Consider the following 143632-nt stretch of genomic DNA (forward strand, 5'->3'; position numbering starts at 1 on the left):
TAGTTGTGAATTTCCTGCATTGTGCAGGGGGTTGGACTAGATGACCCTGGAGGCCCCTTCCAACTCTATGATTCTATGACATCTGACTGCAGACTGACAATAGTTGAGACAAGAGATAGGATAGGATGTTTCTTGCCTACTATTTATTGCCTCAACCAATCAGTTCATTGATTCATTCCAGCTTCCTAGGTACAAGACTCCATGCCTAGCTCCCTGTCTTGAGGATGTGGGTGTCCAGTCATGCACTGAGAAACTCCCCCCTTCACTGTTCTAGGAGGACAAGGATGTGTCATTGAAGTCACAAATTCCTGCAGTGTGTGGTATGCATCATTCCCTTATGACTATAAAGCCTCTGTCTGCTTGTATGGTCCTTTGTAAGGCTCTAGTTTGCCTTGAAACCTAGCCCAAAATGGCTGAAGAAGTAACTTACGCTGACCTGAAGTTCATGACTTTGGAGCAGACCAAGAAGCAAGAGGTGAAACAGAAAGCCAACAGCAAAGGTACTGGGATGGAGTGGAAAACCCATACTCACCAATCTGGACTCACCCCACTGAGCCTAGAAAAGAACAGGCATTATGATCAAGTAGCTAGAGGAGTGGATTATTATCATGAGTAACTAGCAAATATCAGATTATATTCTGCCTGTGTATCAACCCACAGAAAGAATTTGAGATGGATGCAAAGCAGCATTTATTACGTGTTGTCTTCTGTGTATGGAGAGGCATTGTAGATTTGTTGAAGAAGAAGATCTCTAGCTTTTGCACACAGCAACCTAATTGATTGGGTAAGAGCTAATTGCCCTCATTCAAGAGGAGCAATGTGCAATAGTTAAGGTGACATGTGCATAGAGAGCCAATTGGAGTAGTGGTTAAGAGCGGCTGGACTCTAATCTGGAGAGCCGGGTTTGATTCCTCACTCCTCTGCTTGAAGCCAGCTGGGTGACCTTGGGTCAGTCACAGCTCTCTCAGAGCTCTCTCCGCCCCACCCACCTCATAGGGTGATTGTTGTGGGGATAATAACACATTTTGTAAACCGCTCTGAGTGGGCGTTAAGTTGTCCTGAAGGGCGATGTATAAATCAAAGGTTGTTGCTGTTAATATTATTGCCCAGTCAAAGAATATGTGGTGCTACCGATCAGCATTTTGCCAGGGAGAGCAAGGCAGGATCTCACAAAGAAGTGCTATATTCAGAACACAGTCATGGCTTACAGATATCATCTTCAAAATAACATGGAAACCTTATTTATTTATTGAAATATTTATATGCAATTTTTTCCCTGATGAGGGACCCAAAGCAGTATATGTGCAACAGCCCCGGTTCACTGAAGAGTTGATCTGGGATCAGTTTGGAGAGGGGCTCAATCAACGCTTTATGCGGCAAGCCATTGGCCCAGAGCAAAGTTGCCAGCTCCAGGTTGTGAAATTCCTAGAGATTTTGGGGGAAGAGCCTGGAGAGGTTGATGTTTCTCAGCAGGGTCCTCAGCAGGGTATAATAGCATGCAGTCCACCCTCCAGAGCAGATATTTTCTCCAGGGGAACTGATCTCTGTCGGCTGGAGATAAGGTATAATTCCGGGAGATCTCCAGCCACCCCCTGGAGGCTGGCAACCCTAGCCAAGAGTCCTTCGAGTTGTGCCAAGAACTTTCTGCCTTAGATCTTGTCCAAACTTGGAATAGCCAACTTGCTGACCATGACTGGGTAGAAAAGTAGGATCTAAAGTTTGTAAATAAATAAATAAGAAAATACCAGAAACAGAGAGACAAAGACTCAGCCGTGTTCCCACAACTTCGCTCCCTGATACTAAATGTTTCTTTCATTTATGGGATAGGAATGGATTGTGCTGGAGGTGTCTAGTATTTGTCTATGCTTTTTACTTTGCTACCATGTTGAATGTATATTGTAGTATGATCTCAGGCTTAAAATTCCTAATTAATGGCTGTTATTGAGATATAAAAGAATGAGTTATATATACATTCGCTTCCTTTACTGGGGAAAAAAGAAGCATTTTACCCTATCCAGCAAGAGTTCATACAAAAAACAGCATGAGCCATGAGAACAAGTTTAAATCTCATAAGGGGTGTGCACTTTGAACATTTTCATGTTAACTCAGATTTGGATTTCGGAGAGGCATGCTTTTCATTATCCTGAACTTTTGAGACTCTCATAACCATTTCAGGAGTAGAAAAGAGCAAGAATCCAGTAGCACCTATAAGACGTAACAAAATCTGTGGTAGGGTACAGGGCCGGATTGAGGGGGGGCAGGGTGGGTAGCCTGCCCCTGGCACTGCCAAAGAGGGGGCGCTGGGCGTGGCTGCCAGCTGCCTGGGAGGCTGAGCACAGGGTTGGGAGCCCCTCGCCAGCTCTGCCGATGGGGTGGCTGGCTGGCGTGCCGCATGCGCAGGACCTCCCAGCCCTGCGCTCAGCCACCAGCGCGGCAAGCCAGCTGCCCCAGCGCACGCCCTCACCGCCGCCAGCTCCGCAGCTCACCATGGGCTGGGGCGGCTGGCTTGCCGCATGGGTGGCACAGGGCAATGGGGCACGCTAACTGCCTCCTAGCCCTGCACTCAGCTGGCCGCGCGGCAAGCCGGCCACCCCAGCACCTGGTGAACCACGGAGCTGTCGGCAGCGAGTGTGCGCACTGGGGCAGCTGGCTTGCCGCGCAGGTGGCTGAGCGCAGGGCCGGGAGGTCCTGCATGCATGGCAAGCCAGCCAGCCGCCCCAGCGCACGCCCACACCACCACCAGTTCCACGGCTCACCGGGCGCGGGAGTGGCTGGCTTGCCGCTTAGGCGAACATGGCTCCCGCCCTGCGTGATGACGTCACAAGTTTGCCCCGGGCGCTCGCGCGCCTGAATCTGGCGCTGGTAGGGTAGGAGTTTCATGAGCCACAGCTCACTTCTTCAGCTACACAGCTCACTTCTTCAGGAGTATGCGTGTGGGAGGGTACTTTTTCAGGTCTTAAAAATTCACAGCTATCAATTATGGCCAGGTCTAAGTGCCATAGGCAATATGATATGAACATTATTTCTTATTTCCTATTCAACTTTGCTAGACACTGAGGCAAGTTGTTCATAGATGCCAATTACTCTTTTGGCTGTCAGTAAACATTGCTTGGACACAAATTCCATGACAACAGGATACTGTGTTTCATTACTAACATGCTTTAGCATTTTTTCCAAACTGTCCTGAAGGGAGTCCTGATCAAACAGGGAGGTTTCACTCAGTGATACAGGGCTATCTGAAGACCAGAATATGAGCCTTATTTCCTGTGGGTTATAGAGAAGCGAAGTCTGCCTATAGGAAAAATGATCCAAAGGTCCTGGTCTTCTAGTTCAGGGAAATGCACTAGCAGCGCAATCCTATGGAGAGTTACTCCCATCTAAGCCCATTGACTTCAATGGGCTTAGACTGGCGTAACTCTTCATAGGATTGCATTGTAAATGTCCTTTTTTTTTTAGAGTTTATAAGTCAGTGAATACAAATTTAATTCTTGTGATTTTGTTGTTGTTAAATTCTTCTAGCACTTGGAGACAGCAGCTAATATTTAGTGTTGCATGACTGGGAATTGCAAATCAGGAAGAATTTTGGCTATGTGTAAACTGGTGATTTAAAAATAACAACAACAACAGTATGCTGATATACCGCTCTTCTGGACAGATTAGTCCCACTCAGAATGGTGAACAAAGTCAGTGTTATTATTATCCCCACAATACATCTGGGGAGCTGAGGCTAAGAGGAGTAGCTTACCCAAGGCCACTTGCTGAGCTCATAGAACTGGCTGAGCTCATGCTACAGCAAGAACTTTATTTTTCTCTGTTGTTTTCCTTTGTTTACTCTCAGCCTCTCCACTAGTTTCCCACCAGTGGCGACTGGCAGCAGTGACCATTGGGATCTTCTGCTTGGTCCTGCTCGGGACATCCGGTGCCCTAAGTTTCAAGGGTAAGCAGGAACAGCCCACAGTGGCATCTGTCCAGCTTTGAGATTCTTTGTAAAAATGCCCAAATGCACCATTCAGTAAATATCTCTTCCTCCTAGAATAAGGTTACAAGTCCCCTGGTGGTAGCAGAAGATCCCCTGCTTTCACTCTCTGCCCCCCCGTCCTCCCCGCAACCACTCACCTGGCCAGCAGGGAGAAAGGCATGGGAATTAGCCTCCTAGGCACACTCCTGGGTGGTTTAACAATGATACATCCTGGGAGTGACATCATCATGCTGCCCTGAAAGCGTTCCCACCCTTCGCAGTGGGGCCAATTTGGGCCCCAAATGGGCCAATTGAGGTCCAAATCAGCCCACTGCAAAGTGTGCGTACACTCTCGAGCCTGCACGATGGCATCACCCAGAAGTGAGGTCGCCAGAAGTGCCGTCAAGCACGCAAGGGAAACAGAGAAGGTGAGTTTCTCCCACCGGGAGTGTAAGAGGATCTGGTAACCCTGTCCTAGAAGCTCAACAGTCCTGGAGAAAAATGTCCTGTCCCTTTAATAGAGGTTTAATAGGATGTTGTTTACCAGTTGGTGTTGTTTACCTCCAAGCCATAGAAAAAAATTCTTTTTTTTTTTTTAGAAAATTTTTATTAGGTGAGAATATTAATACACAACTTTCAAATAACATCTCATTATCCTTTCCCCCACCCTTTCCCTCCCCCCCTTTTCCAAGACTTCCAACAGCTTTCCAACCCTATAGCCTAATCTATTCCCAATCTGTCCCCTTTTTCTGTAACTCTTTATCTCATGTTTACTTACTCTTTTATTCAACTAAGCCCTATCTATTAACTTCAAAAATATTGTTATAAACTTAAAATCTATTATCTATTACTTTATATTAGCTCCACATATCCCCCCAATCCTAGCCATTTAATCATGTCCTATCCTTGGCTACTCTGTAGATCGTATCCCTCCAGGCCTTTCTGTCTCTGACTGCTTCTTTCAATTCCTTCATGTTCAGTCCAGTGTCTTTCATGATGGTATCCAGCCAGCGGGTTTTTGGTCTTCCTCTCTTCCTCATTCCACTCACCATTCCTAGCATCATTAATGTTTCTAGTGAGTTGGCCCGCATTACGTGCCCGAAATAGCTGAGCTTCTGTTTTGTAATCTTCCCCTCCAGAGACATGTCAAGTTTTATGCATTCCAAGACAGCTTGGTTTGTTACTTTTGCTGTCCAAGGGATCCTCAGGAGTCGTCTCCAACACCACAGTTCAAATGAGTCAGTTTTTCTCCTGTCCATTTTTGTTAACGTCCATGTCTCACATCCGTAGGTTATTTTATAGGAAACACAATGGCTGTGACCAGTCGGCGCTTGGTGCTTATTGTAACATCTTTGCATTTCCAGATTGAATCCATGCTGACCATTGCTGAGCGTCCAAGTGTGATTCGCCGCTTTACTTCAGGTGTCCATTCACCCCTGTTATTGATTTGTGAACCTAGGAAGACAAAGTTGTCAACCACGTCAATCTCATCATTGTTTATCTTGATATGGACTCATTTGTTAGTGTTGGTCATGATCTTTGTTTTTTTGATGTTCAGCTGAAGCCCCATTACTTCACTTGTTGTCTTTAGTTTCATGATCAGAGTCTTCAGATCTTTAGCCTTCTCTGCTAGCAGTGTAATGTCATCTGCATATCGCAGGTTGCTGATTGTTCTGCCACCGACCTTTGCTCCACATATATTTAAATTTAAACTAACAGTCGGATAAAATATCTACTTTAGTAATTCTCACAATATCTATTAACTCTAAGTCCACTTACATTTGAGCTAACAATTAGCTAATACTTCACTTCATATTCTTACATAGTATCTTTGATTTCTTCTTGTTAACATAAAATCCAGCCAGATCTCCGAACTCTTTTATCTTATCAAGCCACTTTGGCATATTTTGTATTGGATCTTCCTCTATGACCATCACATCATCTGCAAAAGCTCTAACCTTGTAGGTAAATCCTTTAATCCTTATGCCTCTTATAGCCTCATCTTCTCTTATTTGAATCAATAACAAATCAATAGAAAAAAATTCAACTGCCCATTTCCACAAACGTAAGCCTCTAATAAAGGGACAAGACATTTGTAGCAACCCTACACTCTTGATGTGGAATTTTAGGGTTTTTATTCTGGTCTCATTGTTGAAGTTCTTGGAATGGGGCCCCTTGGAATACCTGTTGATTTTGCAGCCGGAAGAGTCTTTATAGAACTGGCTGGTTTTTCTCTCTGCCATTTTAACTTTTCATGGCAAAACTGTTTTCGTGGCAAAACTTCGCTGCCATAAATGCAATACGGTAGAAACAGTAATATCAGCAACAACAATATGGAAAGTATTCTTTGTAATTTTGTTCTGGACTGAAGTTCTGCAGGTGTGCCAAATAGCGAACAGACAAAATGAAAATCTGACCCAGCAAAGGCAGATGGTGGAAAACCTACTCACAACACTGAATGTCCTCCAAGACCAGAATCAAAACCTTTCAGAGACTGTGCATCAATTGTCAAACAACAAAGGTAATAATAAGTAATGAAGAGCTACAGATTTTGGCAGTTTTTTATACGTGCTTTGATCATCACTGCCCTCTACAGGATAGATTCAGAGCCAGTGTGATTTTGATTTTTCCCAAAGCAAAATCTCTTATCAGGTGGAGTTGCCACAAAGCTAAAATCCAGTATAGTGACAAAACCATCACAACATAATTGTTTTACTTTGTTTAGCAATCATCTGAATATTCCTTCTTCAGATGTGTTTACTATCTGAAACAGCACAAAATGAGAAATGAGGAGTCATGAGTTGTGACATTAACCCTGTTCACAAGTTACAGTACGGTTGTCAGGTCTCTCCCTATGGCCACCCATGCTGCTTGACACTGTTCCTTCAGGCAGCAGGAGAATTTTTTTTTTAAATTGCTGTTATCACACAAAAAATCCAGAAGTGACATCATATTGCTCTAGCAATTGCTGGTAACTCTATGGTTTTACCATAGAGTTTCCTAGAGCAGCATGATGAATCCCACCAGGTACCAACCCTAAGTTACAGTGAAAAAGCACATTTGTTTTATTGTTATTCTAATAATTTTATTAACTGTATTTATTGAATTTTGATACTTATTTAGGTTATGTATAGGATTAATAATAGGGCACTTGCACCTTAAGAATATTGGGTGAAATATACTTAGAAATACTTCGACATTTGAAAAATATTGTATTTTTCTCAGTGGAGTTGTCTCATTTAGTTGGTATCCGAGCTATGACTTCGCCTAGACCTCTTAGCCCCTTCCTAGGAAGGTTGGATCAATAGCAGGTAGTAACTACAAGTAGTAACTACAAGGAACCTAAGTGCCAATGTGCTTGAAGCCATAATAGGATAACCTGACAGCACCATTCCTTAATCCTCCTTAGGGGTTCTTCCACAATGGCACTATCTGTGGAGAGAAAAGTGGCAGTGCAGGCCAGTCTTATAAACATGGAAGTAAACTTGGATTTGCCAATTCTGGGTCGGGAAATTCCTAAAGATTTGGAGCCTGGAGACTGCAGAAGAGAGGAGAGAGCTCAGCAGGAATGTGATGCCGTAGAGTCCACATTCCAAAGTGGCCGTTTTCTCCAGGGGAGCTGATCGCCATAGTTTGGTGATTAGTTGTAATTCCAGGAGACCTCCAGGCGCCACCCAGATGCTGACCACACTGTGAGTGAGTGTCTGTGGGCCATCCCTGCTTTTGCATGGTGTTTGCAGAATACTTTGGCCACTTCTTGAGCAGAATCAGTGCAGACTGGGATGTCCTGAAGGAACCGGAGCCAAGTGGCCTCTATGGCACTGCCAGGAGGGCAGAGACTGCTGGGTTCAACATCCTCTTGGTTGCCAGGGGTCCTCTAGGCCAACGACTCTTCCATAGCTTTCCCCAGGAGCAGGACTGGCTTTCTCTGGCATGGCTTCTTCAGCAACTTTTTATTTTTAAGGCCATCACTGCATCCCTTGCCCTGAGAGATGGCTACAGAGAGGAGCAAACTGCTACTTCTTTTCGACCAAGTGGAGCTCCTGGGAAGAAAGCAAAGCTCAGTGCTTGACTCTGAACTCCAGGCTCCTTAAAATAGAGAGTAAGGAAGAGCTGGTAAAGACTGAGTTTCTTCTTTTTTCATGATTTGGGTACCGTTTGATTATTTATTTATCAAGGCTATCATCATTTGATAGATCATTTTCTGGCAGTTAATCTACACACCCTGTCTTGGAGCCTGTTTGGTGTAGTGGTTAAGAGCGGTAGGACTCTAATCTGGAGAACCAGTTTTGATTCCTCCACTTGAAGCCAGCTGGGTGACCTTGGGTCAGTCACAGCTCTTCCAGAGCTCTCTCAGCCCGACCCAACTTCAGGGTGATTGTTGTGGGGATAATAATAACACACTTTGTAAACCACTCTGAGTGGGCATGAAGTTGTCTTGAAGGGTGGTATATAAATTATTATTATTAATTTGCAAAACATACCCTCAAGCCTTTTTTCTTGAGAATGAAGGTTTTATACTGTGGGCATTGGTCATAAGTTACTAGACCTCAACAAGGTGTTTAAATTGTGTTTATTTACCCTATGGTGTTGTTTATGGAAATGTCCTTGAAATTGACTGAACTAATCTCACACTGTGTAATCTGCCTTGAGTCTCAGTGAGAAAGGTGGACTGTAAATGACATAAAAATTATATATTCCCAGGTGAAGACTTTGAAGTATCACTGGCCCCCACAATACTTTACAAACTGACCTAATCTCTCTGGTGTTTACCCTAGAGTTCTGAGGCTTTCCTAGAGTGTCATATCCGCAGTGATGTCACTTCTGGGTCTTCCCTTAGAAGTTTTGTCAAACCATTCGAGTTGTTTCCCCCTTCTGGGGAGCTCAGGAACAGGCCTGACATCCCCAGCAAGACTGCATCATATAGAGTAGGGTCCCTTTCCCCTTCTTGTGGCACCAGCAGCAGTCCCTTACTAGAGGAGGTAGCAACAGATGCCTCAGAACTTAACCAGATACCAAGTAGGGTGCCCATCCTCCAGGTGGGACCAGGAGATCTCCCAGAATTACCACTCATCTCCACACTACAGAGATCAGTTCCCCTGGAGAAAATGGCAGCTTCAGCAGTTGAAGTGTATGTCATTTTACACCCCTACTGAATTCTCTCCCCTCCCCAAACTCTGCCTTTCCTGGCTCTTCCCCAGATCTCCAGGAATTTCCCACAGAGGAGTTGGCAACCTTAAAGCCACTCTCACCTGGACCCTCATCTTCACTGAGTCTTTGCCTTCTCTTCCTCCTCCATATCTGTGTCCTGCTTGAAAGACTAAACAGCAAAGACCTTTTATCCAAGTCATTCAGTAACACAGAAATGCCTACATTTCACCAACAAAAGTGACCTATTATTTTTTCCCAAACAGAAATTGATTTGAGCCTTTCATTGGGTTTTTCCATCCAGGCTTTCATTCTGGAATCAGCACAGGCCTATAATTCTTTCTGGATTGGCTTGTTTCGCAGCAAAGCTGGTGGACTTTGGCTGTGGGAGGACAACAGCACCTTCTCCAGTGACCTGTGAGTATTTGTGCTTCCAAAACCATTTTCAAAGAGGGTTTGATTGAGAGTCATCATAACTGTGATCCAGCATGTCCAGAATATTTGAGATTTTCCTTCTAGCTTCCATATATTATGCTTTGAGATATTTTTTATGTGCTGTATTGGAAAATGACTTTCAACAGAAATCAGATTTTGCCAGATGGTCTGGAGATGGACTCCCCTCAGATTAAAAATGTATTTAAAAGGAATTCTCAGTGACCCCCCCCTTTATCAGCTTTCCCCCAAATATGTGTGAACCTATTTGTGCCAGAAATAAGCTTCTACCCCTCCTTATCCAGCTTGCAGATATACAGGAGAGCAGTGGCATGTCCATGCAGGCTTGCCAGGCCTTGGAGGTACTCAGAGCATCTCTGAATCTCAACATGGCATCCCTGAAGGAAAGGGCAGGGAGAGTCAAACCAAAACTGTGGCTGGAGAACCCAGAATTGGAGAACCCGTTTCTATATATTCCTGCAATATTTGCTGTAATGAGAGAGATACTCTTCTTTTTAAAACAGTATTTGCATCTTCATGCTTTGAAGTGTGATCTCAAATTAAAAGAAAGGTATATGCTGCCACAAACTATGCGGAAACGCTGCAGTGGCGTGCAGAATACAAATGTCCACCACTATTTTTGTTATATGTTTTGCAGGCTTGTGCATCCTGGGCTTTTTAAAAAAAGCAATACATGATTACTTTCTCTTGCAGGTTTAACATCCCTGAAGCTGGCTCCAGTAATTATCCAACCTGTGTGTCTATCCTGGGTGGGAATCTAATTGCTTCTGATTGTTCGGGGTACCGGTTCTGTATCTGTGAGAAAACAGCAGCTCCAGAAAATCTTGACCATAGGATGTAGAATTTCAAAGGGAACCAAATGTTGCATTGATTTCAATTTTCTGTTAGTATGTCAGAGCGAAATAACAGCTCAGCAAAATAACCTTACTTTTCAATATTAGTTTCAGGCAATAACAAACTACCATAATCTTTCTTCTTGTACTTCTTGTACGCATCTCCTAAATTGTCCTGCTTTTGTGACCACGTTTCGTTTTCTGGTTTTATTTCATTTCTTGCTCTTACCTGCCCAACAGATTCTACAAAGAAAACCTCAGAAAAACTACAAAATAACATGGCACATAGGCTTTAACTGCTTCAGATCTCAGACCCGCCTCCCTCCACCAGCCAGTCCCAAAATGATACCTGTGTTACCAGAACTGCTTTTTATAATGGGGAAATTAGCTTAGCAGTCTGGAACTAAAATTAGCGCGGATCTAACCTATGTTTACGGAGGTCCCGATTCCAGACACTCTAGTGACAAAGAGGCAGACTACAAATAGTTTCAATAAACTAGCAATGCAGGAAACTTTAACACAGTCCATGGCAGGCCTTAAAGCAGGAGAGGGGGCCTACTTGGCAACACCTGTTAAAAATGTTCAACCCCTCCCCCCCTTTAGGTTTTTAAATGTTAAACAGAACAAGCAGGTGCATTGCATGATCCAGGGGTGAAAAAGTCACACCCACCTACCAACATTTCCTCTACAAAATAAAGGAACTCACCTTTTAAGAAAGAGTTGTGTTGCAGTTTCACAGACATATGGAACTACCTGTCAAAAGGAGATCTCAAACCCAATGGCCCTTTATAGGTTCTTGGGAAGCTACTCGGCTTAGCCATTTAAGAGCAAAGTACCGGAAGCAGAATGGTAAAAGGAAGCAGAATGGTATGAGGAAGCTGCCAAAGGATGGACTGAATCCAATGCTGCTGCCCTTAAAGGCTCAAATCAAAAACTGGGGAAAAAATGTCAAGACCTCAGCTAATCATGCCAACCCTGAGTCCTGCTCAGATTGATGCCATCTGGGCAGCAGTAAATAGTACAAACAAGTATGCAAAGGAAGTCCCAGTCCAGGAGATTAGTAGGGCAAGCATCAGACAAGAGGAATGCATTGTCAGCCATAAAGGGGCAAGAATAACTAGCAAAGGTGGAGAGATAGGGAGAGCTGTGGATACACCAGAAAGGAGACAGCTTCCCCTGACAGGGGCACCGAAGGGAGGGCAGCAGAATATATGACAGATACAGTAGTGCTTGTGTCTGCAAGGAAATGGAGGCAGGTTTCTTGGACATGGAAGACACATTTTCCGGAGCTAGAAAGGGGTCAAAGTGGTGCAAGAAAGGCAGAAGCTAGTTCCCTCAGACCATTATTGCCACGTCCCTGGATGTCCCCTTCTTCTTACTTCAGAAGCCTGCACTTCTAACTAGAGATGGGCACGTACCGGAAAATAGACCTAAATTTCACATGAACTGGCCCAGTTCACTGTTTGTGAACCAATGGGTATGCCCATTTCCCACAGACCCACAACTTCTTTGCTGGTCTGTGGTCTGTTGGTCTGTTTTCTCTCTCTCTTTCTCTCGTTCAGGAAAAAACAAACTATATGACAAAACACTACAGGCTGCCTCCACTCTTGAAGAGCAGAAAATGTTCTATCCTGCACAGATAGTCCATTGACCTTCTGTTATTACTTCGCTGCATATTTGATTCCAAACCTCGGAGAGACCAAATTAAGAAATAGAAATGCAGCACCTTCTTGGTCCAGTCATTAGGGAATTAAAGCAGAGTAAATTAAAAAGAACATAAATAACTAATCGCTCAGTCCTAAAGGAGATTGTGCTCTGAGAGTCAACTAGCCCCATAACGGCATATCTGGCCAGTGCGCCAAGCCATTCCAATCTCTCTTCTTTTCTCTGAGAGTTCAGCTGTTGTGGGGAAAATTTGGAAGAAGATTATATTTTCAACTCAGTTGCATTTCATCTTTTCAAATCTAGTGATCTATTATTTAGGTGCAGTAGAAAAGATCAAGAATCCAGGAGCACCTAAGAGACTAACAAAATTTGTGATAGGGTATGCACTTTCGTGAGCCACAGTTCACTTCAGATACTTCTTGGTATCTGAAGAAGTGAGCTGTGTCTCATGAAAACTCATACCTTGCCACAAATTTTGTTACTCTTGTAGGTGCTACTAGATTCTTGGTATCTAAAGAAGTGAGCTATACTACAAACTTTGTTAGTCTTATAGATGCTACACAGCAGGGCTTTTTTTCAGCTGGAACGCAGTGGAATGGAGTTCCAGAACCTCTTGAAAATGGTCACATGGCTGGTGGCCCAGCCCCCTGATCTCCAGACAGAGGGGAGTTTAGCTTGTGCTCTGCGCTGCTCGGCGGTGCAGAGGGCAATCTAAACTCCCCTCTGTCTGGAGATCAGGGGGCGGGGCCACCAGCTATGTGACCATTTTCTCCAAGGGCAACCCACTGAGTTCCACCACCTCTTTTCCCAGAAAAAAAGCCCTGGAATACAGTAAGAATAACATTCCTGGATGGCACCATTAATTTCAAAACATAACTGGGAAAAGATACCCAAGGCCGGAGCTGAATATCTCCAGATATAAACAATTCTTAGCCTTCAGTGTGTAGTGGAAGTAAACTCACTGTGCCTTTCTCATGGCCTTTACATTTATAATGTTACAATCAGAATTTCAGGAACAGAAATGCAAAACAGAATGGGTAGAAGAATTTTCTCACAAGCTTTGAGCAGTCCAGATCAATGAGTTTTACCCCCCCCCAAATCCCTAACACCTATACTAGATCACTAGTCTCTCCGTTTTGTCTACTCTGTCCAGCAGCATCTCAGGGGGAGGTTTTTCACATAAACTTAAAAAATAAAAACTAGAGATGCCAGAGATTGGATGTGCATGCAAAACTGGTGCTCTATTACTAAGCTGTGACCTGCATTACTTAATTACTTGGTTCATGTCTCCTATTACGTTACAATTGTATCTGCTCCAATGCTCTTGATCGGGACTCCCACTTAAGCGATTTACAACAAGCATTTTTGGGGCTACAGTACCCACCAAATGAAGTGAGGAAACAAATCGACAGGGCCAGACTAGTACCCAGAAACAGCCTGTTCCAGGACAAACCTAAAGGAACTAACAACAGAACACCACTGGTTGTCACCTACAGTTCCCAGCTCAAACCCATCCAACATATCATCCGTGAGCTACAACCCATCCTGGAAAATGATGCCTCACTCTCACAAGTCCTGGATGGAAGACCTTTCCTTGCCTACAGACAGCCCCTCAGCCTTAAATGACTTCTCACCTACAACCATGAATCAGCTAGCAGAGTCGCCAACACAGGTACCCGGCCCTGCAACAGACCCAGATGCCAGCTCTGCCCTCATATCTACTCAGGAAATACAATTACAGGACCCAATGGCGTCAACTACACGATCTCTGGCTCTTACAGCTGCTCATCTTCCAACGTGATATATGCCCTCATGTGCCAACAATGTCCATCTGCTCTTTACATTGGACAAACCAGCCAACGTCTGTGCAAAAGAATAAATGGACACAAAGCTGACATTAAAAATGGCAACATCCAGAAACCAGTGGGAGAACACTTTAATCTACCAGGATATTTCATCAAGGACTTAAAGGTCACTGTAGTTCAACAGAAACCTTTCAAAACCAGAATCCAACAGGAAGCTGCTGAATTGGAATTCATATGTAAATTTGACACAGTCAGGCTTGGATTGAATAGGGACTACGAATGGTTATCTCATTATCAGAAGTAACTGATCCCATTATCAGAAGCTACTGATTGCATCTACTCCCCCCTCCCCTCTCCACCTGATCTACTCCCCTCTCCACCTGACCAGTTTTTTCTTATACTCCATGCATCTGACGAAGAGAACTGTGATTCTCGAAAGCTTATACTACAGTAAAGTTGGTTAGTCTCAAAGATGCTACTGGACTCTTTTTTGTTAATCTCTCTGGACATCCTGTTGCGGATCTGAAAGCCCCTGTTCGACAGAAAAACTTCATAAGGAATATGCCACATGAAAGGGCTGAATTAGAACTTGTCCAGAAAATAAACACCTTCTGTCATTCTGGCTTAAACTGAGGACTCTTTTTAATAATTTTAACACCCTGTTCTTCACCTATTACATCATACTGTAATCCTTTACTGATGTTGTTTTCTCATATATCCCACGATCTCTTCCTTAATTAATTTGTCATTTATTTTATTGCACTTTTGTTTATCTTCACCTCATGCAAGAACCTGTAATCTCTCCCATCGAAACTACCCCACATAGGGGTTCAAGTTCCCACATAAAGAATTACACTGGATTTATTATATTAGGCCTCTCTCTGCAAAACTCCTCCATCTTTCCTGCTCCCTCCCTGTAATGTTCTGTAAAACTAAGGTAATAGTACCTAAGGAAGTGAGCTGTCTTTTGAAAGCTCATACCAGCATGGATGGTGTTCTTCTTAAGGTGTCACTGGACTTACAGCAAGCTCAAAGAGCTTCTCATATCTTTTCGGTGCACGTGCTCCTGCCCAGGGATTTCTTGAGTGCTACTTGGACATCTTTGTTCCTCAAGCTGTAAACAACCGGATTCAGCAATGGAGTCACTAGCGTGTACGTAACAGAGATCAATGTGTCTTCATTCAAAGTATACCTGGATTGGGGCCTCAAGTAAATAATGGAAATACATCCGAAGCGCACGATAACCACAATAAGATGAGAAGCACATGTTGAAAAGGCTTTCCGTTTCCCATCTGTGGTGGGGATTTTCAGGATTGTGTTTAAGATTAAAATGTAGGACAGAAGGATCAGAAAGAATGAGCAACATACTGCCAAAAAACAAATAGGAAAAATGACAGCTTCTCCTATATAATTTCTGGCACAGGCTAGCTCAAGTAAAGGTGCTATATCACAAAAGAAGTGATTGATTTTATTCAGCCCGCAGAACGGCAAGGTAAATACGAAAATTGTCTCAATTGTAGAAAAAAGAAAACCAGTAGTTGCTAAAAAGAAAACCAGTTTAGTACAGAATCCCTGATTCATCAGCACCTGGTAATGTAAAGGTTTACATATGGTCACTAGGGATGTGCGTTTCGGCTTTCTGAATGCTGAAAGAAAGCCGAAACAAAAGTGTTTCGGCTTCTTTCGGGTTAGCCGAAAAGTTTCGGAGAAAGCCGAAACGTTTCGGCTTAGCCGAAAGAAAAAAAGCCGAAACTTTTCGGCTTCTTTTGGCTTTCTTTCAGCTTTTCAATGGGAAAATGCCTCCGTCTTCCCAGACGTCTGGGGGAGGCATTTTCCCACCGAATCAGCCCAAAATTGGTGGGGACCTTCCTCTAACCCCTCTCTAAAAAAACCCCAAGTTTCAGACCGATTGGACTTTGGGGGGCCATGTTATGGCCCCCCAAAGCAGGTCCCCCTATCCTCCCATAAGAAAGTGAAGGAGCAGCATGTTGTTAGCATGCTGCTGCTCATCTTCTTCATTATTTCCTATGGGGAAAAAATGAAGAAGCAGGGTTCCTTTGCCAGGGGTGGCATTTTGCATGGGCCCCTTACCCTCAGGGCCCCTTACCCTCAGGGGCCCTTCTCCCACCCCTCCTCCCACCCCCCCACCAAGGCTCAGCCTGCTCCCACTTGGGGGGGCCATTTCATGGCCTCCCCAAGTAGGTGCTCTGCTCTCATCTCTACCACTGACAGCTGGGGGAGGCTTGTCTTGCCAGGGGTGGCATTTTGCATGCAAAATGCCCCCCAACCCTCTGGGGCCCTTCTCCCACCCTTCCTCCCACCCCCCACCAAGGCTCAGACTGCTCCCAATTGGGGGGGGCATTTCATGGCCTCCCCAAGTAGGTGCTCTTTTCTCTACCACTGACAGCTGGGGGAGGCTTGTCTTGCCAGGGGCCATGAAGGCCCCCAACCCTCTGGGGCCCTTCTCCCACCCTTCCTCCCACCCCCCACCAAGGCTCAGACTGCTCCCACTTGGGGGGGCATTTCAAGGGCATGGCAGCAGTATCTTACACAAAAATAACACAACTCACTTAACATCAGAGAATCACCCCAAAATATTGCTGTCAAAAGCACTTTATTTCCTTAACTGCTTTAGGTTACACAGTAGGATGGCACAACAGGGCATGAAAGCAATGTACTACATAAAAATAACACAACTCACTTCACATCAGAGAATCACACAAACAACTGCTGTCAAAAACGGTGAAGTGGGTTGTATTATTTTGTACAGTACACTTCTATCATGCCCTTTGGTGTGCTCCCCTGCTGTGTATCCTAAAGCTGTTCAAGAAATAAAGTGTTTTTGACAGGAATTGTGCTTTTGTGATTCTCTGATGTTAAGTGAGTTGTGTTATTTTTGTGTAAGATACTGCTGCCATGCCCTTTGGTGTGCCCCCCTGCTGTGTAACCTAAAGCTGTTCAAGAAATAAAGTGTTTTTGACAGGAATCGTGTTTTGTGATTCTCTGATGTTAAGTGAGTTGTGTTAATTTTTCTGTGTGGGGGACTGCTGGTGTAATGTGTCATAATGCTTTGCCTACTTGTACTTTAAAAGGGAGAAAATAATTTTTAAAAAACTTTATTTTGTGTTGTTCGTGTTTTATTCTTTGTTGTGCAGTTGGTTCCCATCATAGGGAACAATGGGGCTGGCTGGCCAGCCATCTCTGTAGGTGGTGGGGGAATTTGAGGGAGGGTGTCTGTGGTTCAGGTGCTCTTTCACAGGGACCAGCTGGCACTCAGAAGTGTACCCACCATTGTGGCACCCCTGGGCTGTGCAGAATTGGCCAGGGAAAGAGAGTTTAGAAGTTCCCAGCATAGGGAACAAAGGGAGAGGGCTGGCCTTTGCCAGCCTGTTCCTGGGGTTATGGGTGTGGGGCAGGTGGGGGTGGATTTGGGTCTGTGAGGGGCTAATGTGGGGATTTGGGTCTGTGTGTGGCAGCTGGGGGGGGGGAATTGGGTTTGTGTGGGGCTGTAATGGGTGGACTTTAGGGGCTGAGAGGACCTACTTGGGAAGGCCATGAAATGGCCCCCCCAAGTGGGAGCAGGCTGAGCCTTGGTGGGGGGTGGGAGGAGGGGTGGGAGAAGGGCCCCTGAGGGCTGGGGGGCATTTTGCATGCAAAATGCCACCCCTGGAAAGACAAGCCTCCCCCAGCTGTCAGTGGTAGAGAAAAGAGCACCTACTTGGGGAGGCCATGAAATGCCCCCCCCCAAGTGGGAGCAGTCTGAGCCTTGGTGGGGGGTGGGAGGAAGGGTGGGAGAAGGGCCCCAGAGGGTTGGGGGGCATTTTGCATGCAAAATGCCACCCCTGGCAAGACAAGCCTACCCCAGCTGTCAGTGGTAGAGATGAGAGCAGAGCACCTACTTGGGGAGGCCATGAAATGGCCCCCCCAAGTGGGAGCAGGCTGAGCCTTGGTGGGGGTTGGGAGGAAGGGTGGGAGAAGGGTCCCTGAGGGTGAGGGGGCATTTTGCATGCAAAATGCCACCCCTGGCAAAGGAAGCCTGCTTCTTCATTTTTTCCCCATAGGAAATAATGAAGAAGATGAGCAGCAGCATGCTAACAACATGCTGCTCTTTCACTTTCTTATGGGAGGATAGGGGGACCTGCTTTGGGGGGCCATAACATGGCCCCCCAAAGTCCAATCGGTCTGAAACTTGGGGTTTTTTTAAAGAGGGGTTAGAGGAAGGTCCCCACCAATTTTGGGCTGATTCGGTGGGAAAATGCCTCCCCCAGACGTCCGGGAAGACGGAGGCATTTTCCCATTGAAAAAGCCGAAAGAAAGCCGAAAGAAAGCCGAAAGCCGAAACGGCTGGCTGTTTCGGCTTTCGGCTTATTCGAAAGAGATTCTTCTTTTGGCTTTTGGCTTTCGCCGAAATTTTTTGGCTTGCACACCCCTAATGGTCACATATCGGTCATACCTATGGCTTTTTTTCTAGGAAAAGAGGTGGTGGAACTCAGGACCTCACAATGATGTCACTTTGGGTCAGCTGGAACAAGAGAGGAGTTTTTTAAAGTTTAACTCGCCTCGGCGAAAATAGCCACATGGCTGGTGGCCCTGTCCCCTGATCTCTAGACAGAGAGGAGTTTAGATTGCCTTTCACACCAGCGGCACGGAGGGCAATCTAAGCCCCTCTCTGTCTGGAGATCAGGGGGCGGGGCCACCAGCCATGTGACCATTTTCAAGAGATGCCGGAACTCCACTGCATTCCAGCTGAAAAAAAGCCCTGCTTGAAACTCCCTTTTAGGGTGTCAGGCACCTTGTCTACCAAAGTCATCTTGTGTTTGAGCAGCAGCAATTTTACAGAGTTTAGGGTTGAGGTCTTTTCACATCACCTGTGACTGGATTCTTTTAACTGGAGCTGCTGGTGATTGAACTTGGAACTTCCAAATGCAAAGCAGATGTTCTACTACTGAGTCTCAACCCATCCCTTGCAAACATTTGGTATGCACCCATTAATTTCAGCACATTTAAGTATGCCTAGGGGCTGAAATAGACAAAATATTCAAGGGGGAAAGTGGCAGAGGGGAGAGAGAAGGCTGCCCCTTTGCTATGGATACTTATCGCTCCTCCCCCCGAACTTTTTTCTCCTAATTGTGTACTTTCCAGACTTAAAGCCTGGCTGGATAAAAAGCAACTGGGCAAGGAGTGGCAGAAGTCAAACCCTGGGCCAAGGAGAGCTTCAACACACCCTTCCCACAATTATTCCGCTGCTGAAAGTCAAACGCACGCACACTTTATGGGTGTTCAACAGAAGAAGGCTTCTTCTGCCTTACATTTCAGTGCTGCTAACTCTGCCTTGGATTTTTGCTAGAAAATGACACAACCCTCCCCCCAACCTCTCTTTCTTAGAAATGCACTAGAGACATGACTGTAGAATAGGAAGTATTTTTTATTATCTCCAACAGACGGACATTGCGGATCTCAGACTGAGAAAGGGTACATTGCTTTAAGGGGCACAGTCTGTACAGACTCTTCTCGCGTATTTATTCTGCTTTCCCACAGCCGTTCAGGTTGTTCTTCTGGGTAAAGCCACAGTTGGGTGAGGCTTACGATGGTCAGTTTATAAAATGGTGACACATATGGGACAGGCAACCAGAAGACATCTGGGAAAGGGCCTTTCCTCTTTATCTTTGGTAGTCTTCATCATCCAGTGGAAGAAAAATTTAAACAAGAACCAGAATGGGAACTTTGGATCTCTTCATTCATCATGCAGTCTTCTGTTTAATCTCACCTGCAAAATAAATTTTTAAAAAAACTATGCCAAATATTCAGCCAGAGAAGGCATAATGTAGTTTGGTGGATGAGGCAGAAAAATCTCCAAGCTCCCCCACCCCCAGGTTTGCAAAATAATATCAGCAAATGAAGTAATTGGTAATTTGCTGTTCTTAAATGCCCCTGCCCCAACATACTTCCTGCCAAGAGATTCACAAAGGTCTTACTTCTGGCATCAAAAGCAGATGGGGTAGATTACTTTCAGGGCCACAGTTGGTGACTCTGTGTGTCATCCGGTCATTTTCAGACTCTTCAGACCAGGACAGTCGAACCCACTGGATGGCTTTATATGAAATTAAATGCTAACATCTAATCGCCATATTCCTCTCCCCATTGTTCAGTTTCAGCTTCTGGTAGTTTCAAGGAGCAATTTTCACAGTGAAGTGAAACCAAGGCAACTTTTTTATGGTTTTGATACGGAGACCTGTTCTTACAAATTGCTTTCACACATGTCACGAGGGCCACTTATCTTGTTTTGGCAGAGCTTCCAAGAGAGGGTTGAACTCTTTGCATTGCGTTGTTTGCTATCCTTTGTGACAGAGTGGCCTGTAAACATTTATTTAAAAATGTTCTGATCTATCTTTAGGTGGAAGAGTATTTTCACTTCAGAACTTTGCCCAGCAATGCCCATAGGGGGCAAGTAAATTGACTATAAGATAGTTAAGCAAAGATCAAGAGCTGGGACGTCTTGCAAGGGACAAGCTCTGTTCATACTCTACCTGTACTGCAGGGGGTGTTGTACTCAGCCACGACAAAGTCATCTGGAGAAATAAGGAAATGACAGTCAGGGCAGGGGAAGTGGAGTATTGTAAAATGCTGCCTCCAGCTTTCTGCACAGATGTTCTGTAGTCTAATATAAATAAGGATTTGTTCAGGAACATTTACTTACATTTATTTTTGCCAGCTTTAATTTTTGGTAAGCTGCTTGAAGAGGCTGAGAAGCAAGGGATCAGGTTTTTAAAAATTTAAATACCTACAACAGGGTCGCAAGTCTTTCCTCACCTGTTTCGTAGTAATCATAGACTTTCACCAAGGCAGGCTTCAGGTCCTGAACGGGCGCCTCCCTCTCCACCGTGAAGGAGTAGCTCTGAGTCACATTGCTCATCTGAGGAAGCAGTGGGATTTACTTACATCTGATCCTTTTAAACACAGGTCTCCTCCTTTTAAACACAGCTCTCCTCCTTTTAAACACAGATCCCCTCCTTTTAAACACAGATCTCCTCCTTTTAAACACAGATCTCCTCCTTTTAAACACAGCTCTCCTCCTTTTAAACACAGATCCCCTCCTTTTAAACACAGATCTCCTCCTTTTAAACACAGATCTCCTCCTTTTAAACACAGATCCCCTCCTTTTAAACACAGGTCTCCTCCTTTTAAACACAGGTCTCCTCATCCCCAGCAAGAGCTCAACCAGCCAGGTGGTGCTGCACGCCCCAAAGGAAGTAGGCCTGTGGCGAGAGACTACACAGCTCCTTCTCAGATGCTTCTTGCTTTGTTTCATAGTCTTTCTACATCAGACATCTTACATGAGGATACTCAAGTGTAGGGAGATGCAATGTTTCTGGGAAGTGTAGTTTTAAAAGAAAGAGCAGGCAGAGCTCGCTCCTCAGAGGGTTTGTTAATTTCATCTTAACCTCCCCTAAGGGGAGGCGAAAATGTAATTAATAAATCCTCCTAGGAGCCTTCTTGCTGGCTGTCTTTTTAAACTACCCTCCTGTAGAGAGATGAGATTGACAGGGCCTTTGGTTCTGTCTTTTAAAACTATGCTTCCCAGAATCAGTGCATCTTTGTACACTTGAGCATCCTCACGTAAAATGTCTCGTGTAGAGAGACTCATGGAGAGAGGGAGAATATTCGTGGGACTTTTATCTCCTCAGTGGGCTCTGGAGATTGGCATTCTCTGGTGGTCCTAGGAGTGGGGCAGTCCTTACTCTTGGGATACAGCTCCTCCTCTCCGAAGGCAGGGTCAGTCAGCTGATTTTGATCCCGGAGAGGAGGGGCTTGTTTGTGGAATCGCCAGTCTTTCTGGCCCTGCCATCCGAGCAGGATTTCTTCAGCAACGCTCTGTAGAGTGCAGCGGTCCCGGTGAAGAAGAAACTGCCAGATACAGGCAGGGTGGAGCTCACACAGGAAGGGAAAGGCCCTACTGCCCTACTTCACAGCTGTATCACTTTGGAGCGACTGCGAGCATTAGAGCCGATGGCCCTAGGTCCTCCTAGCTTTCACAGCCACAGCCACAATGGTGAGCCAAGAGCCAATGGTCCCTAGGTTCTCTTAGGTTCCACAGCTGCAACCGCAAACTCCACTGAGGTTCCCCACTTACAGGCTGGGAAGACACCCCCCTCAGATGACCAGAGGGTGCGGTGTTTGAGTCCGCGGCAGCCTGTTATGGAAATTGATATTTTGGGGAACTCCCTCAGGCTTGGTAGGAGCAGCCTCTGTTTCCTCTTAACTGGGCCCCTCTGGGCTTGGCATAAATGAGTGCTTTTGCACACACCCGTGAGCTCATGCAACCGTTTTCACATCCTTCTCCTGCTCCCCCTCCCAATGCTCTAAAAATCTCAATGAAGCCACACAAATCCCATTGCCTAATGCAGCAGAGACTGGCCAAGTCCACTCCTAAGGAAGCACCCCATAACTCTGAGGGCTCTCAGGATGAGAGGATATTGCTTGTAGCCTCTTTCCATCCCCTCCTTCCAAGCATCTTGAACTGCAAAAGCAGGCCAAAAGAGACGGAACTCGGAATCCTTCCCTCCACCAGAGAGCATGTGGAGTAAGGAAGGTGGCGGTGGAGGGTGCCTCCAAGTCATAGCTGATTAATGGTGACCCCTGGTGGGGTTTCAAGGCAAGAGACTAACACAGGCGGTTTGCCATTGCTTGCCTCTGCAGTCCTGGTCTTCGCTGGAGGTCTCCCATCCAAAGGGGGACAAGAAGAGAATTCTCTTCTACCTCTTATATATAGGCAGGGAGAAAGGAGCGGTACAGGTCTCAGGGGTATGAAGACACTGTAAGAGCACTGCAGTGCCTCTTCTGAGAATAAAAGAGGGAAGCAAAGTGGGAATAACCTGAGAGGCATAACCTGTTGCTTTTATACCTACGTAAGGCTTCAAGGCTTCAGAGAGATGCGGGGGGGGGGGTCTCCTCTCACTGTTACCATTGTTCCCCCAAGAAATGCTTCTCCCTGCCTTTCCTCAGGCCCTCCTACCCACTCACCTGTTTCAAGTACAGTAGGACGTGATTGGTGCTCACTTCTGTCTGCTTGACATCCCTTTCATGCTGGAGGAGGCAAAATGCAGAGGGCTGCATTATTAAGGTGCAATGCTGTGGGGTCGCTGGCCCCGGGGTCAGTTGAAACTTCATACAATGGTGAGGGGAAGGAGACCGGGGCCATTTTCACACTGCTTACCGGCCATGGAACATTGCGCTGAGCTCCTGGAACGACAGTGTCTTCCTGGTGTGATTTCGCGCGAGAACGATTTTTGTGCCAGGAAGACACTGTTGTTCTGGGAGCTCAGCGCCATGTTCCGTGGCCAGTAAGCAGTGTGAAAATGGCCCTGGTCAGATGAGCCTACCAAATAAATTAGCAGATGCTACTCGCTGCCACAACATGGCCAGTTGCTTAGTTGACTTTTTAAAAAAAGATCAGACAAATTCATGGACCTATCAGCAAACAGCACATAGTGACCTCAGGCAGGGTGCCTTTTGTGTGTAAGGTGCCATCAAGTCACATCTGACATGGAGACCCTGTGGGGTTTTCAGGGCAAGAGACTAACACAGGCGGTTTGCCATTGCCTGCCTCTGCAGCCCCGGACTTCGTTGGTGGCCTCCCATCCAAAGGGGGACAAGAAGAGAATTCTCTCTCTTCCACCTCTTATGTACAAGGAGGGAGAAAGGAGAGGTACAGGTCTCAGGGGTACGAAGACACTGTAAGAGCACTGCAGTGCCTCTTCTGAGAATAAAAGAGGGAAGCAAAGTGGGAATAACCTGAGAGGCATAACCTGTTGCTTTTATACCTACGTACGGCTTCAAGGCTTCAGAGAGATGGGGGAGGGGGGACTCCTCTCACTGTGACCATTGTTCCCCCAAGAAATGCTTCTCTCTGCCTTTCCTCGGGCCCTCCTGCCTACTCACCAGCTCTATGTACTCTATGACGCGATCACCTCTGCTCTCTTCTGTCCGCTTGATCATCCTGGGCATTTCTAGCTGGAGGAGGCAAAATGGAGAGGGCTGCATTATTAAGGTGCAATGCTGTGGGGTTGCTGGCCCCATGGTCAGTTGAAACTTCACACAATGGTGAGGGGAAGGAGACCGGGGCCATTTTCACACGGCTTACTGGCCATGGAACATGGCGCTGAGCTCCCAGAACGACAGTGGCATGATTTCGCGCGAGAACGATTTTTGCGCCAGGAAGACACTGTTGTTCTGGGAGCTCAGCACCATGTTCCATGGCCAGTAAGCAGTGTGAAAATGGCCCTGGTCGGATGAGCCTAACAAATAAATTAGCAGATGCTACTCGCTGCCACAACTTAGTGACAGCCAGTTGCTTAGTTGACCTTTTAAAAAAAGATCAGACAAATTCATGGACCTATCAGCAGACAGTACATAGCGACCTCAGGCAGGGTGCCTTTTGTGTGTAAGGTGCCATCAAGTCACATCTGACATGGAGGCCCTGCGGGGTTTTCAGGGCAAGAGACTAACACAGGCGGTTTGCCATTGCCTGCCTCTGCAGCCCTGGACTTTGTTGGCGGCCTCCCATCCAAGTACTAACCAAGGCCAACCCTGCTTTACTTCTGAGATCAGATGAGTAAACGATGTCATAACAGTTGCCTAGCAACTTTCAAAGTGGCAGCTGAAATCTTGCAATACAGACTTATGAGATCTCTGCAGCAATTTAGAGTTGCCCAGGAAATCTAACGAGATTACATCCTGAGCTCTCAGGTCTCTTCTCAAGAGAGATGCTTCTTTATAGTGGGGTCTTGAAACATATATAGGATGCTTACTTTTCTCACTGATGATTTCACTGGAATGAATCCTGACAGCATCTTAACATCAATGATTGCCACGTTAGGGGTTGGGCGCTTGCCAGTGTAGCTGAGAGACAAAGAGGAAAAGGAAGCCATTTCAAATTCTTGAACTCAAAGTCAAAGCCACCAACTGATTCTTGGAAAAATATTCTTGGTGAAGAATTGCCTTGGGGTGTGCTGATGTGGCCTGCCTCAATGGGGCTCTTTAGTCACAGAAGATGCCACCTTGACTGGTTGGGAGAAAAATGGCAGTCTTGGACACAGAGAAGAGCAGAAGATTAGTCCAGGCTTGAAATAGCAAGGGAGGACCTGTGGCTGAAATGTGGCTGTCTGGGGACCTGTGGGGATGGTAATGGAAGCTAAAGGAAATAGAAAGTACTTGGAGTGCTGGACTTCCGGTTTGGGATCCATGAAGGTCTAACGCAGCTCTAAGAGCTGAGCTGTCCATGCCGCTGTTTTGGAGGCTGGAGGGGCGCAACCTGCCCGCAGCCACCTGTTCTCAGGCGGAGAACATGTGAGAACACTCGAGAACCTGAGGGCGCGTTGATCTCGGGTGAGGGGGGGGCTCTGCACAACGAACTCCCACCCACCCTTGAGGTCCCACCCGAAGAAAGGTTGCTAAGATCTCTGCAGTGGCTGTGGAGTCAAATTTTGGCATAAGACCTACATGCCCAAGCTTCGGTCAAACAGCAAAGGGGCTGGATTCGATCAGATAACAGAAGCAGCTATTACAACCCAAGGAAAACGCTGAAGGAGGTAAAGATCGCTATCTCTCAATACGGGACAGATTTTAAAAAGAAATAAGAGGCAAAAGTGGATTTAAGAACTTGATTCTTGAAAGCTTATGCTATAATAAAAATACCTGTGGCTGGGAAGAGATAATAGACTGTGAGAAAGCTTAAAAATCACGAGAACTGCTGTGCAACGTAGAGGAACAGGAAGTGCGTCAGAACCATAAAGAGACAGAAGAGAAGGGCCCTTCTCTTAAACGTCGGAAGTAGGGCGACGCCACTTTGAAAGAGGGCAACTGGTGACTTCAAAGAAAATGGAAGTAGGCCATCTTTAAAGAAGGTAAGGGTGAACGCTTCAGTATAAAACCATAGAGAAAAAACGCCCAACATTTTGGACAGTTTAAAACAGCATTTGAGAAAAATAAATTGGATTTGGACTTTCAAAAATAAAAGAAAGTAAAAAAGTAACAGCACGGATTTAAGGAAAAGGGCAGACTCGTGGGAGCAAAGCAGAGCTAGCCCCACGATGTCGAAGAAAGAGTGGCAAGCTACAATGGAAAATCTCGATAAAAAAGTTTCAGAGGGAAATAAACAGCTTAAGGACATGATGCTAGAGATGGCGAAAGAATTAAAAGACTTTAAAGAGACCCTTAAATTGGAGATGGCAGAACTGACAAAAGGCATGGATAAAATACAAAATGATCTACAAGTTACACAGCAGAGAGTCAACGCAGTAGAGGAAACGGTGGAAACTTTAGCAGATGTGCAAAAGACTGAAATGAGGGGGATGAGAGACAGAATGGCCGTGGCAGAAAGTAAACGGATGGAAAAACAACTCAGATTTTGCTCGGTCCCAGAAGTAGAGGGAAAATCAGCCCAAGAACAGATTACAGAAATCTTGGCAGAATACCTGGGGAAAGAGGAGGAAGAAATTGCAGCTTTCTTAGACGTGGTGTATAGAATCAATTCCAGATTTGCAGCTCAGAGGAAGTTACCAAGGGATATGATTGTTCAATTTACGACTAGAAGCACAAGAGAATTAATTGTGAGCAAACAATTTCAAGATCCATTAGAAGTCGATGGAAAAGTGGTGAGAATCATGAAAGAGTTGCCCAGATCGGTGTTGTTTGAGCGGAAGAAGTATAGAGAACTGGTTCAGATGCTAAAGGAGCTGAAAGTCAGATACAGATGGGAAATACCAGAAGGACTGACATTTGAGTTTGGTGAAGTTAGAAAGAGCGTTAGATCTGGACATGAGATGGAGACTTTTATTAGGGAAAATGAAAAGGACTTACCAAAAACTATAAGAAAGTGATCATGGAATGTAAAGTTATATCTTGGAATGTTAATGGACTAAATTCACCTTGTAAACGCAAAGCTACTTTCCACTGGCTATCAAAGCAAAAATGCAATATAGTTTGTCTGCAAGAGACACATATTAGAAAGCAGGATGAAAAATATTTGAAATTTGTTAAATTGGGAAAAGAATTTGTTGCTGCTTCTAAAAAGAAAAAGAAGGGAGTTGTATTATACATAAAAGAAGAATTGCAGCCCAGACTAGTCTTAAAAGATGCAGAAGCCAGATATTTAGCAGTGGAAACTATTTGGAATTCTAAGAAAATATTGATGATCGGGATCTATGCACCTAATGGTGCAAAAGAAATTTTTTTTAAGGACTTAGAGAAACAATTAGATGAATTGACCTATGATCACATAATACTGGCGGGTGACTTCAATGGTGTCACAAACCTGGAAGAGGACAAGCAGTCTAAAGCTGCTCACAAAAAAAGAGGACTATTACCAAAAGCGTTCTTTATGCTTAAGGAACAAGAGAGTTTAGAAGACGTGTGGAGGAGACAATACCCTAAGAATAGACAATATACATTTTATTCTGCAAGACATTTTACACTATCAAGAATAGACATGATCTGGGCCTCTAAAGAACTGACGTTATGGACCAGAGAGGTGGAGATAATGCCAAAGGTAGGTTCAGACCATAATCCAATCATGTGGAGATTTGGGGAAAATAATAAAAGAAAAGGATGGAGAATAAATGAGGACTTGTTACAAATAGAGGAGAAGTGCCGACCAACAAAGTATGGGATACATATAAAGCGGTGGTAAGAGGCATACTAATAGACCTGAACGCAAGAACTAGGAGGAAAAAGGAGGAAAAAAGATCTGAAATTTTGGATAAAATAAAAGCCAAAGAGATACAACTTAAGAAAAGACCGGGGGGGGGGAGATATATCAGGATATTAAAATTCTGCAGGAACAATTGACAGCAATGGACAATAAAGAATTAGAGTGGAATTTAAAGAGGATGAATCAGAGGTCTTTTGAAGGTGCAAACAAACCTGGGAAATATTTGGCGTGGCAGCTAAAAAAAAGGAAGGAGAAGAAAGTCATAAGTAAAATCCTAGAAGATGATAAGGTGCTTATGGACCAAGCGGCTATTAATAGAGCCTTTTTCAAGTTTTATGCAAAATTGTACCAAAAAAAGAAGTGAGTAAAGACTTAATAGCGGAATACTTGGATAAGATGAAAATCCCGACAATTCCTGAAAAATGGAAAGAGAAACTAAATAGGGAAGTGACGGAAGAAGAAATAAAGGAAGCTATACAATCAACGAAGATAGGAAAGGCGCCAGGACCAGATGGACTTAACGGCAAAGTTCTATAAAGTGATGGCTAACGAACTGGCGCCATTCCTGAAAGAGGCAATGAATGGAGTGATGCAAGATCAAAGGATTCCTGACTCATGGAATGAAGCCAATATATCGCTGATACCGAAGGAAGGACAAGACTTGACTAATGTTAAAAATTATAGACCAATTTCGTTGCTGAATAATGACTATAAAATATTTGCAAAGGTGTTGGCAGAGAGGCTGAAAGGATGGATGTCGGAATTCATTGCTGAAGAACAGGCGGGATTTTTACCTAACAGACAAATTAAAGACAATTTGAGGACAGTAATAAACGCTATTGAATACTATGACAAACACTGTGACAAAGAGGTTGGTTTTTTTTTTCGTAGACGCGGAAAAAGCATTTGACAATCTGAACTGGGATTTTGTTTGCCACCATGGAAAAGCTGCAAATGGGAGAAAAGTTCATACAAGCGGTCAAGGAAATTTATAGAGACCAGAGTGCAGCAATCATTGTGAATGAGGACTTGACAAAAAAATTGAAAATTCGTAAAGGAACTAGACAGGGATGCCTGTTGTCTCCATTGTTGTTCATTTTGATTTTGGAAATATTGATGATTCAAATACGTGAAGACGATACAATCCGAGGTATGAAAATAAAAGAGTTCTCCTACAAGGTCAGAGCTTTTGCGGATGACATAATGCTAATAGTAGAGGATCCAACTGAAAATATGCCAAAGGTAATAGAGAAAATAAAAGAGTTTGGAGATTTGGCTGGATTTTACGTGAACAAAAAGAAGTCAAAGATCTTATGTAAGAACATGACCAAACAGAAGCAGCAAGAGCTAATGGAGATAACAGACTGTGAGGTGACTAATAAAGTAAAATATCTTGGTATTGAACTGACTGTGAAAAACATAGATTTGTTCAAAAACAATTACAAGAAATTGTGGATACAAATAGAGAGAGATTTAATAAAATGGAACAAATTGAATCTATCATGGCTGGGAAGAATTGCAGCAGTAAAAATGAACGTTCTACTACGTGTGATGTTCTTGTTGCAAACCATACCAATTATCCGAGACTCCAAACAATTTGACAAATGGCAAAGGAAAATTTCAGACTTTGTGTGGGCAGGCAAGAAACCATGAGTGAAAATGAAGGTCTTAAAAGATGCGAAGGAAAGAGGTGGCTTGCAACTGCCCAATATAAGACTGTACCATGAGGCAGTATGTCTTGTATGGTTGAAAGACTGGATAACTTTAAAAAACCGTAAGTTACTGGCCCTGGAGGGACACAAAAAAATATTTGGATGGCATGCATACATGTGGTATGACAAAGTAAAAGCGGACTCTTCGTTTTGCACCACTACATTCGAAGAAGCCTCTTCACGGTCTGGAAAAAATACAAGTTGTATATGGAAGAGGGAATTCCTTCATGGGTAGTTCCGTATGAAGTAATAGATCCGAGAACTGTCGACAATGAACAGCAATGTCTAACTTACAAGGAGATTACACAAATACAATATTCAAAACTGAGAATAAAGACAGAAGAAGAATTGTCTCCTTGTTATGGATGGTTCCAGTACAGACAGATTAGAGACCTTTATAATGCGGACTGCCAGAGAGGAGGAATAAGATTGGAAAATTCGGAGTTAGAGGAAGTGTTATTACAGGAAGGCAAGAAAGAAATATCCAAGATTTATAAATTACTTTTAAAATGGTTTACGGTGGATGAAACAGTAAAAGTCCAGATGGTGAAGTGGGCAATAAACTTTCATAAAGAAATAACAATGGAAGCATAGGAATACCTATGGAAAAATACAGTGAAGATTTCAACCTGTACGGACATTAAAGAGAATGTGTACAAAATGATTTACAGATGGTATTTAACACCAAAGAAAATTGCGCTGGGAAATACCAATATGTCAGATAAGTGCTGGAAATGTAAAAAACATGAAGGATCATTATATCATATGTGGTGGACATGTGAAGTAGCTAAACAGTACTGGGGAAAAATAATTGAAGTAATAAATGAGATTTTACAAATACAAATAAATAAGAACCCAGAACTGTTGCTACTGAACTTGAGAATGGAGACAGTTCCAATGCAGCACAGAACATTGTTATTTTACATGACAGCAGTGGCAAGACTTTTGTATGCGCAGAAATGGAAGATGCAAGAAATACCAACTGTAGAAGACTGGATTTATAAATTGCTGTACATGGCAGAAATGGACAAAATGACAAGGAAACTTAAAGATCTTGACCTAGGACAATATATTGTTGATTGGGGGAAACTGAAACAATTTCTGGAAAAAAAATGGGATGTAAAAGGAGAACTGTGGCAGTTTGAAAATTTTTAAAGAATAGTGTTGTAATGACAAGAGAGAAGGGATCTTACCATTTAGGGGGAATGTAATTATAATCTAAGCTTATATAATATTTAAGGGGATTTTACATTGAGTATATGGGATAATGAGAAGGGGTAAACAGATATCTCAATGAGGTATACTATATATGATATATGACATAAAACAATGGGTTAGTAGATCAGACTCTATATATAACATAATATGTGGCTCTGTTGTGTGGTGATGTGTGCTATGCTACATTGGTAGCATAGCATACAACATATATATAATATATTATTGCAATATATACTATATTGATAGTGTATTTGATGGAGTATATGCTGAAAAGAAAAGAAATAGAATAAGTTTAAAGTAAGAGATAGGGTGATCTTTGCTATATATTATATTATATTAGTATGTTATATTGAGTTGAGATATACTATATTGATAGTAGGTTTGATAGAGGTTATGTAAAAAATAAGAATGTGCTTAGAATAAGAGATATTGAATTAAAGTTGGTAGGGAAATATAAATGAAATAGTTTTAAGTAATAAGAAGGGTTAGGGGTTGGAAAGCTGTTGGAAGTCAATAGGGAGGGGGGAGGAAAAGGGTGGGGGATAGAGCAAGGGGTAAAATGGGATTGTGTCAAATTTGCAGAATTTTCTTTGTTTTACCACTCACTAATAAAAATTTTATTAAAAAAAAAAAGAAAGTACTTGGAGTGCTAAGGGGAGTGGTGCAAGCCGTATCCCCAAGAGGGTCTGAGGAGGTGCTCAGGTGGATTGGTGCTCAGCTTCTAGTTGCCCGAGAAAACCTGAGGAGGTGAGCCCTTGGCTGGCCCTTGGCTTGCAGGGGGGCTTTACATATAAAAGTGCTCCCTGCGCACAATGAGACCACAGACAAGGTAGGGCTTGATACTGGAACTGGCAGGGTCAGCAGTAGACATGGGCATGAACCAAAAAAATTTAATGAACCAGCAGTTTGTGATTCAGTGCCGACGACGATCCCGAGATCACGAACCGCAACAAACATTTCCCACTGCCAAACCGGTTCGCGGTTCATGGGGCACAGAACGCCCCCCCTGGCACTTATAGAGAGCCCATATTCACAGGGAATGTTTTGCAGACTCTCCTACAGCCATCATCCAAGTTTGGACAAGATTGCAAAAGGGATCTTGGAGTTATATGCTCTCCAATCCAAGGCCCCCAGGAAACTCCCACTCGATACAATTAGAGCCACCGGTTGACGGTGGCCCAGTGTACAGAAGGTGGGTTTTGATGGCGGCTGCCAGGCCTGGTGGGCATGGGAAGGTGGCAATGAGCCACCTCCCCTTTAGGGGTGGGGGGATCTGGCTGCTAGCCGGCAGCACCCCCCATGTGCCTGCCTGCCAGGCCAAAGTGGAGTGTGCTGGTATTGCCAGTGTGGGTGGGAGAGGATATGACATTCAGACAGGGGCCTGATCCCCCAGCCACCATGGGTCCTCACCCGAGGGTCCCACTGAGGAACAGTATGGCAGCAGCCAACAGTACCCACCTTCCTGCCTTGCTGGAAAGGATAGGAGGGAAAGGACATGTCATCATGAGGAGGGGGAGGGGGAAGATCCCTCAGCAACCGCGGGTCCTCACCCGAGGGTCCCACTGAGGTACTCTGTGGCGGCAGCTGATAGTACCCACCTTCATGCCTTGCTAGAAAGGATGGGAGGGAGAGGACCTGTTATGTGGGTGGTAAGTGGGAAGTTCCCCCTGCAACAGCCAGGCCAAAGTGGAGCGTGCTGGTATTCCCGGTGTGGGTGGGAAAGAACATGTCATTTGGACAGGGTCCTGATCCCCCAGCCACTGCGGGTCCTCACCCGAGGGTCCCACTGAGGAACAGTGCGGCAGCAGCTGACAGCACACACCTTCTTGCCTTTCTGGAAAGGATGGGAGGGAGAGGACATGTCATCATGAGGAGGGGAGGGGGAAGATCCACCAACAGCCACGAAGCCTCCTCCTGAGCTACTCTGTGGCGGCAGCCAAGAGCACCCACTTTCCTGCTTTGCTGGAAAGGATGGGAGGGAGAGGACCTGTCATGTGGGGGGTAAGTTGGAAGATCCCCCTGCAACCGCCAGTCCAAAGTGGAGCGTGCTGGTATTCCCGGTGTAGAATGGAAGGAGGGTGATGACGGTGGTCACTGGGCCTGGAGGGCACGGGGGTACGGTGATGAGCCACCTCCCTTTTAGGGGGCGGGGGGTCTGGCCACTCACCAGAGGCACCCCCATGTGTCTGCCTGCCAGGCCAAAGAGGAGCACACTGGTATTCCCAGCGTGGGTGGGAGAGGACATGTCATTCGGACGGGGGCCTGATCCCCCAGCAACTGCGGGTCCTCATCCGAGGGTCCCACTGAGGAACAGTGCGGCGGCAGCCGACAGCACACACCTTCTTGCCTTTCTGGAAAGGACGGGAGGGAGAGGAATGTCATGTGGCGGGGAAGTGGAAAGATCCACCAACAGTTGTGAGGCTTCCTCTGAAGCTCCCACTGAGCTACTCTGTGGCGGCAGCCAACAGCACCCACCTTGCTGCCTTTGCGGAAAGGATGGGAGAGGAGATGTCGTTTGGAGGGCTCGCCCAATACTGCAACGGGTTGGCATGGGGGGCTCGGTGGGCTCAGAAAGGTACTCATGCACCATGGCCCCCACTGAGTCCTCCACTGAGAGGGACACGCCCGCCATGCAGCGGCCAACCACGCAGCCCACCGACGAGGCCCAGAGATCAAATGTGTCCGTTGGGGTGGCTCTTCCCTGGCGTGGCTCTCTTCCCACCTCCTGTCCCTCACCCTCCTCCACCGCCTGCCCCTCGCTGCTGCCTGGTTCCTTCTCTCCTGCCCTCTGTCTCTGGAAACAGAGCACCGCTCTGCAGAGCTCCTTTTTCCACTGCTGCATCTGACCTGCCTGCGTGGCGATGCTGCCCTTGATGCGGGGGTCATAGAGGGAGGCCAGTTGGTATGGCGCCTCGCAGCGTAGAGGGTGCAGGCGTTCAGCAATGCAGGCCTGGATCCCCCATACAAAGTCCCGGACCCTGCTGGGGACTCTGCTTGTGCTGGAACTCCTGGGCCAGAAACCAGTCGAGGCCATGGATCAGAGGGAGGACCTGACCCAGGCTGGCCTAGTAGGAGCACAAGAGCTCAGTGGCATCCTTGAAGGGTTTCAGGATCCGGGACATCTGGCCAAGGACTCTCCAGTCCAGGCTCAACTCCTCTCCCCTCAGCACATCCAAAGAGGACAGGATGTCTTGCACCAGGCCCTTCTGCTCCACCAGACGACAGATCATGTCATAGGTGGAGTTCCAGTGGGTGGGCTGGTCCTGGAAGAGTTGGTGCTCGGGGTCCCCTCCCTCCCCCTGCCTCTGGAACAGCTCGTGGGAAGAGTTGATGCTGTGGGAGAAGCGGGAAGCGATGCAACAGCTGCTGTCCAATAGGTTGCGTGTCCACAAGGTTCCCTCGTCCCAGCTGTCCCTTGGCTTTCTCCCCAGCCTGAGCACATCCCGCATCACGAGGTGCAGCTTGTGCGCCATACACACCAGGCCCGGGAGGTATGCCTCTTTCAGGGCTGCCAACATGTTGGTTCCCGCGTCTGTGACCATGAAGCCACGGACAAACCCTTCCACCCCGGACGTCCACTCACTCAGAGCCGTCTGAAGAAGAACTGCCCTGTAGCCCAGGCTCAAGCTGGGCACCTTTTTACGGCTGCCAGATCTTGTCCTGGAGTGGTGGAGGTCCTCTGGTTGCTACCAATGGGCAGTGATGGCAAGGTACCCATGATGGCAGCTGCTCCACAGGTCAGCCGTGAAGTGCACTGTTCTGCCATGGGCGGTTGACAGCTCTCTGCGCACCAGGTCTCACACTGACTTGTACAGGGCAGGCATGACTCGATGCCCAATGGTGCGCTGTGACGGCATGGAGAACCATGGGGCAAAGTGCTGGAGCAGCATTTGGAAGCCCACGCCCTCCACGACTACGGGGAAGCCTTGCAGGGGGAAGCCTTGCAGGGCAATTGCCTGTGCGACCACACGAACGCCCACCTCCTGAGCCCTTGACTTCACCCTTTTCAGTGACACCACCCCCAACCTCGATGGAACAACTTTCCCCAGGGTGGCCTGCCTGACCCTTCCGCTCCCACCAGCCACACCCTCAGGGCAAGGCTTCTTGCTCGTAATGCATTCCAGAGACCCTCCCACTGATCCCGGATCAGACAAGCTGGTGGCCCTTGGTCTCCCCCCGACAGATGTTTCGCTGGCCGAGGGCAGAGACCACAGGTTCAGGTGGTGCCTCTTCAGGTGCCGAGTCAGGGCCATCAATGACAGGTGCTTCGGGTCATTGCTTCTGCACATCAGGCCCTTGCACACACAGCACCGTACCACATGGGGATCAGTAGGAAGGGCCCGAAAGTGCCTCCAAACATTTGGGTTGAACCATGGCCCACTAATGGTTCGAGGGGAGGGAGGACGAAGGGTTACTGCTGGCTGAGCCACGGAGCTGGCAATGGAAGATGGAGTGATGGGTGGACTGCAGGCAGGGGCAACACCACTGGTAGTTTGGGATGGGGACGGGCTGGATGTTTCCTAGAACCCCAACCATTCCTCCAAGGATCCCCCAGCCTCCTCCTCCTCAAACATTTTCAGGAGCTCCTCTTCTGCCACTGGCAAGAGCTCTTCAGCTTCCTCCACAGCTGCAACTGGTGATTTTGGGGGAGTGGGACTCTCCGCTACTCCAGAGCCCTGCACTGCACTGCTTCCCATGCTGCAACTGGGACAATCTCTGCACTTTCCCCCACGACCACTCTTGTCCCCCACCCGAAGCCTCATAGTGCCAGCAAACAACAATTGAGGAAAAGAGATGACACTGTGAACCCTCAGCTGAGATGCCCACCGATCTTGGCCCCAGGGCCTGGCTGCAGCCCTGGCACCAGAGGGAGGGAGGGACTAGAGCCCGAGCCCACCACTCCCACAGACCTGACCAGATCAGGCACTAATGTGAGCCCTCAGCCAAGGGGCCCACTGAGCTTGGCCCCAGAGCCAGGCAGCAGCCCTGGAACCAGAGGAGATAGATCCCTATCCCCCAAATCCAGGCTGAATTATACTCCCAGTCTCTCTCCCCAAAGGCTAGCAAGTAGCAAGCAAGAGCTCTGTCCCACTCCACTGCTCACTGAAAGTGAGACCCAGCCTGGGAGCCCACAGCTATTTATAAGCCTGGGTCCCATTCAGCAACACAAGAGGTCTGCGTTTGGCCAACAGAGCTGCCAATCGGGGATTGCAGGGATGAGATTGGACTGCCTGTGACTACAGAACACCCCCCCTCCCTCCCCTGGGTGTCTTCTCCCAACTTTGCAGCTCCGTGGTTGGAAGGAAGACCTGGGCTGTTTCCAGATGGCTTACCTGCCTCTGGAACGTTGCGTCATCTTGCGGGGAAAACGCGAAATATCGCGTTTTCCCCGCAAGATGGCGCAACATTCCGGAGGCAGGTAAGCCATCTGGAAACGGCCCTGCTGATCAAGGAAAGCTGGGCTTCCATTCGGGTTTCCAGGGCGACAGAAGGAGAGCAGACAGAGTTCAGGCATTCCCCCAGCTCTGTTTCCAGGGGAATTGATTGCTGGCCCCTGACTGATTGGCTTCCCGAACTGTGGCCGAACGCACCAAACCAGGCTGCTTCCAAACGCTGGTTCAATCGCGATTGCGCGATTGCTACTTTCGTGGGTTTTTGAGGTTCATAATGCGGTTCGTGCCCATGTCTAGTCTGCAGCAGATGCGACCGACTCTGGACAAATGTAGAAGCTTCTGATTGTGCCTGCTTGGTTCCTGCCCAGTAGAAGAATTAATGGAGGGAGTTAAATGGTAGGGCAAACATTTCTTAAACTGCTGTTATAGTGGGCAGGAAAACTGGCTCTTCGTTATAGGAAGCTATTGCCCTGTGAGAGGGAAGTGGTGGAAGAAACAATGTGTGGGTGGAGAGCATTTCCCATTGCTGATTTCTCAAGGAAACTGTTTAGGAAACTGCCAACATCACTTGCACCGCAAGTCTAGCTGCTCAACCGCATTGGCATGCTTGAACTTCCGTAAATGATTAGCTGATCTCACCAACATGTGCTGTCAATTTACTCAAGGCCTGCTGATGGCCATTCAACTGAGGAGAGCTTCCCTCTCCCACTCTTCAGCTCCACTCTTCAGCTCCACTCCTCATGCAGTGGCCTAGACTAGAGACCTACTCAGGAGTATGCAATTACCTGACATTGATAACCACGTCAAACACTACGTTGGCTTTAGGTCCTGTACACGTCTCAGGAACTGTGTGCACCTCCAGTGCGAAAGTTTCTCCCTCATGGCGGGGCTGCACATTGTATTTCAAGGTGGTCTGGAAAGGAAATGGCAATAGGATGTCTCACTCCAGGTTGTTCCTTCACAACTTGCACGGACTTGTGAGCCGACCCAGCTTCACACCCTGCACTGGGAGGTTGCTTGTGAGGCTGCGATCTGTATCCTGTCCCATTTGGTCTCTTCTCCTCTAAACAGTTCTGAGGCTATTCCTCCTTGTCATTGGGTCCATTTGTTCAAGGCACAGGAGCCTGTCCTGCCTCCCCTTCTTATTCTCCAGCCTCCCCCCACTCTGATTTGCTAGGGGGCAGTCTGGGACACTGAAACGACCCCAAGGCAGGGCAAGTCCTGCAAGCTCTGCTTGTGCCTGGCCATCAGTGGGCCAGTTTCCCCTCGATTTCTTTCTCCATTGTGAATTGTATGTTCAGGTGGATGTTGTTGAGATGATTCAAAAATTCCATCAATTCTTCCTCCCCATGGCTCCAAATGATAAATGTATCATCCACAAACCGGAACCAGACACTAGGTTTGTGGGGTGCTGATTCTAGAGCTGTTTTTTTTCAAAATGTTCCATGTAGAAGTTTGCTATAACTGGGCTGAGAGGGTTCCCCATGGCCACCCCATCCATCTGTTCATAGAATTCGTTTTCCCATTGGAAGTAACTGGTTGTCAGACAATGGTGGAATAAGGCTGTTACATCCTCTGGAAAAATCTGATTAATAAGTGCAATAGTGTCTTTTACTGGAACCTTAGTAAACAGGGATACAACATCAAAACTGACAAGTATGTCCTGTGGATTGAGTTTCAGAGAACTGATTTTGTTGATGAAATGTGCTGAATCTTTGATGTAAGATGTGGTTTTCCCGATGTGGTCCTGCAGGAGATCGGCCAGATGTCTAGCTAATTCATATGTCGGTGAACCAATGGCACTCACGATGGATCGGAGTGGGACTGAATCCTTATGTATTTTAGGGAGTCCATATAGTCTAGGTGGCTGTGCTTCTGCCTTGCATAGTTTTCTGTGCATGTCGGGATGTAGTGAGGAATTCCTGATCAGCGTATTTGTTAACCTGGTGATTTTGCAGGTGGGATCTTGTTTTAGTTTTTTGTAGGTGGAGGGGTCCAGGAGTTCCTTAATCTTCTTTTTGTATTCTTGATCAGCGCATATAACACGCAAGGAGAGAAATGCCATCAAGACCCTCAATGCAGATCCAGACATCATCATTCTACCAGCTGATAAAGGCAATGCTACAGTGATCATGAAAACAGAGGAATACAAAAAGATTTTGCAAGTGGGATCTCGTTTTAGTTTTTTGTAGGTGGAGGGGTCCAGGAGTTCCTTAATTTTCTTTTTGTATTCCTCTGTGGATGATACATTTATCATTTGGAGCCATGGGGAGGAAGAATTGATGGAGTTTTTGAATCATCTCAACAACATCCACCTGAACATACAATTCACAATGGAGAAAGAAATCAAGGGGAAACTCCCATTTCTGGATACCTTGGTCATCCGCAAAGCAAACTTTCAGTTAGGTCACAAGGTCTACAGGAAACCAACTCACACTGATCGGTACTTACACAAAAACTCCAATCACCACCCCCGACAGAAAAGAGGCATAATGAAAACATTAGTAGACCGTGCAAGACGGATATGTGAGCCGCACTTTCTCAATGAGGAAATTAATCATCTAAACCACGCACTTCAGGCAAATGGCTACTCCAGAAATGAAATCCGAAGAGCAATCAAACCCAGGATAAATCAAACAACCAAGGGAAAACAGTCTCCTACAGGAAAAGTGTTTTTGCCATACATCAAAGGAAACACTGATCAGATGGGAAAGCTTATGAAAAAGCATAACCTTCAAGCAGTATTCAGACCCACCCGAAAAATACAACAGATGCTACGATCAGCAAAAGACAGTAGAGACCCCCTCACCTCTGCAGGAGTATACCGTATACCCTGCAGCTGTGGACAAGTTTACATCAGGACCACAAAGCGTAGCATCCAGACAAGAATAAAAGAACATGAAAGACACTGCAGACTTGGACAACCTGAAAAATCAGCAGTGGCTGAACATAGCCTAACTCAAACAGGGCGCAGTATCTTATTCCAGGACACCAAAATACTGGACAACACTTCCAACTACTTTGTCAGACTGCGCAGGGAAGCCATTGAAATTCACAAGCATAAGCAAAACTTCAACAGGAAAGAAGAAACCTTAAGAATGAATAGAGCATGGGAGACTTCCGGTTTGGTGTTATGGCGAGCTGAAGTGGTCCAAGGAGCTGGACCATCCGAGTTGCTGCTTTTCTGGCTGGCGAGGTGCCTTGACCACCTGCAGCCCCCCGCTTTCAGGCAGAGAGCGGGCAGGAACGCTTTGTGACCCCGAGAGTGATCGATCTCGGCAGGGCGGGGGTCTGAATCAAGGACTCTCCCCCTGCCTTGAGGTCCCCTTGAAGAAGGGCGGCTTTTAACTCTGCAGCAGCTTTGGAGTCAACGAATTGGCATAAGATCGTCGAACCCAAAGCCTCAGGAACAAATTTGAACAGGATTGGCAAAAGAAACAGTGATTACAACCCGGAGAAGAAATTAAGAGGTAAAGATTACTATCTCCCCCTACGGACGCGAATTTGGCTTAGGGACTAAAGTTTAAACGTGGAAAAATAGGGCTAGACAAAGTAGAAGTTTTATGAAAGCCATCTGGAAATTTTTTTTGAGACCTTAAAAATCATTAAGGCGTAAAAGAACTGAAAAAGGATTTTGTTTACATACCTGTGGTCTGGGGAGATAGCAATGCGGAGGGAAAGAATGTGGGAACAGCGGAAGTATTGCGAGCAGACAGCTTGTTTAGGTGGGAGAGCAGTGAGACGTGTGAAGAGAGACAGGAAATGCGTCAGAGAACCAGCGAGTAAAGCACTAGAAGGATCGGCGGACCAGAAGAGGAAGCGGAAGGACACCATTTGAACAAGGGAAAGGTTAAAGCTTCACCATAGAGTATACCATTGAGAAAAAATGCCCGACATTTTGATTGGCACAGCAGAAAAAGCTGGGAACTGTGTTGAACTATAAAAGACATTTATAAAACAAAATTAATAAACAGAAAAAACGGAGCTTAGAAAGAGAGCAGACTCGTGGGCAGGTAGTAAATCAAGCCCAACGATGTCGAAAAATTGGCAGATGGCAATTGAACATTTGGACAAAAAAGTAACAGATGGCAACAAGGAGCTTAATGAGTCCATACAAAAATCACAACAGACTTTACAAGAAGCACAACAGACTTTGCTAAGTGACATTAAAGAAGCAATAAAATCTGAAGTAGCAGAGTTGGCAAAAAATATTGATGAGATTAAAAAGGAGCTCCAAGTTACCCAACAGAAAGTTCAGGAGGTAGAGAAAAAAACAGAAAGTTTAGCTACAAGCCTTAAAGTGGAGACCTCAGTGTTAAATGACAGGATGGCTATTGTGGAATGTAAAGGTATGGAAAAACAACTGAGATTTAGGGGCGTTCCTGAAACAAAGACGAAATCAACCCAGAAGCAAATTACTGATATACTAGCAGAATTTTTAAACAGACAACCAGAGGAAATTGCAGCTAACCTAGATATAGCCTACAGAATTAATTCAAGCTATGCACTGCAAAAGGATCTGCCAAGGGACATTATTGTCCAGGTAAATACAAAAAGAATGAAAGAAGAAATTATCAACAAGCAGTTTCAAAGCCCACTAGCAATGGAGGGGAAGCGAGTGAGAATCATGAAAGAATTACCAAAGAGAATTTTGTTGGAGAGGAAGAAATATAGGGATCTAACTCAGATTCTAAAAACCCTGAATATAAGGTATAGATGGGAAATACTAGAAGGTCTGAGCTTTGAATTTCAAACCTTGAGAAGAGTCATCAAATCATGGCATGATTTGGAGGTTTTTATGGCAGAAAACGAAAAAGACTTACCCAAACCAGCCAGATCTTGAACATGGAATGTAAATTAATATTGTGGAATGTAAATGGACTTAATTCACCTTCAAAACAGAAGACTTTATTTCATTGACTGGCAAAACAACATTGCAATATAATTTGTTTGCAAGAAACCCATATAAAAAATCAGGATGCTAAATATTTAAAAAATAAGAAATTGGGGAAGGAATTTGTGGCGTTAGCAAAGCAAAAGAAGAGGGGAGTTGTAATTTACATAAAAGAAGACTTACAGCCAAAAGAGGTTATTAGTGACTCTGATGGCAGATATTTGGCTGTAGAATTTATTTGGAACTCCAAAAAAACTTTAATTGTGGGGATTTATGCACCGAATGGATGAAAAGAACAATTTTTTAACGAAATAGTGGCACAATTAGACCAAATGACTTATGACCAGGTGATACTAGCTGGAGATTTTAATGGTGTTGTGGATTTACAATGGGATAAAAAAACGAAGGCTACTAAAAATAAAATGGGAAGATTGCCTAAATCCTTTTTTCAATTGGAAAAACAGGAAAACTTGGAAAATATTTGGAGGAAATACAACATAAAAGTGAAGCAATATACCTACTATTCAGCAAGTCACCAATCTCTATCAAGAATAGATATGACCTGGGCGTCTAAAGAATTAGCTATACAGACAAAAGATGTGGAAATAATGCCAAGAATAAGCTCAGACCATAATCCTATTTTATGGAGGTTTGGAATGAGACCCAAGAAATTAAGATGGAGACTGAATGAAGACCTTCTTCAAAACAGAATTAATCTGGATGTTCTTCAAAAAGAGACCAAATATTTTATTCAGTTTAATGTGGACCAAGGTGTGCCAATCCAGAAGGTATGGGATGCATACAAAGCAGTTATCCAGGGAGTATTGATTGACTTAAATGCTAGAGATAAGAAAAATAAAGAATTGAAGTTAAAGGAGATACAAGAAAAGATAAATAAAAAAGAACAACAATTAAGGAAAAGACCAGGGAAAAAGAAACTGCAACAGAAGATAAAAATTTTACAAGAACAAATAAAAGCAATGGAACACGAAGAGCTGGAATGGGAATTGAAAAGATTAAGACAAATTGGAAAGATTAAGACTTTTGAAGGAGCCAACAAACCTGGAAAATATTTAGCGTGGCAATTGAAAAAGAGAGAAAAAATCAATAAGTAAAATTGTGGTCGATGGTAAGGAACTAATTGATCAACAAGCAATAGGTAGGGCATTTTATAAATTCTATGCTAATTTATACCAGAAGAAACCTATAGACATTAACCAGATTGATCAATATTTGCAAAAGATAAATTTACCAGATGTACCTAATAAATTGAAGGAAAGACTAAATGCTAAAATTTCAGATGTGGAAATTACCGAAGCAATACAAGCAACAAAACTGGGAACAGCACCAGGACCTGATGGAATATCAGCGAAATTTTACAAGATAATGGCCAAAGACATTGCACCATTTTTGCAAAAGGTTATGAATGGAGTATTGGAAGGAAAAGAACTGCCAGAAACGTGGAATGAAGCGAATATAACACTGATACCAAAGGAGGAGCAAGACTTAGCTAATGTGAAAAACTATCGACCAATATCTTTGATAAATAATGATTATAAAATTTTTGCTAAGATTTTAGCAGAGAGATTAAAAGACTGATTGATAGAATTTGTTGTAGATGAACAAGCAGGCTTCTTGCCAGATAGACAAATTAAAGACAATTTGAGAGTGGTAATTAATGCAGTAGAGTATTATGAAAAACATCCAGAGAAGGAGGCTGGCTTTTTTTTTGTGGACGCAGAGAAGGCATTTGATAATTTGAACTGGGACTTTATGTTTGCAATTATAGAAAAAAATGCAGATGGGCAAGGAATTTATTTATGCAGTGAAAGAAATATATAAAGATCAATGTGCAGCAATTGTGGTAAATAACGAATTAACAAAAAAATTGGAGATAAGAAAAGGCACAAGACAAGGATGTCCACTATCGTCATTGTTGTTTGTAATGGTATTAGAAATTCTATTAAGGCAAATACGGGACGATGGCAATATAAGAGGCATGAAAATTAAAGGTTTCTCATATAAAGTAAGAGCATTTGCTGATGACGTGATGGTCATAATTGAAGATCCAATTCAAAATATGCCGAAGTTGTTAAACAAGATAAAAGAATTTGGAGATCTTGCTGGGTTCTACATTAATAGAAACAAATCTAAGTTGCTATGTAAAAATATGACTAGTACACTAATATGCTATATTTGCTCTATATTTGCTCTATATTTGCTTTATTGACTATGCCAAAGCCTTCGATTGTGTCGACCATAGCAAGCTCTGGCTTGCATTGAAGCAGATTGGAGTACCAGCCCATATAATCAGACTGATGAGATCACTGTACACTGACCAAGAAGTGACAGTACGAACTAGATATGGAGACACAGATTGGTTTAAGATCAGAAAAGGCACCAGACAAGGCTGTGTTCTCTCCCCATTCCTCTTCAACTTATACGCAGAAGTAATCATGAGGAAGCTCAACCTGGATGAGATGAACATTGGGGTAAAGGTTGGTGGCAGAACAATCAGCAACCTGCGATATGCAGATGACATTACACTGCTAGCAGAGAAGGCTAAAGATCTGAAGACTCTGATCATGAAACTAAAGACAACAAGTGAAGTAATGGGGCTTCAGCTGAACATCAAAAAAACAAAGATCATGACCAATACTAACAAACGAGTCGATATCAAGATAAACAATGATGAGATCGACGTGGTTGACAACTTTGTCTTCCTAGGTTCACAAATCAATAACAGGGGTGAATGGACACCTGAAGTAAAGCGGCGAATCACACTTGGACGCTCAGCAATGGTCAGCATGGATTCAATCTGGAAATGCAAAGATGTCACAATAAGCACCAAGCACCAACTGGTCACAGCCATTGTGTTTCCTATAACAACCTACGGATGTGAGACATGGGCCTTAACAAAAATGGACAGGAGAAAAATTGACTCATTCGAACTGTGGTGTTGGAGACGACTCCTGAGGATCCCTTGGACAGCAAAAGTAACAAACCAAGCTGTCTTGGAACGCATAAAACCTGACATGTCTCTGGAGGGGAAGATTACAAAGCAGAAGCTCAGCTATTTCGGGCACGTAATGCGGGCCAACTCACTAGAAACATCAATGATGCTAGGAATGGTGAGTGGAATGAGGAAGAGAGGAAGACCAAAAACCCGCTGGCTGGATACCATCATGAAAGACACTGGACTGAACATGAAGGAATTGAAAGAAGCAGTCAGAGACAGAAAGGCCTGGAGCGATACGATCTACAGAGTAGCCAAGGATCGGACACGATTAAATGGCTAGGATTGGGTTGGACACTAATATGCTATGTAAAAATATGACTAGTACACTAATATGCTATGTAAAAATATGACTAATAATAGTACACAAAGTAAAGTATTTGGGGATTGAGCTCACGGCGAAGAATATTGATTTGTTTAAGAATAACTATGACAAGTTGTGGCAGCAGATAGATCGTGATATGATTAAATGGAACAAATTAAACTTGTCAAGGTTAGGTCAAATTGCGGTGATTAAAATGAATGTGCTACCAAGGATGATGTTTTTGCTGCAAACAATACCAATAGTAAAAGATAAAAACAATTTGAAAAATGGCAGAGGAAGATATTAAATTTTGTGTGGGCAGGCAAGAAACCAAGAGTGAAAATGAAGATCTTGTATGATGCCAAGGAAAGAGGTGGATTACAATTGCCTAACTTGAGACTATATCATGAAGCAATTTGTTTAGTTTGGCTGAAGGAGTGGATGACATTAAAGAATCATAAACTATTGGCATTGGAAGGATATAAAAAATATTTGGATGGCATGCGTATTTATGGTATGACAAAGTCAAGGCAGATGCTATGTTTTTACATCATTATGTGAGACGGAATTTATTCATTGTTTGGCAAAAATATAAGAGATACTTAAATGAAGAAACCCCATTGTGGATTGTACTGGCTGAAGTTGTTAACCCGAAAATGGAATATAATGGTGAGGAATGGTTGACTTATAAAGAAATCTTGAAATTGGAGCAAAAAGCAGTTATAATTAAAGCAAATGAGGAACTACCATTTCATTATGGGTGGTTCCAATATAGACAAATTAAAGATTTGTATGACTCTGATCGCAGGAAATCAGGATTCAGAACAAAAAACTCGGAACTAGAAGAATGTTTATTACAAGAGGGGGAAAAATGATATCTAATATGTATAAAATTTTGTTAAAGTGGTTTACTGAGGATGAAACAGTTAAAGTGCAAATGGTAAAGTGGGCTATAAATTGTAATAGAGATATCACAATGGATGCATGGGAGTACTTGTGGAAAAATACATTAAAAATATCAACATGTACTAATATAAAGGAGAATGTATATAAAATGATATATAGATGGTATTTAACGCCTAAGAAATTAGCTTATGGGAATAGTCAAATGTCAGACAAATATTGGAAATGTAAAAAACAAGAAGGTTCGTTTTATCATATGTGGTGGACTTGTGAACTGGCTAAACAATTCTGGGGGAATATTGTTGAGGTTATGTCAGAAATATTGCAGAAAAAAGTGAACAAAAACCCAGAGTTGTTATTGCTAAGCATAAGTTTAGAAAAGGTTGCGATCCAAGATAGAACGCTAATGTTTTACATGACAAAGGCGGCAAGGATGGTATATGCACAATTATGGAAGACTCAAGAAATACCGACAATAGAAAATTGGATCCAAAAATTGTTGTATATGGCTGAGATCGACAAGCTGACAAAGAAAATGAGAGAACAAGAGTCTGAAGAATTCTTTATTAACTGGGGGAAATTTAAATTGTATTTGGAAAAGAAGTGGGATGTAAAAGGGAAATTATGTATATTGGAGAATTTTTAAAGGGGGGGTAAAGTGATCTTTACGGAGGGAATATATATTTGTGAGTTTAAGATAAGAGAATGGTATTAAGAAATAATATTTTATTTTAAATAATATAACAATATGTAGTAGATATAATTAGATAAGGGGTTAGAAAACTGTTGGAAGTCTACAAAGAAAAAGGAGGAGGAGTGGGTGGGGGAAACTAGGATATGGGGGATAATAGATTATGTATGAAGTGACTTAAGTATTAACTCACCCAATAAAAATTTATTAAAAAAAAAGAATGAATAGAGCATGGTCTCCAGTTCTGAAAAACACCAGGCTAACAAAACACTCTATACTCGACAATAGTCCTGCAGCGAAGATTAGCACATCAAGTACCAATCCATATGCAAAAGAACCTCCTCAGGATACAGTGAAGCCTCCCTCCATTAGCATTCCACACCCTGGGAAACTCTTACAGGATGACTCAGCTCAACCCCACCCCTCCTGAGTAGATACAAATGACCTACATCTTTTCCACACTGTGACACTGAGAGATCTCTGTCTTTTGGTGCTACACCTCTGAAGATGCCAGCCACAGCTGCTGGCGAAATGTCAGGAACTACAATGCCAAGACCACAGCAATACAGCCCGGAAAACCCACAACAACCATCGTTCTCCAGCCGGGAAAGCCTTCGACAATACAAGTTGGTTAGTCTTAAAGGTGCTACTGGACTCTTTATTACTTCATTTCTTCATCTTCATTCCACCATCTCCAAGTGGGAACTCTCCATTCAAAGCATAATAGAGCTTGAAGGGGCCTTACAGACCATCTAGTCTAACCTCCTGCCCAATGAGGGAACAGCCTAAAGCATCTCTGACAAGTGTTCATCAGCCGCTCCTTGAAGACTGCCAATGAGGGGGAGCCCACCACATCCCCCGGCAGCCGATTCCACTGCTGGATTACTTTTAACGTGAACATGAAGACGTTTCCCCTAATGTCCAGCTGATACCTCCTCTCCTGGAATTTCAACCCATTGTTTTAAGTCCTATCCTCTGTTGCCAATAGGAAGAGCTCCCTTCCCTAAGTATTTTAAAGAGAGCAACTATCTTTCCTCTCAACCTCCTTCTCTCCAAACGGAACTTTCCCAAGTCCTTCAGTCTTTCCTCAAGGCTCAGTCTCCAGGCCCCTGATCATCCTGGTTGCTCCCCTCTGCACCCTTTCCAAATTGCCCACATCCTTTTCAAAGTGAGGATCTCAGAACCGCACACAGTACTCTAGGTGGGCCTGACCAATCCGGTATATGGTGGGAGGGACAAAGACAACATATGCTGTTGTGCCTTTGTTGATGCACCCCAAGATTGCATTTGCCTTTTTTGTTGCTGCATCACACTAGCTGCTCATATTTAGCTTCCTATCTGTACCCCCAAGATCTTGTTCACACACACTGCTTCCCAGAAATCTATCCTCCATGCTTTGCATTTTAGTTACCCAGGTGCAAAATCCAGCATTTACCCATGTTAAATTGTATCTTATTCAAATCTGCCCACCTTTTCAGTGTGTTCAGATCTCATTGAATTCTATTCCTATCTTCAAGGGTGATTGCTGCTCCTCCCAGTTTTATTTTAATTTTGTTTATGTCATTTATAGTCCATCTTTCTCCCTGAGACTCAGGGTGGATTACACAGTGGAAGATCAGTGCAGTCAATATCAAGAACATTTCCATAAACAATGCCATAGGGTAAACAGATACAAGTTTACAAAGACATAGCATTAGCAGGAATCCAATATCACATAGTGGCGCGGTTTATGGTTCCTGACTCATTAGAGGATCATCAGAGACCCCCTCCCTACAATAGAGCTCTCCTATCTCAGTAAAAAGCCCTTTTGAATCATTTGGTTTGCATCATTTGGTGTCACCTGCAAATTTAACGAGTCACCCCTTCACACCCTGGTCCAGATCAGTTACAAGAATATTGGAAAGCACATCCCCTGTCACTTGCCTCTTCCAAGCACCCCTATGATGCTCACCTGCGCGTAGACACACCCTTCTCCCGTCACTTGCACGCTGTAGTCTCCTGGCACTTTGGCCACAGCTCCGCACTGAAGCAGCAAGCGGTTGTGTTTGTCCACCTGAAACTGGTGCTGGACTTCCTTCCCAGAGAGCAGTTTTGCTTCTGCTTGTGCATCAGTCTTGGAGTAGGTGGAAGCCCCGTACAGGGAGAGGGCCTGCAGGGCAACCACGGTGTCCTGCAACAGACGTCGAGAGATGAGTGGGGCTACCCTGGGATAAGGGCCAGTGCGGCGGAGCGGCTAGAGTGCTGGTTGAGGGTCTGGGAGACCCCAGTTGGAATCCCTGCTCTGCCATGGAAGCTCATCGGTGGCTTTGGGCCAATCACTCTCTCTCAGCCTCTCCTGTCTCACAGGTAGGCCGCCCTTTGACTCAGGAGGACAGTCTGGTGCATATTGGCTGAAAACTGCTTTGTGGAAAATGAAGATGAACCTCAAGTTCTGAATAGTTATGCTCTCTTGGCATCGCCACAAGTAAGCGGGTGAAAAGAATGTGAAGATGGATCTCAGTGTTGCTGGGGTGGGGAGAACACTGTTGTAGTCCTCTTTTGGACTGGAAACACAGTGGGATATAAAGAAGACATGGATTTTAATCACTTGCTTCCTTCATCCCCCTCTTTGCCCTCATCCTTGGACTTGTCTTGTCTCTGTGAAAATGGCAGCTGTGTAAATCTCCCTTTTCCCACTTCTGCCTCGTGTCTGAATTGTTCATACTTCATATGAGTGAAACCAAAAGTTATTATTACCAAAAAGCATACCAACATGATATGAAAATAAAAGGTTAATTGACAGGACAGCTGAACTGTAGAAGCATCACCTCTAATCAAGAAATCACTCTGGGGTGAATGCTGTCTCCCCACATATCACAGGCCCTTGGTACAACAGGGTCTGACATATAGGAGCAACTGCCTCCCACCCCACGTTTTCCCATCAGCAGCCCCACACCAAACATGAGATGAAAGTCCTCCGCGTAGAGTTGCCAGCCTCTAGGTGGTGGCTGGAGATCTCCTGGAATTACAACTGATCTCCAGGCAGGGGCGGTGCCAGGGTTTCTGGTGCCCGCGGCTGCCCCTACATGTGCACGCATGCAGTGTGCATGCGCCCCCCCAGACTGCGTGATGACATCACCATGTGATGACGTCATCATGCAGCAAAGCCGGCCCCATTGGCCGGTGGGTGGGTGGGATGGAGCGCAGAGGCTGCCCACGCTCCACACGCCGCCCTGGACGCTTGCTGTGCCTGGCCCACGGCTGCTGCGCCCGGCGTGTGGTAGTGGTGGCAGTGGCAGTGGCACCCCCTCCAGTGCCCTCTCCGGTGCCCCAGTGCCCGTGGCGTTTGCCTCTCCGGTGGCACCAGCCCTGTCTCCAGGCCATAGAGATCAGTTCCCCTGAAGAAAATGGCTGCTTTGGTGGGTGGGCTCTATGGCATTATACCCTGAGAAGGTCGCTCCCCAAACCCTGCCCTTTCAGGGCACCACCCTCTAAATCTCCAGGAATTTTCCAACCTGGAGCTAGCAACCTCTATTGACTTGTATGGAGCATAGCAAAAATACTGCCACCTGGAAAATGATTGGGGAGGGGGACACAGTAAACAAAGAAAGGAGGGGGAGAACCCACAATTCAACCCGAAATGTACTGTAGATGCTACAAGGGTCAAGCTAAAATCATAAAATATATTCAAAATAGATATTTATTGTACAATGTACAGTAATAAAATCAAAAGAGTCAAAATAGGGGGCCTGAAGGCAGAATAGATAGATATTGGTTTCTGGAAGTGTGGGTCTGTTTATTACTAAAGTGTGTATTATTGGCCATTGAGGAAGGCCCTTGGGCCTTTGGTTATGGTCTTGGGTTGGTCATTTGACATGTCTATCAACTGTATTGGGAGAATGTTGCAGCTTATCTAAAGCTTTCCTCTGTAGCCTGACATTCAGGCCCTTTGCTTTTAATCCTTTAATTTTATTACTGAGGGGGATATAGGGCTTTTTCTGGGAAAAGAGGTGGTGGAACTCAGTAGTGGAACTTAGGACCATTCAATGACGTCACTTTGGGCTAGCCGGAACAAGGGAGGAGTTTTTTAAAGGTTAAATTGCCCTCTGCGAAAATGGTCACATGGCTGGTGGCCCCACCCCTTGATCTCCAAAGTTTAGATCTAAACTCCCCTCTGTCTGGAGGTTAGGGGGCGGGGCCACCGGCCATGTGACCATTTTCAAGAGGTGCCAGAACTCCGTTCCACCGTGTTCCAGCTGAAAAAAAGCCATGGGGGGATGCAATTCATTTTCTCCAAAGATCCTCCCCGCAGTTTTTCTAATTTCATCTCATTGAATGGTATAGAGAAACGGATGCACAAATGGGAAAATTCTCTGGGAGAAAACACAGAGCCCCCCCCCCCCCCCGCTGCATCCAACAAGGAGAGGAAGGACAAAAAAATCTTCATCTGGGCAGTAAAATAGCTTGTGCAGTTTCTGAAATAAAGTAAAAAGCTGCCCACAAATGATATAAATCAGAAAACGTGATAAATCTCGAATAAAGGATCAAAATTATACTTTGTTTGTCATGCTTTGTGAATCCCTTTGTTCCCACTGCAATTTTTTTGCCAATTACAAGCAGTACCTCAAAAATTTGAAGGAAAAAAACCCCACACAACCCTGCCCGCCTCTTGCTGTGGGGTCTTGGCGGGAAAGAGCTTACCTGGGCAGAAGAGAACCCCCCTGTGGGATTCTGCTGCTTGCTGAGCCATTTGACAATCTTGGATGCTGTTGTCAGAGCCTCCTTGGATAGCACTGGCTTTTCGGTGAGGTGAGCAAGGAGCACGTAACCTGTCATCTCTACCTCTGCAGAGGAAGCCGGGGGCTCGTAGAATGGCTGATTGGGCTCCTTCTGTTGTCTGCCAGGCTTCTGCCAATGCATGGAGCCATCTCCTTCAGAGACGGAATCAGAGAATTCTGGTAACTACTACAGGCATTTTCACACATGAGGCTTAAAGGGGCTCTTTCTCAAAACTGCTGCACTGGCCAGAATTCCTACACACGTGCTTCTTCTTCTACTTTCTCTTCTGCATATTAACTTGAATAGCAGCTGAGAGGCCCATTGCTGATTTAATAACAACAACACTGCAGCGCTGTTGAGGATTCAAAGTCCTTCAGATTCTTTATCTTGTAATTGTCACGCCAGCCGCATAATATTGGCCATCTTTCTATCACCGCATTACAGGAATGGGCTGAGGCAGAGAGCCGGCTGCTCAAAGCCGCTACAGTGAGAGTCAAACCAGGGGACTTCCTGCTCTAGAGCTCAGATGTCTGGCAAAGGTCTAAGAGTCATCTAGCCTAGAGAAGGATACTACATGGAAACAGGTGGCTTCATTGCATAGATCTGTTTCTACAGCATATCGCTTTGTGCATTTTTCAAACAAAAAAGAAGTTAATATGTTTTAAAAATCAGTGAAACAATAAGGGGATGGAGCCACCTTTGTGAAAAGGAGTGTGGGAGTGAGATTGATTAGGATAGCTCTTGCTCTGCTATCTTGGCAGCTCTGGGCATGCCACCCCCCGCTGCCACCTGCAACATGGAAGTGAGAATACTGGGCGACTTGCAATGTTGCTGCGTAACGGGAACAGTTCTTCCAACAACTGGCAGACAGGTGGCAAACTGAGAGTCTCTCTACATGAGACATGGGACACATGAAGAACACGTGTCGGGAGATGCCATGAAGGGTAATTTAAAAAGGCAGAGCCAGTAGCAGGCCAAAGGCTTTGCTCTACACTGGCATTGTGTGAAGGGGCTGTGAAATGCCAGAAGGGAAACTTCAGCCCATTAGAACCTCTGCAGGTCCAAGCCCGGCTCTGGAAGGCAGCTCCAGCCCATTTCCATTCCTCGCTGCTCTCTGGTTGCGACTACCCCAGGTTTAGACTGGAGAGGTGAAATTGACAGAGCCTTTGGGGCAGCGAAGATGAAATTAACAAACCCTCTGAGGAGGCATCTCCGCCGGCTCTGTCTTTTAAAACTACACTTCCTGGCTAACATTGCATCTCCCTACACTTGATGAACACCCGCTGAGGCATCTTGTGCAGAGAGACTCTGAACCAGTGAGTGATATTGCCTCTCTGAGAACCTCTCTGTTAAGCACTAGACTTATGTTATTTATTGTATATTGTATTGTGCTTTAATCAGGTTGTGATCTTCTCTGAGCCTGCATTGCAGGGAGACGGACTATAAGACTAATAAATAAATAATAGGTTGAGCTGAATCCAGCAGAGGGGAGACAGCAGCATAGTGCGGCTGCATGAAAAAATACAGGAAGGGTGGACGGACACATCCCCCCTTGAGTCAGGAAACAGAGGATGGGGTCGGTGCGGGAATTGCTCTTGAAACATGTTATCCTCTCTGGAGCGCCCTTCTCACCTTCTTTTACAGCTGCCTCCTCAAGGGAGGACAGCATCTCTTTCTTCTTCTCCTCTTTCCCTGCCAAGGCAAAGGCATAGGCCAACAGAGCCCGGGTGTAGACGTGGATGTCTTCTGCCTGGGCCGCAGTCTCCAAGCAAAAGAGAGCATTGCGCACAACAGGGTGCTGGAAAGAAAAGGACAAAGATACTCGTCTGAAGCCGCCAGCACCATTTCTGAAGGCTTGGCAAGACCATTGTGCATGGCTTGTATGGCACCTTCATACCCGCTGCCAAAACCACCTGATACCCATGCCTGCATGGTACTGCACAGAACAAATCAATAGAAAGTCCCTTCTCAAAGGGAGCTTTATTCTTTCCTGATAGAACCCCCATGGAGGGAGAAGGGGAATACTCACAGAGACGGGCAAAGGAATCTCCAGCAGAGCGATTGTGATATAAGCAGACAGAGTGACTTCATCATCAACCCCGCCCTGTAGAAAACAAGGCACGGAGCTGTCAACTCTTGCTCCCTCAGCAGACCTGGGGGTGCCACTCTCCACTGCCGTCCACAACACGGAGGTGAGAATACTGGTCTACCTTGTAATGCTGCTGTGCAGGCTACTTACAGTGAAATCCCAAGCAGAGTTACTCCAGTCTGAGCCCATTGATTTCAATTCTGTTTAGGAATTCACAGTTAGTGTATGTGAAGCACTTTAGTTACCTGAAAAACCCTTCAGGACATCATCATCATCACCGTTAATAATCCGCCACTCTCATTGAGACTCAAGGAGGATTACACAGTAAGATCCTTCCTCAGAGGGTTTGTTAATAATTGAGAGCCTTCCAGAAGGCAAAGAGGAAATTAACAAACCCTCTGAGGAGTGATCTTTGCCGGCTCTGTAGAGAGGTGAAATTCAAACTACACCTCCCTGATAACATAGCATCACCCTTCACTTGAGCGTCCTCGTGTAATTTGTCTCGTGTAGTTTCGCTCTCACGGGCTTTCCCACTTTATGATCCGATTAATGCACTCATTGATTTTCTGTTGGCTCAGCCACTTGTTAGTGAATAAGAGGAAAGTTCTTAGTAAGCAGGTTACTTTATTTGCTGCTGGAGCCCCTAAGTGATGCCCCAAATACTGAAATATGATTTGAGGTTTTAAGTGTATTGCCTACCCCAACTGGTTCCCCAAAACAAAACCCAAGAAAACAAAGTAACATTATTCTTCCATGAATGATCGCTCCTTAATTCTGAGCCCCAAAGGCAAGTCCAAAAGCCCTTCTTAACGGTCTTATTTTATTTTGTCTTGTTCTCTTATTTGGCCATAACATTTAGGTTCTGACACTTCTACCTTGATGGCATTGTTCAGGAGGTGTTCAGAGCTTTGGAAGCAACCGTTCTCCTTCTGCCTGGAAACCAAGGAGGCCTGAGCATCCGTGATGAGCTGGTCTTCAACAAAGATGTAGGAACGGGCTTGTGCAAAGGACTTGAGCACAAAAGCGGTCAGCCTGCAAGAAGAGAAGAGCATCATCCCTCCCCTCCTTGCTTTTGTGCATGCCAAGACAGATCTGCTCAAGAGGGCCTCACAATATGGAATAAATTGGCCTTCTGTTCTGTGAAGATTCTTTTTGTCTTGCCTCGTGTGACTCACTATACCAGTGTAGCACAGTGGCTGAAGTGTGTGGGACTTAGGGATGTGAGATGTTCCACCTCGCCTGCCAATAGCTCAAAGGCCAGTGGAGGAAAATGGGGTGGGGTTGGCATGCCTGCATTATGCAAGCATGCACCATCACTTCCATCAAAAACATTGGGAGGCAATGCTCTAGGATCTGCCAAAAACTCTATGGTTCTCATAGGATAAAATGAGGAAGAGAGAACCATGCCTGCTGTTCTGAACTCCTTGAAAGAAGAGAGGAATAAAATATTATAGATAGTTATTGCTACAGGTAGTGTTGTCAGGTCCAGGTTGGGAAATTCCTGGAGATTTAGGGGGTGGAGACTATAAAGGTGTGGTTTGAGGAGGGGAGTGGCCTCATTGGGGTATAATGCCATAGAGTCCACCTTCCAAAGCTGCCAGTTTCTTCAGGAGAAATGATCTCTATCACTTGGAGATCAGTTGTAATTCTGGGAGATCTCCAGCCACCACCTGGAGGCTGGCAACCCTAGCAGATTATTTCTGCTTGCTTTAGAAGAGGAGGACCAATGCTATCCTTCCTCAGGTTTCAGAGCTTGGTCAGAGATCTGTTTACTCTGTACTCCTTACAGACCTGAAATGCCCTTTGATGTGTAGATTGCTAATCTCAGGACTGCCTCCTTGAGGCACCTTCTTCTTTCTCTCTTTGTCACAGTCTCTAGTCCTCACTCGTCTCCTCTCCATCTTGCACCATGGATGGAGGACCTGTCCTACAACTCAGTGCCATCCTTAGACTAGACAGGTAGATAGCAATCTCTCTCTCTCCGATCGGAGTATGGAGTTCCTACAATAAAGAACTCTCATTTCCCCCCCCCCTAAACCTAAGCCAAGTCTCTCTACACAAGGCATCTTACATGGGGACGCTCAAGTGACTTACTTTCTGTGTGGTCTTATATTCAATGCACTCTGTCTCCCTAGCAGTGCTTGTGTATCCACAATGGGAGAGCAAGTGGAAGATCTTTCACTTGAGCGTCCCTGTGTAAGATGTCTTGTGTAGAGAGACTCATAGTGTAAATCTGTTGTTTTCTCTTAAATACACACTAGCCTGTAAAGCTCCTACACCCGTCATACTCTTCCCTGCAAACGATGCAACTCTGCTACCCTTCTAATAATCTAGGGAGGACCAGCATATAGTTTAATAGCCTGATGTGCTTGAAAGGTGCTCCCATTACTGTTCATTGCAAAATGTAGGGTTACCAACCTCCAGGAAGTTCTGGAATAACAACTGGTCTCCAGATGACAGAGAGCAGTTCACCTGGATCAGTTTACCTGCAGCTGCGGAGGGCAGATCCGACGGCACCACATTCCCAGTGAGCTCTTTCCCCTCCTCTGCCCTCCTCTGGCACCCCCCCCCCCCATCTCCAGGGATTTCCCAAGCCAGATTTGGCAACCCTAGCAAAATGTCCATCATTGATATGTGTACAAAGTGGGCAGGGGAGGGCATTTTATTGCAGGATCCCTTGGGTGTTGCAATACCTTTCGCTGCTGTCTGCACCCCCCTGAGCGCAAGAGAATGCACTGGGCCATCCAGGGTTGGAGGCGGGGGGGGGGCGCAAGTTAGGCCCGTCTTGCTTCCAAGTGCTGGACCTTTTCTTCCCTCATAACATTGAATGATAGACATGTACTTATGTGGTGGTGATGGAGGAGTCACCATAGCTGACTTATGGTGACTGACCCCTGGTGGGTTTTCATGGCAAGAGACTAACAGAGGAGGTTGGCCATTGCCTGCCTCTGCAACCCGGGTCTTCCTTGGAGGTCTCCCATCCAATTACCAACCAAGGCCGACCCTGCTTAGCTTCTGAGATCTGACAAGATCAGGCTTGCCTAGGCTATCCAGGTCAGGCGGGGCTAAGTATTTATGTAAGAGCAGGTAAAAAGATTAACTGGGGACTGCATCCAGACGAAGGGATAAATCTATTCCCTGTTTTGTGTGTCCTCAATAGGGGTGTGCAAACCAAAAATTTTCGGCTATAGCCGAAAGTAGAAAGCCGAAAGAAGATTCTCTATCGTTAAAGCCGAAAGCCGAAACAAGAATCTCTTTCGGCTTTCGGCTTTCGGGATTCTTTCGGCATTATTTCGGCATTCTTTTGGCTTTTTTCTATGGGAAAATGCCTCCGTCTTCCAGGACGCCTGGAGGAGGCATTTTCCCACCGAATAAGCCCAAAATTGGTGGGGACCTTCCTCTAACCCTTCTCTAACAACCACCCAAGTTTCAGACAGATTGAACTTTGGGGGGCCATGTTATGTCCCCCCAAAGCAGGTCCCCCCATCCTCCCATAAGAAAGCGAAGGAGCAGCATATTGTTAGCATGCTGCTGCTCATCTTTCTTCATTATTTCCTATGGGGAAAAAATGAAGAGGCAGGCTTCCTTTGCCAGGGGTGGCATTTTGCATGCAAAATGCCCCCTTACCCTCAGGGGCCCTTCTCCCACCCCTCCTCCCACCCCCCACAAAGGCTCAGCCTGCTCCCACTTGGGGGGGCCATTTCATGGCCTCCCCAAGTAGGTGCTCTGCTCTCATCTCTACCACTGACAGCTGGGGGAGGCTTGTCTTACACAAAGATAACACAACTCACTTCACATTAAAGAATCACCCCAAAAAATTGCTGTCAAAAGCACTTTATTTCTGTAACTGCTTTAGGTTACACAGTAGGAAGGCACCACAGAGCAGGAAAGCAGTGTACTACACAAAAATAACACAACTCACTTCACACCAGAGAATCACACAAACACAATTGCTGTCAAAAACGGTGAAGTGGGTTGTATTATTTTTTGTAGTACATTGCTATCATGCCCTGTTGTGCCCTCCTACTGTGTAACCTAAAGCTGTTCAAGAAATAAAGTGTTTTTGCCAGGAATTGTGTTTTTGTGATTCTCTGATGTTAAGTGAGTTGTGTTATTTTTGTGTAAGATAGTGCTGCCATGCCCTTTGGTGTTCCCCCCTGCTGTGTAACCTAAAGCTGTTCAAGAAATAAAGTGTTTTTGACAGGAATTGTGCTTTGTGATTCTCTGATGTTAAGTGAGTTGTGTTATTTTTGTGTAAGATAGTGCTGCCATGCCCTTTGGTGTTCCCCCCTGCTGTGTAACCTAAAGCTGTTCAAGAAATAAAGTGTTTTTGACAGGAATCGTGTTTTGTGATTCTCTGATGTTAAGTGAGTTTTGTTTTAATTTTTCTGTGTGGGGGACTGCTGGTGTAATGTGTCATAATGCTTTGCCTACTTGTACTTTGGAAGGGAGAAAAAAAAAATTAAAACTTTATTTTGTGTTGTTCTTGTTTTATTCTTTGTTGTGCAGTTGGTTCCCATCATAGGGAACAATGGGGCTGGCTGGCCAGCCATCTCTGTAGGTGGTGGGGGAATTTGAGGGAGGGTGTCTGTGGTTCAGGTGCTCTTTCACAGGGACCAGCTGGCACTCAGAAGTGTGCCCACCATTGTGGCACCCCTGGGTTGTGCAGAATTGCCCAGGAAAAGAGAGTTTAGAAGTTCCCAGCATAGGGAACAAAGGGAGAGGGCTGGCCTTGCCAGCCTGTTCCTGGGGTTATGGGTGTGGGGCAGGTGGGGGTGGATTTGGGTCTGTGAGGGGCTAATGTGGGGATTTGGGTCTGTGTGTGGCAGCTGGGGGGGAATTGGGTTTGTGTGGGGCTGTAAGGGGTGGACTTTAGGGGCTGAGAGGACCTACTTGGGGAGGCCATGAAATGCCCCCCCAAGTGGGAGCAGTCTGAGCCTGGGTGGGGGGTGGGGGGAAGGGTGGGAGAAGGGCCCCTGAGGACTGGGGGGCATTTTGCATGCAAAATGCCACCCCTGGCAACACAAGCCTCCCCCAGCTGTCAGTGGTAGAGATTAGAGCACCTACTTGGGGAGGCCATGAAATGGCCCCCCCAAGTGGGAGCAGGCTGAGCCTTGGTGGGGGGTGGGAGGAGGGGTGAGGGGGCATTTTGCATGCAAAATGCCACCCCTGGCAAAGGAAGCCTGCTTCTTCATTTTTTCCCCATAGGAAATAATGAAGAAGATGAGTAGCAGCATGCTAACAATATGCTGCTCCATCGCTTTCTTATGGGAGGACGGGGGGACCTGCTTTGGGGGGCCATAACATGGCCCCCCAAAGTCCAATATGTCTGAAACTTGGGTGGTTGTTAGAAAAGGGTTAGAGGAAGGTCCCCACCAATTTTGGGCTTATTCGGTGGGAAAATGCCTCCCCCAGACGTCCGGGAAGACGGAGGCATTTTCCCATTGAAAAGCCGAAAGAAAGCCGAAAGAATCCCGAAACGTTTCAGCTTTTTTCTTTCGGCTACCCGAAACGTTTAGGCATTCCCCGAAACGTTTCGGCATTCCCCGAAAGAAGCCGAAACACTTTTGTTTCGGCATTCTTTCGGCATTCTGAATGCCGAAACGCACATCCCTAGTCCTCAGTAACTGAAAACCATGTTTTCTGCTATCTTCCCGTCTCTGATTCTCCACCTACACTCCACCTTGGATTGTTTGTAACTCTACAATATGATGGACTGCGGCGATTGTGAGTCTGAGCGAGCTAATCTCCTCTGACATAATCAGGGTTGCATTTAATACTTAGTACTACAGATTAAAAAAAATAAACATTTAGTCAACCAAAATTCTGCCCGTTTGTGTAAATCCTGAATAAATGATCTCTTCTTTTGCATAATTTATTCTCTGTCATTTTCTATTTTGCAGAGCTTTTTTGGCTTCAGTTCTTGGGGGTGGGGCAAGGAGTTGTATGCTAAAACCTTGTCCCCTGAACAACAGACATCTTATTTAGAACACACACAAACCCCTTCCCAGCTCTAGAGATTCTCCCCGGGCATTTCCCATAGACTGTCAAGTGTTATTTTCACAACTGTAGGGCTAAAAATTGCTTTTAAAAAATGAAAGTTGAATTTCTTCAGGAAGCTAGATTCTGTGAGCAGCTCTCTACACAAGATGCCTCGGCGTGTGTTCGTCAAGTGTAGGAAGACGCAATGTTAGCCAGGAAGCACAGTTTTAAAAAACAGCCGGCAGAGATCGCTCCTCAGAGGGTTTGATAATATCATCTTCACCACCCCCAAAGGCTCTGTCAATTCACTTTTCCAGTCTAAAACCGTGTGAGATCGCAACCAGAGGGCACTGAGAAATGGAAATGAGCTGGAACTGCCTTCCAGAGCTGGGCTTGGACCTGGAGAGGTTCTAATGGGCTGAAGTTTCCTTTCTGCCATTTCACAGCCCCTTCAGACAGCTCCAGTGTAAAGCAAAGCTTTTGCCCTGCTGCCAGCTCTATCTTTTTAAACAATCCTTCCCGACTAACATTGCATCTCCCACGAGTTGTTCATGTGTCAGATGTCTCACCTAGGGAGTCTCTTATTCTGCAGCTTTCCAGTGTTTTTGCAGATGGGGGAACAGAGGAGAAACAGTGACGCTTACCACGTGTTTCCTTGCACATGGTGACGTAGTCCAAAGGTGCTATAAGAGCCATCAGTGTGCTTGTATTTTAGCTGCCGCTGGTAGCCTGAAATGGAAGTTATTGTTTATGCAAAATAACAATCACTGTGCTGTAAGTAGCTTCCTACCAGGGTATACATCGAATGTTGTTTGTTGTTGTTATTCTTCAACAATAGCAGTGCCCCCTCCATCTGGGAATGGTTGTGGCATGTTCTCAATTTTAGCATGCGCTACTTCTCAGCTGCGCATTCAGGCTCACGCACCTCCTCTACCGAAGTCGGTACGGTTTACTTCTACGAAAATATGCATAGAACTGGGTTGTATAGATTTAATGGACTGAGGTATTGGTTAAGCAGATTGCATAGACAGCCCTATCTGTGGACAATTATCCATCCCAACTAAAGAGAAATAACAGGAGTCGAATCTGAGAGTCTTCTCACCAGCAACCAGGTAGCCAATGGCCTTGGATCTGGTCTCCTCAGTCAGTTGCTCCGTCTTGTTCAGATAGTCCAGGATGTAGATGTTGGGCGCAAAGAGGACCATGTTCTGCTCTCCACATCCATAGGGAAGTCGGAGCAGCTGCTGCAAGTTCTGTAAGGCTGTGCCCAGGATATCACCTGGAAGGGGAGAGGAGAACACAGGCTCAGGTCAGCTTGGAAGGCAAGTGAAAGGAAGAACCACAGAATAGGCAGGGATGTGAGAGCAAGAAGAAGAAGTAATAATGAGAAGGAGGAAGTTACAAAAGACAGCGAGGAAATGGTAAGAAAAATGCACAGGCAGGGAATGGTCAGATGGGACAGCAACATGCACCAATGAAAGTAAAACGAGCGGTAGAATGTATTGTCGAAGGCTTTCACGGCCGGAGAACGATGGTTGTTGTGGGTTTTCCGGGCTGTATTGCCGTGGTCTTGGCATTGTAGTTCCTGACGTTTCGCCAGCAGCTGTGGCTGGCATTTTCAGAGGTGTTGCACCAAAAGACAGAGATCTCTCAGTGTCACAGTGTGGAAAAGATGTTGGCAGGTCATTTGTATCTACTCAGGAGGGGTGGGGTTGAGCTGAGTCATCCTGTAAGAGTTTCCCAGGGTGTGGAATGCTAATGGAGGGAGGCTTCACTGTATCCTGAGGAGGTTCTTTTGCATATGGATTGGTACTTGATGTGCTAATCTTCTCTGCAGGGCTATTGTTGGGTATAGAGTGTTTTGTGTTCTGCACAGGGAAGCCATTGAAATTCACAAGCATAAGCAAAACTTCAACAGGAAAGAAGAAACCTTAAGAATGAACAGAGCATGGTTTCCAGTTCTGAAAAACACCAGGCTAACAAAACAAAGTGAAGCCTCCCGCCATTAGCATTCCACACCCTGGGAAACTCTTACAGGATGACTCAGCTCAACCCCACCCCTCCTGAGTAGATACAAATGACCTGCCAACATCTTTTCCACACTGTGACACTGAGAGATCTCTGTCTTTTGGTGCAACACCTCTGAAGATGCCAGCCACAGCTGCTGGCGAAACGTCAGGAACTACAATGCCAAGACCACGGCAATACAGCCCGGAAAACCCACAACAACCATTGAGCGGTAGAATCTTTTGGGAATCTGAATATGTGTGCAGACATTTCAGCCCCCCCAGAGATTCCATTTCTGAATGCGATGCAAAGTTACTCCAGACTGAGCCCATTGAAACCACTGGTCTTAGACTGGAGTAATTTTGCATGGGATTGCATTATACCAGTGTACTTTCCTGGGAGTAAGCCCCATTGACCTGAGTAGAATTCTGAGTAGATCTCTCTGGGATTAGCTTCTAGCAGTGCAATCCTAAGAGAACTCTCTTGGGAGTAAGCCCTATTGAATAAAATAGGACTTACTTCTGAGTAGACCTCTTTAGGATCACTCCCTAAATCTCTCAAGCTCAGTAATGGGGCATCTAATACTGTGATTGTTTAGAAACGAGCATCCTGATGGTCCAAAACGTTTTCCTAACATAGAACAAGCTGCACTCATGTAAAATAACATGAACAACAACTCTGGTGGCAAAATTAGAAATGTGTTGCAATTCAAAGAAGCTCTGTTTCCTCAGATGTCTAAAACACTTCACTTCCATAGTATCAGGGTCATGGCCCCTGCCATACTCTGAGGGGTTTAGGGGTTCACTATTGGGCTGTTGACCAGGTCCTCTATAACGTATTTTAGGAGTGCTGGAGAAGCGGCTAAAGAAGCAGTCAGACGCTAAGAAAGGAATATAGTTATCAGCGTGGCCAAGGAGACGTGGTCAGATGGCCTGAGAACTGAACTGAACTGATCTAAACTAGCCACAACAATTCTACTCTTTTTCTCTCTTCACTTTTCTTTTTCTGCATAGATGGGAGCCTAGCTAAAAAGGGGAACTGGGGGGAGTGGGCTGTGCTTGAAAGGTTTATTATACCTAGTAGGCAGGCGGGATTATTCCTGACAAGGAATGTCTACTGTACCAAGCTCTTAGATGATCAATACAACTTTAACTCATGCATCCTTGGACTCGCGCAGTGAAGTTACTTGAGATCTAAGCTGGCAGTCTCTGACACATAGTCAGAGAATAAGCAGAATTTCTTTAAAGGTCAGCTAATTGTTTTCTCCTATCCTGGATGGCCCAGGCTAGCCCAATCTCATTAGATCTTAGATCCAGAGGAGTTAGCTGTGTCAGTCTGTAGTTGCAAAATAGTAAGGAGTCCAGTAGCCCCTTTAAGACTAGCCAATTTTATTGTAGTATAAGCTTTCGAGAACCACAGCTGTCTGTCAGATGCATCTGAGGAAGAGAGCTGTGGTTCTCGAAAGCTTACGCAACAATAAAGTTGGTTATTCTTAAAGGGGCTACTAGGCTCTTTGCTGTTTCATTAGATCTTGGAAGCTAAGCAGGGTCAGCCCCAATTAGTACTTAGACAGAAAACCATCAAGGGAACTCAGGGTCTCTACAAGGAGGCAGGCAATGGCAAACCACCTCTGTTTCTCTCTTGCCTTGAAAACCCTAAGGGGCGGCCATGTCAGTTTGGTTGCAGCTTGACTGTACTTTACACACAATGGTTTTCACTCCAAACCTCGCAAGAACAAGTTTCATTTCCGTGAATGGCTGCAATAAGAGTAGAAGGGGAAATGTCTCTTCTTTACGGATACTTGGCATTTTGTATCCTCTTATTTAATATTCAGTATGTCGGCTGTATATCAATCCTTTCTTCCTTTTTTAAAAAAACTGGAAGTTGAAATGAATTTTGCATTATTCATGTGGTTCTTCATATTACTGAGGTACTGAGAACTGAAAAAGCTGTTCTTCGGAAACAGTCTTTACTTGGAAGACCATTGTATAGTTTTGTGCATTGTTTTAAAGGTGTGTTTTATTATGTTTGTTTTAATCGTTAGCTGTCTTGGTGACCCTTGATTAGGCAGAAAAGTGATATATAAATATTGTAAATTAAAATAAATAAATAAATAAGCTTACCAAGCACACAGAAATAGGCCCTGGCTGAGCCCTCAACCACATTTTCTGGAACCGTCAAGGAAACAGGTGCTTCGGAGTCTCCTGCCAGGAAAAGAGAACGAGAGAAATATCGATGCCTGTTACCTCCTGCGGCTTGATTTCCCTGTTCTCCACTCAGCCTCCATCCCTCCAGCAGATTAATACATTTGTGAGCCTGTCCCTCCATCACTTCTTCTCTTTCCTTCTGACTCTTTCATGTGCTTCACCCAACCTAAGATGGTCCTATTAAAAAAATCCTGAAACTGTGCGGGTTCAACTCTCATCCAGAAAGCGTCAATGACGTGACTATGTTTCCTTTTTGATCAGAATTCTGGGCAATACTGGAATGGTGAAATGAGTTTGGAAGGGGGAGGATGAGAGAAACCCCATGATCTGACTGTGTAAAGGTTCCATGGAATGTGGATTGGGTCTGTTTAGCACAACCAGAAGACTGCAGAAACCAAAACGATTCCTCAGTCCATTCCAGGCACACACAGAGACTTAAGTGCCTTTTCGTGAATAGATGGTTGGAGGAGTGCAAAGTGGGGGCTAAGAATAGCCAGTTTGGTGCAGCGGTTAAGCGTGGTAGGACTTCAACCTGGAGAACTGGGTTTGATTCCCCACTAGGGCTGCCAGACCCCCGGTGGGGGTGGGGGATCCCCCGCCCCCACCCTCCCACCCCCGCCCCACTTACCTGGCCAGCGGGGGGGGGCGCACCTTCCATGTGCGCCCCCCTGCGGTGCTGCGCACCCCCGCGCACAGCAGCCACAGGATCAGGCCTGTTTTGGCCTGGATCGGGGCCCCTGTGGAGCGCAGGAGCATGCCAGCACTCCGCGGGGGCCCACAACGGGCCCAATCCATGCCAAAACGGGCCCAATCCACACCCGTTTTGGCACGGATTGGGTCCGTTTTGGCGCGGAGCGGGCCTGTTGTGGGCCCCTGTAGAGCGCAGGAACACTCCCACGCTCCACAGGGTTCCAAAATGGGCCCAATCCGCTTCAAAACGGACCCGATCCATGCCAAAAAGGGCCCAGATTGGTTGTGGGCCCCTGTGGAGCACAGGAGCGTTCCTGCGCTCCGCAGGGGCCCACAACAGGCCCATTCCATGCCCAAACAAGGGCTACATGATGACGTCACTCCCAGAAGTGACGTGATCACGCTTGCAGGAGCGCGCACACACGCTTTGCGCACGCACACACAAGCTCCTGCAAGGTAAGAGCCAGGCCCCAGTCTCCCGCCGGGAGATCGAGGGGGCCTGGCAACCCTATTCCCCACTCCTCCTCTTGAAGCCAGCTGGGTGACCTTGGGCCAGTCACAGCTCTCTCAGCCCCACCCAGCTCACAGGGTGATAGTTGTGCGGATAATGAGAGCATACATTGTAAACTGCTCTGAGTGGGTATTCAGTTGTTCTGAAGGGTGGTATATACATCGAATGTTATTATTGTTATTATGCCACAGACTTCCTTGGGCGACTCTTGAAGCAGATGAGGTGGGCTTCTAATGGCCACTGTGGCTGAAGGATGGTGAAGCCATCTCATCACCTGCTGACTGCACCAGAAGTGACTGCAACATTTGTTGAACGGGCTGGAATCTGCTGCCATAATAGTGGGTGGTAGGGGTGCCAACACCAGCTTGGGAAACTCCCAAAGGTTTGGTGGGCAGAGCCTGGGAAGGGGTTGGGAGCTCAGAGGGGATATGATACCATAGAGTTTATCCTCTGAAGCGGCCCTTTCCTCCAGGGAACTGATCTCTGTAGACTGGTGATCAGCTGTAATTCTGGGAGAACTGGAGGATGGCAACCCTAGTGAGTGGGCCTTTGTTTTCTCTTTGAACCGGCTCCAGTCTCCAGCAGGCAAAAACCTCTGCAGGAATAACTGTTATTCGTCTTTAAGGTGCATCTGTTGGCTCCCCCTCTGTAAATGGCAGGACCTACGGTTATCTTCTGGCTTCTGTTGGAGAGGAATCCAGGGGGACCCCTTTTGAAAGCGATAGCTGCACGACACGTTCAAACTGGCATGAAAACGACCATTGTGTGAGGGAGACTAGAAAGTACTAATCTGCAGGCTTGGGATTCTCTGAGGGAAGTTATGATTGCAATAACAGTATTATAATAACTGTGCTTATACACCACTCATCTAGGCAGATTAGTGCCCCACTCAGAGCAGTGAACAAAGTCAACATTATTATCCCCACAATACAGCTGTGGAGCTAGGGCTGAGAGGAGCGGCTTCCGCAAGGCCGCCTACTGAGCTCATGGCAGTAGTGGGATTCGAACCAGCAGACATGGGCCTGGGCCAGACCCTGATGAGCAGCAGCCTGGGCAAGCCTCAAGCATTGGCAGACCCATAACAGCACAAAGGAAGGCCACTCTGCAAAGGCCTGGGTCAGGCTAACATATGCCTGGACAACCCCCCCCCCTTAGTTTGGTATAGTGGTTAAGAGTGGCAGGACTTTAATTTGGAGAACTGGGTTTGATCCCCCACTCCTCTGCTCGAAGCCAGCTGGATGACCTTGGGTCAGGCACAGCTCTTGCAGAGCTCTCTCGGCCTCACCCGCCTCACAAGGTGATTGTCGTGAGGATAACAACAACACACTTTGTAAACCGCTCTGAGTGGGCGTTATGTTGTCCTGAAGGGTGGTATATAAATTGAATGTCGTTGTTGTTGTTAGTGTATCATAATCCTGAACAAATAGGCACTTACCAGTTCCACAGATCACGTTGTTGAAGACCACCTCGTTCTCGACTCCTTCAGGCTTCACGCAGAGAGAAGGGAGAGGGGAAAGGGGGGAAGATGAGAACAAGTGCCAGAGAGGTGTGGTAGGAATCACCTCCAGGTGCAAGAAACATGCTCTTTTAGGCCCTGCATGAGTAGCCTGGGCTTCTGTGAGGCTCGCAAGGAAGCCGTGAGGTAGACATTTTTCTATACTTATGATACTTGGGCTGCTAACCTCCAGGTGAGGCCAGGGTTGCCTCTGGGAAGGGGGGACCTGGCACTTACCTCGTGCCAGCAGCCTGGTGTTCTTCGCACAAGCTTCAGTGCCAGTGTGATGATGTCACCCCCGGAAGTGACATCGTTGCGCCAACCTTGGGAGTGCTCCCACGCTCTGTGCAGGGCCAATTTGGCCTGTTTGGGGCCCAAATCGGCCCCAAACGAAGAGCAGGAATGCTCCCACGGCTGGTGCGATGATGTCACTTACAGGGGTGATGTCTTTGCGCCCCTTGTGAGGATGTGCACAGTGTGCAATTCTGGGGTGCCTGGCGGTGGCGGGCAACCTCCGGGAGTTTGCCATCTCCCGCTGACCACTGATGGGTTGGTGGGCAAGGTGGCAAACCCCCGGGAGTTTGCCTACCATTGGTGGGCACCTGGAAACCCTAGGTGAGGCCTAGGTGAGGCCTGGAGTTCTGGTTAAAATGGCAAGACTATGTTTCCCAGCATGACCAGAGTCCCTACATCAAAGCAGCCAGTTTTTCCTCTGAATCACAAACACTTTTAAAAAATGACATTTTCCTATATCTTTTCACATCCCTACAGGTAAAGACCAGGTGAGGTGAGCCTGATCTCGTCAGATCTTAGAAGCTAAGCAGGGTCGGCCTTGGTTAGTAACTGGATGGGAGACCTCCAACAAAGACCGGGCCTGCAGAGGCAGGCAATGGCAAACCACCTCCATTAGTCTCTTGCCATGAAAACCCTGCCAGGGGTCGCCATCAATCAGCAATGACTTGAGGGCACTCTCCACCACCGCAGGTATCCCAAAGACATGCGTGTTTTATTAACTGCAGCTTCTGGCAGCCCTGCGCATGTGAGGAGCGGTCTCTCTTTGCCTGTCCAGGTGGGGAATGTGTAGGATGATTTTTGGGGCCAACTCCCGAATTAAGTGGATAGAGGGTCGCAGGCCTCAAGGAGGCTGGGAAAGCCTCAGGGCCATTGGCCAGGGACTTTAGTGGATGACCTGGCCCCACCACGACCAACCAAAGTCACCTCAACTCACAGCGCCGTAAGTATGAGGAGGGAGATGAAGGGGCAGAAAAGGGAAGCACAAAGGATGTGGGTTTTATTGTGTTTTTTCATTTCGCTTTTCCTTTTTTATTCTTTGGAAAGGAATGAAAAATCAGTATGCAGGTATTGTTTTTCTGCATAAATACTTGCAATTATGTGTATGTTATTACTGACCACCCCAGCGTTCCCCACCCCCAAGACTAAAACAGCCCACAAACCTCAACTAAAAATGACTTGATCACAGTGTCTGTTTGTCCTTCGCTGGGGATCTTCACTATTTCGTTCCCACACAGCTTTTCAGATTTTATCGACTCAGCACTCACTGTAACATTCACTTCACCTAGAACAGAAATGGCCTCCCGTCAGGGGGGTCAATCACCAACTTTTCTTCTCCCTGGTTCCCTCTCGGACAATTTGGAGGCACACAGTGATGCAACAGGACTTAGGAGCCAGCCAGCTCCTGTGTTCGGATCTGGGCCTTCCTTTTATGCTTTTGATATTCATTGAGGCAGCAGCCCCATTTGCTGAAGGGCACTTGGCAAGAATCAGCAAACTAAATATTTCTGTGCAGAATTGGATCTGTTCCTGGGTCACAATGGGTTTTTAATTTTTCAACATTTTAACATTGCAACTATAGTGCAGTGGTCCCCAACTTTTTCAAGTATGAGGACTTCTTTTTAACATCAAAATATTTTGTGGACCCCCACATGATAGAAGTTGTACAAGCTTCCACGGGAGCAGGGGGGATCGAGCCGGGGCGCCCATATCCTAGTCCGACACTTTCATTGCTACACCTTGGTGGCCCTAATTGTGATGTCTTATTGGGGACTGGCCAAGGGTCAGAGGGGACCTTGTCCAGCACTGCCATGTGCCTCCGTTGACAGCACATATCTCCCTAGGAAATGGTCCGGCTTTGCCGCCCCCATAAATGGTGCCACACTACCTCCGCTCATACATTTGGCTGGAGATGAGGCTGCAGTAGGTGACAATGGAGCCACGTTTGCATATTCTTTTGGGCCACGGTTTGATCAGGCACTCAGGGCCAAGCTACAAGTGACGAAGCGAACAGACTCACATGTATTCTTCCCTGTTCACTTGCCCTCCACTTGCACTCCACTTGATCATCATGTAGTGATCAAGTGGAGCGCAAGTGGAGTGCAAGTGAACAGGGAGGAAAACATGTGTCTGTTCGCTTGCCATTCAAGTGTCATTCGTCACTTGTAGCTTGGCTCTGAGACAGAGACCCAGTTCATCCTGTGTGCTGTCTTCCCAATGGAAAGAAGGGATGGAGAGCCAAGCTACAAGTGACGAATGACACTTGAACGGCAAGCGAACAGACTCACGTGTCTTTTCCTCCCTGTTCACTTGCCCTCCACTTGCGCTCCACTTGATCACATACAATGAAAGGCAAGTGAACAGGGAGGAATACACAGGAGTCTGTTCACTTGCCAGGCAAGTGTAACTCATCCCTTGTAGCTTGGCCCTGAGCTGCCGCTCTCATGCACCACCGCTTGCAACTCTGAGCCAGTGGAATGAGTGACAGGGAAATTCTTTCCTGTATTAGTCTGATTGCAAGAAGGATACCGAGGTCCAGAGGGGGTCAGTGGCAGCTTTGTTACTCCTGCTGAGCTCCTGATTCTGCCAGCAATAAACCTGCTTCCAGGGCAGGGATACAAGGAGATAAATCAAGACGGGTAGCCGTGTTTGTCTGTCTGTAGCAGTAGAAAAGAGCAAGAGTCCAGTGATGCCTATAAGACTACAAAATTGCAGGTAGGGTTGGAGCTTTTGTGAAGAAGGGAGCAGTGACTCATGAAAGCTCATACCTGACCACAAATTCTGTTAGTTTTATAGGTGCTGCTGGACTCTTGCTCTTTTCTAGGGGTAAAAGACTATTCCCTCTTCATTAATCTTAAAAGCTGACTGGGCATTACTCAGCTGGGCATTAAACCATGCCCCAAAGTCACTCTCTGTATTCGTTTCTGTCAATCTCTGATCAAACGGGAGCAAGACTGCTCCCCTCCTGAATTAGGAGGCAGGAGCCGTCCATGCATGCCCATGCAAACACAATTCCTCTGACTCCAAGGTTGATTTTAGTGCAGTTGCTTACCCAAAGATTTTGGTGTAACTGTCCAGGACACCATTTGCCTTTCACTCATACACAGACAGTAAGATTCTTCCTCATTCTCCAGCGGGGAAGCCACAAAGTCCACAGAGGGAGCCAAGGATATGGCCACCTGCCCATCAACAAAAAGGTGTTACTGGGGAGGGGCGACATTTAATATTAATATTTATACCATGCTATAAATCTGTGCTAAGAGATGCTCAGCTCTGCAATGAGTGGAAATCATGCAATATTCCTATTTCTTAATTAACATTTTGCTACCTGCTTGTACGACTTCTTTTAACTCTGCAAGTCGTGAAGTGAGGCGAGAAACTCTCTACCCCAGCCCCCACCCCGCTCTCCACTGGACTTCTTATTCCGCTTCTGAGATGTCACAAGCCAGCTCCAAATAGAACAATTTCCAGGCAGAAATCTTAAACGTAAGGATGAACACATGGCGGATGGTTGGGTGCAATGAGGCCAGCAGGGCTGATCCTGTTCCCCTTCCGTCCATGCACTGATGCACGCATGAACAGATGTTTGGAGTAGAAACAGAATGAAAGCAGGAGGCTGACAATAAGGTGAGAGAGAGACAAGGTTGGATCTATCAATCCATCGGTGGAGGGAGTATAAATTGTTGCCACATTCTCACCACAAATGTCCTTTCTGACCCCCAGAAAGTTGCCTCTGGGCTTGTGGGACCAGCATGGACAACACACAGGTCAATGCAGCAGTGCATAGCAGAAAAAGGGCAACATCATCCCGCCTCCCTCTTCTAAGAGCCTCTCTACATGAAACGCCTTGGCGCATGTTCATCAAACGTAGGGAGATGCAATGTTAGCAGGGAAGCGTAGTTTAAAAAGACAGAGTCGGTGGATAGTTTTTACGCCGCTTATGTTTTGATGGCTTAAGTTTTAATACTGTACTTTAAAAAATTGTAAGCCTCTTCAAGCAGGACTCTGAAGAGACGACATCGAAATATTCTAAATAAATAAAATAGATTCAAGCATGAGTGGAAAGACAAAATGATTTCTGGCTTTGGGGTGTAGGTAGTGGTTAAGTGTGGGACTCTAATCTGGAGAACTGGGTTTGATTCCCTACTCCTCCGCTTGAAGCCAGCAGGGTGACCTTGGGCTAGTCACAGTTCCTTCAGAGCTCTCTCAGCCCCACCCACCTCACAGGGTGATTGTCATGAGGATAATAATAACACACTTTGTAAACCACTCTGAGTGGCCATTAAACTCCTGAAGGGCGGTATATAAATCGAATGTTATTTTTATATTATTATTATTAAGCCAGGCAGTAAACATTCCTCACTCACTCTGATGCAGTGCTGGAGATAGGTGAAGACTGTGGCCTTCAGGACAAAGGCTTCACCCCGCACAACCGAGTAAGGCAAGGAGACTTCCAGGAAGAAGGGTTGGGAGGTCTTGATGGAGACAGTCTGGGAGAGGCCGAAGCCTGCCTCCGCCGATGTACAGAAGGCGCCTGCGTTCCACTCTGTGATGGTGTCTGGAATGGTCACGGGCACGTCCGCCTGTCCGTCAGAACTGCCGAAAGGACACAGGGAGCAAAGGGTGGGAAGGAATTCCACAGTACTTTGATCAAAAAGAGTCCAGTAGCACCTTTAAGACTAACCAATTTTATTGTAGCATAAGCTTTCGAGAATCACAGTTCTCTTTGTCAGATGCATGGAGGGCAGAAAGAAACTGGTCAAATATAGAGGAGGAGAGGGGAGGGGAGGAGGAGAGGAGGGATGTAAACAACTCCTTTGATATGGAGATACAAACAGCTCCTTTTGATGTGGGGATCCGTTTGCTTGCGTAAAGGTTCAAAGGAGTTTGCCATGTTAGTCTGTAGTACCAAAATCAAAAAGAGTCCAGCAGCACCACCAAGACCATCCAATTCTACTGCAGCACAAGCCTTCGATAACCACAGCCCTCCCCGCCAGATGCATCTGACAAAGAGAACACAGTACTTTGAGGAAGCAATCTTGAAGTAGGGGTTAGTTCTACAAGGACTGCCTTTATAAACCAACTTCCATCTCTTTGTTTGCATCCTTAGGTTCAAATGGAAAAATCTGGATCCCAGAAACACATGAATGGAAACAGGTGACTGCTAATAGAGTGGCAAATACCTAAACATGTACAGAAGTAGCCCTCTGTTGCCTCCAACCACAGGGCAAGTCCAGTGTTACCACACACACATATATCAGATGGGGCCTGGAGTGCTTCAGGAATTATAACAGATCACCACCAGACTATAGAGATCAGTTCCCTTGGAGAAAACGGGTGCTTCAGAGGGTGAACTCTATGGCATCAATCATACCCCTCCCCTTCCACTCCCCAAACCCTGCCTTCCCCAGATTTTACCTCCAAATCCCCAGGAATTTCCCAACCCAGAGTTGACAACACACACACACTTCATATAGATAACATAGTTTTCAGGTAATTGGACTATGTCCATATAAACAGTATGAAATATTTGCAAAGCCTCTTGACGGCTATGGCAATTTGTATAAAAATAATAGGCATTTTGTTGCCTGATTGCAGAAGTGTGTTATTTCTAACTGCATTTTCTAACAACGAGCAGTGTTTTGTGGCATGATCGCAGAAGTTTCACAAGGCTGCTAACTGGACAAGAAAAAGAGATGTCCTGTGACTGTTCCTTTACCAGAGGTTTCATGGGTGGAACTGGGCAGCTGAAGCGTTTCATGGCATGAAATAAAAGAAAAGCACCTAACAATTCTGTGCAGCTCATACGGGTATCAAAAGGACAGCTAGCGGGACCAATTTTAAAAGTTGGCAAACCTATTCACAAACTGACATTTGCAATGTGATTATATTGTTTAAGTTTTCCTTTAGTATTCTGGCAAAGAAATAGTTCCTAGTTAAGCACAGAAGCGTGTTACGTTTTGTTGGGTGTTTTCACAACAAAATTAGCGATGCTCTTACAAGGTAGCCAATGTGATGTAGTGGGGAGAATGCCCGAGTATTTTATAACGCACTTTTGAACAATTGTTTATGTTCCCTTCCCAGTCTGGCGACGTCTCTCGTACTGGACTCCGGCAAGGAGTTCGCAGCAACCCGTCAGCCCCACTTGCTCCCCTTCTGCATTTGGCACAACTGGATTCTCTGAATATTATTTGTAACAGTTCCATGATGTGTTCTTTTGTGTCCATTATTACATGTACATTAGCCAATATGGTTATTGTGTTCTTTATGCAGTTTTTTGCCATCTTTTAGAGCTCTTTTAGAGGAACCACACCAAATCTCCAAACAAAAAAAGAAAACGTTAAATATGTATATATAAAGATAAATAAATACATTTGTCAAAAGCATGCCCCTTTATAGCAGCAGGATCACCACTTTCCTACTAACCCTAAAATGTCTTTGTGAGGATCGTTGTAACTAAATTGCCTCAGCCCACAAGGATTAAAATTGTTGCTTACTTGACTGAGGCTTCCAACCAAAGCCACGTCTCGGGGGAAAGGGTCCTGTCCATAGGTGCTCCTGCCCTTACCACGGGAGATGCTGGATGTTCTGCAAGAAGCACAGGAGACAGTGAGAGTGGCGGAGAGATGCACACTTGCTGCTGAAAAGCCTTGCCTTGCTATCTGATGGCTGTTTCACACATGCATGTCCTTCGCCAAGGGGCAGGCACCTGCGAAGCAGCTCTTTGCCAGTGGACTCCCCATGTAAAACCAAGCGGCTGTCAGTCTATGAAGTTCAGGTTACTCTGATTTCATCTCCCACCCCTTGCATCAAGGTCTCTTGAATCAAAGGTTATTTATTGAGAGAGTATATATTCAAAGAACAAGTGTCCATAGGTAATCCAAAGGCTACGACAGCTTCTGGCTGTACACAAAGCCCTTGAGAATGACGTGTCAATTGCTTGTTACAAGCCTGATCTCGTCAGATCTCAGAAGCTAAGCAGGATCGGCCTCAGTTAGCAATTGGATGGGAGACTTCCAGTGAAGACCAGGGTTGCAGAGGCAGGCAATGGCAAATCACCTCTGTTAGTCTCTTCCCATGAAAACCCCACCAGAAGTTGCTGTAAGTCAACTCTGACTTGAGGCCACTCTCCACCACCACCACCAGAGTGCTCCAGCTACCTCCACGGGATAGTGGCTCAGTCTATCAACACGTACACCTACATGGTGGGGCAGTCAGACTAAGATCTGGGAGAGACAGGTTTGAATCCCCACTCTGCCAGGGAAGTTTGCTGTGTGACCAGGGAAGTTTGCTGTGTGACCACACAAACTCTCAGCTGAACCTACCTCACAGGGCTGTTGTGGGGATAGGATGGAGGAGATATATATTATATAAGCTACCAAGGATCCCCGCTGGGGAGAAAGGTGGGATACAAATGAAGTAAAATTTAAAAGTAAAATATGCAGGCTTGGTTTCTCTATATGAAAGGAGATGGTGGTCAGTTCCATTTCGTTCTCTTGAGGGCAACGAGAAAACCAATCTGTGGGGATCTGAAGGTGCTGGCCACACCCCAAGAAGCGGCCCAGGGGCGCTCTTGCTGCCTCTTTCGCTGCTTCTTTCTCCTCATGATCTCAGCGGCCTCTCTCCCTGCCATGTCTGCATGCCATTCATGTATTCTCTGCGCTCTGTATTGATCTGACCACTGTATCCTGTGTCCTGCATTCATGTCATGCCCATATAATGTAACCATTATAATCATGCCATCCTTGGCCTGCCTGGAAACGAAAGCACTGCTGCTGAGAGAAAGTCGCCAGCCTGTTATCTCCAAAAGTGTGCTTGTTGACCTTGCAGCTGTACTGTAACTCTTCACAGGGGAAAGAGGGAGTTTGATTCCTTGTAATCTTCTGCTTTTCTCTGTCCAGACAAAGCTATTGTGTTCTCATGGAACTTTTTAGGATTTTTGCGCCCAAATGCTAACTGCTCGAGGGGAGGGGGGAATTGTGCTCCATATATCAATAGTGCACATGCTTGTATAACCATTCCCGCCAACTTACTCGTCTATGGATGTACCCATGAACTTAAATAAAAACCTTTTCAACCAACGCACTGGAGTGCTTGCTATAAGGAGTTGGGGGGGGGTCTATCTGCCATGGACTGCCATCCCTAGAACTGACACTCCCACAAAGATGCTGTGAGAAATTTCACTGTCAGCATTCCTCAGAGGTTGTCACGAATTCACTCTGAATTTTCCCTTTGTAATAGAAGTGATGTAGAAGAAAGTCCTCCTCCCTAATATCTGAGAGTTTTTCAATAATTCCTTTCCACAGAGCCTCTGGCCAGGTGGCAGACTGTCCGTCAGAGCAGAAGAAGAGGGCATTGGGAGGATCATTAATCTTGCCTTGCTGGTACGGTTCCCTGATGCCCACCAGTGACAGGCAAACTCCCAGCTTGCTGCTTGCTGCCACTGGAAGCTGACCCGGGCAAGTGCATAGGTGGTGCGCTCCTGGCAGGGCATGATGTCATCATTTCAGGAAGTGACATCGTCATGCTGGCCACGGGAGTGCTCCCGCACTTCACAGGGGCCGATTTTGGCACTCCCATGGTCAGCGTGATGATGTCACTTCTGGAAGTGACATCACGGTGCTCGGCTGGGGTGCAAAGCGTGTGCGTGAACTACTTTCTACAAGTAAGTGCTGGGATGCCCCCCTCCTGCTGGGAGCCTATGGGGACCCGGCAACCATACTGGCAGGGGTCATCTGACGGTTTTAATGAATGAATGAAGATGGAGCTGATGGAAAGTGCAGAGGGGTCACTCTGCCCTCATTCCGTTTTCAGTTCTTACCGTAGCTCATTCTTACACTTCGAAAACCTGGAACTCCACCTCTATTTAAAACTGTGTTGCAGAACTCAGGCTGATGGATCTTGACATTAGTAAAAACTTTAAGGCCAAAGTTCTGTAAAACAAGTAAATAAGAGGCTTTGAAACATCTAGAAAGCATGGATATAAACGGATCTTTTTTACATGTCAGAGAGGAGCGCAGAAGATGCATTCTTGGCAAATCAAAGAGGGCCTGGCACAATGACGGGCATTTCTCTAGCTACGAATTCAGTGTCTCTTTGGCACTCACCTTCATGAGTTCATAGGGGTCACCTTTACCATGTGAAAAAGGACTGTAGTGAATGCCATCCACAATAGTATGTTTGGGAGTCACACACTGCTCCATATTTGGTTCATCCAAACGGTGGTTCTGGTAGGAATAACCTCTAAGGTTCTTCACAGGAAGCAAATTATAGACCTGAAAGCAAAGAATAATTCAATATGATATAAAATATTCCTGTCCAGCTAGTAGTCACCATGCCTCCAAATTCGTCCTCACTAGAGACCAAGTTGAGCTCTGGATGGGGACAATGGCTACCCATCAGGATGGAAACATGGCTGCTACTTTCTAGCTGTTTCCAGGCCAGTTCCAAAAATAAAGAGAGACCAGGATGTCTTGGCATGACCAAGATATCCTGGTCTGTATCCTTGAGTGGCAGCTGTATCACCATTCTCTTGGGAGACTGAACTGGAGGCCATGGACCAGAGAGGGTGTTGCCAAGGCCCCCCCCCTCCTGTTATGGGGCCTGCCATGGACTGTGTCAGTTTCCTGCACTGCTATTGTAAAGCTCCACCAAAGACTCTGTTTGGGGGCAGCATTGCCCTTGCCTGTTTCCTGATATTTCTGCTCTATTATTTATGTCTGTTTCCTGCCTCCATGGACACTTGCCTCACTTGGGCACAAAGCCATGCCGCCAGCAGCACGGTGCCAGCCGGAGGGACTCCCCACGAGCCTGGCCAGGCGCCCCTTGGTCAGTTCCTGTGGAGACTCTCTTGCAGGTCGGTCACTGGGTCTGCCCTTGCCTCCAGGCAGTCTGCTAGCAAGCCCAAGCTGTGCCAAGGCAGAAGCCATGTTCCCAGGCAGCAAAAGACCAACATGAACAGCTTGCTCTGAGAAGCCATTTCGTAAACGCGTGCCTGTCACGTCCGCAGCAGCCAGCCTCACCCTGCTATGCATATCTTGGAAGCCGCCCCAGAATGGAAGCTAAGTGCCGGCTGTCCTGAACACCTAATGGACGCATCTCAATACAACCTCCACATTCCAGAGCTGATGCTATCCTGGAAGATATAATCAACCCACCCGGCACTCCCCTCCCCTCCTTTGTCCCCTCTTCTCGAGGTGTCACAAACAATCATATGTTCAGATCCTAAAGTGGCCCATTAAGGATAGCTGTAGACCCATTAAGCCTTTGTTTCCTCCGTGAGAACCACAGGGAAAGGCATGCGCTTCAGGGTACATTTTTGGGTACTTAAGCAGGCTTTCCCTGCCATGAGGAGCGCGCACCATTCCTATCTTGAACCCTGACTGTCTCTCTGCGGGTCTAGTGCAGGCATTAGATTTCGCCACGCTTCACTGCTGCATCTTGATTCCATGCCGTGACCAGGCGAGTATTGCCCCGTTCCGTCAATCTCAAGTGGGCTCTCCTGCTAATCCAAATGGCTCTATTTTTCCTACTCTTTATTTCCTAGTTCTTGTGTGTACCTTGCTTGTGTGTGCTATTGTAGGCTTACGCAACGTTACTAGTAAAACACATTTTATCTTTATTAGTCTTGCCTCCTTATTGCACGAGAAATCTGGAAGAGGGACTCTGGTATAAGCTGGTTAAGATCCGCACTAATTAAAACCCAGACTGCAAGCTAATTCCCCTATAAAATAGCAGTTCTGGTAACAAGGGGTGGCCATATTAGGCCATTTTTTGTATACCTGGAATAGATTGTAGCATCTCTTCCAGATGTGGCAATTTCCCCCAGAGGTTTGGCAAAGTGGCCTCGATTAATTCCACCTCTGCCAAAACTTTTTAGAGCAGAAATCGGAAGCGGGGGCTTCCTGTTTCACAGCTCACTTGCTGATCTACTGTGCTACACTGTCTCACAATAATGATGGTATTCAAAACACTCAAGATCCACATCAGGTTTCCCATCTAACTTGAGTTAAACTGGAGAGCACAATGCAAAATCTTGTGTTCTGTTCCAGTTCCATTATTGGGCCCCCGTAGTTAGTGTGAAGTATAGCAAGTCCTGTGTACGAAGAGGAAGAGAAAAAGATCCTCCAGGGGGCAGCAAACTCTAGCTAGCCACGACTGTAGGTGGAGTACCTTCCTTCAAAAGGGGCTTTTCCTCGTCTGTCTGCTGAATGCTATTCTTCAGCTTTTCTTCGAGAACTCTACACAAACTCTCTCGACTAGTAAGGCTGCTAGTGTCTCTCTCTTTCGTCTCTAGTTTGTTAGTTCCAAAAATAGACCTTAATCAGAACACTGTCCTGGTCGCTGCTTAGGCACTCGGCCAACAGTTAGGAGAAGGTCTTCCAGTTAGCGTTGCCAGGTCCCTATACCCTCCTGCCGGCAGTGAGGTGTGGAAGCACTCTGACACCTGTGTCATGACATCACCCCCGGAAGTGATGTCATCACACCGCCCATGGGAGCACTGCCACGCTCCATGTGGGGCCAATTCACTTCCAGGGGTGACATCATCGTGCCCCTTGGGACTGCACACATGACGTGAGTTCCTGGGGTGCCTTCCGGTGCCGGGCAACCTCTGGGAGTTTGCCACCTCCCACTGACCATTGGTGGGTTGGTGGGCAAGGTGGAAAACCCTAGGAGTTTGCCCGCCACAAGCCGGCACCTGGGAACCCTACCTCTAATAGCTTTGATGAACATTTTCAGAAAGGTGCTGATGTTCAGAAAATAGCTTGGGACCCTACTGTGTATAAATACTCCCCCCCACCCCAGGCCTATTTTTGTTTATGATCTGTGGGATAGCTGAACCTCCCTCCACAAAGGGAGATGAAGGGTTTGACGTCTCTGGATGAATTAACACACTCATCCTGAACTTATCTTACCTCCCTCCCCTGAGCAGTTTTTCATCTGTTTTACAGGTTTGTTTATTAAGGCAGATGGGTGGGAGGAATTAATATATCTGACTAATATATTCAACAACAGCACCTCATATATTCATTAGCAAGATTTTTGGGCATTGAAGAGATCGCATTTCTTTCTCCTGCACGAGAGCTAATAAAAACTAGTTATCTACGAGGTATGGCAATAATTGTTCTGGAAAAATGATGTCTGTTTACAGCCTCAGATGCAGCTTGGACTCACAGTACGAGGTGAGAGCTCAGCTTCAGGTTTCAGAACGCTCTTATCGACAGCACGGATAGCGCAAAGGGAATCTTTGTAGGCCGCAAGATGGAGCTGAGTCTTGCTGTTGGGCAGGCCTTCGGCAGCCGAAAACGACAATTTCACCTGCAAAAATAGAAGGTCACTGGACAATCACATATACAGCAGCATAAAAAAAATGTATCCTGGATTTGGCTTGGGCTCCCCTCTCATGTCGTTAACCTTTCAGTAGTTCACTAGCTCTACCTATAAAAGTGTTTCCTACCAGGTGACTAGTTTGCCAAATGAAGAGCCCTGTTAGTTTAATTATTTTTTTTAGCCTTCTATTTGTAATACAATAATTTTGTTGATATCAGAATGGCATCTGGTACCCATACCCAGGACACAATTCTATGTTTCACATCTGAATGCCAGCCAATGATCCTATCCCCACTCCTCTTTCAACGAGGGAACAAAAATGCAAAATACTGTACTGTGATATGTTCCTTGAAGGAATGCAAATTGGTGTTCATGTTCAGGGCACCATTCTACATCTTAAGTTTGAAATCACATGTTAACAAGAGAGCTAGATAAATGCAAAACACACTGCAGTGCAATATTTAACATAATAGAGAGACCACAGAGAAATATGGTATGAATATTTGCAACATAAATTTCCACCAGATGTCCAAAACTCTGGCAAATTGACCAACACTGTGTAATCTGCCTTGAGACTCAGTGAAAAAGGCAGACTATAAATAAATAAATAAATATTTTAGAAATCACATTTTAGTTATCCAAACTGTAATTTGTGACACTTAAGTCATTTAAGTTGCACACAGAATGGCAAGTAGCTAATTTTAAATTGCTTTGATGCATCTGCTCCTGTTAAATGTTACGGTAACTGGATAAAAAGAGACAAAACAAGGGTATCTTACCCAAGCCCTCTTGTGAAAAGTCCCCCCTTGCTGGAGTTTGCAGAGTTTAACACCAAGGCAACTGGCGCATAGATGGGCTTACATGCTCCTTTCCCTAGGGCTGCCATGACTCCTACCATGGCCAGAGGCATTGTGTCATCTACACCTCCAGCATATCTGCCATGTGTTATGAATTTCTTGCTGCAGTGTGTAGCGTACCTCTGAGAACATGCAGAGGGAACCTGTTTTGCTGACTGGCTGCTAGCTGCTTATGTCGCAGGTGTTTTGGTTACCATTTCCTGGCCAGCCTGTGAACATGGCCTTGAAGTTCCAGCCGAGACTGCACCAACATCCTAAGAGACTGAGCAGATCTCATCCTTCCCCTCCTCCCCTCTCTCCTGGCTCCATGACCCAGTGTGCCAAAATCCTAATGGGCTTTCTTTCCCATTGGGGGCGGGGAGTTTGCCCTATAATTAACCTTGCTTTGCTACCATGCATCACTTCAGCCAATGGTCCTGTCTGACCCTCTTGATACTGGTATTCTTCCTTAATAAAGTAACTTTAACTCATACACCTGAGTGATGCAGTGAAGTGCTTGGGGAAAATACCTGGCAAGACCTGACACATTGCGTTGGCAGTGGCAATTTTTTTTAAAAAAAGCTGATGTTGGCTACATTCATACGTTCCAGGAAAAACCAAGATGTGATGTAGGGTAGCTCTAGGAATCACTGGAAACTCTATGGCAATCTTTTTGTTTTTATCATAGTTTCCAACAATTCCTAGAGCTACCATACCATAGAGTTTCCAGCGATTCCTAGAGGTATCCTATATCATCTCCAGGTTTTCCCCAGAAGTGACATAGGGATGCAACCGACGTCACAAATACCCACGTCCCTATCCCCAACCCTCCCAATGGTTGCTAGGCTTGACCTGGAAGCCCTGCCATTTGCTCACTCTCTTACACCAGTTCTGCAATGAAAGAAGCAGTCATTTTGTGTATGCACTGGGACTGGAAGTGTTTGGTGTACTTCCATTTACCTTATTTGAAAAGCAGTTTTCAACAGCAAATTCTATAGTGTCAGCAACAAGTTCTCCGCTGGGCAGAATGACATATAGAAACAAGTTCAATACAGGAGCAGTTTTGATGTCCACAGAGAGATCCAGAAGAAACATTCCTTTGGCTAGTGGATTGAAAAACAAATCGGGGGGGGGGGAGAGAGAGAGAGAGAGAGAGAGAGTACTTTGGACTGACGTTCAGCTGCTGGTTGAGGGGACTTTGAAGTACAAACCGGAAGTTAAATTTCCCTCCCCCAGGCAATCCCTTGACTCCCCCCCCTTCCCTCCCTTTATCCCTGTAGGCAAGGGCCAAAAAGGTATGTACAGATGACGAGAGAGCAAGATGGCCATTGCTCCGAGCAGATTTTCTTTCTGTTCTGGACAAGGAAGGGCTAGTGTATTTCCCTGGAGATGCTGAAAGGGGAGGGCACCCCACCGCGTATGAAAACAGCACCTGTTCCTCTCCCAGCCGGCAAGCACCTTTGGATGAAGGGGAAGAAGCAGAGGAAGGCGGGAAGCATTTACCTTTTCCATTCTCCACAGGCTCTGCATGGATCCCAGATTCCACAATACCTCCCTTGGCCATCACCTGCATGGAAAAAAGGAAATGCTGGCAGTGGAAATGGCATGTGGGAGGCTAACCTGTCCAACGCCACATGCTAGGGGTGCTACCCTCAGGGCTCGAGGAGGTTCCAGAAATGCCTCACCAGATCCTGTATAGTAAACTGAAACTTAGAATTCTAATTCTGGATTTGAAGCAATTCCAGCAAAAGAAATAAAATTGCAAGACTGGTATCTGAAGTATAACAAAGATATGGTATTGCCTGGCCCCAAAGGCCAAACCAGTTGTCACTGCAGCAGCTACCACCTATAACTCCAGGACTAGGGCTGCCAAATCTCTGGTGGGGGGGCAACTGGTCCCCATTGCCCAATGCAGCTCGTATTGGCAGCATGAGAAAAGTTTTTATTCGATTCCATCAGTCCTTATTGGCATATAACAAAGAAAAGAGGATAGTCCAAAAGAAAAAGAACAAAATATAATATAAAACAGTTGAGTGATATCAGCGGTTGATTTCTGAAACTTCTCCTGGCGCAGCTTTATAGCAAGTTGTAAAAACTTTGCTACCTTCTCAGTTATATTGAAGGAGTAATCATTTAAAAGACAGCAAACCTCGTGGGAATCAGAAGAACTCCCATTATATTAGCTAAAATAGTGCTTAAATATTTAAAACGAATATCAACATCATAGACAAGAACATGTGGAATTGTCTTGATACAAACGGTATTGCAAAGACAGTGCCTGGCCACACATGCTCTCTTTTGAAATCTGCCGTATAAAATCACAGCTGGCAAAGCTTTAAATCTAGCTAAAGAAAAAGCTCAGTGTTGTCGTGGAATTTGCAGGGACTAATTTGCAGGGGCCATATGATCCACTGCCAATGGAATCTGCAAACTCGAAGGAGAGCAAATTTTGTTAGCCATAATGTATAGATTTTGGAATTCAATATCCAAGATTCTACATTTAATCATTTGATATGCCCCCCAAAGTGGGAGCATAAACAATGAGTCGAGAAATGTTTTTAAAAACACAGCCCCTGGTACTTACCCGAAGTTCTTACTGGAAGTAAAACCACAGTTTCCAGCGATTCCGAGAGCTAATCTTGGCGGCTTCCAGTAAGAACCTTTGATAAGTTCATGAGGGTGCACTTAAAAAATTCTCCCATAATATTGTCCCCCCAACCCTCCCACCAGGTGTCAGGTATTACCTGGCGACCCTACAAGGGGCTGTGCTCCATCCCCTTCCCTTCCTCTGCCCCCGTCCATGGCCTATCAAGTTAGGAGGATAAGGGAGCCAAGGGCCTGACTGTGCCTCAGAGAGAAGAGGGGGGGAAGGAGAGAGTTGATTCGCTTGTTTATAATATTTCTGGCCTGCTTTTCTTCCAAAGGGACCCAGTTCTGTTTCCCTCACTTGCTTGACACTTTTTAACATTGAAACCAGATCCCTGCCCGCTCCTCTTGCTTTACACAGAGCCGGGCAAGGAGGCTGTCTGCTGCCATTATGGCTGACCTTGGCGCTGCGTCTGATCTGCCATCAGGCGCCTCCAAATGGGCAGTTTCTATTGTGCAGCTTCAACATGCCCAACGGCTCCTCTGACAAGGCAGATAATGGTGCCATTTTCCAGCACAAAAGGGGAATGCGGGAGCATGTGCACAATTTGCACACGTGAGGAAGGTGCCCTTTGCTTCCTCTCTGCCCCCAGCTACCTGCACCTACTTTGGCTCCTGGGGCTAGGGTTCACAGGTGCCTGCTGATGGCGGGCAAACTCCCAGGAGATTGCCACCTTACCCAGTGACCCACCAGTGGTTGGCAGGAGGTGGCAAGCTCCCAGAGGTTGTCTGCCACTGGCAGGGACCTCAGGAACATGTGCTGCGCATGCTCCCAATGGGCGTGGCGATGTCACTTCTGGAAGTGACATTGCCACACTGGCTGCGGGAGTATTCCTGCACTTGGTTTGGGGCTGAATCGGGCCCCGAACGGGCTGAATTGTCCCTGCACAGAATGTGAGAGTGCTCCTGTGGCCAGTGTGACGTCACTTCCAGCGAAGACATTATCGTGCAGGTGCCAGAGTGTGCACATAAGCACACGAAGACCTTGCCACCAGCACAAAGTGAGTGCCAGCCCCCCCTCCCAGTGGGAGGATATAGGGACCTGGCAACCCTACAACCAGTGGGAGATTGGGGGGCATGGGGAGCAGCAGTTGGCAACAGCATGACATAAGGTCGCCAGATCCTCTTACCCTCCCAGTGGGAGGGGGAACCCCACTACTCACCTTGTGACATTTCTCGTGCATGTGCAATGCCCGTGCACACTCCTTGTGTGGTGTGATAACATCACTTCTGGGAGTGATGTCATTGTCCCCAGCAGTGGGCATGCCCACCTCCAGGCACAATGACGTCACTCCTGGAAGTGATGTCATCACGCCTGTGGTGAGAGCGTCCACTGCGAGCTGGACCAGGAGGTTTTTTACCTCTGGGGCCCATTCCTGGGGCCTTCCCCCCACCCCCCGATGGCCAGGTACATGATGGCTGGGGGAAGAGATGGGAAGCAGGAAATCCCCTGCCCCCACCAGGGGACTGGCAGCCCTAACATGACATCACTTCCAGGAAAATCTTGAAGTGTCATCACGCCTCTCTAGAAATCACCAGAGACCTCTAGAGAGAACTGATGTCACTTCCAGTTGTCCCCAGAAGTGACATTATGCTATTGACCCAATGGCCATTTTATCCCTGATGCCACTTCAGGTAGCAAAAGGTGGGATGAGGGAGCTCCCCTCCCACAGAGATCACTAATCCAGCTGGCCCAATAATTTCGCAGAGATCTGCCCCAGTCTTGCTAACCAGCCTCAGAAATCTGTTCTTCAAAATGGACTTTGGATAGGGCCTGGGACCTTCTCTGCCTCTGAGTTCTAGACCCGCTCCAGAAATTCCACCACAGTTTTGGCCCATTTCATTAAAGTTAAGGTCATTCAGACTTACCAAATAATAGAAGTGAATCTTCTCTGCTACAGCATCCAGATTTAAGATGTAACGTACTTTGAGCGGCTGAATATGCCCACAGCTTAAGGTCTCAGGAACAGAATCAATATGGATGTAGCTTTTACTTGGTGAATAGTGATAAAATGCTGTTTTAGTTGCACTTTGATGAGAAGGCGTGACCCAGCTCATATCGAAACAGTCGTCTGGCGACTTATAAAGTGCCTAATGAAAAAGGGCCCAAAGATTTGGAAATATTATTTATTAATTTATTTTTATCATGATATGCTGTCTTTCTGCCACAATGACATTCAAAAGAGCTTAAAATGCATTCAAATCAAGGTTAGAACAATGTAAAATATACTGTAGCATGACAAAGAAGCAAAAACAAAAATATCAGTAAAACAAAACCTGGTAACTGTTGTAGCAGAAAAGAGCAAGAGTCCGGTAGCACCTATAAGACTAACAACATTTGTGGCAGGGTAGGAGCTTTTGTGAGTCACAGCTCTCTTCTTCAGATACTGTGACTCACAAAAGCTCGTACTTTACTACACATTTTGAACATCTCGTAGGTGCTACTGGACTCTTACTGCTTTCTGCTGCTATAGACAGATGCCCATCTTGGTAACTGTTGTAAATTTGAAGCACCTTGCCTAAAAGAAAACACATAGTGATGTGAAAATAGCCATAAGCTCTGCATGCTGTGCTCAGGAAGGAAACATATTTTTCTAAAGACAAATGTTAGGAAGAACAGAAGATTTTGGCTCCACTGGCAAGTGGGGAAGATGGAAAGTTTTAATATTGCCGGCTGCAAACCCTAAAGATAATAGTGCAAAACGTTGTAGGAAAATTTTGGTGGGCTTTAGAGACATTGCCCCTCAAACCTAGGATTGATCCCACAGGCTCCCACCCAATTGGGAGGGAAAGAGTTAAAACAGTTTGTCTGAATGAACTACCCATTTAAGATCACTGCTGGTAAAAAAAAAATGCAATGGTCCTGGGAAAAACATCACTTCTCTATAAGGTCAGCTCTTTGCCCAAGCCACATATGTGGCAGCTTAGATTGGCACAATGCAGAGGGCACAATGCTTCCCAAGTCTACACATGTGGTGGCTGGCTCCTGAGGCGCTGCTAGCATTAGTGGGGCTCAGGTTGCTCCCATGGGAGAGGCTGATGAGCAGTGTTCCTGCCCGAGGTGGCAAAATACCTTCGACCATCCTCGCCTGTCCAAGCGAACTATCAGCACCCTCAATGCCACAATGAAAAAGGATACAAATTAACAGGGCTCTTTTTCAGGGGGAACGTGGTGGAACGGCATTCCGGCACCTCTTGAAAATGGTCACATGGCCAGTGGCCCCGGCCCCTGATCTCCAGGCAGAGAGGAATTGCCCTCCATGCCACTGGCGCGGAGAGCGATCTAAACTCCCCTCTGTTTGGAGATCAGGGGGTGGGGCCATCGGCCATGTGACCATTTTGGCCGAGGACGATTTAAACTTTAAAAAACTCCCCTCCCCCCTGTTCCAGCTGACCCAAAGTGACGTCATTGTGCAGTCTTGAGTTTCACCACTGAGTTCCAACACCTCTTTTCCCAGAAAAAAAGCCCTGCAAATTAAAGAGCAAGAAGTGCTAACAGAATGTCCTGCGTTTGCATTGTATTCAACTTGGAGTTGAAGTCTGAGCAGATGTGAGCAATATTATGTGCAAACATGTCACAATGGGCCAGAAAGACAATCCCTTGGGTGCGCTACATCCAAGAGCTCCTTCATCACCCGGAAAAGTAGTGTTGCTGGACAGCACTTGGTAGATCCTCTAGGGGCAAAAAAGTAGCCCCAGCCATGACGCATCACAACCACAGCCCAGCATCCCACAATCTCCCATAGGAAAGGGGCAGGCACTCCCATTCTTAGCAGGCCAACAATGAATGGAAGCATTCCCAGGCTGGGTTCAGACATAAAGAAAAACCATGGTTTATTTTAATGGTGAATAGTTCACGGAGCAAGGTTTGGGCTTGCTGGCAATCACTCAAATCCTTGTTTGTCTTGACGATTGCCAGTTTCATTACCTCTGCTCTGGCCAGGTGTCTCTATAGGCGGAGTGTGTGTGAAGGTAGCCCAAAGGAATACACCAGGATTAAGCTATAGGATGTTGACATTCATATATCACTCAAAACCAAAGCTAAGGCCAGTTTCACACCATGAATTCAGATCCTGGACCGTTTCCACATGTCTTTCCTCCTCACAGAAAACCACACAAAACTCACGGAACAACAGCATCTTCAAGGCCTGATTTCTTGTCATGACTCCGTTTCGTGGTGTGATGACTTCAGAAATCGCACCATGAAACGGAATCATGACAGGAAATCGCGCCATGAAGATGCCGTCATTTTTTGAGTTATGCACAATTTTGTGCAAGGGAAAGATGTGTGGAAACAGCTGTCAGGTCTGCTACCCACAGTACTGCCATAGTATTTTCCTCAGTTGTGTGTTTCACTACTGTAACTTTCCAGTGTTGTTTGTCTGCAGGTTTCAGAAGACAGCTGTGGTTCCCAGGACAGTCTTATCGAGCCTGGCTAGCCACAGACCTTGGAGGAGTTACTTTCACATTCCCAAACCTCTACAATAGCTGGACATATGGGGGGGGGATGGAAAGGAGGATTTGATATACTGCAGCATGTAACTAACACACCATTCTCAACAAGGCTTTGTGTTCAGCCAGAAGCTTTGTTTGGATTACCGATGGACACTTGTACTTTGAATATAATCTTTCAATAAATAACCTTTGACTCAAGAGACCTTGGATTTCTTGCTGCAAGGGGGTAGGAGATGAAATCAGAGTAACTTGAACTCCATAGACTGACAACAGCCCTGGTTTGGCAGGTCCCAAAGCCCTGTTCTCAAGGTACAATGAACATACTTTCGATCTGTGCATAGTGTACACGTGATTCTTTGTATCTGCATTAAATTATTCTCATGCTGCTGTCAATGCATGTGTGATACGAGCCACACATGTATCCAGGAATTGGTCCCTGATTTCATTTGTAAAGTGAATGTGTATTGGCTCTTTCTTACAAACAGATGTAGGCACATTTAGGTAGGATGTACGTGCATTCAATGTAACATGTGGACAGAGCTCAAACAATCAGTTAGTGAAACGGTTTGTATTTGGACAATTATGTTAACTCTAGATAATTACAATTAAACCAAGGTTTCACCTCTCATCTGAAGTGAGCTGAACTGTAGTTAATAAGTCAACTTCAAATGATGGTTTCATACAATACCTAGAGGACTGAACTGAGAGCGAAAATACATCTTGCCAATTACCTGGGGATGCTCAAGTGAAAGATTTTATGTGTATTCCCCAATTCACATGCAGGCTGTTCTTGCTTAACCCATGTGAATGCTGCTTTCCTGAGAGCTCCTTTGGTCTGATTGCATCTGCAAGTGATTCCGGAGGGCAGAGCGTCAATTGAGCTCAGTTTTCTCTGTGAGAACAAGTACTGTAGGCAACTTTGACTTGACAATTGTCATTTATTTAAGGTGTAGGAAAGTGTCAAGATCTAAGTTTCAGTGAATGGATGTACCTCCACCTTCAACTGTCAGGATCAGGTGTGGAGCAGGAGGCAATACCTGTTCCTCCATTCTCCCAGTGTGGAGCAGGTGGCAGTGCCCACCCCCCTTCACTCAGGTGGGATTAGGCTTGGAGCAGGCGGCAATGCCTGCCCCCCTTCACCGAGCCGTAGTCAGGCACAGAACAGGAGGCAATACCCCACCTTTACCCAGCATGTATCAGGCATGGAGCAGGTAGCAAAGCCCACCACCCCTTCACATGGCTGAGATCAGGCAGATCAGGCGTGGAGCAGATGACAATGCCCACCCCCCTCCTTCACCAGCTAGAATCAGTGATGGAGGAGGAGCAAATGCCTGCTTGCCCCCTCTCCCCTTTCTAGAGCCCGTTGTATTTTTTCCCACGATGGGCTTTGTTGCTAGTTGCAATTTATTGTGAAATTACCCATCAAATGGTGGGAGGGCGGCTGGAATAGTTCTCTGGGTTGTTCCTCACCTTTGGCCTTGATCACACCACACCTGAAACCAAATACAGGCCATTCCACTAAGGATGGAAATACATGTTATGAAGTACCTAGGTTCAAAGGGGGGCGGGCATTGCTGTCCAGATCTAATATGTCGTGTGGTTCCTTAACCAGAGTTACGCCATGTTTAATCTGTAGTTGTTAGTCTTTCTCTCCCTCCAGGTCCAGATATTGTTATGACCGCGTTTTCCATGGGAGAGGATACTCTTCTCTGTTTCTTCAGCCAGCGACCTTGACGAGCCGAGCCTTCCCACATCCAAGTTCTCATCAGCTTGAACTTTGCGGGGGAGGCTGGGAACGAAGGGTTTGATGTATCACAGATTTCGTTTTGTATCTCGTTCCTAACAAAGCCTCTGTTCAGTCAAGTCCATCTAGGCCTTGAAATATGGATACTAGTGTTTTGAATGCTGTCTTTCAATAAACCTTTTGGAATCAAGAAACTTTTAGCTTCTTGCAGAAGGGGGGGGAGACGGACTCTAGATAACTGGGATTCCATAGTCTGACAATTGCCACCTGTTCCACTGCTGATACCAGCTGGGTTAACGCGGGGGTTAGGCATTGCCACTTGCTCCGCTCCTAATACTGACGGGGTTAAGATGAGGGTGGGCATTGCCACCTGCTCCACTCCTAATATCAGCTGGGTGAAGGTGGGAGGTGGGCGTTGCCATTTGCTCCCATCCTGCTCCCAGCCTGGGCTTCCCACCATGCCACGTTTTCTGGAGGGACATGGTGCCTTGCCTAGGGTTCCATCCATTTCAGTGCCCTCTAGTGGTGCACCAGGGTATAAAGTGAGTTGTCTGAAACACATTTACTCAATTATATAGTAAGATATATTTCCCTAAATATGTTTTTAACTGAAAAAGAGAATGAAACAGAAAGCATGAAAGTGACTGACAGTGAAAAGACAAATGGAGAAATGGTGGCAGAGAAGAAAGACAAAAGGAGAAAGGAACTGCCAAGTTGTCTCTATTTACCCTCTGGCATTGTTTATGGAAATGCTCTTGATATTGACTGTACTAATCTCACACTATGTAATTTACCCTGAGTCTCAGTGAGAAAGGCAGACTATAAATGAAATAAATAAAACAAATAAATAAGTAAAATAAATAAGAACAGCCCCATTCCCCTTCCAATTGACTGATAAGACGATTAAGCCTGTGCCATAAGGATATTTTTTAAACAGTCAAATCCAAGGAAAACTCACCTCTACGTGAATACTCTGTTCTGTGAAATTGTCAGTGTTGATGAAAAACCGTGCTTTCCCATGGCCATCAGTTTTGTAGCTGGCGCTGTACGGAGGCATCGCAATACGAATCTGGATTGTTTCATTGGCCATTGGCACACCGATGCTATCTACCAGTTTCACCTAAACATGCAAAGCTGTGTGAGTACTGCTGTGACTATATTGATTCTAGGCAGCCTACAGGGCAATTTTGTGGATAGGTGAATTCTGATCTCATCAGCTCTCAGAAGCTAAGCAGGGTTGGCCTTGGATAGGCCGGGAGAGCCTGATCTCGTCAGGTCTCAGAAGCTAAGCAGGCATTGGTTAGTAGTTGGATGGGAGACCTCCAAGGAAGACCAGGGTTGCAGAGGCAGGCAATGGCAAACCTCTGTTAGTCTCTTGCTATGAAAACCTCACCAGGGGTTGCCGTAAGTCAGCTATGACTTGAGGGCATTCTCCACACCCGAGTGATGCTAGAACTTGGCAACCCAGAGGGGCTGCAGTAGGTTTTTGATTCACATGAACACCCGGAACTGTCTTCTACTAAGCCAGACCCTTGTTCTGTCAAGGTCACTATTGTCTCCTCTGTCTAACAGTGGCTCTCCAGAGTCTCTGCAGTAGGTCACCTGACACTTTCAACAGGAGATGCTGAAGGTTGAACCAGAGACCTTCTGCATATAAAGCAGACGCTGCACCACTGAGCCACGCCCATTCCCTAAGGAAGGACAGAGAGCCTGAGGGGCTTTGGCCAGTCCTGGTCCGGTAACACTGCTGTTGTGCCTTACCCTCACAAAAAGGGGGAGCCCAGGCTTGTAATAAGTATCCATTTCTTCAAAGGTAACTTTGCTGAGAGTGGAGGTAATCTCAGTGTAACTGAAGCCTATTAATTCCAACCCTGCCAAAACCAAGCAGACAAATTACACACACAAACAAACAGGGTAACCACATAACATTTCTTATCCTGCTCCCACCTGCCCGATCTGACTTCCCCGGCAACTACTGTTCCTTTCCACGAGCACAGCCTTGTGTGCCCATACCTGTGCCTTCTTCTATGAGCTGGGCAGTCACCCGGATGCTCATGTCGTATCCTTTCCTCTTCAACTCAAATATGTTTGTTTTCACTACCCGAGTGAGACATCCATGTGCATCTGTCTGCATCCAAAGAGCCCAAAAAGCAACAAGTTACCTCTGGTAATGTATTCACTACCCGTGTCTTGCCACATCAGTAATCATGCAAGGAGCCGTCCATTTGTCCCTCTGCCCTTTCGTCTGTGGCATGCATAACTCCTCAGAAAATGAAACCAGGAGCCTCAAAACTGGCCACTGTTTTAAGGCTAATGGTGGGGGTTGCAGTGCCAAACAGGAAGGGGATTTGACCCATTTCTGTGTACCCTTTTGTAATTTCATCCCCTTGCAGAGTTTTTTGACATTGCAGGACGGCGCTCTAGCAGGAAGAGAGGAAGGTATTCCTAATCCTACCCTTTAGAGAGAAATTCTAAACTTTCGCAGCTATTCTCTTCTGGCTTCTCCTATCGCTGAGCTTCTCTTTTGATCAAAAAGGTATTGAAACAATGCTAGGTTAAAGATCAACACTGGAGTAAAGAGGAATGAAGAAACAATAGGCTCTGGAGCTCCAGCTATTACAGAGTGTCATGTCTGACTATAGCCATTCATTCATGCCAAAATGTCTGCTGTCAAGTATATGCTCTGTTCTGTCAAACGTGACTGCATTTTCTACTGCCAGATATAATTCAGTTTCTGGTGACTAACATTCCAGTGAGTTCTCACACGTCCCCAGGTGGCCAGGTGTTTACCAGTTTGAAGCCTTCTTCCTGACTGTGATATGTCTTCTCTCCTTGTAGCCTGATAGCACAAATATACATAATGTTCTCACACAGAAAAAACAACACTAGGTTGTTTGGAAATTGGGAGGGGGGAAGAACAGGGGTAGAAAAGTGATGTACTTTTCCTATGTGGTCATTCTGGTCAACATTCTGCAAGAACTGCTTAGTTGCTTACCTTACTTCTAAGTAGACCTTTGGAGTTGAATATGGAAAGAACTGATTTCTGAATAAAAGTCATTTAACCAAGAACCTGTGTCTTGCTACAATGAACCAGGGATCTGTCTACTGTATTTCACCATCCAGAGTCTGACACAGAGCCACAAAATGGTCATTGTTCTTTCTGCGGGACAAAAAGGCCACCCCTGCAGTTGTGAGACTCACCTCACCGCTGAAGTCTTCACATATAGCCTCTGGCATTCTTCTACTACATTGGGATCTGCTTTCAGCATATTTCCGGCAGACCCTAACCTTCACCAGGCCAGGGACTGGCTTCCCATAGGTATACCTGTCACAAGACACAGCCCATAGCAGTGACAACAGGAGAACCCAGGCCGGTTCGAGGCCAAATGTTAGTACAGGAAGAGCCCTCTTGAGCCAACAGGCATCTCATCTTCCATTCAAAGGCCAAAATCACCCCTCACACTGTCCTCAGTCACTTCAAGGACCGCCAGCCCCTCACTGGAGATCCTGTGGTTCAAGGTTAGGTTGGTGGCCTTTGGGGACGCCCATCTACACCAGTTCTAGAGGATGGTCTGTCCCCCCCCCCCACTTTTGTTTCACAAATTCCTGGGGCAGCTGCGTTTACATGAGTTCTTTGGTTCATGTGAAATGGCCTTAAGAGGATACGAGGCAGATGGGCAACGAGGAGGAGGAATTTAGCCGGGTCTCACTTACGTTCCACAGGCAGTCACTTTTAGTTCCTCAGTGTAAATTGTTATGATCCTGGGCAACTTCACGGAGACCTCATATTTGGGCAGCTCTAGAGAAAGGAAAGAAATACCAGCATAAAAGACAGGACATTAACAAATTGCGACTGAGTCCCCTGTCCCCAACAGTGCAGAAATGATACTAAATAAGGCCAAATCCTCACTGAAGTAAAACAGCCCATTACTAGTAACGAGAGCCAAGCTGTGCAAAGAACACAGTTTGGTGTAGTGGTTAAGAGCAGCAGGACTCTAATCTGGAGAGCCAGGTTTGATCCCCCACTCCTCTGCTTGAAACCAGCTGGGTGACCTTGAGCCAGTCAGAGCTTCTCGGAGCTCTCTCAGCCCCACCCACTTCACCGGGTGATTGTCACGAAGATAATAATTGACTAAACACAAAACGAAGGTCTCCAATGCAATAGCAATGTATGAGCAGTCTCCTAGGACTGCAGGGAGGCCAGATACACTGCACGGTGTGCAATAAATTCCGCTTGTAAGGAATTTATTGCACACCGTGTAGTGTATCTGGCCTCCCTGCAGTCCTAGGTGACTGTTCATACATTGCTATGAAGATAATAATAACAACACACTTTGTAAACCGCTCTGAGTGGGCATTGTCCAGAAAGGCGGCATATAAATCATATGTTTTTTACTGTTGAGGTGTAGCTGGGCAAGGACCACTTTCACCTGATGTGTTTGTCTTCTCTGTTTCAACAGAGGGGGAAATTAGAATCATCATCTTGCAGTTGAAAATGGTGCAGCCACGCAAGATGGGAACCAGCTGCTACGGTGTTGACTTCTAATACAGCCATGGAGCAATGACAACACTTCCCATGTGTATTGGATTCCCATGGCTGAGCGCATTGTCCAGGGATGTTGAAACAGCCTGGCAGCAAGCTAGGCCTAGTGGGCCCTGAGATGCTGGCCCACATACCTACCTGTATGCATCATAAGAAAACAGGGTGGGCTGAAGTATGTATGTAACATGCCGCCCTGCAAACGGGCGAGATCAACAACTACCCCTCCGTGTGACTCCGGTATCGTAGCCTCCACCTTGTGGAAAGGCCTCTCATGTTTCCTTCATGCCATAAAGGATGTAGAACGGAATTGTTCAGGAGGGCATTTTTATAAAGGCAAGAGGGCTATATTAGAATGGTTCAGGAGGATGCCTTAATAAAGGTAACAGGACTGTGTATAGTATGCATTATATTTGCTGGATGTATTATCCTGCTCTTCCTACACCTTCTTCTATTATGCAATACCATTTTTCGATATTATTTCTAATAATGTCATATTTTCCTATATTCAGGGCTTTTTTTCAGCCAGAACGTGGTGGAACGGAGTTCTGGCACCTCTTGAAAATGGTCACATGGCCGGCGGCCCCGCCCCCTGATCTCCAGATAAAGAGGAGTTTAGATTGCCCTTCACTCCACTGCAGCGGTGCTGCAGCGGCACAGAAATGATCTAAACTCCCCTCTGTCTGGAGATCAGGGGGTGGGACCACCGGCCATGTGACCATTTTAACTGAGGGAAGTTTAAACTTTAAATAACTCTCCCCCTTGTTCCAGCTGAGCCAAAGTGATGTCATTACGCGGTCCTGGAAGCGTGTGCACACTTTGCACATGCACATGTGGTACTAGGAGCACCACCTCCCACCAGGAGTTGCCCCCTGTGCTGGCAAGTTGGCAACCCACTGAGTTTCACCACCTCTTTTCTTAGAAAAAAGCTCTGCCTGCATTGTATTTGCATTCTGAATCAAGCCTATTATTCTATGCTGCAGGGTGTGCATGTGCGTGGAATTTTTAATTTTCTCATATAAAAGCATCCTTACATATAGAAAAACTAGGCTGTCCCATTGTGCATTACTTTTTTTTACATGCAAGGAACCAGGGCTGGATCGAGGAGGAGCAGGGGGGGTAATCTGCCCCCAGTGCCGCCAGAGAGGAGGCGCCGGGAACAGCTGCCAGCTGCCTGAGTGCGCAGGTGGCAGCGTGGGCTGCCTCGCAGCCCCCCGCGCTGCCTTTCACCTGCCCTGCAGGACAGGGGGCAGCGTGGCTGCCCATGCCATTCACCAGCCCCACAGGAGAGGGGCAGCTGGCCGCCCCCTGTCCTGCGGGGCAGGCGCATGGTGCGGGCGGCTTCGCAGCCCCCTGTGCTGCCTTTTGCCTGTCCTGCAGGACAGGGGGCATGTGGCAAGCCGGCCGCCCTCTATCCTGCGGGGAAGGCGAAAGGCAGTGCGGGGGGCTGCGAGGCCGCCCGTACCATTCACCTGTGGGGAGGAGAATGGCACGGGCGGCTTCCCAGCCCCGCACGCTGCCTCCGCCACCCTGCGTGATAACGTCACCAAAATGACATCATCATGCAGTGCTGGGAGCACACACGCGAGGTCAGACTAGGGTTGCTCTGGGTGCCAGGAACCCTAGATCCGGCCCTGCAAGGAACTTTCTAAATGGGAAAGACTCCCAAACTCTGATCTTCCATCTCCAGCCTGAGGTCAAGAAGAGCAACCTTTGTTTTGCTAAACATGTACCCCAATTTTATATGTCCTCCTTCTGCTTTTTGTTCAAAAGTGATGGTTGTCTCCTTTAAAAAAAATTCAAAAGGACAAAAGGGACTTCTTTGGGTCCCAGAATTATCTCCCATAATTGTCTAGTGTTTTTCAGCCAGCTCCACAGGAACATACATACAATTTCATTTTCCATCAAGCTGGCTGAATACACAATAGACAAATTTGGAGAGATGTGAACTGTTAAAGAAAAATGGATGTGGTCGACGTCAACTGGTGCTCTGCATGTCTGCATCTTGGCTTCCCTCTCCAGCTCCCAGGGTCAAGAGAGTCATATCTTACCACGTTCCTTTACTTCAAATCGGTGTTCTATGTTGTTTCCAGAACGTTTCTGTACCACCACCTTGTAGGTACCGTGGATAGGCTCAAAAGTGAGAGGAAAGGAGAGCCGGGTGAAGCCGTTCTGCAGCTGGACATCTTGCCACTGAATTAAGCGGTTTTCGTAGGGGTCCTGAAATTGACAACCACAAGGCATGTTATAACTGGAAAGGGAGGGCTCAAATGCTCCAATAGATAACCATTACCATGGTCCCGCTCCAATCAAAGTTAATGTCATGTATGCCTGTCTGCATAAATGCCATGTATATGTTAAGTACTACCTGTCTAGCCTCTGGGGCTAGGAAGAGTTCTGAGTGCCTTTCAATGCCTATTAATTAGGAGCTCAGTGTGTTATCTCTGCTTTGAAGTTTTGCTGTGAGAGCCAACCTTCTTGGGCCCAGCTGCACCTAACAGAAACAGTGCCTTCTCTGGGAACAAGGGTGATTTCACTCAGGGAGTCTAAACTGTGGTATTTTTTGTCTCTGGCGTGTGCACCAAATTTCCAACGGGCCTCTTACCCAGGGGTGGGACCTTACCCTATGTCTAACTACTCTTTCTCTTAACCCGTCACTTCTGCCAAGTTTACTGTCTGAACACCTTGAACCTGATGGATTACCAATAAAAGTTACTTCAACCAAATCACTGGTGTGTTTGCTGTGAAGAACTGGGGAATCTACCTGCCAAGAATTGACACTTATTCTGCAATTCGAAACCATCTCAATAAGTTTAATAATCAATGTGGGGAAAACAACAACCCCTTTTTGCAACCTTCTTGAGCCATTCACATCTAGAGTTAACGTTTAAAGCATTTCCTCTCTTCCTCTAGTGAAGAAGTAGATTTATTGTCATTAGCCATAGGCCATCACAAGATAAGTAAAACATACTTTATCTAAAGAGTTACATCCAGCATCATCATTAAAACAAATTAAAATAAACTGTGCAAAGAATCATACTGGGCATAAGGGCACCCCATTCGGAGAAGCCTCGGATCTGATCTTCTTGGTTGTTAAACTGTGAAACTCTACAGGATACATGACTGTCACTGTCTGTTAACAGGAACTCAATTTTCTCAGTTTTTGAGTATGCTGCTGCAGCAGGTAAAATTCCAGCCAGAAATTTAATTTTAGGTGCATTATATAGCAGGCAGTATAATAAATAATGAGGAAGGTTCTCCACTGCAGATAGTCCACAAATACAAACCTCCTCCTGAGACACCTCACAAGTGGGATTTTGGAAGGGTCTTGGAACCATAGATCATTGCCCAAACGCTCTATTGATTGGCTTATTCCGGGATTAACGGGCCAACAAAGGCACTATGTAGCGTTTGTTGACCTGGCTGCCACTTTCGATTCAACTGGGCAAAATTGGCCAAAATAAATATAGATAAGAACCTGTTATTTCTACTCCGTGAGCTCCATAAAGGCACCACTGCACAAATTACAGTGGGAAACTTGATCCCTAACCAACAGTATCCCTATCAGTAAAGGTGTGAGCTGCCCCTTTATTATTCAGTCTATACATAAATGACGTTAACGAGCATCTCTCTGGCCCTCAATTCAGGTTGGAACAACAGAAAAATCTCTTTTTCTCTAGTGTATCATATTTAAAAAACCTATTTGCTCTAGATAATCTGCCACTTGTGCACTCGGCTCAAGGACCCTGTGGCGGAACGGGCGCTGGCTCTCAGTCTGGGCAATTGAGCCGCCATCAATGGCCTGCTAGCCCTGCTATCTGCCTCCCACCGTCCCTGGTGGGCGTGGCTCACACTCTCCGTCGCTGCCACCACTCACTGATTTGTACACCGCCTGACTGAGGGGCAGTGAGACCCCTCTGGCTGAATTTCCCTACTGGGAAGTGAATTCCCCAATCTTTGGTTGGGTCCTGGAGAATTGGCAACCCACCCAGGTCTGGCCTGATCAGTTCTCCCGGGCTCCCTCCCTTCTCGTAGCGTGCCAAGTGGGGGAGGTTACGTAGTCAGAGCACCACAAGGTCCTTTATATTCAAAAATATATAATTTAATACCTATATAGAGCACTATATACAAAGCAGGTAAAGGCACAACACCTAGGGGTCGACCCCCCTGTTCAGCACTCACAGGGCAGAAAATCAAACTGAAGAGAACCGCCGCCTGCTTTCCCTACCACACTGTTCCCTGCTCTGCCTTAAGGGGTGGGGGTCTGAGGGAAGGTTCCCCCTTTTATTTCCTCTCTGCTGCCTCCCAGGCCCCCCACATTTAGGGCCTGGGCCACCGGGTCTCACCCCGCAGCAGGAGCCTCTCCTTCTTCAACCGAGAAGGCGACTCTTTTTTCTCCTCAGGATCGTCCCTGTCTCTCTATTCAGGCTCCACCCCTTATTTCTCCCGCACTTTCTTGGCCCTGGGGCAGCTGGGAGTTGTAGTCCAGGAAGAAGGGCATCTCACACCAAGACTCCTGCCGGCCCCTTCCTGGCCCCACAGCCCATCAGACCTCAGGGGGAACATTTCCCCCCCCCTTTTTAAAACAGATTAACTGCAACCAGCACTCATCTCACCCTTGGCAACCATTTCGTTACAGACCCTCTCAGCACTAGAGATGTGACTCCTATGTGAACAGCATGGCTCTTGTTGGGGAGGAGACCCAGAGCTGGTGAGACCACATAAGGAGGACCAATGTAATGGGAAATTCTGGGAGCATCAAGGTTTGGGGGCCTCAGCCCTAAACTGGTTATGAGGATGAACTCAAGCAGCTTTGCAACATGTTGACGGCAATGGCTTTGCCAATATTTTTACAGGGCTTCTTTAGCAAGTCGCTAGAGGGACTCTTGAGCACACTCAGGGGTTCACTGCCCACTGTTCTCAAGGCCAAAATGGTTTGTCCTTCTCCGGGGGTCGAATCCTAAGGGCTGCAGAGCCCTGCATGGAAATCTGTCACTGCTGGAAAGCTGCTGGAGGGACTTAAACATTTGGAGACTGCGGCAGAACCAAGAGGCTCTTTGTCTGAAGAATTAATTGTTTAATGAGGCAAATGGCTAGGGAAAAATGAAACATTTCACAAGCGTGCTTCTGCACGTTAATTAACAGAAACATTTGGTTTTACGGTACGGCTGTTTCACGAAGTTTTCTCTTGTTGCCTGACAACCTGAACTGAAAAGATCAGGGTGACATTGCTATGCCTGAGGTGGAAAATCCCCTTCACCGAGGGGCTTAATTCCCTGGGAAATTCATTAATTTGGGCTTACACCAGAGACCTTCCTAATACTAATGGCTCTGGCCACACATTAATAATAAATAATTAATAATAAATAATAACTGCGCTTATATAACACTCTTCTAGACAGATTAATGCCTAACCCAGAGCGGTGAACAAGTTAGTGTTATTATTATCCCCACATTGCAGCTGGGGAGCTGGGGCTAAGAGGAGTGGCTTCCCCAAGGCCACCTACTCAGCTCATGGCAGTAGTGGGATTCAAACCAGTAGAGTGCTGATTCGCAGCTGAACCACTTAAGCATTGTGCTACAACACTGGCCCATCCTCCCACATGAATAGTGTCCCCAGTGGTTGCCTGATGTAACTGTCTTGCTTGGATCCAGCGAGCAGCCACTCCTGAGGAATGCGTGTAGAAAGAGTTGGTTTGGTGTTGGGATTAAGAGCAGCAGGACTCCAATCTGAAGAACCAGATTTGATTCTCTACTCCTCCGCTTGAAGCCAGCTGACCTTGGGGTCAGTCACAGCTCTCTCGGAGCTCTCTCAACCCCATCCACTTCACAGAGTGATTGTTGTGAGGGTAATAATAACGCACCTCGTAAACCGCTCTGAGTGTGGCATTAAGTTGTCCTGAAGGGCAGTATATACATTATTATTATTATTATTATTATTATTATTATTGTTATTATTATTATTATAACCCCGTCTAATGTCCATCTGGTTCTGCCCTGTGTGCAGAACAAAAACAACAAAAAACTGGGGGCCATCTACAGATTGTAAAGGGACTCCCCAGGTTGGGAGAAAGATATATAAACTAAACAAACTGGAAAAACAAAAAAACCAGCCAGGTGAGGGCTGAGGGTGCTCAGAATCTGGTAGGATACGGAAGGCAAATTCACATCAGGAGGAGAACTAGCTTGTGCCACACCCAGAGGGCTTTTGAAAGCCAGGAAGGGAAGATACAAGGACTGGGGGGAATTTCCTAATTCCCCCCCCAGTGATTACGCCAAAGGCCCCCCCCCCACTACTTGTAGTGTCTAATTAGGGTCCTCATTTCAGAGCAAAAGAACTCAAGAAGGATCTCTTTGGCTGGAGTCTTATGCTGAACCTTTTGTAATTCTCTCGGTACCCACAAAGGTCCTTTGTGATCTCCCCTGGGCAGAAGTTGCCATTGCAGCCCGAGAAATTACTCACTTACCTCGATGTAAACCAAAGGAAACTGTGGAGAGAAGAACAGAGGAAGAAATCAGAGATAGTCCAGCAATAGACTAATGCCACCTAAAAGCAATTGTGGGCTCCCTCAGCCACTCTCCCTTACAACAGCTTAGTTTTTTCCCCATTAGCAGGTACCAATCTGGGGGGGGGGGTCTGTGAGGCAAAAACCTGCACTTCACACCTGGCAATGAGGGTTAGGTCCTTGGTTATGGTTTCCAACCTCCAGGCGAGGCCTGGCAAGCTTCCAAAATTACAACTGATCTACAGGCTACAGAGATCACGTCCCCTGATTGCTTTGGAGGGCATTATACCACACGGCGGTTTTGCCTCTCCACAAACATTACCATTCCTGTAGACCACCCCCAAATCTCCTGGAATTTCCCAGCCTGGAGTTGATGACAGAGCTTCTGCCAGGGAGAGTAATAACTTGGCAACTCCTTCTGAACACCCAATAAGAGTTTGCTTTAGGGTTGCCAGCTCCAAGTTGGGAAATTCCTGGAGATCTGGGGGATGAAACCTGGAGAAAACCTGGAGAAAGTGGGGTTTGGGAAGGGAAAGGACCTTGGCATGGCATCATTCCATAGAGTCCACCCACAAAAGTAGCCATTTTCTCCAGGTGAACTGATCTGGCTTGTTTTAGTGGCCGGTTTTTAAAAAGGAATGTTACAGTGGCCAGTGACCACAGGTCTAGGCTACCGGAGCAGGATGTGTGGGGTCCTCCCAAGTCAACCTCCATACCACGTCTTCAACTCTAGACGGAGCCAGGGCTTTTTTTCTGGGAAAAGAGGTGGTGGAACTCAGTGGGTTGCCAGCACAGGGGGCAACTCTTGGCGGGAGGTGGTGCCCCTGGTACCACATGCACGTGCGCAAAGTGCGCACACGCTCCCAGGATCAATGACGTCACTTTGGGTCAGCTGGAACAAGGGGGGAGTTTTTGAAAGTTTAAATCGCTCTTAGTGAAAATGGTCACATGGCTGGTGGCCCCGCCCCCTGGTCTCCAGACAGAGGAGGGTTTAGATTGCCCTCCGTGCCGCTGGAGCAATGCAGAGGTCAATCTAAACTCCCCTCTGTCTGGAGATCAGGGGGTGGGGCCACCAGCCATGTGATCATTTTCAAGAGGTTCCAGAACTCCATTCCACCGAATTCTAGCTGGAAAAAAAAAGCCCTGGACTGAGTGGTACCACCACTAGAAAAGCCCTGTCTCTAATTTCCATTGATTAAAAAAAAAAAACCCTAGCTCAAAAGATATTTCTGTGAATTATTCTGGATGCTGCTGTGATGTCAAGATGAGGCTTACCTTCTCATTCAGAGGAAGGAAATCTTCATTCAGAGAGATTATTCTAAACAAAACTGAGAAAGAAAGAATTTCAATGTTATTTTGTAGCTTTGTCTGAGCTGCATGGCTCAGAGTCTCTCTACAGAAGATTTCTTACATGAGGACGCTCAAGTGTAATAGGGAGACGCAACAGCCAGGAAGCGAAGTTTAAAGGCTCTGTCAATTTCAGCTCTCTATACAAGATAGCTCCTCAGAGGGTTTGTTAATTTCATCTTTGCCTCTCAGAAGGCTCTGTCAATTTCGCCTCATTACATGAGGGGAGTTTTAAACAACAGAGCTAGTGCAGATGGCTCCTCAGAGGGTTTGTTAATTTCATCTTTGCCTCCATAAAGGGGAGATGAAATTGCCCAAGCCTTCCGGGAGGTGAAGATGAAATTAGCAAGCCCTCTGAGGAGCGATCTCTGTCGAATCTGTCATTTTTAAGCTACCCTTGTGTAGAGAGGTGAAATTGACAGAGACTTTGGCTGTGTCTTTTTAAACTACTCTTCCCGGCAAACATTGCATCTCCCTACACTTGAGCATCCCTGTGTAAGATGTCTCATGTACAGACGTTCACAGAAATACGTCACATATGGGGCCAAGCTACAAGTGATGAATGACACTCGAACAGCAAGTGAACAGACCCACGTGTATTCCTCCCTGTTCACTTGCACTCCACTTGCCCTCCACTCGTTCACTTGCACTCCACTTGTTCACTTGCATTCCACTTGCCCTCCACTTGCCCTCCACTCGGGCAAGTGGAGTGCAAGTGAACAGGGAGGAATACACGTGGATCTGTTCACTTGCCGTTCGAGTGTCATTCATCACTTTTAGCTTGGCGGCAGAAGGACCCAGGTTCAAGCATCCGCGGTATCTGCACTTAAGAGGATTTCAGGAAGGGATCCGTGTGCACATTCTTAGGCGCCTCATTTTGTTGTCTCTGCCTTCTTTTTATGGCTCACGTTGCCTTTGGATGTTGGAAAGCCACCAAGAGGGGGACTCAAGTGGAAGTTGTGCCACAGATTTATCAAAGGATCGAAAAGCTTGTACAGGATTCATTTCTGCACTCGAGCCACCTGCTTACCTTTCTGCCCTGGCTTGTAGATGGGTTTGTCAGTCTGGACAAAGGCCAGGCTCTCCAGGTTCTTGACCAGCACCGTTTTTTGGCTTCTAAATTCGTGTGTTGGCCCTTTCACCACCACTCTGAGGAGCACTACAGATGAACCATTCCACCTGGGAACCTGCAGAAGAGAAGAGGGGGAAGGCGGGAGGGCTTGGGATCTTCAAATGGCCGTTTTCTGGCTAACGAGTAGTTGTAAGGGCGATTCAAAACAGATACGTCCTCTAGCCTTAAGACTGCTGATGGATGGGGAGAAATGCAAAAGCTTTCCAAAAGTCACAGGAAAATCAAACTTTTCCACACATTCAAAACACAATTTGTTGTCGCTTATACAATGCGATCCCCTTCCCAGTCTACATATACTAGTTGGTGATGTGGGGAGAAGTATACCATTCCATACCAGGAGAACTGATTTACCCCACCTTTAAAAAAACACCCATCCTTTTTAATTTGTGACATCAGAGTTTCTGTTTCAATGATGAGGCATTTTTTATAGACAAGGAACACATCAGGTTTCTTTTAAAAAGAGAGAGTTAGAGCTGTTTGGTGTCCAGTGTTTTCCATTACCTCCAATCAGAACTGCTCCAAATGCTACCTTGTTCAACTGCCCAGCATTGCCCATCCACGTTGTCCTCTTCTTGAGAGTGGATTTGGGGAGATCAGATCACATGACCTCTCAGTGTACAGGGCCAACGTTTTGGGCTGAGCACTCCGCCTCTACTCTTTCCTCAGCATCTTCATCATGCTCACATTTGTTCCTGACTATTCCTGTCCACAGGTACAAAGCCTACGTGCACGCCATTTGAACATGCAGGGATCCTTTGCTCTTTTGTGGGAAATGGACATAGGAGAGGCGGGGCTGGCATGCTTGGCCCTGTTCCCCCTCTTCATGTATTGGCCCTGAACATCGGTATGTCATGCATACAGAGCTATAATTATCCTTGTAATTTCTTCAGAACCCCCCCCCCCCTTAGTTGTTATTTCTAGGAGCAAAACAATGTAACTAAGGGGACAAGAGGTAACTTAAGGAAATAACTTCAAAATCATCCAAACATAAAAATAACTGTGCTTATTCAAGTTATATACTCCTCACCCTAACAAGTTATAGAAAATAAAATATACATAAGAACTTGCTTGCCAGTGGAAGGAACCTGTCAATGCAAAATACCATGTCAGATCACTGGACAATTCTTTTACACATTTCAGACACAAGGCTGCAGTTTTCCATGGCAGCCCAGTGTCTCTCACAGTGACAGTGAAGTCCTAAGTGGAGTTACTCCAGTCTAAACCCATTGAGTTTAATGGGCTTAGACTGGAGTAACTCTGCTTAGGATTTCACTGTAGTTTTGCCCTGTTTTTTTCTTGAATATCTAAACAGAGATCAAATTTGTGACAGGTCAATCACAGTAATTTTTTTTAAAGAAAACTTAATTTTAAAAGGGTTTTGCTGTGGAGAAAAAGCACAGTAAAAATGAAACCAAACTAAGAATATACAGTTGACTCTGCTGAGTGACTTCAGGGCAATGGTAGCTTGTTTCTTTGCCAAATTAGTGGGTAATTTCAGATAGGAACATAAATGGAAGTAATGCGCAGGCACTAACTGTGAATGGGATGCACCCAAAGAAGTCCTTCTCAGCCAACACGTTATCGATCAGGCTCCTGTTCTGTCCTTCATATTCCAAAGTGATGCTTAGAGACACAGATTCATTCAAGTGGCTCAGATGGACACAGATCTTCTCAGAGGTCTCAGCATGGATCAGAAACGGTACCAACACCAGGTATTGGCTGGAAAGGAAAAGACAGTCCCATTGGAGGATCTGGGAGTGGTTTGCTGTGATAAAGTAGGAGGATGTACATGACAGAAAAAAATGACGTTTATTGTCCCAGTGTTTATTTCCCTAAAAGAAAGAAAAGCACGCACGCAAGCAAGCTCGCAAGCTCGCAAGCAAGAACGAAAGAACGAAAGAAAGAAAGAACGAAAGAACGAAAGATCGAAAGAACGAACGAACGAACGAACGAACGAACGAACGAACGAACGAACGAACGAACGAAAGAAAGAAAGAAAGAAAGAAAGAAAGAAAGAAAGAAAGAAAGAAAGAAAGAAAGAAAGAAAGAAAGAAAGAAAGAAAGAAAGAAAGAAAATTGTGACTGGAATACGATAACTTTTCGGGGTGTGTGCATGAGATCACATTCATTCCATTTTTGTCTCTGGTGAATAAGATTTGCATGTTTGTATAAATGTTTTAAAAACCAGCCACTCCAGTTTAAACAACCATGAGGTGGGGAAAGAAACATATATTTGTTGCCTTTGGCAAGAAAGAACTCTCGCAAACCACTGCCTCTCTGCCCTCATTAGAAACACTTTACCGAGAGATCTGTGAGCAGAACTCCAGGGCTAAGTGGGTGCAGAAGCTCCCACCCGGATTGCAGTGTCTTTGCAGACTGATAGAGGGAAATATGGGCAGGAGTAACTGTGCCACTTTCAGAGTCATACAGAGAAGGAGGTTCTGCCCCTTATGCACAATGTTTTAAGGCGAACCAGTGTGTATGTACATGACGGGGTGGTGGCTTTGCCATCTCTGCCCTGACCGACGTGCTTTCATTGGAAGGTGTGCATAGGTCCTAGATAGGCACACACACCTTAGTGTGATCAGGAATCCAGAGAAAACAGATACCACTTCTTCCTAGGCACATACCCTGACCTAGGCCATTTCCACATGACTTACCTTCTCTCGGAATGACGCGGAACATCGCGCAAAAAACATGGAATATCGCATTTTCTCATGCGAGATTTGCGTGACATCGAGCAAATCTCGTGTGAGAAAACATGATCTTCCGTGTTTTTTGCGCAATGTTCCGGGTCATTCTGAGGGAAGGTAAGCCGTGTGGAAACGGCCGTTGACACTGTGATGTCCCTGCCTCCCCCAGTTCTCTCTGAAATGTTGTTTAAAGGGCTGATGTTCTGTACATAAAGTGAATACCAAATTTACCATTAGCTCGGGACTTTGTGTACACAACTCCATTGCTGTCATCCACTCGTCTATGTTTTTCTGCCAAGTGACAAAGGAGACTCTGATCATGCTTCTGTGTCTGAAATCCAGGGACATGACTGGGATTCTACCTACCACTTGATAGGACTGATGGGGTGAGCAGCTGAGGAAATGGTTCTGCGGCTTAGTCAATGGATGCCTGTGTTCAGAAAAAGACGACAATCCTGCTGTGAAGAGTCTGATCGGTTCCAAAAGAGGAGCCCACATGGTGTAGCGTTGAGTGTGCTAGACTAGCATTTGAGGACCCGGGTTCAAAACCCTCCTCAGCCATGGAGATTGCTGGGTGAACTTGGGCCAGTAACTCTTTCTCAGGGTTGCTGTATGGGAAAATGGGGGAGGGGAGAGCCATGTGTGCCATCCTGAGTTCCTTGGATGGGGGTCAAGATAAAAATAAACTCAATCAATCCGTCAGTCAACAGAGACCCACTGGATGCCCTTTGGAGAGCAACAGCTCAGCCCAGTTACTGTTTCTCAGTGTCAGTCTCTTGCAGTTAGGTCCCTTCAAGCTCTCCAGAGTTAACACACAAGTGTTCGAGATGAAGCAACTTTAATGAGATCCATACAGTTCAGGGGGTTCACACAAAGGTGGCAATTGGCAGAAGTGACAATTCAAACAAAGCCATTACTAATTATAGGGGAACTTGCTGCCCTTTGGGGTCCATTGACATTCTGACATGAAACCCCAAAGCAGCTACATGGGAACTGATTAGTTTAGACTAAATGAAGCACAAAGTGAAAATATCCCAGTCTCTGGGGATTCGTTTTCATTTTCGCGGCCATGTCGGATGCTCCTCTCGGCAGGTCCGAGAAGAAGCGGCTGAGCAGCCTGACCGGGCGGCTGATCTGCAAAGGTTAGCCCCCAGGGCTCCCAGGGAGGGAGTCTGGGTCCGGGATGCGACGGGAAGAGCCCTCTGGCAGATCGAAGCAGGGGGTAAATTGCCCGTTTGTCCCTATGGAGGCCGGCAGACGTGCGCGGCACCTTGTGTGCTGCCGGGCCATGGAAAACGGCAAAGAACAGGATTAGGCGGAAGCCTGTAAGTAAGCGAATCCCTTCTGTTACTACAAGCGCATGTGAAGGAGTGGTGGGATCTGAAGTTTAGAAGATTCGGATTCCCCCCCCCTCGCAGAGTCTCGGAAGATTGGCGGTTCCCCCCCCCTAAAATGGCAGCAAAAAAGCAGAGTCCTGCTTTGGGCAAGTCAGTTTCGGCTGCCCTGCAGGGAAGAGGCGAGTCGCTTGAGGAACTGGTGAAAAGATCGGTTATCGAAGCCATAAAACCCTTTGTTGACAAGCTGAATGAAACAGATCAAAGGGTGGGCTTAATTGAGAGCGATGTGAAAGCCATCAAGGAAGCAGCGGGGGGGGGGCAGAGAAGTCTGCTTGGGAAAATGCGTCACTTATGAGAGCAACGAACAAGGAGCTAAAGTTGGTGGAAAACCAGCTGATTGGGCTGCAAGTGGAGCGAACACAGACCATTTTGCGTCTCCAGAATGTTAAAGAGGAGGAAAATGAGGATTTATGGGATCTTGCCTCTGAACTTTTAGCGACACCTGCAAGGGCAACTAAAGAAGAAGTAAAAAGCGCCATTTTGGGAGTCCGTCGGGCATCTTCAAAATATGCAATGAAGCGGCAGCTGCCTCGCGAGATTGTTATTGAGTTCTCATCCAGGAGGGTCCGGGACAATATCCTATATAACTCATATAATGCGGAGTTGGACTTTCTGGGAAATAAAGTCAAGATACTGAAAGACGTTCCATTTTTAGTCCGGAAGAGAAGGTTTAAGTATAAAAAGCTGGCAGCTCTTTTGAGGGAACGTGACATAAAGTACAAATGGCTACTTCCGGAAGGAATCGGGTTTAGTTATAAAGATCAAGCTTACAAGATTAATTCGGAAGATCAGCTAAGGGATGTTGTGGACAAGAATCCAGAATTTGGGCCAGACACCAAGCAAAAAGAAGAAGATTTGAAGCCTGAAGGGAGGGGGGAGGCAACGAGCGCTGTGGCTGTAGCTGCTCAGAGAGAACTGCGTCCGAGGCCCGGGGGGGGGGGGAGATTTAATTTGAACTGTAATTTGTATTTTGTAAGATCAACCATTCCATCATTACTTTATTAAGCTATTTTCTTTAATTATGGCAGTATGAAGGGAAAGCATTGAAGTGTAGTGTTTAGTGTTTGTGAGTTGCCTTCCCTATTTTTCCACCCCCCTTCCCCCTCTTTTTTTCTCTCTCTCTCCCTTGTACTATTGTAGTTTTTTGTAGTTTATTGTTCTAGATGTTAAAATAAAAAATTATTAAAAAAAAATATCCCAGTCTCTGGGAAAAGATCCAACGTTCACTACTAGCAGCTCGCCTTCAAGGATACTCACTGTAAAAGTGAAAGTACATATTTTCAACAGATAACGGAGAGGCCCCACCGGCTCTCCTGCATTTTATGTTAGCAGTTAAGTCATTCTCAGATGACCTTTAGCAAAACAGTAATGACCAGTACAGAATGCAGAATACAATAATGGCAGGTGTGCTGGCATACATGACACTCAGCGTGTGGTGCTCACAAATAATTTGCTTTTCAAGACAGAGGTTCCATTTAACTTATCACACCACGTTTTTTCTCAGTGAATTCCACAAATTAAATATGGGCTGATTCCGCACACGTTGGATAATGCACTTTCAATGCACTTTATCAATCGTTTGAGGTGGGTTTTTTGTTCCGCACACGAAAAAATCCATTCCAAATTATCTATAAAGAGGATTGGAAGTGCATTATCCAAAGTGTGCGGAATCAGCCATGAATTCTGTGGGAGGGGGAAAGATCTTGGGATTATAATGAAAATATCAGTTCAGTGCACTAGGACTGCCAACCTCCTGGCTGGAGATCTCCCAGAATTACAACTGATCGCCAAGCAACAGAGACCAGTTCCCCTGAAGAAAGTGGCTGACCTCTATGGCATTATACTCCACTGAGGTCCCTCTCCAAACCCTGCCCTCTCCAGCTTCCACCCCACAAACCTCTAGCAATCTCCCAACCCAGAGCTGACAATTCTAGCGTACACCCGATGTGAAAAAGATTATTAGAAGAGGACCGGAAAATAACACAGCCAATATTGTAAAAGCATATATCTATGGTGCAGCCTCAACTAGAGTAATGTGTGCACTTCTGGTTACTGTATCTCAAAAAGATACAGCAACAGCTGGATTGCACAGCTGGAAAAGTGCAGAAGAGATAAGCTAAGATGATTAAGAGGTTGGAGCACCTTTCCTGTGAGGGAAGACTAGATGGTCTTAAGTTTAAGTTTTGAGGAAAGATTGTTAAGGGGATACATGGCAGAAGTTTATACAATTATGTATGAGGGGGGGAATGGAGTGGGGAAAAATTTCCCCCTTTCCTGTAATACTTGAACTCAGGGAACTAATTGATTTTTTTAAAGACTTTTTATATTTATTTGAAAAAGAAAATACAAAGAAGTACAGGTTCAACAATTAAATAGTACATGTTACTATGTACGCAAGGAGGGTTGGAATATTATAGAACGTTGATGTTACTATGTTAAAGATATTTAACATGTATAATTACTGAAGAGTTGAGAAGCAATATCCTAATTTACTGGTATAAAAAAATCTCATACAGTTGGTACCTTTTACAATTTGTCTGATTGTCTAGGTTAGGAGCCATTTTGTCTAAAAAAGATGCCATTTTCCAAACAACTTTGTTTGAGGTCCATGGTTTCCTGAGCGCGCAACGCTATCTGATATTTTATCTAATATAAGAAATTCCCATGTTTTTACATACCATTGGCTTACTGTTGGAGATTGGTGTCTTTCCCTTTGGCAGCTGTTAAAAGTGCCACAATGAGTTCTTTTAAAATATTTGGTATATTTGAGTCACTGCAATAATAAAACAGTATTGTCTGGGGTTGATCATTTTGATTTGATATAGAATTTGTTGCCAAAATTCCTTACTGGTAGTGCAGGACCACCAACAATGGAGAGAAGAACCCTGCGCACAACAAGATTCCCAGCACAGAGGCGAAAAAGGAGGGTTCGTATGATGCAATCTGACCGGTGTACCTTAACAGTATTTTATAAGATAGTCAGTGAAGTTGATGAGCAATAGTTTCAGGATGGACAGCCTGCTGGAATATTAAATAAAAATATGGGTATGGCCAGAAATGCACACCGTGGCTGTTCTCCAAATATGAAGGTTTTAAATTTTAAAAGAAGGGTGCTATCTAAAGTTTTTCTATTCCATTCATCTTTAAACTAAAGGGAACCTCCATGTCCAGGGGCAGTCATTCTCTGAATGCCAGAGCTAGGAAGCTGTCCGTTTGTTGGCCCTCTAGGCAGCTGGTTGGCCAATAGACATTCTTACATTACGGTTAATAACCACGGACAGAACTCTCTTCCCTGCATTTGCCTCACTCTTTTAAAAAACCACTTGAGAGTTTGCACCACATCTTGAGCTGTGAGTTCCACGTTAAACATGTTGTGTTTAAAATCCCCCTCTGTAAAGCGGTGTGGAGAGAGCATCAGCGTAGCACACTCTGGGAAGTTAGCAGAATGGAGCCATGGGCCAAGCTAGAAGTGACGAATTACACTTGAATGGCGAGTGAACAGACTCACATGTATTCTTCTCTATTGCGCTCCACTTGCACTCCACTCCATCACGTAGTGAACAGACTCACATGTACAGAGCTACAATTACCCTTAAATTACCCAATTACCCATGTAGTGATTGAGTGGAGTGCGAGTGGAGTGCAAGTGAACAGGGAGGAATACCTCTGAGAGCCAAGCTACAAGTGACAAATTACACTTGCCTGGCAAGTGAACAGACTCGTGTGTATTCCTCCCTGTTCACTTGTCATTCATTTGCTCTCCGATATATTGTCGAAGGCTTTCATGGCCATAAAACGATGGTGGTTGTGGGTTTTCCGGGCTGTATTGCCATGGCCTTGGCCTTGTAGTTCCTGATGTTTCGCCAGCAGCTGTGACTGGCATCTTCAGAGGTGTATCACCGAAAGACAGGGATCTCTCAGTGTCAAACTGTGGAGGAGATGTTTGCAGGTGATTTATATCTACTCACAAAGGTGGGTTGGGTTGTGTCATCCTGTAAGAGTTTCCCAGGGTGTGGAATGCTAATGGAGGGAGGCTTCACTGTATCCTAAGGAGCATATGGATTGGTGCTTGATATGCTAATCTTCTCTGCAGGGCTATTGTGGGTTGTAGAGTCTTTTGTTAGCCTGGTGTTTTTCAGAACTGGAAACCATGCTCTATTCATTCTTAAAGTCTCTTCTTTCCTGTTGAAGTTTTGCTTATGCTTGTGCATTTCAATGGCTTCCTTGTGCAATCTACTTGATCAAGTGGAGTGCAAGTGAATGGCAAGTGAACAGGGAGGAATACACATGAGTCTGTTCACTTGCCAAGCAAGTGTAATTCGTCACTTGTAGCTCGGCTCTGAGTTCACTTGCCATTCAAGTGTAATTTATCTCTTCTAGCTTGGCCCCATGTGAGAAACAAGGACGAGAAAACAAAGCCCCTCCCTAGCCCTCCCACTTACGGTTCTGGGGTCGATGTTGAAGCCTCTCCAGGAATCAGGAACAAGAGAAGGAGCAAGATCCTCGGTCCCACAGCAAACTGGTCCTTCCCCATGCTGCTTAGAGGTAGCTGGCACACAAGTTGGGCAGAGGCTGGTTTTGTGCCCTTTCTTGCTCCCTCAGGCACCAGTCTGCCAGCCTCTTTATACCGGCTCTCTGCAAATAGCTTGCACAGCATGTGAGATAAAGGCTGGGGGCTGGGAGGGACTCTCTGGAGAGAAGAGGGAACCTCAGCCTTCACCTCTGAGTCACACAAAGCCGGTTCCCTGGCAAAGGGAAAGCAGCAGAAGAAAGGGCTTCCTTGATGGGCCTGCGCTTGAACCAGTCACGCTGCAGGGAGACGGGGCTCCAGCAGGCAAACTTGTCCATCAGCAGGAAAAAGATGCTTCGCTGATTATTCTGCCCAGGATTCCTTCCAGCAAATTCCTCACAAAGCACGTGGGTGAGGCTGGCACCAAGTTCTGTGATAGAAATTACCTTACACTGACAAATAATTCTGGAACGGACAATTTTCCTTGCCATGAGATCCCACTGGACCCCTATGCAGCACTCTTTCCTTGCCCCAGTAAACAGAAAAGAAGAATGTGCAGTGCCCTGCCCAAAGGTCTGGCACAGTTTTGGTAGGTGATAGACGAAACTGCCCCTCTCCCACCAGAAGGGGAGGGGCAGGAGCTGCCAAGGTCTTGCTGCCCTCCAATCATCCCGAGCATCCACTCAAGCATTGCCAAGGGTGGCCAAGCAAGGAAAAACATACAGTTCAGGCACTGGATGTTGCACAGGCAGAATAGCCACATACTGCAACAGAGCCCCCACCAAAAAGGCGCTGCCGCTAATTCTACAGATGCCACCAACAGAAGGGACGATCGGAACCCAGTTCCAGGTTACAAGGCAGCTTGAGCAAGGCATAAAATCTTCCATTCACCTGGTGGGGATTACAGGTTCAGACAAATTTGACAGCCTGGAAGCCTTCCTCACTCTGCCCTTCACCGCAAGAGAGGGCCATTTAATTGGTGGACGGGGTACTTCGCTTCCCTCTTCTTGGAGACCGTGACAAGAGGAGGCAGTTCCTACAAGGATGTGAAATGGGCAGCAACCATAGCAGGCTCCGTGCAGATGCAGTGGGAGGGCAGGAGGGTGGGTCATGCAAACTGCACTGTCTGAACCGCAGGGCATGGGCCAGTGAGCTTTCGAAGGCCAAAACCAACATGCCATGCAGATTGCAGGTGGTTCGACCCAGAGTTATAATAGAGGATCTATTTGCAAAATATTAAAGTCCTGGAAAGGACTCGTTTTAAACTTGCATGGATTAATTTATCGCAGTGCTGCCTGCCCATAAGCACAATTGCAGCTCCATCCAAGAGGGTGGCCAGAGGAGAAACTTAGCCAGCCTCCTTCCCAACACCAGACAGATGATGTTGCCTCAGAGCAAGCCATTTCCACAGATAGTCAAATAAAAGCTCCGTTAGGCAATTTCCTCTGGGAGATAACCTAGCCTTCACCTGATTTCTGGATGTGGCCCAAGGCTGAGCAAAAGCAAAGGTGAGTGTTTTAATTAGAGGATCTGTCAACAAAGTGTCTAACCATTCACTGTCCCAGCCTTCTCTCCTCCTCACAATTTGTGTTGACATTGCTTTCCAAATAGCAGGGACTCTTGCGGGGCCACAAAGACAAATGAGTCTTTTTTTAGCCATAGGGCCAAGCTAGAAGTGACGAATTACACTTGAATGGCAAGTGAACAGACTCACATGTATTCCTCCCTGTTCACTTGCGCTCCACTTGCACTCCACTTGATCACATAGTGATCACTTGCTATTCAAGTGTAATTCATCACTTCTAGCTTGACCACCAGAAACATCTTATACAAGGATGGTCAAGTGTAGGGAGACGCAATGTTAGCCAGGGAGCCTAGTTTAAAAAGGCAGAGCCGAAGGTCAGTTTCACCTCTCCACACAGAGCCTGCAGAGATCGCTCCTCAGAGGGTTTGTTAATTTCATCTTCGCCTCCCCAAAGGGGAAGTGAAATTGACAGAGACTTGGGGAAGGCGAAGATGAAATTAACACACCCTCTGAGGAGCCATCTCTGCGGGCTGTGTGTGGAGAGGTGAAACTGACCTTGGGCTCTGCCTTTTAAAACTACGCTTCCTGGCCAACATCGCATCTCCCTACACTTGAGTGTCCTCATGTAAGATGTCTCATGTAGAGAGGTTGTTAGTGAGTCATACACGACGGCTGCCCTGAGTTGGGGCCTTTCGATCCTTCAGTGGCCAGACTGGCTCCTGGTGTGTGCCCTTCTGAGCCTCCTACTTATGTTTCTGTATGATGACTCTCTTTTCCTTTTACTACCTGAGTAAAACTATGGGCCAAGCTAGAAGTGATGAATGACACTTGCCTGGCAAGTGAACAGACTCACGCGTATTCCTCCCTGTTCACTTGCCATTCACTTGCTCTCCACTTGATCAAGTGGAGAGCAAGTGAATGGCAAGTGAACAGGGAGGAATACACGTGAGTCTGTTCACTTGCCAGGCAAGTGTCATTCGTCACTTCTAGCTTGGCCTGTATTGTTCTATTTGCAGAAGGAAGGAATTCTTTTCCTCTGTAGGAATGGTGGTAATGATCATGTTTTTGAATGTGACTTTGTGTACACACACCCTCCCCGCCCCAAGCAGTTTCTTGACACTTGCATGTGAAGATTCAACCTTGTTTCTTTCTGACAGAGTCATGTTTTTTTTTACATCCAGAGGAGTTAGCCTTGTTAGTCTGTAGCTGCAAAATAGTAGAGTCCAGTAGTAACTTTAAGACTAACCGACTTTATTGTAGCATAAGCTTTCGAGAACCACAGCTCTCTTGGTCACATGATTTTGAGGAAGAGAGCTGTGGTTCTCGAAAGCTTATGCTACAATAAAGTTGGTTGGTCTTAAAGGTGCCATTGGACTCTTTATTATTACGCTTTTTTAAAAATATGTGCAATCTTTCCCAACCATGGACAAGCTTTCAGATATGCAACCTGAAGGGGCACAGTCTGGAAAAGGCTTTCTGCTAATGGCACAATCATCCCTCATAGAAAAAAGCTGGGAGAGAAACTTTTGGCAGTTGGCAGAGCTGGATTGTGAGACATTGGTGATGCTCAAGAATAGTCCTGTGCATGTGCGTGTGTGTGTCTGTGTCCGTGTGTGTGTGAGAGAGAGAACAAGAACATAGCCACATGTACAAGGACTTCCAAGGCTATTCATTGTACCAAGCTGGGAACAACATTTGCACAGTTTGCAGAAATGCAACCAGTGTGGTAAGCATCAATTTGTTAGAAAGCAAACAGAAGTCAGTTCACAAAGTCCAATATTGGATTTGGCCCAATTGTCCGGAAGGCTGTGGAGTGCTCTTGAACCAGGGCTTCTGGCACCTCAGTTGGAGTGGTGCAGAGGGCAATCTAAACTCCCCTCTGTTCACCAAGGGCAATTTAAACTTTTAAAAACTCCCCCCTTGTTCCAGCTGACCCGAAGTGACGTCATTGTGCGGTCCTGGGAGCACGCATGCACTTTGCGCATGTGCATGTGATACCATGGGCACCACCTCCTGCCAGGAGTTGTGCCCTGTGCTGGCAACCCACTAAGTTCCACCACCTCTTTCCCCAGAAAAAAGCCCTGCTTATAACTGCTTCTTCAATGGATGGAGGACAAACAGCTTCCATGGAGACTGATCACTGGCTACAAACCCAACCAGAAAGCACCAGGCATGTGTGTCTGGAAAGGAAACCATCAAAGCCCAAAGCAGTCATGTCCCTGGAGGTGAACAGTCATCAACAATAATATGTGATAATAACTAGGGAGATCCTACCTGTAGTCAGCACTAGAGATGGGCACGAACTGGGAAAAAAATGAACCATGTGGTTTGTGGGTCGTCAAATTTCATGAACCACGAACTTTCACGAACCTGCCCCTGGTTTGCGAACCGGTTCATTTGGTTCGTGAAAACATCACATCCGGGTCAGAAAACCATCACTTCCGGGCCAGCAGAAGGTCACTTCTGGGTCAGCAGAAGGTCTACAGGAAGTCCATCTCCTGTTGCCTAGGAAACTGATTGATTGGCACCAGGCTGTCTGCAGTCACGAACCAAAAAACGAACCAAACAAACCAGCCTAAAGTTCGTGGTTGTTCATCAGAAATGGGATCTGATGAACCACAGTTCGCGAGCCATGAACTAGCCTGGTTCATGCTTAATTTTGGTTCGTATTTCAGCTCGTGCCCATCTCCAGTGAGCACTAGACAAAACACACACACACACTAAATAACCTATAACAATGGTGTTCTCATAAAACTCGGGCCAATTTGGCTAGGGCTCCTGGTGGTGTTTTGCCATCTTCTGGGCATGGAGCAGGGGTCACTGGGTGTATGTGGGGGAAAGGGAGATAGTGGTGAATTCCCTGCATTATGCAGGGGGTTGGACTAGATAACCCTGGAGATCCCTTCCAACCCTATGAGTCTATGACTCTATGAAGAAGGGAAAGAAAAAATATACCAGATATGGAAGACAAGCAGTTAAAAGTGTAGTGATTCTTTTTAAAGTCTTGGCCTAGTGCTTTAAAATATCCAGTGATAGCGCCTGGTGCAGGGAGAGAAGAACATTTAATACTCAGGGGTTACCAAAGAGAAGACTCTGTCCTTACTGAGCAAAGAACACAATACAGGGCCTGAGAGGACAGGCATTGTAATGTCATCACCTCCATCGCTGGTTTCTGTGGAAGAAAGAAACCACAATGTCAGAATTCCTCAGCATTGCCACCTGTGGCAAGATTTGTGGATGCCATTTTTGGTACTATCCCTGTGTCATTTGTAAGGTACACTTGTGCCTTGAGTGAAGGATGAGAAGAAAGAAATGGCAGGAGAGTGGGCGGGACCAGAGCTTTTTTCCTGGGAAAAGAGGTGGTGGAACTCAGTGGTGGAACTTAGGACCGCACAATGATGTCGCTTTGGGTCAGCTGGAACAAAGAGGGGAGTTTTTAAAGTTTAAATCACCCTCAGCAAAAATGATCACATGGCCAGTGGCCCCGTCCCCTGATCTCCAGTCACAGGGGAATTTAGATTGCCCTCCGCTGGAGCAGCGCGGAGGGCAGTCTAAGCTCCCTTCTGTCTGGAGATCAGGGGGCGGGGCCACCGGCCATGTGATCATTTTCAAGAGGTGCCGGAACTCCATTCCACCGTGTTCCAGCTGAAAAAAAGCCCTGGGAGGGACTATGGGAACTATACAAGGTCTAGGGAAAAGAGATGGGGAGGGGGGCTAGAGTAGCTCTCATTCCTCAGCGCTGTAAAGGGGAGGAAAGCGGGGAGGAAGGAATGCATGAAGCTTCTTTGTGCTGCGTCAGACCTGGCACTGGCCCACCTTGGCTGGCATTGCAGACTCTGCCAGACAGTGCCTGTCTTTCCCCTCCTGCACCCTGTGCTTTCCTCCTCCACACTGCTACGGAGTCACATCATCAATTATGTCACAGGCCTAACAACACATTACTTTTCCCCTGAGAAATTGCTCAGGTTGAGTTGAGAGGTGTGTTCTGGAATTAGGTTTTCCAGCCTCCAGACTGCTCCAGCAATGAAGGGGAGCAATGAAGGGGAGAGACCTCAACAACTGGTGTCACTGGTGCCATGATGTCACTTCCAGTTTTGGACTTGGCGTGATGCCACAGTGCCAGGGATGCTGTCCTATTTGGGGAATTCCCTATGAAAAGCGCCGCAAGAAAGTAGCTGCAATGCTGCATTAGAATTTATGCAAAAAAGTACGAACTACCGTCTGCAAAAGTTGTTGAGTTCTTGTGGGATTTCAAAATCCAAACTGATAAGAAGTTCATTCCCCTCCCAACTGGGATGAAAGTGTAAACGCCTGCACTCCTGTGAGATGGTATTTACCAGGTGATGTTACTATGGTTGCCAGGTGCCTTGCTCAAGTCCGTCTAATCCCCTCCATTTGGAGGCCGGACTTCTCCTAGAATTAAAACTGACCTGCAGGCTACAGAAATCAAATTCCCTGGAGGAAGCGAGCTGGAAATGCGGCCACTAAGACCCTGTAAATGGTGATGTGGATGGAGTGCTAGGAGTGCTTAGCAGGGGATAAATTTAGCCAAAAGGGTGGTGGCACTATAGACACAAGTGGTATGCAGAAAAAAACAAACAAGCTGAAAATACACACAGAAATAGCTGTTCTGTTTCATTAAAGCAGTTTCCAGAATGGTGAGCCAGGAAATCAAATTATAACAATAACCTCCTACGGAAAAGTTCATGTGTTCTGTGGTGGGCCAATAGGACGGGAAGAAAATGCACTCTAGCTTGCCCAAGAGAAGGCTACTTCCAGTTTCTTTCCAGTTACAATTTTTACTAACCTTGGCCATTTCCACACGACTTACCGGCCAACGAAACATTCCGCAAAACATCCGGAAGCTAGCATCTTCTCATACGAAATCGTGCCAGGAAGACACTTTCATCCAGGAGTTTTGTGCGAAGTAGCATCTTCCTGATGTGATTTTGCATGAGAAGACACTATCTTCCAGGTGTTTTTTGGAACGTTTCTGTTGTGGAAATTGTCGCTCTGCAACCGGGGACTAGTCCACCAGTTGCTTTTGGTTCGTTGCTTGGGTTTGCCTCTTACCGTAGGCATGTAAAGAGTGCAACCTCACTTTATCTTTCCCTAGTACTAAACTGATGTCTCTGCTAAGAATAATGTGCCTGTTGCAAAAAGGTCTTAAGCAAGACTGGAAGTTTTTATTTAAAAAGGCAAAGGAGAATACAAGCACAGAAACAAGGCACCAGATCAGGGCCTCACCTCTGCTGAACACTAGAACACTACAGAGATAGATACAGAGTACAAAATCATTAGTTTAGACATAACAATAATACAAAACAATTAAGATATCTTTTCCCCCCAAATCAAGGGCCCTTGAGACCCCGCCATTGCAGAGAGCAGGGACCTGTGAGGTCCCTGTCCTCTAATAAGAGAAGGGTACCAAGTATCTGGTTCGTCCCTCTTTTATAGGGAGATATCAAAGGCTTGTTTCATTAACATCCTAATCAATTACATTGTTTTTGTTCTTGAAAGACAGTTCCGTTTGTCAGACTATGCCATATCCAGACTTATAGTCTGCCCCAACTCCCTTCTGCAAGAAGACAATTGTCTTTTGATTTCAAAAGGTTTATTGTTAGAGACAGCAATCAAATCCAAACGAGCATATTCCAGGATTGTAGATCCTGTCAGACCAAAGATTTGTTAGGAATGATTCATGATGGAAAATGGTTACATTTCACACTCGCAGAGCCCAGCCTCCCCCCGAGTTCACATAGCTAGTTTCTCAGAGGAACGCTGGACTAGCCAAGGTTGTGCAGACAGATAACAGAAGTTCCTTTCCCATGGAAGCGGCTCCTTGCAGGTGTCGGTGCCTAGAGGGAAAGAAGACTAAACACTACAGGATTAAATATGGCGTCACTTAGGTTAACCAGACTCTGACATTCTGCTCCCCTTAAGATCCTCCTCCCCCTGGTTTGGTTGGGTAAGTTTGATGAAAATGCTTAACAAGACGGGGGGCATTTACATGAATTGACTCCACCCACTCTCTGTACCCCTCCTCAAAGTCCTTCCAGCGGATTAAAAAAAAAGGTTGTTGCATCTGATTTTAGAGTCCAATATTTCTTCGACTTCGTAGTGGACTTGATCATTGATCATAGTGGGAATGGGGGCTGCTGGTGATGGATGCCACTGGTCTGGTGCGGATGCCTTTTTTAAGAGGCTGATGTGGAATGTAGGGTGAATGTGGCGAAGGTTTTTTGGCAGAATTACTTCTACAGTCACTTCTACAGAAGGATATTGATGAATTAAGGATGGAACTCCAAGTGACACAGCAAAAGGTACAAGATGTAGAAAAAAAGATGGAAGGGTTAAAAGTGGATGCGACCGGCGTGTGTGATAAGATGGTGGTGATGGAATGCAAAGCAATGGAAAAACAACTGCATTTTAGGGGTATTCCGGAAAAAATGGGCTGTGCAACCATGAAGCAAATGGCAGAAATAATAGCGGAGTTCCTGGATCAGAAGGAAGAGGATGTGATGACATATTTGGATATAGCTTACAGAGTTAATTCAAAATGTGCACAACAGAAGGACTTGCCAAGGGATATTATTGTCCAGCTGATGACAAAGAGAATTAAAGAGGAAATTATTAGAAAGCACTTTGAGTCCCCATTGGAGATTGGAGGGACAAAGATTCGAATAATGAAAGAGTTACCGAGGAAGGTCTTGCAAGAGCGGAAAAAATATAGGGATTTAATGCAGAAGTTGAAATCTATGAATATCAGATATAGATGGGAGTTACCTGAAGGTTTGAGTTTTGAATTTCAATCTGTGAGACAGGTGATTAAATCAAAATATGCAATGGATGTGTTTTTGATGGACAATGAAAAAGACTTTCCAAGTACAAGTAAATCCTAAATATGGAATACAAATTAATATCGTAGAATGTTAATGGACTAAATTCACCCTCTAAAAGAAAAGCAATATTTCATTGGTTGGCCAAGCAAAGATGTAATTTGATTTGTTTACAAGAAACCCATATAAGAGATCAAGATGTAAAATATGTATTAAATAAGGAATTGGGAAAACAATTCGCTGCGGCAACCAAGCAAAAAAAGAGGGGAATTGTAATTTATATTAGAGAAGACCTGCAACCAAAATTAATTGTTTCTGATAAAGATGGTAGATACCTGGAAGTAGAATTTCAATATAATGCTAAGAAAGCGCTGATAGTGGGAATTTATGCACCAAATGGATCTAATGAGCAATTTTTTACAGAAGTAATGAGTCAAATGGAACAATGGACTTATGAACAAATAATTTTGACTGGCGATTTGAATGGCGTTGTGGATTTACAGATGGATAAAAAAACAGCTGTTAGTAAAAATAAAATGGGGAAATTGCCAAAGTCTTTTTTTGAATTACAAAAGCAAGAAAATCTGGAAGATGTTTGGAGGAAATATAATCCCAAAACTCAACAATATACTTACTTTTCAGCGAGCCACCGGTCATTTTCAAGAATAGATATGATCTGGGCGTCTAAAGAGTTGGCAGTAGCCACAAAGGAGATAGATATTTTACCAAAAATTAGCTCAGATCATAATCCAGTGATGTGGAGATTTGGAATGAAATGTAGAAAACAGAGGTGGAGAATAAATGAAGATTTGTTGGGAGACCAAGAAGTTTGGAGGTATTAAAAAGAGAGACTAACTGCGCAATCCTATGGCTGGCCCCAACGCCGGAGTGGCTGCACAGGTGGAGCAGCGGCGCCGTCAGGCCGTATCCTGTGCCAGCAAAGTGCAGCGGCGCTGGCTCTGGCAGCGGCGCAGAGATGCAAATTGGGAGAACCAGAAAGCGTTGTGGGTGGGCCTGATGCGCAGCCACCGCCGGGTGCAGCCAAAGGGCGCTGTTCCCGACAAGCAGCAGGGGGAGGGGCCAGGATAGGTGCAGCCAATGGGCAGCACGCGATCCTGGCCAGGCCCCAGAGCAACAGGCAAACCACGCCCATGCCGGCAGACCGCCCCAGCTCGTGCGTTGGGTGGAACTCGCAGTTGGGAAGGAGAGAGGTGGGCGTGGTCTGAGGAGCCTCTCCCTCGTTTGCCCAATGCAGCATCAAGTACATGGCGGCTGCATCCAGAGATGTTGGCGTGGGACTGGCAGGCGCCCTGCCATGAGGATCCCAGGAAAGCAGCCGGTCCGGGCAGCAGGGAACAGCCACCAAGTGGTGCCGAACGGGAGGGTTGTCCTGAGGCTGCCACCAAGAGGCAGACACAGCGGGCCTGCCCCCGTCCCCATCCCAAGGCAAAGACCACAGACACCCGTTGCACAGAAATCAGTCTTTATTATTATACCATCCCACCTCCCCCAGCAGATGTGAGGAAGGGGAGGCGTGTAGGAGGGGTAGGGTGTTGAGAGACCAGGGGAAGGCACGGCCCCATTTGGAAGGACCGGCAGCCAGAGGCCTATTGATGGCCTGGACGCTGCTTTGCCAGCCCCCCCGCTCGCCCCCTGCTCCATCTGGCATGCTACCCTGAGCTGGGGTGCTCATGCAACTTGCCAGTGGGGGGAGCCCTCCCAGGGTCTGGGGTGGCCACCTAGCCTGCATGGCCCGGGCGGGGGGGGGGGCGCTGCCAGCCGGGGGACCTCAGGCTCCCGCGTTTCGGCCACTTTGTGCGGATGGTGTGCTCCTCTGCTGCCCCTGTGGGCGGGGCCTGTGGCCTCCCCTGCAGGATTGGTGGAGCTGCCGGCCTAGGAATGGCTCCCATGCCCCAGCAGGGCAACGCAAGCGGATGCTGAAAGCAGGAGATGGCGCCAGGCCAGGATGGAGCCACTCGCAGCCTTGGACACACCCCTTCCCTCCCAACAACCACACTGTGTTGGCGTGGGAGCCTCGCAACTGCCCTGCAGGATTGAATGCGAGGCGGGACGCCGCGGGGTGGAGGGTGTTGGAATGACCAATGGGGCTGCCGCAGACACCTGAGGGGCTGGACCCACTCTGGGAGGCGGCCGCTCATGGGACTGTGTTGCTGCAGCTGCGGCTGCAACAGGAGCGACCCTCCCCAGGTGCGCGAGACCTCCTGCCCGGAATACGGCATCCGACTGCCGCTGACCTAGTTTCTTCACTGATGGGGCTCGGGTTCGAGTGAGCAGACCGTTTCCCCTGCCGTCTCCCGCCCCCTTGCAGCACTCCCCCCCTGGCAACCCTCTCCCTGGCTTATCAGATGCAAGCTGCTTGTCCTACCAGGGATTGAACGCCCTCGGTGGCTCCCCCCTCCCTGCAGACATGCCCTGCCCCAACCCTCTGCCTGACTTTACCGTGAGGGGAGGGAGGGGGCGGGGAGGCAGAACGGGGTCTGTCAGATACATTTGTAGTGATGTGCAGGTGGAGATATGTGACAAGAGTGTTGGGGGAGGGGCTGAGGACGAAGTCAGGTTCGCAGACACAGAAAGTAGTTGTTTTACAACTCGTTTTATTGCACTGGAAAAAGCAGGCTTGTTTTTAGGCTAGCAAGGTTGCCAGAGCATTCCACACGGCCCTTCTTCCCGCCCGGAGGGGCGGGGCTGAGATGCAGGCTGCAGCGCGAAACTGCTTCCTGGGCTGTAGCCAACCGTCCGTCAGGGGTGTTTGGGGAGGGCGGGACGCGGGAGAGCAGCCATGCCCTGGACGTGCCTGCGGGAGAAAAAGACACATGTGGGCTTTGCCTCGTTACACTGGCTCCCACACTCCGCCATCTGGGAGGATGCACATAGTCGAGGGCAGCAGCAACCAGCTGATGCATGATGGTCTGGCGAGGATGCACTCGGCCTTGGGAAGCCTTTACCTTTAAGGGAGGGAATGAGCTGGTCATAACAAACACCTGGTCACATGTGGTTTTCGGGGCGCCTGCCTCTGAGGCGGCCAGGGGCGGCCATGGTCGCCCCCCACCCCTGCTGGGCCTCACCCAAAGCGGCAAGTGAGCGGGTGGGTTCAGCTGAATGGGCAGTTTGCACTAATCTGTGGAACGCCCCCCCTCCCCTACCTCCTCCTCACCTGTCAGCGCTCCGTCACACATCACCAGGCGGGAACTCCAGAGTCAGGGTACTTGCAAGGAAACAGTAGAGGCTGCAGTTAGTTCGCCAAGTGTCATTCCCTTCTGTCATGGAAGGGTTAATTTGTTTGTGCTTAGTTAGAAGCAACTAGCTTGCATGAGTCCAGTTAGATGTTGAGTCGTTCTTCCTGTCAGGGTAAAAAGGGAGTTAGCCAGACATTTGCACTTCTTCCCTTTTACGGGGAGTTCCCCCACTTTTTCATAAAGTCCCCCGAGTGCATTCTGTGCCTGCCACCATGAATGCCCTCACCCCTGTTCGGTGTTCAAAGGGGCAATGCCACGCAGCACACAGACAGAGGGTCAGAGCCTCCAGCCAAGTGCTCACTTACCTGAGGGGTTTGGCCTGCACTGGCCAGATGTTTTGTAGGGTGTGGTCGCAGATGATTGGGTGCGGAGAGGGGGGCTCGTCCACGCCGGGCATGCACACTGATTGGTCCCCAGGATAGTTCTCATCCTATGCTCCTTCGGGCCATGGAGGCGGGGCTGGGTGCTCGGAAAGGGGGCTGGTTTTTCGCCGTTCCATGAGCGCCTATGGGCTACGCCTTCTTCCGTGGCGTAGCTTTTTTGCGCCGCTGTGGGCGTTCCTGCTTCTGGAGGGCCTTAGGGAGTAGACTAACTCTGATCCCACCCTCTTCCCTGCACCCCGTGCCGGCGTGGGGCTCTACACCACTCCTCTGCCTCTGCCCAGCCGCCTTTGGATTGCACCAATGCCGGCCCGCCAGCGGGCCTGCACTGTGTCCCAGCGTGGGCGAAGGTCCACTTACGCAGGCGTAAGTACCAGATATGCTGTCGCAAGCCTTAGTTCGGTTCCTATTCACTTTCCCTGCCCCTCTTAGGATTGGGCTGCCCATGTTTTATTCAAGACAACGTGGATAAAGGAGTTCCAATATATAAAGTTTGGGATGCATACAAAGCAGTAATTCGAGAGGTTTTGATGGATTTAAATGGGAGAGACAAGGAAAATAAAGAAAGGAAATTAAAGGAAACACAAGAGAAAATAGTGCGAATAGAGCAGCAATTAAAGAAAAGACCAGGTGAAAAGAAACTGATAAAAGAAATTAAAATATTGCAGGAACAAATAAAAATAATGGAAAATAAAGAAGTGGAGTGGGAATTGAAAAGACTGAAACAAAAGTCATTTGAAGGAGGCAACAAACCAGGGAAGTACTTAGCATGGCAGTTGAAAAAGAGAAGAGAGAAGAAAATAATAAGTAAAATAAAGGAAGATGGAAAAGAGTTGCATGACCAAAGTTCAATAGAGAGAGCATTTTATAAATATTATGCGAAATTATACCTGAAAAAATTAGTGTATTATAAATCAATAAAAGAGTACTTTGACAAATTGAATATGCCAGCTATGTCCATAAAATTGAAGGAAAAATTAAATGCTGAAATTACAACAATGGAAATTTTGGAAGCAATACAGACCACAAAGGTGGAAAGGCGCCAGGACCAGTTGGACTTACAGCTAAATTTTACAAAGTAATGGCTGAAGATTTAAAACAATTGATGCAGAAAGTAATGAACGCAATATTGGAATGACAGGAGATACCGGAAACATGGAATGAAGCAAATATTACATTGTTACCAAAAGAAGTTTTAGATTTAAGTAATGTAAAAAATTACAGACCGATATCATTAACCAATGATGACTATAAGATTTTTGCAAAGATATTAGCGGAAAGACTCAAAGTGTGGTTGATGGAATTTATAGCAGACAAACAAGTTGGCTTTTTACTTGATAGACAAATAAAAGACAATTTGAGAATAGTACTTAACACCATTGAATATTATGATAAGAATCCAGGTAAACAGGTTGGTTTTTTCTTTGCAGATGCTGAAAAAGCGTTTGATAATTTGAATTGGGATTTCATGTTTGCTACGATGGAAAGAATGCAGATGGGAGAGAAATTTATGCAAGCAATTAAAGCAATATATAAAAATCAATTTGCAACAATAGTTGTTAATTCTGAGACAACGAAAAAATTGGAAATAAGAAAAGGAACGAGACAGGGATGTCCACTCTCCCCACTATTATTTGTAATGGTTTTGGAAGTTCTACTTAGACAAATACGAGAAGAGGATATGATAAAAGGATTGAAGACAGGAGGATTTTCATATAAAGTGAGAGCTTTTGCAGACGATGTGATGGTTATAGTAGAAGATCCGACTCAGAATATGTTAAAATTAATGGAAAAAATAAAAGAATTTGGAGATCTAGCAGGATTTTATATAAATGAAGATAAATCCAAGATACTATGTAAAAATATGACTAAACAACAACAGCAAGAATTGATGGAGAAGACAAAGTGTGAAGTAGTCCACAAGGTTAAATATTTAGGTATTGAACTGACAGCTAAAAATATTGATATATTTAAGAATAACTATGATAAATTATGGCAACAAATAGATAAAGACATGGTGAAATGGAATAAATTGAATCTTTCATGGTTAGGGCGTATTGCAGTAATTAAGATGAATATACTTCCAAGGATAATGTTTCTACTACAAACAATACCAATTGTTAAAGATAATAAGCAATTTGAAAAATGGCAAAGAAAGATTTTGAAGTTTGTGTGGGCCGGGAAAAAACCTGGAGTGAAAATGAAGGTACTATATGATGCCAAAGAAAGAGGTGGATTACAATTACCAAACTTAAAATTATATCATGAAGCTATATGTTTGGTCTGGTTGAAGGAATGGTTGGTGCTGAAAAACTATAAGCTCGTGGCTTTAGAAGGATATAACAAGCTTTTTGGATGGCATGCTTATTTATGGTATGATAAGGTGAAAGCAGATGCCATGTTTTTGCATCATTTTGTAAGACAAAATTTATTTATGGTATGGACAAAATATAAGAAATACCTGGAAGAGAAAACACCAATGTGGATTATATCTGCAGAAGCTGTAAATCCAAAGACGGAATATGCTGGGGAGGAGTGGTTGATGTACAAAGAAATTTTAGAGGTTAATCAGAATAAATATACTCTTAAAAATAATGAAGAATTGCCATTTCAGTATGGTTGGTTTCAATACAAATATGGTTGGTTTCATACAAATAAAAGATTTGTATGATGTAGATCGTAGAAAAGTAGGTTTCAGGATGGTAAATTCAGAATTAGAAGAATGTTTACTCCAAGGGGGGCGGGATGATATCTAAAGTATATAAGATTTTGTTGAAATGGTTTACAGAAGAGGAAGTTGTTGAAGTTCAAATGGTAAAATGGGCAATAAATTGTAACAAAGATATACCAATGGAAGCTCGGGAGAAGTTGTGGAAAAATACAGTCAAAATTTCAGCATGTACCACTGTAAGAGAGAATGTATATAAAATGATGTATAGATGATATTTAACACCAAAGAAGCTAGCCAATGGAAATAGTCAAATGTCATATAAATGTTGGAAATGTAAGAAACATGAAGGCTCATTTTACCATATGTGGTGGGCATGTGAGAAAGCTAAACAGTTCTGGGGAGAAATAATAGAAGTTATGTCAGATATTTTACAGAAAATTGAGTAAATCCCCAGAATTGATGCTATTGTGTATGACCCTAGAAGAATTTGATAAAATGGACAGAATAATGGTGTTCTATATGATTACTGCGGCTAGAATGTGTTAAGATCAGAGAATCACAAAAACACAATTCCTGTCAAAAACACTTTATTTCTTGAACAGCTTTACGTTACACAGCAGGGAGGCACACCAAAGGGCATTCCAGCATTCCACCTCACAAAAATAACACAACTCGACTTCCTGTTTGGGATCCATGGAGGTCTAACGCAGCTCCACTTGCGGAGCTGACCGGACTGGCGTTTTAACCGGCCGGCGGGGTGAAAATAGCCCGCGGCCGACTGCTCTCAGGCGGGGAGCAGGCAAAGAACGCTCAAGACCCTAGGGTGAGCTAGATCTCGGACGAGGGGGGGCTCTACACAACGGGTCCACTCCCGATCCTTGAGGTCCCACCTTGCGACGGGTCGGCTATAATCTCTGCGGCAGTTTTGGGGCCAATTCGGCTGGCATAAGACCTACATACCCAAGCTTCGATTGGGGGAAGAAGCTGAGAGGAGAACTTAAAATCGAAACAGCGATTACAACCCGAGAAAAGTGAAGAGAAGGTAAAGATCATTATCTTCTGAGACGGGACAGATTGATAAAAACAGAGAGGAAAAAAAGTAGATTTTTAAACTGCAACAGACTAGTGAAAAGGAGGGGAAGACTCGGCAGGAATTGAATTTAAAAAGAGACTAAGTTTAAAGAAGTTATTAAAGAAATGGGACTATTGTTTTGAATACCTGTGGCTTTGGAGCTGTGAGAAAAAGACACCATCGCGAGATCTGCTGTGGGAAGACGGGAGACAGGAAGTGCGTAATAACAATAGAGTGGCTGGAGAGAAGCGGCCCTTGCTGGAGGGCAGGAAGTAGGGAATTGCCATTTTTGAAAGGGGAAGGGTCGCGGCTTCAGCGGAAGAGGAAGTAGGCCATCTTGGATTACAAAATCATAGAGAAACCATAGAGAAAAGACGCCCGACATTTTGGACTCTTTAAAATTTAATTTCTATAAGAAGACCGGGATATTTAAAATAGAAAAACGTTAAATTTTACGCCACGGAGTTAAGGAAGAGAGCGGATTCGTGGGAGCGAGCTAAAGCAAGCCCCACGATGTCAAAAAAAGAGTGGCAATCGGCAATAGAAAACCTGGATAAAAACCTGGACAAAAAACTTTTAGATATGATTAAAGAACTTAAGGACACGAAATTGGAGCTGATAAAAGAGGTTAAAGAGGTTACACAGACAGTAAAATCGGAGCTGTCAGAAGTGAAAAAAGGTATGGAAACAATACGAAGTGAATTACAAGGAACGCAGCAGAGAGTTAAAACAGTAGAAGACGCGATGGAGAATTTAGCAGACACGCAACAAACAGAGATGAGATTGGTGAAGGGGAGAATGTCAGTTGCAGAAACTAAACATATGGAGAAGCAGCTACGTTTTCGTGGCTTGCCAGAAGTGGAAGGAAAGTCAGCGCAAGAACAGATGACTGAGGTGTTGGCTGAGTACCTGGGGAAGGAGGAGGAGGAAGTTGTGGCTATCCTAGATGTGGCATACCGTGTGAATTCGAGAATAGCAACCCAGAGGAAACTACCAAGAGATGTGATTGTGCAGTTTACAACACGAAATATGAAAGAGAGGATTGTGACAAAACAGTTTCAAGATCCATTGGAGATTGATGGCAAGACGATTATTATAATGAAGGAACTGCCCAGATCAGTGTTACTGGACCGGAAAAAATATAAAGTGCTAATTCAGATTTTGAAGGACATGAAAATCAGGTACAGATGGGAGTTACCGGAAGGAGTGTCCTTTGAGTTTGGAGGGGCCAAAAAACGCATCAGATCTGAGCGAGAGATGGAGCGATTTATTAAGGACAATGAAAAAGACTTACCAACAAGATCATGAGTATGGAGTGTAAAGTATTATCTTGGAATGTAAATGGACTAAACTCACCGAATAAGAGGAAAAATACTTTTCACTGGCTACTAAAACAAAAATGTGACATTGTTTGTTTGCAAGAGACCCATATCAGAAAGCAGGATATAAAATATTTAAAATCTGGAAAACTGGGCAAAGAATTTGTAGCGGCCTCCAACAAGAAAAAAAGAGGAGTGGTGTTGTACATAAAAGAGGAGCTACAGCCAAAATTTGTTATGAGAGATGTGGAAGCTAGATTTGTAGCAGTGGAATGTATTTGGAATTTAAAGAGAGTGTTGGTAGTCGGACTTTATGCACCTAACGGTGCAAAAGAAAGCTTCTTTGAGGATTTAAGGAAGCATTTAGACGATCTTGCATATGACCAGATAATTCTTGCTGGAGACTTCAATGGAGTGACAGACTTGGAACTAGACAAAAAGACTACAACGGCACAAAAGAAAAGAGGACTATTACCAAAGCTTTTTTTTGAGTTGATTCAACAAGAGACTCTTGAAGATGTATGGAGGAGAGAATATCCTAAAAGCAGACAGTTTACTTTTTATTCTGCAAGGCATTCTACATTATCAAGAATTGATATGATCTGGGCCTCAAAAGACTTAGCATTATGGACTAAGGAGGTAGAAATAATGCCTATGGTAGGCTCAGATCACAACCCAATTATGTGGAAATTTGGAAAAAAGAGAAAAAGGAAAGCATGGAGAATAAATGAGGACTTGTTACAGGAAAGAGAGAATATGGAAATATTGAGAAGAGAGACAAAGTTTTTTATACAATACAACGTGAATAAAGAAGTACCAACCAATAAAGTTTGGGATGCTTACAAGGCGGTTGTAAGGGGCATACTAATGGACTTAAATGGTAGAGCAAGAAAGAAGAAAGAGGAGAAAAGACAAGAGATTGAGGAGAAAATAAAAGCCAAAGAAATACAGCTAAAAAAGAGACCAGGGAAAAAGAAGGTATACCAGGAAATTAAAATACTTCAAGAACAGCTAACAGCAATGAGCAATAAAGAATTGGAGTGGAATCTCAAAAGACTGAATCAAAAAGCGTTTGAGGGTGCTAATAAACCTGGGAAGTACCTGGCATGGCAATTGAAGAAGAAAAGGGAAAAGAAGATAATAAATAAAATTTGCGAAGATAACAAAACGTATTTGGAGCAGGCTACCATTAGTAGAGCCTTTTATAAATTTTACGCTAAGCTGTATAATAAAAAAGAAGTAAACAAAGAATCAATAGCGTCATATTTGGAGAAAACCAAACTTCCAGAAATCTCGGAAGCTTGGAGAAATAAGTTGAATAGTGAAGTAACTGACGAGGAAATAAGTAAGGCAATACAATCTGCAAATCTAGGAAAGGCGCCAGGGCCAGATGGACTTACGGCTAAATTCTATAAGACAATGGCTAATGAACTGGCACCATTCCTAAAAGAGGTGATGAATGGGGTTTTAAGGGATCAAAGGATTCCAGAAACTTGGAGTGAAGCGAATATATCATTGATCCCAAAAGAGGGCCAAGACCTGACTAATGTGAAAAATTATAGACCTATATCGCTACTCAACAATGACTATAAAATTTTTGCGAAGATATTGGCGGAGAGATTGAAGGGGTGGCTCTCGGAAGTCATAGAGGAGGAACAAGCAGGCTTTTTGCCAGACAGACAAATAAGAGACAACTTAAGGACAGTGATCAATGCTATTGAATATTATGACAAGCGTTGTGACAAAGAGGTTGGTTTCTTCTTTGTAGACACTGAAAAAGCGTTTGACAATTTAAACTGGGACTTTATGTTTGCCACTATGGAAAAGCTACAATTGGGAGAAAGATTCATCAGAGCAATTAAGGAAATTTATAGAGACCAGACTGCAGCAATCGTGGTGAATGATGAATTGACCAAGAAATTGACGATAAGTAAAGGAACAAGACAAGGTTGCCCGTTATCTCCATTGTTGTTCATTTTAGTATTGGAGCTTCTGATGATACAAATACGTCAAGATGATGAAATTCGTGGAATAAAAATAAAGGACTATTCATACAAGGTCAGAGCATTTGCGGATGACATAATGTTAATTGTAGAGGACCCATTGGAGAACATGCCAAGAGTGATAGATAAGATCAAGGAGTTTGGAGACTTGGCAGGTTTCTTCATTAACAAAAAGAAGTCAAAGATATTATGCAAAAATATGACTAAGCAGAAACAACAATTGTTAATGGAAACAACGGATTGTGAAGTAACAAGTAAAGTGAAATATTTGGGAGTCGAATTAACTGCAAAGAACATAGATCTATTCAAAAACAATTATGAAAAACTATGGACTCAGATAGAGAGAGACTTGATTAAATGGAATAGATTGAATTTGTCATGGTTGGGCAGGATTGCAGCAGTTAAGATGAATGTGTTACCAAGAGTAATGTTTTTGCTACAGACAATACCAATCATCAGAGACTCCAAACAATTTGAAAAATGGCAGAGGAAAATATCAGATTTTGTTTGGGCAGGCAAGAAGCCTCGAGTGAAAGTGAAAGTTTTACAAGATGCAAAGGAAAGAGGCGGAATGCAACTGCCCAATCTGAGACTTTATCATGATGCAATCTGCCTAGTTTGGTTGAAAGAATGGATGACATTAAAGAACAAGAAACTATTAGCCCTAGAGGGATATAAAAAAATATTTGGATGGCACGCATATTTATGGCATGACAAAGTAAAGGTCAACTCGATGTTCCTGCATCACTTTGTTCGAAGAAGTCTATACATAATCTGGAAGAAGTACAGAATTTATCTACAAGAAGGAACCCCTTTGTGGGTGGTTCCATATGAGGTGATAGACCCGAGAGCTGTTGATAATGAACAACAATGTTTAACGTATAAAGAAATAACTAAAACTGAAGCATCCAAACTTAGAATAAAGACACAAGAGGAACTATCAGCTAACTACGATTGGTTCCAGTATAGACAGATCAGAGACTTATATAATTCGGACTCTGTAAAGGGAGGTATACGAATAGAGAATTCGGAACTAGAGCAGACCCTTCTTAAAGAAGATAAGAAAAGAATATCCAAGGTATACCAAGTACTGTTGAAGTGGTATACCGAGGATGAGATAGTTAAAACACAAATGGTGAAATGGGCTATAAACTTTAATAAAGAAATAACAATGGAGGCATGGGAATACTTGTGGAAAACTACAATGAAGACAACGACATGTATTAATATCAAAGAGAACATTTACAAAATGATCTATCGTTGGTACATGACACCAAAGAAGATTGCGCTAGGGAATTTGAATACTTCTAATAAATGCTGGAAATGTAAGAAGCATGAGGGTTCCCTCTATCATATGTGGTGGTCGTGTGAGGTAGCTAGGCAGTACTGGGGGGAAATAATAAGAGAAATGAGTGAAATTTTACAATTTCAAATTAATAAGAACCCAGAACTCCTGCTACTGAACTTGGGAATGGAGGGAATTCCAGCCCAACACAGGACGTTGATATTTTATATGACAGCAGCAGCTAGACTTTTGTATGCGCAAAAATGGAAAGTACAAGAAGTGCCAACTATTGAAGATTGGACTTACAAATTGCTGTATATGGCTGAAATGGACAAGATGACAAGAAAACTGAGAGATCTGGACTCAGGGCAGTTCAACACAGACTGGGAGAAGCTGAAACAATACCTGGAGAAGAAATGGGAGGTGGGAGGAAAACTGTGGCAGTTTGAGAACTACTGAAGTATTGAAGTAGAGGGGGGAGACTTTACCGGGGGGAGAAGAGATAAATGTGAATTAATAAGCAGTCAGATTAATAGATTGACATATATATAGATATATATAGGTTAACAAACAGAACATAGAGAAAATAATTAATTATAAGGACTAAATATAAGGAGCGATTAACTAACAATATTTTCTTTTTTTCTGATAAGTTTTGTACCAAACTGAATGTCTGAAGATATAGATGGGTCAAATTGATTGACTACGTGAGGAGAGATATATAGAACTATTATAAAAAGATAGAATGAGTAATATATATAGAGAATAAGTCAAATTGTTTGATATAAACGAATGTATGATCTATATGGTTTATGATATATAGAAATATCTGAAATTGAAAAATTGGGATAAATTGTTTATCTAAGATGGAAACAAAGACTTACAGTTTGGGCATATAATGTTAAAAATAGTTAAGGATGTACTGCTTAGAATAATGGAGAATATATATTTGTTTTAGATAGAGGAAGCTAATAAAAGTAAGGGAAAGGGGACAAAGGGTTGGAAAGCTGTTGGAAGTCAACAAAAAGGGGGGGGGAAAGGGAGGGGGTTAGAGATGAAAAAATTGGGGAAAATTGAATGTAAATGTGGAAATAATGGATTCTAACCCAATAAAAATTTTTCAAAAAAAAAAACAAAAATAACACAACTCACTTAACATCAGAGAATCACAAAAACACAATTCCTGTCAAAAACACTTTATTTCTTGAACAGCTTTAGGTTACACAGCAGGGGGGCACACCAAAGGGCATGGCAGCAGTATCTTACACAAAAATAACACAACTCATTTCACATTAAAGAATCACCCCAAAAAATTGCTGTCAAAACCACTTTATTTCTTTAACTGCTTTAGGTTACACAGTAGGAAGGCACAACAGGGCATAAAAGCACTCTACTACACAAAAATAACACAACTCACTTCACATCAGAGAATTACTCAAACACAATTGCTGTCAAAAAAGGTGAAGTGGACTGTATTATTTTGTGTAGTACACTGCTTTCATGCCCTGTTGTGCCCTCCTACTGTGTAACCTAAAACAGTTAAAGAAATAAAGTGTTTTTGAAAGCAATTGTGTTTTCGGGTGATTCTTTAATGTGAAGTGAGTTGTGTTATTTTTGTGTAAGATACTTCTGGCATACCCTTTGGTGTGCCCCCCTGCTGTGTAACCTAAAGGTGTTCAAGAAATAAAGTGTTTTTGACAGGAATTGTGTTTTTGTGATTCTCTGATCTTAAGTGAGTCATGTTATTTTTCTGTGTGGGGGACTGCTGGTGTAATGTGTCATAATGCTTTGCCTACTTGTACTTTGAAAGTGAGAAAATAATTTTTTAAAAAAATTATTTTGTGTTGTTCGTGTTTTATTCTTTGTTGTGCAGTTGGTTCCCATCATAGGAAACAGTACAGCAGGCTGGCCAGGCTTCTCTGTAGGTGGTGGGGGTGTCAGGGGGTGGTTGTCTGTGTGTCAGGTCAGGTGCTCTTTCCCAGGGACAAGTTGGCACTCAGAAGTTTGCCCACCATTGTGGCACCCCTGGGCTGTGCGGAATTGCCCTGGGAAAGAGAGTTTAGAAGTTCCCAGCATAGGGAACAAAGGGGGAGGGCTGGCCTTTGCCAGCCTGTTCCTGGGGTTATGGGTGTGGGGCTGCTGGATTTCGGTCTGTGAGGGGCTAATGTGGGGAATCGGGATTTGAGTCTGTGTGTGGCTGCTGGGGGGGAATTGGGTTTGTGTGCGGCTGTGGGGGGTGGACTTTGGGGGCTGAGAGCACCTACTTGGGGAGGCCATGAAATGCCCCCCCAAGTGGCAGCAGGCTGAGCCTTGGTGGGGAGTGGGAGTAGAGGTGGGAGAAGGGCCCCAGAGGGTTGGGGGGCATTTTGCATGCAAAATGCCACCCCTGGCAAGACAAGCCTCCCCCAGGTGGAATTGGTGGAGAAAAGAGCACCTACTTGGGGAGGCCATGAAATGCCCCCCCAAGTGGGAGCAGGCTGAGCCTTGGGGGGTGGGAGGAAAGATGGGAGAAGGGCCCCTGAGGGTTGGGGGGCATTTTGCATGCAAAATGCCACCCCTGGCTAGACAAGCCTGCCTCTTCATTTTTTCCCCATAGGAAATAATGAAGAAAATTAGCAGCAGCAAGCTAAAAATATGTTCACGTTTCCCTTTTTTAGGCGAGGATAGGGGGACCTGGTTTGGGGGGCCAAAGTCCAATCGGTCTGAAACTTGGGAGGTTGTTAGAGAGGAGTTAGAGGAAGGTCCCCACCAATTTTGGCTTGATTCAGTGGGAAAATGGCTCCCCCAGGCATCCAGGAATACGGAGACATTTTCCCATTGAAAAGAAACCCGAAACAACCCGAAATGATACCCGAACCGCTAAACCCGAAACGGCTTGCCATTTCGGATTTAGCTGTTGCCAAAGCAGATTCTCGTTTCGGGTATACCTGAAACGAGAATCCCGAAACAGTGTGCCTTTGCACACCCCTAGTCATGAGGTAAGCTGTATTTGGGATCACAAGAGGTTCAGTTAAGGTGATAAGGGACATAGTATCCTTAAGGTAAGCCCGAGTCTGTAGTTGTAAAAAGAAATCCAAAAATACTGATAGGGGTTCCAAAACCGAATTGGTTCCCGAATTTATCTGTCTTCCCAGGGGTGGGGGGAACCCTCCTTGTGGATTTTTGGCAGAGTGTAGAATACTGACATATGTGGTTGTTTATTTATCAGGGCATCATGGGTCTTTTGATTGATTTCATGGGCAATAAGACCCTCATCGAGAATGATTCTTATTACATTCTGGACTTGTGGGTTACAAGGAAGTGGTTTGTAATCCGTTTGGATTCTCAATTGTCTTTCCACCTCTTGGGTATAGTGTTGAACGCCCTGAATCACTATACCTTCTCCCTTATCTGCAGCTTAGATAATAATGCTGCAGTCGTTTTTTAGGGAGTTTAAAGCATCCCATTCTAATTTGCTCAGATTATATCTCTTGTATTGCTGTGCTGGTTCTAACTTATGGATGTCTCTTAGGACTACCTTTTCAAAAGAGACAATTAATGGGCCAGAGACTGAGGGGGGAAATGAAGATTTGTATTTAATTCCCTTGTACATGGGGATATCCAAGCTACAACCAAAGAGTTTCCTAAGTTTAATGAGCCTCATCAATTTGAAAATGTCTACTCTAGTGTTAAAGGCGTTATAACTGTACTTATACCACTGAGATGGTTGTTTGTAATTATATTTAAAGCTACTTTTCACTGTTTCATTGTTCAGAATTATACTATTTTCAATTTTGGCATCTATTGTAGTTTCACTGACTTGTTGGTCCCTGGGCTACTGTTGCGTGTTACATGGAAGCATCAGCACATGTATTTTATACCTTTCAGTCAATATAGAAAATATTGTATACAGTTCATAAGATTTCATACAATTCTGTAAACAAGCAGCCTGTTCTTACAATCAAGTCAAAGTACATGATCTTCTGGACAGTGGAGAGTGACAAGCTATAAGCAGCAGTTAAAGGAACACAGCAGGGCTTTTTTTCAGCTGGAACGCAGTGAAACAGAGTTCCAGAACCTCTTGAAAATGGTCACATGGCTGGTGGCCCTGCCCCCTGATCTCCAGACAGAGGGGAGTTGAGATTGCGCTCTGCGCTGCTTGGTGGTGCAAAGGGCAATCTAAACTCCCCTCTTTCTGGAGATCAGGGGGTGGGGCCACCAGCCATGTGACCATTTTCTCCAAGGGCAACCCACTGAGTTCCACCACCTCTTTTCCCAGAAAAAAAGCCCTGGAATACAGTAAGAATAACATTCCTAGATGGCACCAATAATTTCAAAACATAACTGGGAAAAGATACTCAAGGCCAGAGCTGAATATCTCTGTATATAAACAATTCTTAGCCTTCAGTGTGTAGTGGCTTTCTCATGGCCTTTACATTTATACTGTTACAATCAGAATTTCAGGAACAGAAATGCAAAACAGAATGGGTAGAAGAATTTTCTCACAAGCTTTGAGCAGTCCAGATCAATGAGTTTTACCCCCCAAATCCCTAACACCTATACTAGATCACTAGTCTCTCCGTTTTGTCTACTCTGTCCAGCAGCGTCTCAGCGGGAGGTTTTTCACATAAACTTAAAAAAATAAAAACTAGAGATGCCAGAGATTGGATGTGCATGCAAAATTGGTGCTCTATTACTAAGCTGTGGCCTGCATTACTTAATTACATGGTTCATGTCTCCTATTACGTTACAATTGTATCTGCTCCAATGCTCTTGATTGGGACTCCCACTGAAGAGATTTACAACAAGCATTTTTGGGAATACAGTACCCACCAAATGAATAGAGGAAACAAATCGACAGGGCCAGACTAGTACCCAGAAACAGCCTGCTCCAGGACAAACCTAAAGGAACTAACAACAGAATACCACTGGTTGTCACTAGGGATGTGCGTTTCGGCATTCAGAATGCCGAAAGAATGCCGAAACAAAAGTGTTTCGGCTTCTTTCGGGTAACCCGAAACGTTTCAGGGAATGCCGAAACGTTTCGGCATAGCCGAAAGAAAAAGCCGAAACGTTTCGGGATTCTTTCGGCATTCGAGAATCGCCATTTTGTTTTTGCTAGCCGTTTGCCTTAGCAAGCGGCTAGCAAAATCCTGCTGGAAGCAAAGGCTTCCTGCAGGCTCTTAGAAGAGGGGAGGGGGGGAGAAGGAGTGAATCACTCACTCCTTCTGTCACCCCCCACCCCTCTTGCAAAGGAGGATAGGGAATCCTGCTTTGCCTTGCAAATGCAAGGTGCAAGCATTGCATTGCACTTTGCATTTGCAAAGCAGCAGAGATTCCCGCCAAAACTAACAGGTAGGGGAGGGGGAGCAGGAGGAGGGTGGCTCTTGGAGTGTGGGTGGGGAAAGGCAGGGGAGGGGGGACTTTAGGAGTCACCAATCCCTCTGCTGTATTTTCATGCCAGCCAATAGATTTAAATCTTTGGCTGAGGCTGCAGCAGGGGGTTTAAATTTGGAGCTAGACTGTCTGGAGCACCACTGTTGCTGCTGCTGCTGACCGAGAGAGGAGAAGAAGAGAGACTGCACTGCACCTGAAGCCTGGAGGACATCTGCCTGGAGGATCAACTGTGCTGCTGGACATCCTGAGAGGACACCTGGTAGGCCTTTTTAAAATTTTTGAAAAATTTTTTGATGCTGGGCAATGTGCTGCTGTGGCCTGCCTCTGCAAAAAGGTGTTGCAGTTTATTCTTGGCATGGCCTGGGGGACAGGTTGGGCAGACAATGTTTGATGGTGGGGGGGGGGGTTCAGCATTGGTTGTTGTGCTTGCCTTCTTTAAGCTTGATCTACTGTTTTAAGATTAAAACAAGAGTGTGCCAGCTTTGGGCCTACACAGGCCAGAAGCTCTGCTGGGTGTCTTTGGTGCCTTTCTTCTGGCTGGCTCTCACAGTTATGCTTCACAATCTGGAATGGTGTGGCTTGTTTTTCTGTGTCTGGTCCCCTGCTTGCAAGGATTCCCAACAGGCTCCGTCCTGAACAACTGTGCCAGCCTGCGGCCCACACACAGGTCTGCTGCTCCGGCTTTGGTAACCCTTTTTGGTTGCTGGCCTGGCACTCACAGTTGTGCTTCACAAACTGGAATGGTGTGGGCTTTTTTCCTGTGTCTGGTCCCCTGCTTGCAAGGATTCCCAACAGGCTCCGTCCTGATCAACTGTGCCAGCCTGCGGCCCACACACAGGTATGCTGCTTTGGCTTTGGTAACCCTTTTTGGTTGCTGGCCTGGCACTCACAGTTGTGCTTCACAAACTGGAATGGTGTGGGCTTTTTTCCTGTGTCTGGTCCCCTGCTTGCAAGGATTCCCAACAGGCTCCGTCCTGATCAACTGTGCCAGCCTGCGGCCCACACACAGGTATGCTGCTTTGGCTTTGGTAACCCTTTTTGGTTGCTGGCCTGGCACTCACAGTTGTGCTTCACAAACTGGAATGGTGTGGGCTTTTTTCCTGTGTCTGGTCCCCTGCTTCCAAGGCTTTCCAACAGGCTCCGTCCTGAACAACTGTGCCAGCCTGCGGCCCACACACAGGCCTGCTGCTCCGGCTTTGGTAACCCTTTTTGGTTGCTGGCCTGGCACTCACAGTTGTGCTTCACAAACTGGAATGGTGTGGGCTTTTTTCCTGTGTCTGGTCCCCTGCTTGCAAGGATTCCCAACAGGCTCCGTTCTGATCAACTGTGCCAGCCTGCGGCCCACACACAGGCATGCTGCTCCGGCTTTGGTAACCCTTTTTGGTTGCTGGCCTGGCACTCACAGTTGTGCTTCACAAATTGGAATGGTGTGGGCTTTTTTTCCCTGTGTCTGGCCCCCTGCTTCCAAGGCTTTCCAACAGGCTCCGTCCTGAACAACTGTGCCAGCCTGCGGCCCACACACAGGCCTGCTGCTCCGGCTTTGGTAACCCCTGCTGCTCCGGCTTTGGTAACCCTTTTTGGTTGCTGGCCTGGCACTCACAGTTGTGCTTCACAAATTGGAATGGTGTGGGCTTTTTTTCCCTGTGTCTGGCCCCCTGCTTCCAAGGCTTTCCAACAGGCTCCGTCCTGAACAACTGTGCCAGCCTGCGGCCCACACACAGGCCTGCTGCTCCGGCTTTGGTAACCCCTGCTGCTCCGGCTTTGGTAACCCTTTTTGGTTGCTGGCCTGGCACTCACAGTTGTGCTTCACAAACTGGAATGGTGTGGGCTTTTTTCCTGTGTCTGGTCCCCTGCTTGCAAGGATTCCCAACAGGCTCCGTCCTGATCAACTGTGCCAGCCTGCGGCCCACACACAGGCATGCTGCTTTGGCTTTGGTAACCCTTTTTGGTTGCTGGCCTGGCACTCACAGTTGTGCTTCACAAACTGGAATGGTGTGGGCTTTTTTTCCTGTGTCTGGCCCCCTGCTTGCAAGGCTTTCCAACAGGCTCCGTCCTGAACAACTGTGCCAGCCTGCGGCCCACACACAGGTATGCTGCTTTGGCTTTGGTAACCCTTCCCGTTTGCTGGCCTGGCACTCACTGTTTTGCTTCACATTCAGGTTGTTTATCGTTGGTGGACCTCTTCTGGACTGGACTGCACTTGGTGGACATGGGCCTGCAGATCTCTGCGTGGAGGATCAACATTGCTGGACATCTGTAGTGGTGGACTGGTAGGGTTGTTGTAAAATTTGTTTTTTGAGCTTATGTCTGCTGCTGTGCCTACCTGCGAGCATATGCTTTGGCTCGGTCTTTATGGCTTGGGCTAGGGGGGGCATTTTCTGGTTGGGCAAGAGGATATTGTTTGGGGGTTAGGGGGGGCAGCATTGATTGCAGTGCCTGCTTTCTTTCATGTTTCATTTGTCAAGTTTGAGTGTGGGGTGGGCTTGAACTACTGTTTCACAGGACTAAAAAATGAGTGTGCCAGCTTTTGGCCTGCACAGGCCAGAAGCTCTGCTGGGTGGATGTGTTTTGTTTTGCTGCTGGTTGGCCCTAGCCTTTCAGGCGGGGGGGCTGACTTGGCTTGTGCAACGGGGCCTTGAATTTTGGGGGTTGCGTGTGCGGCGTGTGGTGTTGACTCTGTTAACATTTCCAATTTTCTTGACAGCATCGCGGAGGAGAGGAGGACCAGCTGCAAGACCGCCTGAACATCGCTGGACTGCAGGACTGGTGTTAGTGTGAGCGAGTCCGGGTTCACATTTGGGTGGGCTTGGGGGTGGGTTCTTGCTAGCTTGGGAGGGGGGAGGCTCATCTTCAAAACACCACATCCACACCCCACACCGACATACCACAGATACATTGGTCCCGCTAAATAGTGTCTCTTAGGTAGGTAGGCCAGTTGGTAGGTGATCAGTGGATAATTGCCCTCAACATAATTATTAGGGAAACCAAGCCTAGTTTTTTTAAAAAAACTAAATAGGGACTCAGCAGGGAAAGCATTAGTGAGTGAGTGTTAGGTTTGAATTATATATATATATATATATATATATATATATATATATATATATATATATATATATATATATATATATATATATATATATATATATATAATTTGTAATAGCTGTCAATAGGCTTCCCATTAGTGCCCCCATAACTAGGGTTCCACTGCCCATCTCTGGCACCCGTGGTGGTGCCAGGCCGGCCCGGGCATACTAGTGTGTGAGTGTTTAAGGCTTAGTCACCTCTGTTATTGGGGTTTAGGGCCAGCTCAATTCCAGAGGAATTCAGCTGATTGGCAGGCTCAGGTTCCCTGACATAAATAGGGTTGCTTAAAAAGGCACTTGATTGTTCATCTCCAAGTCACAGAGCCACTAGAAGCACAGATTTAGAGCAGGTTAGTTAGGTCTTGAAAACAAAGTTGACCTTTGTTTTCCAAATCTTTTCTGATTAGTTAGGGTAGATTTTGGGAGGGGAAAGTATGTCAGAGAGGAAAGCAGAGAGGGGACCCGGGGGAAAGGCTAGGGAGAAATCTAGAGGGGAGGAGGGGAGGGGGAGGGGGACTGCTGCGGCAGCCCCCCCATCTGAGCGGAGGAGGCCCTCCCCTGCGCTGCTGTCGTTCACCAGCCTGGCTTCTGGTGACAGGAAGAGGGTTCGCAAGACTCTCTTTCCTGAGGCAGCTGCTGGAGAGCCACCCCCAACCCGGGTGCGTGAGGCAGGGGCTGGCACTGGGCGGGGGCCTGCTGCTGAGGCTCCTCCTCCTCCAGTGGTTGCGAGCCAGCTGCTGGAGGAGGGGCAGCATGTGGTGTCTCCTGGGATGGGCGCGGAGCACATGACTTTCCCTGCGCTCCCGCTCACCCCAGGAACCCAGAGGATGTTGGAGGAACTGCCCGTGAGACCCCCCCCTGGGGCGGTCCACCCCAGTTTCCTCTGAGGCCAGCAGCAGGCCTCTCGTGGCTGTGCAGGAGGAGAGGATGCGGGAGGAAGAGGCAGAGACTGTGGTGGAAGAGCCCACATCTCTGCCCCTTCAGCCTCGTCCATCCCCACCTGCCCGGCCGAGAGTGGGACACGGTGTGTCCGGCCAGAGCACCTCACAGGAGGTGCCTCAGGGTGATCCGGAAAGCGCTTCTCCTGGGAAGCGTGGGATGCCCTTTTCCTCCGAAATCTGGAAGCACTTCCAGACAGCGGAGGATCCCCGAGCAGCCCTGTGCCTGCATTGTAGGCAGCGCGTCAGCCGTGGCAAAGATGTGTGGCATCTCTCCACGTCTGGGATGAGGTACCATATGAAGAGGCACCACCAGGCGGTGCTTCTTCGGGAGGAGGGTTCGAGTGGCGCCGCACGGCCGCCAGCTAGCCAGAAGGAGGCAGGCTCCTCTGGTGCTCTCCCCCTAAGGGTACCTGCAGGAAAGGGACGCCAAGCCTCTCTCCCGGAGATGCTTGGTATGCAGGGCGCTAGTGTGCCCAGAGAGGGGATCCGGAGGGCGAGCAGGCGCATCACGCGCCACATCGTCAACATGATAGCAGTGGATGGGCAACCGTATTCCGTAGTTGAAGACTTCGGCTTCTCAGGGCTGCTCCGAGATTGCTTTCCCTGGTACGCCGTCCCTGCTCGCACATCGTTGAGCAGATCGGTGGTGCCCTTGTTTTACAGGGCTGCCAGGGATCATGTGAAGGCACAGCTGTCCCGGGTTGCCGGGAGAACTGTGCACTTCACATCGGACATCTGGACCTGCCCAAGTGTGCAGCAAGCGTACCTCTTGCTTACTGCTCACTGGTGGGAACCCAAGTCGGTTCTGGGTGGGGGCCGGGGGGAGGTGCCTAGCACAGCTAGACAGGGAAGGATGGGAGACCGCCAGGCCGGCTACTGCAAGGCCTTGCTTCACGCCGAGGTGCTCGACGTGTCCCACACGGCGGAGAACATCGCTGCCACCTTGCGAAGACAGTTGGACGAGTGGATAGGCCAGGGACCCGCCACCGTGGGATGCATGGTGACGGACGGTGGCAAGAACATGAGGGCAGCGGCGCATCTAGTGAGCCGAGAGAGCGTCTACTGTGTCACTTACAAGCTTCACCTAGTGGTGAGAGATGCGCTGGGGTTGGGCTCCTCGAAGGAACCCGTGGATACCCGGACCCGTGAACTCCAGTTACTTGTCCAGAAATGTCGGAGGCTCACGGGTCACTTCTCGTGCAGCATGAAGGCCACGCACGAACTGCGCCAGACACAGGTCAGGACAGGTGTGCCAGAGCACGCTCTGATCACTGACGTCAGCACTCGCTGGAACTCCACCTGCGCCATGCTTGAGCGCTTGGTGGAGCAGAAGGCCGCACTCCACGCGTGGCTCTCCGAGAACCGCGGTGCGAGTCAGGTGGGTGAGTTCAGCCGGGAGGATTGGCTCACCATCACCCAGACAGTGGAGGTCCTGAAGCCCTTCAAGGACTTCACTGTGGCGGTCTCGTCAGACACGGCGACCCTCGGTCTGGTCATTCCCCTGGTGCACACGCTCCAGAGGAATCTGGCCACCCTTGCAGACCGGGTCGCGCCCCGTGCTGACCTTGTTCCAGCGGTGCGCGCATTAGTGAGAAGGCTGCAGCAGGGCATAGCTGCCAGGCTAACTCCTCTCACTAAGGAAGAGTCATACATGTTGGCGACCATGTGTGACCCGCGCATAAAGGGCACTTTCGCCGAGCGGGACGGGAACCTCACCCAAGCCAGAGACGGGCTCTGCTCTTGGGTGAGGCGCAGGCAGGCCAAGAGGGGACGCCTGTCGACAGGGGGGACGCAAGAGGGGCCCTGCCGTGCGGGTCCCTCTGACGACCCCTCTGCGCAGGCCCCCCCCGAGGCCACCACCGGAGTGCCGATGGAGATGGAGATGCTCCGGTGGGCCCTCGTCCCCTCTGGGGTCGTGAGGACCGTGAGAGAGGATCCGGCGGAGGCGATGGTCAGGGACTACCTCGCGGAGCCCTGCGAGTCGCTCTCCACCGATCCGCTCAGCTACTGGGCCAGGAAGGAGTCGGTCTGGCCGGACCTCTCCCTCGAGGTGCAGCGGCTGCTCTCATGCCCTCCGACGAGCGTGGAGAGCGAGCGCGTCTTTTCACATGCGGGCGACATTGTCGGCCCACATCGCACTTGCCTTCTCCCATGGAGAGTCGAGCAGTTGACCTTCCTGAAGGTCAACTCTCGCCTCTTCGATTTCTCAGGACTGGACTTCCAGAGTGACTGAGGTGAGCCCAACTTGTGGCCTGCATCCTCTGTGAGTCCAATCCTTTGGAATCGCGCTCTCCCCTGTATAAAACCCTGTATATACAGTTAAAACCGGCCAGTAGAGGGAGGGTGGTTAGGAACCAGTGGCAAAGGGAAAACACCCAGCAATTTGAAAGCCCCCCCCCAGGGTATTCAAAACATCTCCCATCACTGAGACAGACCCTGTGGGACCAAATTTATTATGAAAAATAATGCCCCAGAAACATGGATTGCTACTGGAGGGAGAAACAGGTTAGATAGGGATTGCTTAGGTGTTTTTATCAGATGAAATCCTTGTAAAAAAAAAATTGAAGAAGAATTGTTGTACTGTTTTTTGAAAGTTGATGTTCTGTTCATGTAAAAAAAAGAAAAAAAAACCCCAAAAATGTTGTGATTATGTTTTTTAAAAGTTGATTGAATGTTAATGTTTAAAAAAAAAAAAAACCAAAAAAAAATTGTTGATGTTAATGTTGGGTTTGCATGGTTGGGGGATGCGGGAAGAGTGGTGGATGGGCACCGGCCAATGATGATCTCTCGCAGATGTTCCCAGGTAAATTCTGAGGCTGGTGTGGGGGTGGGGGGAGACCTCTGCAGAACTGCTCCAGAAATACCATTGTCCAGTGCCTTGGAAGTGCCCAGTTCAGCTTTGTGTGTCTGAACTGAAAGCACAGCCACAGGAAATGACATAGGTTCTGCTGGACCCTGTTGCAGTGGTTCCCCCCCATTAAGTCGTTTTATGGAGGGAGAGTTGTATTAGGCTGGTAGTTATGATCATCTTCTGTTTCCATGCCCTGTTGTGCCCGCTCACTATGTAACCTGTGGAAATGTTCAAAACTTTACAGTTTGTCCATTTCAAAAGAAAAAATGTTGTTAAGATTCTCTGATGTGTAGTTAATTGTGTTGTGTTGTGCTGTGAGGGACAATAAGTGTAATATGTTGTGTGATTTGTTGACCACTTGTAATTTGAAAATGATAAAATAAAGTTTTTTTTAAACTTAATGATTGTGTGTCTGTGTTCCCTTCTTTGATGGGAGGTTGGTTCCCAGCATAGGGAACAATGGGGCAGGCTGGCCAGCCTGTTCCTGGGGTACTGGGTGTGGGGCAGCTGAGGGTGGTTTTGGTTCTGAGAAGGGCTGAGTGGAGGATTTGGGTCTGTGTGTGGCAGCTGGGGTGGGGGAACTGGGTTTGTGTGGGGCTGTAAGGAGTGGACTATGGGGGGTGAGAGCACTGGTCGTCCTTTGTGCCCAAGTAGGCCCCTGCTACTGTCCTGGTGTGGGCTTCCATGCCTCTATCAGTTGCTGGCCCTCCTTTGCCATCTTTTTCAGAAATTTTCCTAGGGCTGCCAAACTCCTGGTTGGGCTTGAGTTCAGGTTAGAGAGAGTTGTTCCCTACAGAGAAACTGGCTGCTTCCAAGGGCAATCGCTTTAGAGGGCAAATGTGGACCATGGATTCTGGGGGAGATCCCTACTCAGATTTCCCTTTCCACAAGTCCCACCCCCAAATTGCCAGTAACTTCCAAGGCCAGAGTTTGCCACCCCAGAGAGATCCCGTTCCCACCCTCTTAGCCTTGGCATGAAAGTTGTAGCCCCCATGGAACACTTCCAGGTTCCTGATTCCAAGCCCAATGACACCAATGTAAGACAATCCAGACCTCCATCAAAAATGGATTTTAAGTAGCAGTGGGATTGGGCTGCATTTCAGTCATTCACATATCTGGTTGTGTTCCCAAACATTTAGCTTATGTTTTTTTAAATCAGCGTA

At 46.2% G+C, this 143632-nt stretch overlaps 3 protein-coding genes across 3 annotated transcripts; 1 reads left to right on the forward strand and 2 right to left on the reverse strand.

Annotated features, from left to right (window-relative positions):
- The first annotated feature begins 409 nt into the window (after window positions 1-409).
- On the forward strand, window positions 410-10400 carry OLR1 (oxidized low density lipoprotein receptor 1). Its single transcript, XM_055002935.1, has 6 exons — window positions 410-500; window positions 3839-3937; window positions 6330-6479; window positions 7923-8074; window positions 9411-9523; window positions 10253-10400. The coding sequence occupies exons 1-6, from the start codon at window positions 410-412 to the stop codon at window positions 10398-10400; spliced, it is 753 nt and encodes a 250-aa protein (XP_054858910.1).
- Window positions 10401-13519: 3119 nt separating this feature from the next.
- On the reverse strand, window positions 13520-16299 carry LOC129345711 (olfactory receptor 10R2-like). Its single transcript, XM_055002936.1, has 2 exons — window positions 16290-16299; window positions 13520-15643 (listed from the first exon to the last, which is right to left on the reverse strand). The coding sequence occupies exons 1-2, from the start codon at window positions 16297-16299 to the stop codon at window positions 14904-14906; spliced, it is 750 nt and encodes a 249-aa protein (XP_054858911.1). The 3' UTR covers window positions 13520-14903.
- A 2968-nt stretch (window positions 16300-19267) lies between these two features.
- LOC129345705 (alpha-2-macroglobulin-like) lies at window positions 19268-110413 on the reverse strand. Its single transcript, XM_055002931.1, has 37 exons — window positions 109800-110413; window positions 102803-102986; window positions 101166-101322; window positions 100064-100116; window positions 98750-98770; window positions 94334-94502; window positions 91457-91541; window positions 90944-91067; window positions 89756-89870; window positions 89504-89613; window positions 88701-88862; window positions 83413-83634; window positions 80401-80464; window positions 79858-80000; window positions 77906-78049; window positions 74839-75006; window positions 74553-74664; window positions 72229-72319; window positions 70099-70327; window positions 68784-68910; window positions 66895-67016; window positions 65381-65432; window positions 62661-62741; window positions 59633-59809; window positions 59175-59259; window positions 53424-53580; window positions 52489-52563; window positions 52092-52257; window positions 50382-50611; window positions 47653-47871; window positions 36679-36806; window positions 24671-24761; window positions 23802-23873; window positions 22884-22946; window positions 20673-20775; window positions 20390-20431; window positions 19268-19629 (listed from the first exon to the last, which is right to left on the reverse strand). The coding sequence occupies exons 1-37, from the start codon at window positions 110012-110014 to the stop codon at window positions 19604-19606; spliced, it is 4584 nt and encodes a 1527-aa protein (XP_054858906.1). The 5' UTR covers window positions 110015-110413; the 3' UTR covers window positions 19268-19603.
- Window positions 110414-143632: the final 33219 nt, after the last annotated feature.

The sequence above is a fragment of the Eublepharis macularius genome, chromosome 18 (genome assembly GCF_028583425.1).
Source record: "Eublepharis macularius isolate TG4126 chromosome 18, MPM_Emac_v1.0, whole genome shotgun sequence".
NCBI lineage: Eukaryota > Metazoa > Chordata > Lepidosauria > Squamata > Eublepharidae > Eublepharis > Eublepharis macularius.

What these genes read in the sequence shown, in the direction of transcription:
- OLR1 (XM_055002935.1), top strand. Translation starts at nt 410, where the DNA reads ATGGCTGAAGAAGTAACTTACGCTGACCTGAAGTTCATGACTTTGGAG. An exon ending in ACAGAAAGCCAACAGCAAAG is followed by an intron (nt 501 to 3,838) that starts GTACTGGGATGG and finishes GTTTACTCTCAG; the next exon opens with CCTCTCCACTAGTTTCCCAC. An exon ending in AGCACCTTCTCCAGTGACCT is followed by an intron (nt 9,524 to 10,252) that starts GTGAGTATTTGT and finishes TTTCTCTTGCAG; the next exon opens with GTTTAACATCCCTGAAGCTG.
- LOC129345705 (XM_055002931.1), bottom strand. Translation starts at nt 110,014, where the DNA reads ATGCTGTGCAAGCTATTTGCAGAGAGCCGGTATAAAGAGGCTGGCAGA. An exon ending in TCAACATCGACCCCAGAACC is followed by an intron (nt 102,987 to 109,799) that starts GTAAGTGGGAGG and finishes TTTCCTTTCCAG; the next exon opens with CCAATACCTGGTGTTGGTAC. An exon ending in AAGTGTAAGAATGAGCTACG is followed by an intron (nt 72,320 to 74,552) that starts GTAAGAACTGAA and finishes TGCTTCTTGCAG; the next exon opens with AACATCCAGCATCTCCCGTG.